Source organism: Melopsittacus undulatus, chromosome 2, assembly GCF_012275295.1.
Source record: "Melopsittacus undulatus isolate bMelUnd1 chromosome 2, bMelUnd1.mat.Z, whole genome shotgun sequence".
Lineage (NCBI taxonomy): Eukaryota > Metazoa > Chordata > Aves > Psittaciformes > Psittaculidae > Melopsittacus > Melopsittacus undulatus.
The window spans coordinates 117,292,938-117,410,891 of NC_047528.1; the positions used below are offsets into that span (position 1 = coordinate 117,292,938).

Consider the following 117,954-nt stretch of genomic DNA (forward strand, 5'->3'; position numbering starts at 1 on the left):
ACCAAAACATCATCTTGGTGAAGGCTTTACTCAAGAGAGGAGCTAATGCCTGCACAGCACGGGCTACTGGGCACTTCTTCAGGCGCAGATCCCAGAATCTTCTCTATTTTGGTACAGTCTCATCTTCTCCCCTTGCTGCTATGGGAGGGAACCAGCAGAGTGATGAGGGAATATATGAGGGGCTTGCTTTAGTCCCCATCTAAACTGGTTGAGTAGAGATGCATGTCTCCAAGCGTCATCAATCACATATCTTTTAGCAGACAGTAATGCTCCACCTGAGTATGTAAATACTACAGAAATATAAATACATAAATCATATAGATTTAAATATTTGCATGTATATAAAAATACATATTGCATTTAAATAATTTAATTTCTTTCTAGCAGCATATACTGCAACTTACTTGTCAACCTTCTTGTGAAGGTAATCTTCTCAAAAGAACACCCCTTTCTTTTAGTGCTGTGGGGGGAAGGCTTTCCCTCATCATACTTTAACCTCTTCTGCCTCCTGAAGTCTTAATGTTGTTTCTCCCCATTCCTTTCTTTACAGGAGAGCATGTTTTATCATTTGCTGCTTGTGTGGGAAATGAAGAAATTGTACAGTTGCTCATTGAAAACGGAGCTGATATTAGAGCTCAAGATTATCTGGGTATGTGCTGTGGGGCCTACTGAATTGGACACAGTGTATGGGGATGTTCTAAATCAGATTCTGTTACCTGTGCATGCACTTATTTTTCTCTCATTACAAATGGCTGAGGGATGAGGGATGTGAGGATAATTAAAGCCATCAGTCAATTGCCAGTCTTTGCACAGGGCTGGGCAATTCTATGTATTTTATCTGGTCTGCTTCCTTCATAGGTAATACTATTCTTCACATCCTGGTTCTCCAACCTAATAAGACATTTGCCTGCCACATGTACAGCCTGATACTCTCCTATGATAGGAACAAAGACGGGCCAGGATCACTTGAATTGATTCCTAACAATGAAGGGCTAACTCCATTCAAACTGGCTGGAGTTGAGGGCAACACTGTGGTGAGTTTCTGTGATACAGATGCTTCCATATAGAAGAGAAAAGGAGAACTTGAAATAACATCATCCAGACCAAGGGAGTTTGTGCATGTTCTTAGGGGGTAGCAAACACATAAGAAATCTTTTATTTGTTAATAGACAAGAACCTAGTATTTAATGTAAACTCACATCCTTTCCCTTAACAAAAGACAGAGGTGTTTAGTGTTACTTCTGTAGATCTATTAAGGACGGGATCATTTTCCTTGCAACACCTCTTTCCTGATAAGTTGTAGAAAAGTATAAAAGGGTATTTTCTTTCTAATCAACGTATAATTCCATGTGAAATCTATTGTCAGGATGTATAACTGTGTTAAATAACATTAGCAGTTTGATTAAAATTTAAAGTAAAAAACACTCATCCTTTACCCCAAGCATGAGCTAATAATCAAATGGGAATCAGAAAAAGTCAACTTCTTAACCTGCTGTAATTGTTCCTGAGAGATATGAGAACTGCTGCAACTGCCAAGTTCAAGGCAAATCCATTGTAATTAATAGGTTTTAACAAGTTTGTTCTCATTGTAAATACACTATATACTGGAAAGTTCCCTGTATCCTCAAACTCCTTATTTTCTCCTCAGATGTTTCAATACCTTATGCAGAAGCGGAAGCACAATCTTTGGTCCTTTGGCCCCTTGACCACTGTTCTCTATGATCTCACTGAGATTGACTCCTGGGCTGAAGATCAGTCCTTCCTTGAGCTCATTGTCTCGACCAAGAAGAGAGAGGTACTGTGGGCACCACATGCTTTTGGTGTGCAGATGATGGTGATTATAAAAGAATGATGAGTTTGAAGGTTCAAGCTTTTTTATAGTATCCAAGAGCAAGGACTTTGTACTGTGTGCTGCAGGGAATGCATAAAATATATTAATGCTTATTAATGATCTGGCTACATCTGATTTATATACAGTTTCTTCTGAGGTGTGAAACTTGAAGATGATTGAAAGAACTTAGCATGAGCAAGCTACAGGAATGACATTGTGTGATTCAAGTAAATGGTTCTCTCTTTCAGCAGGCTCAAATATAGCAGTGATAATACCTCTACAGTAGCTCTAGCAAGGAGCTTTCTGTAACTGTGATTCTGATTAACTCTCGCAATGTCCCTGTGAGACATGATTGTGCTCAGAAATCCTAAACTTGAGTGCATTTTAAAACCACTCATTCTCTTCATTTAAAGACAGTAGGCAAATCATCTCTGCTGCAGGCTTCAATACTTGTAAAGGTATTACTAAAAATCAAAGTAGTAAATGTAATGCAAGCTTAGGCAGACCTCTAAGACTTTCAAGGGACACCACCCTATCAGTTGTAATTACCTTAAATAATACTAACAGGACAGGAAATGAACAAGAAGACATTTTAACTAGTACAATCCTTCCCATCCTGTATTATTTCCATCTATCAAATCTTTTTTACTTATATGCATTTTTACTTTGCTTATAAATAAATGCCCTTATGGCAGTTAATTCCTTCTTTCTGTCTTGCTCAGGCACGCCAGATCTTGGACCTAACACCTGTGAAGGAGCTGGTGAGCCTGAAGTGGAATATGTATGGTCGTCCCTATTTCTGTTTCCTGGCTTTATTCTATATACTCTACATGGTCTGCTTCACTATGTGCTGCGTCTACCGACCTCTGAAACCCAGAACAGGCAACAAAACAAGCAGCAGAGACAATACAATCTACGTCCAGAAAATGCTGCAGGTACTGTGTCTATAGGAGTCAGGGCCCCATAGGCAACATTAGGCAATTCTCATCTAACCTACTAAACTGGAAAGTCCAAGTCTTCCCAGTTCTCAGCTATTGCAGCTTTCCTTCTTTCTGCCAGCTGACCTTTGTAAGTGACAAATATGGTGCACTCTGTTCTCAGCTGCTGGACCTGGTCTGGTCCCTATGGCCTGGTCAATCCTAGTCATATTTATTACACCAACAGTGGGACTTCCCTTCACCCATCCTCTTTCTTAATTTCCTTTCACTCCCTTTAACATTTGATTTCCATTCACTTTGTTTTCAGGAATCATACCTGACGTATGAAGATGAGCTGAGGCTGGTGGGGGAGCTAATCACAGTCATTGGAGCTGTAGTAATTTTGATCCTTGAGGTAAGAGAAACAGTGAGCTCTATAGCTTTGCGTTTCATCAGGACAGAATTCCCTTACTAGACAGGCATGCTTTTGTGCTGACAGCTTGGTAAGGGTTATTTGCTTAGTCTAAGTGCTTTGATATAGGTCTATGGAAATAGACATTGCCAACAGCATCTGTTGGATGAAACAGACTGTGATAATGTACTAGTAAGACTCCAGGTCTGGGAGAAGCAATTAGAAGGATCTGCTGCAATCTCAAATACTGTCTGCAGGGTAATGCCACTGTTCCTGTTAGCACCATCTGTGGATGCAGCTGAATCCCAGCTATTGCACTAGGTTATTAGAGATTCTTCACCTAGCACCCCAAAATACTCATGTGTTTAAGGGTGCTGGATGAAGTGATTTCTGTGCATACACAGTGAAGTTTGTTTAATTAGAGGTCAGTGACTGTGTGGATCTGTAACAGGAGCCTTACTCAGCCAGAGTTCAGAGGTGGATGTGTTTAGGTGTTCTTCTTACCATGAACTCTCTCAAACAAAAGGCAAAGCTACTTAAATGAAAACAAACACCTCTCCCACTTGATTTTATTATGACAAGGAAGACTGAAACTTACATGCAAAAACTCAGATGATGATGCCAGGGAGAGCTGAAATAATACAGGGCTTGAAAACAGGCTTTTCTTTGCCTATATCTATTCTGGAAGGACAGGTCCTTCTTCCTGTGTTTGGTCATGACTCTAGGACTATACTACAATTGACACAGCAAGAATTAGAACAAACTCAAAACAAAACTCTCTTTCTTTCTTTCTTTCTCTCTCTCTCTCTCTCTCTCTCTCTCTCTTGATCTGCCCAAGTGTTCTTAGATTTGCCAGCAATCTCTGTCCTATCCCAAGAGTGATCCACCCGACTCAGTCATTCTTTTGTTAAAAGTAATATAGAAATCAATCTATGCATCAGCCAAGCAGATGCAGCTGGTCCCAAGATCCTGTGAATATTGGTGATAACCATGACATTTTATAGTATAACAGAATTCATCTGAATGCTAAAGTGAATAGGATGTCTCTCTTAGATTCCAGATATCCTTAGAGTTGGAGCAGCAAAATACTTTGGACAAACCATCCTAGGAGGACCTTTCCACATAATTGTGTAAGTATTTTGAAGTATCTCATTTTCTTGCTCCATTCTTGTAGAATATTCCTTCTCTTGATCTGTTATTTACTTTTTTCACTCTCTTCTTCCTTTGCAGTATCACATATGCTTGCATGATTCTAGTAACCATGGTGATGCGTCTCACCAGCACAACTGGTGAGGTGGTGCCCATGTCATTTGCCCTGGTGCTAGGATGGTGCAATGTCATGTACTTCGCACGAGGCTTTCAGATGCTCGGACCCTTTACCATCATGATCCAGAAGGTATAAGACACAAAGAGATATGGGCTTGTTACATCATGACACCTCTTTGCAGATAGGACTTGAAGGACTAGTGTTAATGGCAAATGGACGAGCTGTTGTTTGCATAGATGGTTTGGGACTTTCACATTCTTTCTTTAGTGCAGAAGTTTTCTTTAGTCCACTCATGGTCTTAGAATCTGGAAAATGGCTTATATAGGATTGTATTGTGACTTGTTGGGACAGTTGGGCCTTATGATGGTTTTGTCTTTGTTCTACAGATGATATTCGGAGATCTTATGCGCTTTTGCTGGCTCATGGCTGTGGTGATACTAGGCTTTGCATCAGGTGAGTTTACAAAAGTAAGCCAGCAATATCATAGAATGAACCAGCTTGGAAAAGACCTTTAAGATCAACAAGTCCAGCCTTTACCCCAGCACTGCCAAGGCCACCACTAAACCATGTCACTAAATGACTCATCTACACATTTTGTGAGCCCTTCCAGGGATGGTGACCCCAGCACTGCCCTGGGCAGCCTGTTCCAGTGCCTGAGCAACCTCTGGGAAAGGAATTGTTCCTAATATCCAATTTAGACCTCCCCTAGCACAGTATGAGGCATTTCCTCTTGTCCTATTGCTTGTTACTTGGGAGAAGAGACCAGCCACCTCCATGTGGCCAACACCTCCATGCTAGTAATGCCCTTAAGTATGAATGAAGGGTGTGGGATTTGACTTGTTCTCAGGTTGCATTCCGAGTTAGCTGGCAAAGGTGGTGATGATGTATATACCCTCTATTTCTTTGAGTATGGTCCCTTTCTCAGTACTTATTTCTATTCAAACAAGGTCAGTTTTCAATTCTTTCTAGGGTAATAGAAATTAACACAATCCATGTAATTCCACACATGTAAGTTCAGGTTTACAAACATATTGCATTTATACTTGTGTTTGGAAAATGAGATTAACATTCTGATTTATTATGCCCTTGAAGAAGAGAAAATCACTATTTTGAGAACAAAGGCAATAAAATAATTCTGAGTAATTCTAGAATGAAGCCCAGTGATTCCAGTGAGAGATCTGCTTTGTTATGCTGGGTACTGCACTAGCATGGAAACACATATAGCTCCTTCCCAGACAACTTTTTGTTGCCAGCATCCCTTACAGGACCCTGTTGTTGTTCTTGGAATGTGATTCCTGTTGTTTAAACTTTCTTTTTTTTTCCCCCCTGTTGTTCTCCTCCAGCTTTTTACATCATCTTCCAGACAGAGAACCCTGAGAACCTGGGACAGTTCTACAATTATCCCATGTCCTTGTTCACCACCTTTGAGCTTTTCCTCACTATCATTGATGGCCCTGCAAATTACGATGTGGATCTGCCTTTTATGTACAGTGTGGTATACTTTGCCTTTGCCATCATTGCCACGCTCCTTATGCTCAACTTGCTAATTGCCATGATGGGTGACACACACTGGAGAGTGGCCCATGAACGGGATGAGCTCTGGAGAGCCCAGGTAATCTAGTTTAGGTGGTAAAGTGTTCACTTTTAATAAAGAAAGGGGTAAAGTTGTCCAAGAAAAATGTGCTAGACAGCTCAATTACTTACTCTGCCATCCATGCTCTTAAGGAGGTACTTTAAAACCTTTCCCTGGCCTTCACTTTTCTCAGGGGCTAATACAACAAGCCATGTTCTTTAATTCTGTCTTACAGCTTCTGTACGTCAGCCACCAAGTTTTTCTCCTTTCTATGAATCTGAAGTGACTAAATGCAAGACTCTTCTTCACGTCTTCCCATGTGAAACTGTCTTACAATATGTCTTTGCTTCGTGGGTATTCATACCTTATTTCAAATAGCACCTAGAAACCCATTCAACCTTTCTGTCCATCCTGCATCTTCCTAGCTCTTTGGTTGTTACACATGAGCTCTTTTGTTAAATAGAATTATAGTTGCATCCTTTTTTGCAAATCATATTCTGTGTAACTGAGAGTTTAATTATAATTATAGGGAATGACTGAGGTGGGATAGAATGCAAGGTAATCATTGCAGTAATATCTTTAGATCCATTAAGAAAAGCTGGCCTAACTCTTGCTCAAAAGACAAAAAAAACCCAACCAGATGATTTGTATAGTTGCTCAGCAGGAAATCCTTCCCTGTGGAACATCAGTAAGTGAAATGGTTAAATGTAGTTGTATGGCCACATTGGGAAGTTCTGACAACAGTTAATGTATATGTAAATGCTGTCCTCTTCTCTAGTTTGCAAATTAGCCTACTCTTTGCCACCAGGAAAGATATTTAACAGTGTTTTAAGAGCAGCATTGCTTCCTCAAAACATGTCACAGCTGTGTGAATTGCCTATAATAGTGTTGACTTTGATTTCTTTCATTACATATGGAGCTGTTATCAAGTGTGGTAATGGGTCAGTACTCATGAAACTGGTCATTTTGAAAGGGAGTGTTTTCTAATTCATCCAAGTTCTTTCTTGGTTGGTTGGTTGATTTGGTTGTTTCTTCATTCTAAAGGTTGTTGCTACCACTGTCATGCTGGAAAGGAAACTGCCAAGGTGTCTCTGGCCTCGCTCTGGGATCTGTGGCCGGGAGTATGGGCTAGGGGATCGATGGTATCTCAGGTGAGTTCTCTTCTAGCGTGTGCCTGTAAGGATTCTAGAAGAAGAATCCAAGGTGTGGATGCTAATAAGAAACATGCCAGGGATGAAGGTTTAGGAGGTAATTGTATGATAGTTGCTAATACTGTGCCTATAAAGGATTTCCTGTTTCTGTGTAGATTTTCTGGGATGTCTAGGTCAGTAGGCATATTCTTGAGAGGGGCTTGCTGCTTGTGGCTGCTTGGTTTTGTTGATAAACTGGACTATTTCTCCTTCATTAAGTTCATCTTTTTAATCAACTTACAGAGTTGAAGACAGGGTTGATCCCATCAAACACAAGATGATGCGGTATACAGAAGCATTTAAGGCTCAGGATAAGGATAACCATGACAAAGGTTTGGAAAAGCTGGAAATCAATAGGGATATCCTGTACAAGAAGGAACCGCCTGCTCTCTCATTGTCACGGAGCGCATCCAAGACTAGTTCTCACCGCGGATGGGAGATCCTTAGGCGTAACACCTTCCACCAGCTTCATGAGGAGGTTGGACATGCCATGGAAGAAGAGGTCTATAATGTCTAAGAGGCCTCTTCTTTTTTCTTCCACAACACAGATCACTTTTGCCACAGCAGTTGTCTTCTCCAGCTGTTCATACATGTTCCAGCATGCTACTCACATTCAACCTTGAAGAACTCTGCTGGTGATGAGTTCATGAACATTTCATGGTGTCTATGCTATGATATATGAATGCCATCTTTCCTCTCCTACACTTATGTGTTTCTGCTCTTGCACTGATATTTGCACCATGCTGCTGGTGGATCTGTTGAGCTAAGACCTGTGGTAGTTTTTTGTGCTTTGTAATGCCCTACAGAAATGAACAACAGAAGCCAGCAACGAGATTTCACCCATTTACAAAGAAGTGATCAGTAAGCCTTCTCCCAGACTGTTACATACAGTATAATCTCTCCCTCCAGTTTCACAAGATTCCAATGTTCTCATAGGAAAGAGGGCTGACTGAAGTTCTGCTTTATGATATGGTGTGAAACTGAAAAAACCTCTGTAACTAAGCTCAGGAATGAAAGGTGTTACTGACATTGTGATAATTAAAAGGACTGTAACTATACAGCTGGCATGCAGGGCCTGACAGGTTTTACCCTCAGAAGAAAAGCAGTCTCTACTAGCTGCATTTTCAGTACTACTATCTCAACAGGACTTGGTTGGGTTTGAGTTTGGTTTTAGTTTGGTTTGCTTTGGGCTTTTGTGTGTGTGTGTGATTTTGTTTGATTGATTGTGTTGTTATATGAATGCACTTTAAGGTTTTGAAAAGAAGTGACAACTGCTATTCCTGGGAGGATTTTGAAGGATCTAAAGTGGGAACTTCTTTTCATAATGAGAGCATGAATGACCTGGTTAGGTGACTTTAAGCAATGTGACATTTCAGCAGAGCTATTAATCTCCCAGGTGATCCAAGTGATCTGGATCCAAGATCCCTGGTCTTTCATTTTCTGTGGAAGAGTAGGATTCTGAACCATAGTTGTCTGACTGAGCCATGAAGGCTAAGTAGTGAGCTACAATATAGCACTGAAAGAAATGAAGAGGAAATGTTGGATAGATGAATAAGAGCTCTTGCAGAAGCAGTTCAGAATATGGTGTGTGCCATCTCTGCCTCTGAAAGTCTGAAACTATCCAATAAACAACTGAGTCATCCATACAGTTCCTTTCCAGATGATGCTGTGCTAGTTTGTCAGTTTGTCATCTGTCTACAGCCACTTCAAGGAAAATGGATAAATATTCAGAGAAATGGACTGTCATTTCAGGGTTTTCTTATATTCTCAGGAGTGTGGAGTTTCATTCCAGTAGCAGAATTAAGTGGAAAGCAATTCATGGTCTTCACATTTCCTTCCCACAGGACTAGTAACAGAAACTGTGTTTTTTGAGAAGCCAAGGATTATTACCTAGCACAAGACTTTGAGCCAAATCACCTTGTGAGAATTAAAGCAGACAACGAAAATGCTGAATCCAGTGGATTTCTGATTGTATTGAGATATCACAGCAAGCATCTCCTCCATCTCCTCTCTTGCAGGTGCTGTAATGAGCATCATTACCTTTGCAATTACATGGGTTTATTTAAACGCCCTGTTTCTTTTACTTGAATGTGTATTTATGCTCCAGTGGATGACTGACAGGGGATGTCTGTCTGGAATGCAGCTACATGCTTTGAGTTGACTCGTTTTGTTGAATTGAAAGTTTTGCCTGGTCTCACTCACTTAAGTATTGTCAGTCCTTCCCAGACCCTTTGGGGTTTGTACTGGTGGTCTCTGGAGATGGGAACAATGTGGTACATTAACCAGAACTGTGAATTGCTGCTGTAATTGTAGATGAGTTTTCTTTCATAGTGAACAGGAGATAGCAGGAAGAAAAGGACTGATGGCTTCCCCTTCCTTCCTGGCCCCAAGTATAGTAGTATTCTCACTGGTTTGAAAACCTGGAGAAATACAATAAAGATGGAGCTATATATAGCCATTTCTACAAGAGGACTCCTATTTGTAACATAATAATAATAATAATAATAATATTAATAATTTAAAAGCTAGATTGAAGTAATATAAGATGTGTAAGCCCTGGTGCTGATTTTGTGTTCTTCATCGCCATGAACAACATGAAGAATTTTGATCTTGGAACTCAAACCAACATATTGACACTGCAGGAGGCAGAACAGAACTCAACTGTGCTATGTCTTCATAGATTTCTGTATCTGCTCTCCATAAAAATAAAGGAAAAATCCAGTAGCAGATAGTTTTAAGCAAGTGCTTTCTCTGTAATAGCTTTCAAAATCCTTGCACAGAACAGCATTAGAACTGTATGATTTATTTTCTGGGTTTTGAATTGCCTAATGTAAATAAGGTAATCATAGAATATTTTGGGTTGAAAGGGACCTTTAAAAGCCATCTTGTCCAATCCCCTGCAGTGAGCATGAATGTTTTCAATTAGATCAGGCTGTTCAGAACCCTGTCCAACCTGATCTTGAATGTCTCCAGGAATGGGGCATCTGCCACCTCTCTGGGCAACCTGTGCCAGTGCTTGACTGTTCTCACCGTAACAGTTTCTTGCTGATTGCTATTTGAACTGGGTTTCCAGCTGCCTGAGGTGATGCATATTAAAAACAATAATAATAATCCTGGAGAAAGACCTTATACATAAGGAGACAGAATATTTTACCAATAGTAAATCCCCAGATGTCTTCTTGATGTGTGGTGCAGAATGTATTTGGCATAATTTATTAAATCTAGAGGATAAAGAGCTATAGAAGAAAGTGTGAGGTGAGAAAAGCCAGCAGATATAATGGGCACACAAGAAGTTATAAATATTAAATATAATATATAAATGTAGAATAGCTACTGTTTTCCTTTTGGACATATACACACGAGCTGTGCCCATGTGAACCTCAGATGATGAAGTAATAGCAGACACTAGACTAACAGGAGGAGCTGGAAGCCACTGTACAGCAGGGAAGTCATGACATAATTACCATCACAGAAACGTAGTGGAATGATAGGCATGATTGGAGTGCTGCAGTAGATGGCTACAGGCTCTTCAGAAGAAATATGCAAAGAAAAAGAGATGGTGGTGTTGTGTTGTGTGTCAGGGAGTGCATTAACTGCCTTGAGCTCAATGTTGTCAGTGAGAAGGCTGAATGTTTGTGAAGATCAAGGGGAAGGCTAACCAATCGGATACCCTGGTAGGAGTCTGTTTATAGACCACCCAGCCAGGATGAAGCTACAGATGTAGTGTTCTGCAAACAACTGGGAGAAGTTTCATGATCATTTGCCCTTGTTCTTGTGGGGGACTACAACCTAACAGATGTCTGCTGGAAGTACAGCAGCAGAGAAGAAACAGTCCAGGATGTTCTTGGAGGGTGTGGAAGATAGCTTCTTAACCCAGCTAGTGAGTGAGCCAAATAGAGGACATGCCTGGTTAGATTTGCTGTTGGCAAACAGAAGAGGACAGTGGGTGATGTGATGGTTGAGGCCCTCTTGGGCAAAGCAGTCACAAAATGACTGAATTTTCAATCCTTGGGGAAGTCAGGAAGAAGGTCAGCAAAACCTCCACCTTAGACTTCTGGAGGGCTGACTTTGGCCTGTTCAGGACGCTGGTTGGCAAAATTCCTCAGCAAACATTACTGAAGGACAAAGGGGTCCAGGAAGGCTGGATGCTCTTCAAGAATGAAATCCTTAAGGTGCAGGAGCAGGTGGTCCTTTTGTCCTGAAAATCAGCCCTGCAGGAAGAGACCAGCCTGGCTGAACAGGGGGATAGTGCAGCAGTCCTGGTGTAGTGGGCAGGTCCCAGGGAATTGGAGATTGGCCAACATGATGTCTTCCTACAAAAAGGGCAGAAGGAAGACCTTGGGAATTACAGGTCTGTCAGCCTGTCCCAAGTGACAGGACAAGAGGAAACAGCCTCAAGCTTCTCCAGGGGAGGTTTAGACTGAAGAGAGGGTGTTCAGGCATTGGAATAGGTTGCTCAGGGCAGTGCTGGAGTCACCATCCCTGTAAGTGTTCACACACTGTGTATATGAGAATCTCAGTGCCATGGGTTAGTGGCAGCCTTGGCAGTGCTGGGAATGGTTGGACTGGATGGTCTTAAAGGTCCTTTCCAACCCAGTTGATTCTATAATTCTGTTATTCTGTGATTTGACCTGCTTCAATGCAATCTGGCTCAGACTTGGAAACAGCAATAACTACAGTTACACAAAAGCAAAGCACTTTTGCTGTGATATTCTGCATGAATGTGCACTTCAGGATTTGCTTTGAGTTTTTGCATTTTGTGATGCAGTCATATCTTAAAATTCTCAGTGTTGTTGCTCGTTGCTGTTGCAAGGTGTCTTTTCCCTCCCTCTTAACAATATTGCAATGATTTTGAAGTACATGTTCCTTCCCTCCTTGAAACTGCTAACCTCAAAATGTCTTCTACATTATTGAAGCAACTTCTGAGTTTATGATCATGAATGTGATAAGAATGAATGTTTTGATCCAGTTGCTTGTAGTAAGATGAGAAGTATTTTCCTAACAATAAAAACATTACATATATGGAATATCTTGCCTGCTTCTTTGCGTCTAACAAAAATTGGTCCATGACATTTTTTGTTTGTGCTGTCACACATTTTGTGATGTGATTTGGTAGGAATCACATCATACATGAGTGGAAAAATTGGATTGTCATGCTTGGGTCCATGGTAATATTTTTTAGCAATCCACTTCAGAAATCTCTGTATACAAAACTTGTAGAGAGTTTCAAATACTTGTCTCTAAACTGCAGAGACATCAATTTGATAGGTGGACCACTCGGTGGATAAAGAACTGGCTGGATGGCCACACACAGAGTTGTGGTTGATGGCTCTATGTCCAGCTGGAGACAGTATTGAGTGATGCATCTCAGGAATCAATGTTGGGACCGGTCTTGTTCAACATCTTTGTCACTGACATGGACAATGGAATTGAGTGCGCCCTCAGCAAGTTTGCTGATGACACCAAGCTGTGTGGTTCGGTTGATACGCTGGAGGGAAGGAATGACATCCAGAGGGACCTTGACACACTTGTGAGGTGCAGCTGATGCCAACCTCATGAAGTTTAACCAAGCCAAGTACAAGGTCCTACACCTGGGTCAGAGCAATCCCAGGCACAGCTATAGGTGGGCAGAGAAGAGATTCAGAGCAGCCCTGCAGAGAAGGACTTGGGGGTGTTGGTCGATGAGAAAATGAACATGAGCCGGCTGCAGTGTGCACTCACAGCCCAGAAAGCAACTGTATTCTGGGTACTCCAGATAAGAGTTCATTCTTTATTCAGGCTCCTGATACTGTTAGCTTGCTTGATCTCCTGAGGACAGTGCCCTGGACTGGCTCACTCCAGTGTGATACAATAAGGATTGTAGTTGACATGTTTGAAAACATGGGCATGCTTATTCCTCCTATGTCTCAATGTTTGGGAGGGGCCTTACAAATTCCTATTAATAAGACCACATGAAATAATCAGGAATGGATCAATAACCTCAATGTGCAAAAGGTCACCTTCATGTCATTGTGTCAACAGCTAGCATTGGTGCAGGACAGTCTCACACACACATCTGGGTGCCTAGCATAATGCTAAAGAAACTGGCCTTTAGCAAATACTAATCTCACCAGGGAGGGGCTGATGGGAGGAGTAGCACCAGTTTGCAGATACACAACAGTTTCATCAGACTCAAGGTCTGGTGGAATCCATGCTGAAAGAAAGCATGTGGTCAGTCCAGGTTATTAGCCACCACCTTTTCACAGTAAGCCTAGATGTTCTCCTATTGTCTATGAAGAGGAGAAATAGGATACTTTGGAATGCTTTTCACATATGGCAGCACTGCGTTTCCCCTTCTTTGTCACTCCAAACAGGAGTTGCCCTTTATGGCTTTGTTCAACATTTTCCCTTTGTTAATATTTGATCTACAGACTTGAACACTGCTCAGGTAAAGCAAGCATCATTGGAAGTGATTTTTGAGTGATTTAAGAGGGCTTTCCAGTATCAGTAGTTGGTGAACTGGATGCTAGGGGAGCCTGAGGGAGCACTCCCTTAGAAAAGTACAAAGAGCCAGGATGGTGCTTCACTTATTGAGAGAAAAATCAATAGAGACCAAATTATCTAGTGTCAGATCAACCTCCTCAGAATACAAAATAGGTCACCTATTTAAACTCATATTCATATGAATATATGTATATGAATATATATGACTGTATGAATCTTGAAAAGTGAGGGCATTTTTTAAACTGTAGAGCAATGCTTCACTATTAAAAGCAAAAGGGTGAAATAATATAGTCAGGGACTCTGCATTTCCTTGGGAAGATCTTTACTAAAACCTTACCTCACCAATGCTTTCCAAAGATTTCAATTCAAAGAGTCAGGCACATTACTGAATACTAAAGTAATAAAATATTATAAATTTATATTATATATAAAAATACAAAAATAAAATAAAAATATATATAAAAATATTCTATGTGTGTGCCTATGTAAGACTAGCCCTGCTATTGACTGGTCAGAGGATACTGCTAATACCTAATTAAATAAAACCTTTAATTTACAACAGTTGTGTCTGTGTTGTTGGTGGTAAGTGGTTCTGACACCCATTTTATGATCTATGCTAAGAAATACTTCCTTTAGATGTGCTTTTATCTTCATATTTTAACCTCCTGGTTATGTCTGGATATTCTTTAGTAAAAAGGAAGAAGTAATATCCAGTTTCTCTCCTTCTTTGTTCACTCTTCCAGCAGCTCCTTTCCTATATAGAATGACAGAATCATAGAACAGTTAGGGTTGGAAATAATATAATTGAAACAATATAATTGTTTCAGCATAGAATAATCTGCCACCTTGTCTTTTAAAACTCTATTTTTATTCCAAATGCCTCCTATATCCCTTTTTATATCGCATGTAACCTGATACTAAAACTGATGTACACAGCCTGTTAGAAAATTAGATTTTATCAGGAAGATCTTATCCTGGGACTAAATAGAGTAAAAACTTCAACCTTTTGAGGTATTCATCACATGTGCACTTTCCTCTGGTCTTTTAATCTTCGGTCTACCTCTTAACTGCATCTATTTCATCTTCAGACACATGTTTCTTCTGGACTAGCATACAATTTGAGGAAGCCTAGAGCTGGGGTTTCTCCTCCCTGGTATCTTCTGTTGTCATTTAGCCATCCAGGCTTCCTCCACAGAGAAAATCAGTTGAATATATGGGTTTTGCTTGGAACAGGGCTAGCTTTCTTCATAGAGGCTTGTGTGGTGCTGTGGTTTATGTTTGTTGTTAAAAGCAGGGACGTGTTACCTATTGTTGAGCAGTCCTTACACAGAGTCAAAGCCTTTTCTGTTTACCACCCAGCCCCACCAGGGAGTAGGCTGGGATGCAGGAGAGCTTGTGAGGTGACACACATAGCTGGGACAGTTGACCCCAGCTGGCTGAGGGGATAATCCATACCATTTAATACAGTGCTCAGCAGGAAGGGCTGGGGGAAGAAAGAGAAGGCAGAAGTGGGGTGTTTGGAGTTATGACATTTGTATTCCCAAATAACTGGCTACATGTGATGTAGCCCTGCTATTGGAGAGATAGCTGAACGTCTGCCTGCCAGTGGGAAGGACTGAATTAATTCCTTGCTTTGCTTTCCTTCTTTTCCAGGTTTTGTATTGCTATTAAACTGAGTTTATCTCAACTTGTGAGTTTCTCCCACTTTTATCCTTCTGATTCTTTCCTTCATCTGTGACTGTTCACTCCACCTCCCCTTAGATTTTGGCTAGCACAGTGCATGCTAGGGCCAGATGTGTGCCGGGGAGAGCCCAGCTAGCTCAAAGGGAGAGCATCACACAAGCCAAACAGATGCACAGAGAGCTAAAGGGCCATTACAAAGCCATTATCACCTGCAAACTGCTGGCTCCTGCAGTCATTGTCTTTTGTCTGGCGGTTTCTTCAGAATCTGCTGTAATCAGAAAAGATGGAGCTGTCTTCCAAAGAAACTAAAGTTGTCTTCCAAAGAAACTATGACGTGTGATGAATCCCTGCTTTCCTGGAATGGCTTAACACCTGCCTCCTGATGGGAGGTACTGAATGAATTATTCATTATGCTTTGCTTGCACTTTCAGCTGTTTCTTCACCTATTAAGCTTTCTTTATCTCAGGCCGTAAGTTTTCTCACTTCTGCCCTTCCAGGTTCCTCACCCGTCGCACTGAGGGGGGAATGAGCAAGCACCTGTGTCTGTGTGAGGCTTAACTGCCTTCCAGGGTGAATCCACAACAGTGGAACACCAAACCCCAGGGAATTCATAGCGCACAAAACCTTGGTTGAGTCAACAAATAAATGCTTAAAGGAGAGATGACCAAACTGTCCTATGTGTTATTGGCAGATACTGTCAAAACAAAGGGACTTATCTCAGCAGCTCCAAGAATTTCCTTGGACATAGGGGGTCTAAAAATGGTTCATCTGAAACACAGGAGGCTCTGTATGAGCTTCAAGAAACACTGTATTTTTCCTGAGGGTGACTGAGCACTGTTCTGGGAGGGCAGGGCACTTATGTTCTAAGCAGAACCCACTTAAAAAGGACCCTCATGGGAGAAAGATGATAAACTGCTATAGAGACTGAGTTACATATGTTCCCCCCACCCCTGTAAAGCCACTCATGAAGATGGATCTCTCATCCTGACTGTTCCTGATGCTAGGAGGCAATAGAGGTTTATGTTTACAGTCACTGAGGTTCTCCTGCTTGTCCATGTACAGCTTCACCACCACCCTTCCCCTCCCTCCCCCGAAATTCCTTTGAAAGGGAAAGCATTGGTCTTACATCCATCAGGGTGATGAGACTCTCTCGAGTTCACAGGGTTTCTCCTCATGTGGTCCAGCAGACAGCCTGTACCCAGAGACCTGGTCATCCAGCCTGCCAAACCTGCAGCAAATTACAGTCATTCCAGCTCATGCTGTACAGATCAAAACAAGTTTTCTTTGATTTCTGGTCATGATTAGAGAATGAGGCTGTCCTCCTTGGGTTATGATGACAGCTAGATGATACTGTGGCTCTGTTATGTCTAACAAGAGACCTGTGACCTAACTCGGCCTCATGTATCAGCTTTGGGTTGGTGTTTGGGTTTTCATGCTCATTCAATTGAATAGCATGAGAGAGAAGAAATTACACAGGGCCTTCATGTTTTGTATTGCCAGTCTAGTATGATGAGATTTTAATTCAGGGATACCAAGTACCTGCAAGGATACTTTTGTAGGTGCCATAGAGGCCTGCATTAAAGAGAGCTTATGAAGGTGACTCCTTTCAGTCTCTTTGCTGATACACTTTTGGTTTAAGTACTCAGTCAGGGTGAAAAGAACATCTTAGGATAGCTGAAGGGCACAGGTAACTGTTACCCAGGACTGGATTTGAAGTGTAAGTACCTGGACTTGCTTGTGGTGGAAAGAGACACAAGAGAAGTTTGCCTGGAATCTAAAGGAAAAGAGCTTCAAGAAAACCCTTTGGTCTCCTGTCACTCTCATTGTTCCCTTTCCTGAAGACAGAGACATACCCAAAAGAGAAAGCAAGTGGAAAGGAGAGAAGGTGAAATGCAGCCCTTGACAACCTTTGCACTTCTATCTCTGCCGTTTCCCTTAAACAGCTGTGCTTGCAAACATGGGCTGGAAGTCCTGCATGGAGAATAAATGAGGGTCTTCTGGGAACACAGGAGACTTCTCCCAGCTTCTGAGATCTGCCTCTCCTTAAATCAGGCAGTGGTTTAGAAGAGAGGTGTGTGCTTGGTGCCCCAGCAACTCTCCATCAGGCTGTCTGTCTCTGAAACTCAGCCAAGTTGCCTACCTTAGCCAAGGGTTACATCTCTGCCACTCTTCTGCACTCGTCTTTTCTGCACCTCTTTCCAATTTGGATTATTTTATCTCAGGTGGAACAGGAGGAGGAATTGCTATTTACACGTTAGAGGGAGAACGAGGTGGAGATTGCTGTTTGAGTTCAGCTGGGAAGGGTGTAGAACCATGGGGATGGTCCTGCCCAAGTATCATGGGTTGTGCCTTTGGTTCTGGAGCCCTTTTTTACACAGGTTACACTGTGAAAGAACTCAGGCTAGAACTGCATGAAATCCACCTCCTACAGCAAAAAAAAAGGTATGTCCAAGTCTTTCTGTTACTTTCTGCTTTTTGCTTCAGGAATTTAGTTTCATTGGTTGGCTGGTTTTGGTAGTATTTGGTGGTTTTGTTTTGGTTTTTATTGTCCTCTTCCCCACGTTTTCTGCCCCAGAACTGGATGCAAACAGTAACTGTTGTCTCCAGGCAGCTTGGAAACAGTTCTTCGTTTCAGTTTGTCAGGTGGTAAGAAATTAGCATTCCAAAGATGCTAAGCACAAACTACAGAACAATGACAGACCTGATTGGACAGCCCAGAAGAGTCAGAAGCACCAAATTGTCAGAGAAAGCACAAAAGGTTGTAGGAGTCTTTTGCCTTCACTGATAGTTTGTGGTTTTGAGGGAGCTGTACTGTGACCTTTGGCCCAATTGCAATCAGAAACTCGATCACACCCATGATTATTATATATCCTCTGTGATGTGTCTCTGCTGAATGTTTGTAAAAGCATTCTAAAACTGTGATTGTGGAGAAGAATAGAGCAGAGATACAGGAATCTTCCACTATTCACATGCAAAGTCCTAGGGGAAGATATTCAACCAGTGAGAAAACCCATAGCCTCTTCAGGGAAGCTGTATTTATGTGGTCACAGTAAGCTGATGTTATGTGCTTTGGCTGCCACTGAGAGCAGAAGTCTTCTCCCTGTGTCTAAAACATTCTACATCTATTTTATCACCTTCTTGTGCCAGCACTAATGCTAATGTGTCTGTGGTGAGAGCTGGAGCAGAGAACTGAGCTTGGTGCAGGCTAGAAACCTGAGAAAACATGCTTGTTTTCAGCTGGATTGGTTCTTGATGTGTGGCAAACCGAACAAGAATTAACCTGGGCACAAAGAGGTATGGGAGATATGCATACCATGGGTAGAAACAAGGACAGGCTGAGCCCTCTGATCCCCAGTGGTTTTGCAGCTGAAACCCAAGGCACAACATACCAACATCCACCTTGCTCTGTGGGCATGCTTTTGACATCCTCCTCTTCTGACAGTGATGTCCAGGGAGGTGGGAGACAGCCAAACTGTCCGAAATTAGGCTGGCCAAGGGACTACTGCTTCAATACTGAAGTGTGCTCAGTGAATGGGTAGCAAACTAGTTCCTCTCAATTTTGGCTATCTGAGAAGTATCTTATTGTTACTTACATATAACAAATCATTGTTACCCATATTCAGGATCCATAGCATAAGGGACATAGCATCAGTGTTACTTAAATGATATATAGGAGAAGGAGGGGATGATCAAGACAAGATGCTGCTCTATTGCAGCAAGAGGGGGGAAAACCCTTTTGTCAGGACAAAAAACATCACAGGGGCTGCTGTAGGCTCTCCTCTTGCAAGGTATTTGGGGAAACTGACTACTGCAACGTGGGCGATTATTTCCTGTGGCTGGCCAAATAGGTGAATCACAGGACTGGCTTGATCAGGTATTAATTCTATTAAATCTCAGGGTGTGCATACTGCAGTGCTGCTTGGCTTAATCACGATGGCTTGCACCTGAGGAATTTATGAACATGAAGGCAGTAAAACTTGGCTTGAGAACTGTAGTCCAGAGGGCCAGTAATTGTACAGTAACTAGAAGGTTAGCAACTGGAAAACCTTTCCTCTAAGCTCTTCTGCTCTATTACCAGTGTTCACCATGACTGAATTAATGAATTGTTCAAAGCAAATCATGAACTTAATGGAATGTGACTGAAACCGGGAAAGGGGTGAGATGTTAGAATGTTGGCATTGTTGGTGACTTTGAATTTGTAGCCTATTTAAAAGTAGGAAAAGAATAACAATGTGAACATTGTAATGCTTACGGCTAGAAGCAGCCAGAGGCTGAATGAGAGGAGCGAACAGTAATGCATCCTTCAGAAAACTTGTTCCCTTCCAATCCTGTAAATGAGTGAGACAGCTTTCTGCTGGAATCATGTGTTCAGCCTTGGTTATCCTGTCTCAAGAGAAATGAGGGGAATGCAAGAAGGGACACAAAACCCCCAAATATTCAAAGCATGAAGAAAATATGATGTGAGACAGAGTTGAAATTGCTTTGTTTAGGAAGATAGCAAAGTGACAGGGTGTGTGCATAGAGAAAAGATTTCGTAAAGCAGTGAATGAGAGTGAGAAGGATGATCCTGTACTTCATAACAGAAAAAAGAAGAGATATTACCAACTAAAAATAAAGAAAACAAGCTTTTTATAGAAGGTGTAATTTACTCTGGAGCAGGTTGTAGTGAGGTAAAAAGCACAACACAATGAAGTTTAGATAATCTAAAGGGCTTTGGGGTTCTATATTCTTTTTTTAAGGTAGATTGCATTTGTATCGTGGCTAGTAGCATAAATCTATAGCATAATTCTAGGTACTGTATGTTGTCAGAGATGCAACAGACTCATTTAACAGCATCTATCAGGAAAAGGACAGTTAAATGTACTGCAGACTCTCCCATCATCAATGCTAGTTTGCATGACTGTTGAACAACAGGTTGCCACATTAGGCCAGTGAACAAGATATGTCAGGTAGTTTGCACCTTCTTGTCCAAATTTGTCCCTCACATCACCACTGTGACATTACCAGGGGGGTTTCCTTGAGCCCTTTATATATGGCCAGTGTGACAGTTTCCCCAAGAAAGAGGACTCTTGTGCCTGACCAGCCTGTCCATGTACTGGACTGCCCACCGAATCGGAGGGTGATTCATCTGATCTATCCAGGGACCCCCATCAACAGCATCACTGAGTCAAATCCCTTATTTCAAACATTCAAGTTCTGGAGACTTGCACAGAACAGATTTCAGCTGAAGATTTTAATTATACAACAGACAAGTTTATGAAAGGATGAGGTTCACAGATTGCAGTGGTACATAGACTACAACCACTAACAACAGCTAGAATGAGTTAGTCATTTAGCACTCATAAGATAAGGCTCTTACCCAATGGGCATCCCTATGGGGGGAGAAGACAAGTTCAGCCTGTTGACTGATCCTAGAAGTTACGATAGAGTCTTCCCTGCTTTCCCTTTCCTAATTTCACGTATTTACACAATCTGATTCAGGTTAGTAACTCCCTATAACGCACACACCATGTACAGAATGGGCAGATAATTTCCATAAGGTGGCATCATTTCCATTGAAAGGACACTGTAGTCATGTTTTGCTGATGCTTGAAGCTGTATATTGACAATGTCCATGCACTTCCAAAATGTACCAGGCTTCAAGGACAGCCTTTTCCTGATTAGGGATTTGTTAGCCCCGGTCCTTAACCTGCCTGCACAAGGGTAAAAACTCCTTTCCCCCTCAGTGCATTGCTCATCAGGGTTGAACACCAAGTTAGTGAGCTGCCATTGTGTCGCAGCATGACCAAGGCTATGTTAGACTAGTTTCACACAATGAAAAGGAAAATCATTACAAGCATCATGCAACCCTGTATTTGAATTGTGACGTGTGGCTTTAGGTAACTTGTATTACCTCTCCCCATTTTCAACCTTATAATCTGGAGCTTCCCTTTTGGTTAACTCATGTCTCCCAATAGGACAATGTGGATTAAAAACTTTTACTGTATCTTGATGGATGATGTAATTCTTGGTTGTATTAAAAATAGGACTGAGTAATCTTCCAGAGCTTTTTCTTTATTTATTCTCTATATTTTGATTATGCATTTTAAAATTATATATCATTGGATTATGCATGTATAGTTAGAAAAAGCTTAACATTTTTCTATAATACATGCATTCCTGATGTCGGTAAGGCCAAGTGCTGTCAGTGGTGTGCTCATGTCTTTTGTTATGCCAACGCTGTTTATTCAGATATCTGAAAAGCACCTCACTACCTAGCAGGAACAGGAATTTCATGTAGAACTGTCTGGGACATTCTTCTAGATGATTACATAGATAACATGCTGAGGAATGCAGCACTGCTAATAGAGTATTAGGAAAGTAGTCATTACCATAAATGACTGTATTTTTAAGAGGGACTTTTTCTAGCAGGTTTATCTAAAGGTTTATTATGTAACACAAACAGCCCACAGCCTCTACATTTTATGAGCTAAATCCTACTCTCAGTGACACTGTCCAAACCCATTGACCTCAGTTAGCATGTCCAAGTGGGACCAAGAACAGATGACCTTTTGACCAGTATTCACCTCCTCCTGTGTCTTATAAGGCTACACAAGTTAGTTTCATGTTTGAAATCCAGCTTCCTTTTAAAATAGAATAGAATAATACTGTTCTAGTTGGAAGGGACCTACAATGATTATATAGTCCAACTGCTTGATCACTTTAGGGCTGACCAAAAGGTAAAGCATGACATAAGGGCATTGTCCAGATGCCTTTTCAACATTGATAGGCATGCAGCATCAACCATCTCTCTAGGAAGCCAACTTGCTAATGGTGAATTCAACTCCTGCATTGATAACATTGATGAATATATTGAACAGGATTGGTCCTGGAGTTGAGCCCTGAGGAACACTGCTAGTGACTGGCTGTTACAATCATTTGAGCCTTGCTGTCCAGGCAGTTCACACAGTGCACTATGTACTTGCTCACCTTGTAGCTGGATAACTTGACCAGAAGATACTTCAAGGACTAACATTGAAATTCTTACTAAAATCCAGAAAAATTATATCTGCTGCCTTCCCTTCATAGCTGATGCTATAGTAGAAGATCCCTTTGTGAACACTTTGACTGTGCCTAATGAATGCATTAGTCTTTGAATACTTTTTGATAGCATCCACTATTATTTTCCCCATAATTTTCTGGATATGGAGGCTAGACTAACAGGTCTGTAGTTTCCTGGATCTTCCCTCATGCCCTTCTCGTAAACTGGAATAAAGTTGGCTAGCTTCTAACTTCTAGCTTCATCACTGATTCCAGTCAGTGATGCCCCCCCCAGACTCCCAAGATGATTCCATCACTAAACAAACATGCATAGCAAATTGAGTTGGAATAAATGGGGAGAGAAGAGGAGGGAGAGAAAAGCTCCTTAGACCAGTTTTGTGCTCTACTCTGTGAAACAGATGTGTTTAGCAGGTATAATTTTAACAAAAGCTGATGGGCAGTTTTAGGAGCACCATGGATATGACTTGAGAAGCTCAGATTCTAATATTCATTATGCTTGATTCAAAGTAGGAATAAGTCTTTCCTTGCAGGAGACTGCTAATGTTACTGAGCTATTGGATTTTGCCAGAATTAGCAGTTCTCTTTTTTACCATTCCCTTATGATTCATACAACAAGGGAGAAACCATCTTCCACCTGGAGATACTGGAGCAGTTTAATATGGAACACCTGGTAGAAGTCTGGTCAGAGCCATTTCCTGAGACTTTGATTAAAATCCTGCTTTGAATCATATAATACATAGTTCCAAATTCAGTGCTGCTGCAGAGTAGATGGCTAAACTGAAAGACAAAAGAAGGTATTGTTTTCCTTTTCTTTTAAATCTGATGTGTGACAGTGTTGTCCAAAAAGCAGATTCATCCCCGAGGGCCAGTTCTGCATGCTCAATAGAGAGACAGCATTTCTTAGGCCTGGGTGCTTGGTGGACTATTTCACAAGCTGAGCACACCGATGCTGGCTTTCTCATTATATTTATACACAGAAGTTACAAGGTAGAGCAGTCCCAGTTACAATAATTGGTTGCGATCTACATACAATTATATTTGCTGTGCCATCCTGCATCTGTGCATCTGAAGTTCAGCATGAAGGTGCTTCCCAAAGCTCTATCTTGTGCGACAAAATATAGTAAGGAGTTATAGACACCAGTGCCTTATAACGTCATGGAATCTACATTCCTTCTAATGAGGGTCTTTCCTCTTCAGCATATTTCTCAAAGAATATAAATCCTAAGGCTTTTAAATCCAAGATATATTGGAGGTGAGATGATCTAGGGGAGAGAAAATCCTTATTTCCTGAGTTACCTATATCTGGAACAAATAGATTAGTAGATATTATGTTTCCAGCTTAGCTATACTAGTTGTATTTTGGAAGAGAACTCTAGTCTAATAAGGAAAGATCATGAGTTTTAACTGGAACTTCCCAAGTTTTTAATTTTGATGACCATGGTTAAGAGGTATTTGGTATTGTTCCTTAAAATGCTTTTGGTAGAAGAGATCTAAAATCATAAACTATTACTTTAGTGGTTTTTAGATTTGGCTTTTCTAACCCAGTTTTCCATCTCCATTGATACCTTCTGCTATATGGCTCCGAAGAAGATAAAAAAGCACTCACAGTTAATACCTTGAGAAACAACCTTCACTTTTGTTATTATATTGAAACAAAGGCTGTGTTTTCAAGGTTTGTTAAAGTGTCCCTAAGGAATTGTCCCAGATGTATTGTTTCCAATAATACACTGACTATAGGGTGCTATCAGTTCTGGCTTCTCCTGAGGATGGTGAAAGAGTCAAGCAGGTATCATCCATCCTGCTACTTTTTCCTTAGGAGCTGAAAGGATGAAGTAACAGCTTTTCCATGCAGCAAATACAGCTAAAATAGCCACTAATGGATAACCTGCTCAGCACTTACTCCTAAAAGCTTCTGGTGATATGAAGTTACCTTTTCTTAGAAAACTGTGTGCATTTCTAAAGTGTAATATTTATTTGTTCTGGAAAAAAGATCTGTGGTGTTCTGGAATAGAAAAGCTGTTATGTATGAGTTTACTGAGACAGTCATTCTAGTCAAGGACTTAGTATGGATAGTTCCTGAATTACATGTAGATATGTGTCTGCCCATGGCAGGGGGGTTGGAACTGGATGATCTTAATGTCCTTTCCAACCCTAACTATTCTATGTGTGGAAGGGAAAGACAAGGAAAGGAACAAGAGAGGAAAGACTGTAGTTTGGTTTGCTTCATTTCATGTCAACTGAGTCACCATAGCATCTTCAGAGTGCTGAACAGAAAGCTAGCGAAACTATTAATACATCAAGAGATTATATGTTTTGATCAGAAACAGATGTGCTGAAATGACTTAGAAAGCTTGTTAGTATTGATGTTTTGTGTAAGATGTATCAGCAGTCAGCATATATATATTAAAGTTATTCCTGATTAGGAACTGGATGGACTTTGTAAGACCACTTCCCAGAGAACAGCTGCTGTTGCAAATGATACTGGTGTTAGGTTTCTTTACTCATCTAAACAAAGGGACACCAACAAACAGGACTTCAGGCACATCAGTTCCATTGGTTGCCCTGTTTGCCTTGGTTGTAATTAAAGATCTGAAATTATCCAAGCTCAAGAAATGCCACTGGTTTTGCTTAAACCTTTCAGACTCTGTTTCAAAACCTCTATAAATGGGGAAGAAAAAGGCTTAAAAGTCAGTTTATATAGTGTCAGTCTATATAGTGTCCTACCTAAAGAGGAAGGAATTAATCCTGTGTATTAATACAATAATAGATCACATATACACACAGGCTCCTAACTGAGAGGAGTCTCTAATTGAGAGCAGAACTGCTGTTCTTTAGAATAAATGCTTTTATTCCAGAGGGACAAAGAACCATTTCTGGTCTGGCTTCATACAATAGGAAGTGATAGTGGGTGACATAGGAAAAATAGAGACTTCTAGGCCAGTGCTCACTTGCAGCAGGAGGTAAGGTAAGAAGGCAGCAGATAGCATCTGTGGAAGAGCTTCAGAACCAGGCCATTGATCCCATTATTTTGTCAGTCTGCTGGGAAGATGAGAGAAGCCCGAAACATCTGCTCATATATGTACCTGGTTTTCTTAGTTCCAGGAGACCATAATATGTTTTATCCAAAGGTGGAAGGAGTTTTGCAGTGAGGGAGGATCATTACTGAAAAGTTCTTTGAAGGGTACTTGAGAGCCTCAATGTAAATCATGATGTAGAGCAAGATATTCTGTTCTGCCAAGGTGAATCACTGTGTTCCACATCATCTTGGGCTAAACTTGCTTTTAGTCTGCTTTTCATTCAAATGGTTTGACTCTGAGCAGCATGCACTTCCCAAATAAAAACAGAGAAAGCTTCTCTTAACAAAACTTACAAACAACAGCCTATGAACACCTGCATAGCTTTTGTGATGGTTCTCACAAGCCACACAGTCATTTCTGTCAAAGGATATAACATTTCAGCAGCTGCCTCTTGTTGAAAAGTTAGTTATGAACACAAAATGAGACCAAAAATGATAACCTGAATGCACTGCAAGTAGGAACACATTGGCTTGGCTCTTGTTTGACTAAACATAGGTTCTGGAAGGCATAATATGTAGCTACCTGGGCATGGTGTTTGTGATTCTCTGGGAAGGAGTTTATGGAGTGTATGGCACAGGTCAGGAAAATGTGATAAAATAGGGCAGAGGAAGAAGGCTGCATTTATTTATTATCTTTTCTATTCTAGAGTTCTGATAGCTGATAAAGTATCATCTTCAAGTGCAATAAGCGAGAGCCATTGCCTGAGCCAGTGTGGAGTCAAGCCTGGGGATGAGACTCATAATGCCTGCACACATTTTATACCTACAATCTGATTTACACCCAGATGTCAACGGCTTAAGTAATAATGAGGGGTTAGTGATGTTTATAGAAGTCTTAAGTAAATCATAGTTCAAATGGGTTATATTTAACCGAGGTTGCCACATATTTATCTTCTATGAACAGACATACAATGAGCAAGTCTTGACATCTCGAGTTTGGGCATAGACCAATTGCTTCAGGCCCTTCCTTTTTTCCACGCTGATCTCTGCTGCCGCCTTGTGGTCATTTAGTTTCACTGCAGTAGAATGGCTGCCGTACCCTCGCCACCAAACTGCCTAGGACTTGACTAGTTACATGACTGAGTTTAAGGTACTCATCTGAGATGGGTCTTTTGTGCTGAGTTACGCTACACAGTTCTCGGCTCAGCAAAATCTTTGCAGATTTTAGTCTTAAAAAATAGAGCAGGTTCTTGTATCAGACAAGATTAATGACATTTCATTCCAAGAAATATCACCCAAAACGTAAATCTTGAGCCTTTGCATGGAAACTTATCTGCAGGATTCCTTCCTGGGTGGGCAGCAGTTTTAGGTAGATTCATTTGGATTATTAGGATAATTATTAGGATAATTATTATGCATTAGGCATTGGGATAGTTTACAGTTGTCTTTGTATTTGTAGAAATTTGGGTAAAGCGGTTTCCCATTCAGGCCAGCAAACCACTGAATCTAACCACATGCATTCCCAGCCCGGTGGGAAGGAAAACATATGGAATTTTTGGGTAAAGTAAGTGTACTTCTGTGAAACAATAAAGTTTTTGCAGTCCTGAGAAGCTCACATCCATCTGTCTGCCTGTACCTTTTCCATCCAGCATCAGATTTGCTGTCATTTCAATGTTGAGAGTAACCTACAGTGTTCCTTGGGCCATCTCCCTCCCTTGGATTTCAGCCAGCAGCCTTGAGGTGTTTCATGTGCTCAAGTCTTGTTCTGTCTGGTGTATATCTGCACCTGGGATAAAAGAATGCTTTGGATGTTTCCCTAACCAGAAACTGTCCCAGAGCAGATTCTCTACATGGTGAACAGTTACTGTGTGGTGCATCACTCTTAGGAATTCCATTCTCCTTTCGTAGACTGGCTATATTTCATTTTGAACTGCCAAACTCCAAGTGGAGACAGGGAGACAATGCAGATATCCAGCTTGCCAACTCCTTTTCAAGCACTCACATTCAGCATCTTTAGCTCATTGTTAACTTCCTCTAGGAGTTACAGCTGACAGGAAGGGATTGTGATTATGAAGGCTTCATCAATGCTCCTGAGGAGCATTCAGAGATTCTTTTTGTAATGCAAAATGTCATCTGCCTTGTGTGAACCAACTATTCCTTCTGCAGTTAGCTCAGGAAACTTACTACAGGTTGAAGGAGGATCCTAAAATTGGGTTTTGTGGGGAAAATGTTTCTTTTTCAGTCTCTGTATATCTTACATGCCTTCTGCAGCTCCAGTATCAGCATAGAGTTTTCATCTTGACTCACTGAAGAACAAAAGCTATTCAACTATTATTCCATGCTGCTGATGAAGGAGATCTAGTTTCTGCCATCTACATTGCTGCCTAAGAAGCTGTAAACCCTTCAAAGCAGTCTCCTTGTCTATAAAGTGCAAGAAATCAAGGAGAAACATACAAAGAAAATATGCAAGACTTGGCAGAAGGGTTTCTCCCATCTTTTCTGGGATACTTATTGAGGAACAGGGCCCACTTTCCATGACTGATTTGGGGTAAATGATGAGCCCTATGTCAATGTTTCATCGAGACTAGCATCCAAATACACATACAAATACCTGTGTTTCTTTGTGTGTTGAGAGGCAGTGAAACAGACGTCCTGGATTGTAACTGCAGATGTTCATACTACCTGCTGAATGATTAAGGAACTATTACAACCATTTTATCTATCCTTTTAACAAATCAGGTGTTGCATTGCTGGTAAAGATGAATAGCTGTCAGTACTACCTCATGTTACAGAATGCCAGCAAAAACTAAGCGTTGACCACACAGTCAGCATGATTTGTGCCCCTTCTGCTCTTCTTTGGTTTCTGCAGGTCATTTTGCACATGCAGGTAAGCAGAGAGACACAGCTCTTTTCCTAATTTAGTTAACCTTGTGTAGCTGTGGTGTAATACCTGTTGGCATGGTTCTGTTACCCCAGTCTTGCCCTGTTAATAGGTTTGTCTGTAACTTCAGGCTTGACTTCTCATTTTTCTTAAGCACAGCCTGCCCCATTAAAGGCAGGCAGACTGGTTTTCATTCTCTCCTTATGAAAAGCATGATGCTGCATGTTGTTAGTACATTTGCTTAGGGTATCACCTCAGGGTATCATTTTGTCAGATGAAGCTGGCTGGGTGCATGCAGAGAACCCCTGTGGCTCTCGCCACCAGAGATGACAACAATGGACATGTGGCCAACCTTTATTTTTCTTTAAAAAGACATATTTCTGTTAACAATGTCTTTATTTTCAAGCTTCCCAGAAGGATCATTCTGTGCTGTATTCAGCTGTGTTCCCATGCTGGGATGAAAGGTTTCCATCTTCAATTAGGGTTCTTTTTCTACCTGAGTTTCCTGGTTGGAGTAGAGGGATGGGAGTCGAGAGGCAGTTTTGTGTTCTGCCAGTGTATTTCCATCTGTCAGAAAGAAGGGATTCAGTTACTGAATTTTGTACTATGATAAAAATCAATGATGTAGCTTATTTGAGACTGGTTGATGAACTTGAAATGGGAACCAAAATCCAGGAAATATGTGCAGTTTCTGCATGGATTTCAGATGGTCCTGCTAGAAAATACTGAGGTCTGGCACAAGATTAAGATGTGAAGGCAATCTGACACCTTGTACAAGGTCTAGTCAAGCCCAGTAAATGTGCAATTACCCTGGAATGCTCCATTAGCACCTGGGCCAGAATTGTGTTTCCTGTGATATTTTCATCAGGTCTCTGATGCAAAGCTGAATGATGAATCTTCTGGTTATGCAAAATGCCTGATCTTTGGAAGGTGAATCACTCATGAACGTGCCCTGACAGTTCTCAAAGTGTCTGTTAGACTGATAGCAAAGAGCTCTAACCAAATCTGCCTTGATGATGGAGCAAAGCTTGCTTCCTGTAACCACTTCAGTTGTTTTAAGGCTATGAATGAACAACTTTTATTGCTCCCTGCTTCAGGCCTCAAAGAATAATGGTGTGCAAGCTATTCAGAAGCTTTTCTTTTGTAAAGCTTGTAGTAGCCATCAGAGAAGCAGTGCTCCTTCTTGTACGAGCCTTGGCTGAAATACTGCTGTAAAGGAAACGTGTGGGGTCTGCATATCTGGATCAGCAGGCACAGGACTGTGGCTGTAGCAGAGAATAAACTTGCTGGGGTGGAGTGGACACAGCTGAATGGTGTATTCAGCAGTGTGATGGTTAATTTACTATTGCTTATCTAGGTGCAGTGGGGGAAACAGACAGCCCTTCATGTGGCTGCCTTGTGTGAGAATGTGGATGCTGCTCAGGCTGTGATGGAGGCAGCCCCATTGCTTGTCAATGGATTAGTATCTGGAGCTGTAAGCAGGTAAAAATTCTGAGCTGAAAGGACAGTGTCAGGACACCCAAAGGGATGCAGTAATGGTCCAGATCCATGTTAGAGACTCACTCAGGATACCAAACAGCCAGTGAAAATTACCTGTTCAAGGATATTCTATTTTGTTGTTCAATGACTCAGTTGCTTGACACATCTGAATACCTTACTTTCACTCCAAGAAGTTAACTGTATACCTACAGTGATATAAAGAGCCTATGTATCTGAACTGTGTATATATACTGACCTTAAAAAGCAGAAGTTACATTTTGTCATTGGAATATATCCTTTTCTCGACAATTTTCTTTATTTCTCACTCCCATATGATTTGGCTGGCTTGATAACTGAGTGTGATCACATTGTGGTAACCCCTGCAGGTATGCACTGAAGAAGCAGTATGGACTCAGATGATGATGCTTTTCCTATATGAAGCTCCTTCTCACAGATGTTGCTACACTAGGACATGACAGAGGAAGTAATGTAAGCAGTCCTAGGGAGGAGCCTTATTCCTGACCAATCATCCCTGATGAGAGGAAAATACTCTGATACATTCACGTAGCCCTCAGGAGCAGCAGTATTTATTCTATTATTTTGCCAAATTTCAGGGTGAACATTGACTTTAACTCTGGGGTTTTCTTTTCAAGGAGGTTGTCACTTTTTCCGAATGATTTCACAGCAATTCTGTGCATTGTGTGAGAATTGCATCCTCCTATTTCAGACAAAAAGACTGGAAAGATAAGTGGGGAATATACTGGTCTCTGTGGGGAACCTGGCTATGGTCATTTACCTTTCCCTGACCAAAGTTCTCAGTTTCTCTATGCCTCAGTTTCTCCATCTGTAAAATACAATGAATTATTTCACAGTGATAAACAAATCCTGAAGTAGAATTTGGTGAAGTTACATTTCCAAGTGCTTAAGATACTCACAGAGACATGTTAAAACACGAATGGGAATGTCAGTGGCATAAACAAGGCACTAAAACACTTCAGTGAGAAATGCTGACTGAATATTGTTGAGTGGCAATTGATTTCACAGTTGTAGTATCTGCCTTTGGGTCAACAAACTAAAGACTGCATGGTTGAGAAACTAGGCCAGGTCTTGTGGTCATTCTCAAAGGACAAAATCCACAATGTTTTCTTACAAGATTGCTCCTACCATGCAAATGATGTGAATCTGAATTGAGAATTTCAAGAGACTCTAAAGAAATCCTACATTTTACCTCCTTAGTTCCATAGATTGGTTACTCATTCCCATGCAGATCTCTGGAAATCCTGTATTTTTCCAAGCCTATCTCACTTTTTCACTGATGAAATATCTGTGGCTGTGCTGTGGATTTGTAATCGTTGAAGTTCTTCTGGCACATCTGGTGTGGCATGATAGATATCAAGGAAATTGTGTGTTGAAGGGGAGACTGCTCTTCACATTGCTGTGGTGAAAGGAACCATCAGTTTGGTGCAGGCAACAATGGAAAAGGTATCTGATGTCAAGAATCCCTGGGCCACTGAATAGGTTTTCAGACTTCAGTTACTATCTCATCTACTCTGGTATTTACCTGTGGGCTGAATGGCTGTGATGTTGTATTTCTGACATGCTGGCTGGATGTCTTTACATCTGTCCTCTTTCCTTCCTCTATTAATCTGTCTGATCAGTAGCATGCCTGTGGGTCTTCCATAAACCCTAACTTCAAAACTGCCAAGGAAGACAAACCTTGTAAGAGAACTTTGGTCCAGGAGTTTATTAAAAAACCCCAACAAAAGTAGTCTTTATCCATGTACCAAAGTGGAAGTGCTACCCATAAGGAAATGCCAGTCTGAGCCTGCAGGCAGCTTAATATAGTTAAAAGAAGCACCAAACTTTAATCCTGGGTGTTAACTCAGTAATACAATGATACTGACAAGAGGTGTTAATGACTTCACTGTCATCCATTACAGCACTAACACAACTAATTTGGAACTTCATAGCATGATTTCTTTTCTGCCCAAGAGCATCAGCTCTTCCATATTCGACTATGCAAAAATTCAGCAACCTCAAATATGAATGGAATTATGCAATATGAAATTCTGATGTGTATGGAAAGTAATATTAAACCAGAGTCATGATAAAAATGATCTAAAACCCAAAGGGCAGATTGTGCAAATGTATCCATATTGTTGAATGTTTTCCTCTCAAATGGAACTTTTGCTCTGTCAGTCCACATGGTTGTAAGAAAACATTTGAGATCGGCCATCACTTCATGGGTTCAAGTAAATACAGATGGCTTTGTGTCAGTGATATTGTTCATTTAAAACATAGCTGTCTGAAAGTATATATATATATATATAATATATATATATATATGAAATAATCACAGAATTTATCTACCATTTTAAAATTAAACATCATTGCTTTAAAGTGAACAGAGACTTGGGTTTTAGTCACCTGTCTGCCCTGTTTCTCATGTGAATCCATGTTTTTCTCTTGTTCTCTCCTATATGCTACATGTCACATCCTAGCATCTCATCTCAACTCATCAGAGATAGCCAATGAAGAGCAATTCTTCAAAAAGGTATCAGAAAATATAACAAAAGTAAAGGACTGAAATTTATTGAAAGCTAAAGTGTAGGATGAGTATCGGGAAATACCTGTGATAGTATGGAACTTGGGATACAAACTATTAAGCAATTAGCAGGTATTTCAAAGCTCTGGTCACTTAAAACTGGAGTAGAAAAAGCAAAGAGGAATTGTATGTTCACTAACAGTACAGCTCTCACTTGACACCAACTGGAAACCTGTGTGCCAAGAAAAAGCCTCTCTGAAATGTTGCAACAGTTTTGCTGTCAGCATTTGGCAAAATAGAGAAGCATAGAGCCTTGGTGTGGGATAGCATCATCTTTTCATTGTACTGTTAATCTGAATTACCCCCAAAGAGCAGAAAATCTCTGCAGAGCAGATGGAAAAGAATGCAAACCCAGACCTGTCTTCATTTACATATTTAATTTCTCCAAATTCTGTAACTTGCTTCTATTTCTTCTCTCTAGAAAGTTGTGTTTTTCCCTTGAGGTGCTTCTGGGCTGAATTGTTATTTGATAAAAAGGTGAAGAGTGCAATAAATGACATTAGTTGATTTATGTTAGACAATGACCTGGCCAGTGCATGTATTATCAGTGCCATGATCTACAAGTGTAAGGAAATAAGCTTATACTTATTTCCTTACACTCATAAGTAGTGTAAGGAAAAAAGAACAGAAAGGTCAGCATGAAAAGAGGATGTATTAGTAGTGCATTGAGGTGGTGCAGGGAGATAGCAAATTGCTTTCTCTTGCTGAAGCTGAGTAGGGGCTATCTAAGAATCTGTTGTAGCAAGGAGATGAGGCTTTTTATCTTACTGTTTCACAGAAGAGGATGCTGGAGAGGGACTCTTCATCAGGGTCTGTAGAGATAGGACAAGGAGTGATGGTTTCAAATTGAAGCAGGGGAAGTTCTGGTTAAATATAAGGAATAAGTTCTTCCCTATGAGGGTGATGAGGTGCTGGCACAGGTTGCCCAAAGAAGTTGTGAATGCTCCATGTCTGGTAGTGTTCAAGCCTAAGTTGGACAGAGCCTTGGACAACATGGTCTGGTGTGGGGCATCCCTGACCATGGCAGGCGGTTGGAACTGGATGATCTTAAGGTCCTTTTCAACCCAGAATGTTCTATGATTCTAGGATTTTCTATCAGACCTTTACAGGTAATACCGTTATCCATATTTTGTTTCTTTAACCCTACCAGACCTTTGCCTGCCAGAAGTGCAATCTAATCCTCCCTTATGAAAGGAATAACATGGGGTAGGAAACCCTGGACCAGATTCCTAACAGCAAGGGATTCATCTCTTTCAAGGTAGCAGGCATAGAAGGAAACATGATAGTGATAGAGAGTATGTGAATAGGATTCAGATTATCTAAAACTGTTGTTACTGTATCACCTCCTGAACTGAAGTAGTTGATATAGGAGTCCATATCTGTGTATGTAACTACTTAGATGCAGAAATGCAGCTCCCCAAGGGAATTATAAGTAGACTGCACCTGACCTTCTCAATTCCTGCATTGTCATCAAGGTATCCTGCAGTGTATCAGAGCACTATTCTAGTCAGTAGTGACTTAGACAATGTCAGTACTGTCACTGACTCATCACCTAACGTTACAGCAAGGACTTGGGTCAGTCCTGGCTCAGAGAAGAGAGGACCTCTGTTAAACTGATAGTGTTTGCTACACATGGGGATTTTTGGAAGTCTTTCAATCCTGCTTTTGACCCAGCTCAGCTTACATAGCTTGAGAACCTGGTAACACCAGAGGCTGATGAGTCCACTCTCCATTTGCAGGAGATGAAGGCAGCTGGGAAATGTGGGGAAACTAAAGGAGATTGACTTGAGTAAGTGTTTCATTGTTTCAGCTGTTCCCATCTCATTGATTAGATGTTTCATCACCTCAGGCAGAAAAGAAAATAAGTCCTGTGGAATTCTGGCCTTTTGACCTCCACCTCGTATGACTTCACTGAGATTGACTCATGGGAAAATGCCCATTCTCTCTTGGACCTTATCAAAACAAGGCAGAAAGAAGTACATTACTTGATCTCACTCCTTTCACTGAGTAAGTTTTGCACACTTTCTAAACACCTCCGGATATTACAATTGTCCACATGTTAGAAGTAGCTCAGGACTGGCACAAATCTCAGAGGCATTTGGCTGAATGTCTAAGAATGGTCTGGCCCCAGTGTCCTTTTTTCCTCCTAAGTGCCCTCTTAGCCTACATTCTTTCTCTGTTGTCATTGTGCCACTGTTTATCTAGTGAGTACACTGTGTCTTTTTGTCTTCAAACAGATGCAGTGGCAGGAGTGAATAGGAGGTCACTGAGAAAAGCTTCTGCTTTTCCTACTAGTCTTTGTCTGCCTGGGGCATTTCAATCCTTTGTATTTGCGGGCAAGAGGGAAGGACAACCAGGACTGTTAGGTTCTACTTCATCTTGGTTTGCATAACTTTGGCAATGGCAGTCTTGCTATGGGGATCAGAGGTTACTCTTCTGATTGACAATGTACATTTAGTCTGGTTTCTTTTCTGAGGCCCAGATGGTCTTTGATCTTACTCCTGTTACTGGGCTGGTGAGTCTAAAATGGAATAAAGATGGATGTAGCTGTTTATGTATCATGGTGCTTTACATGATCTGTTTCTATGTCCTCTAGATGAGCTGCTCCACCATACGCTGCATTTAATGACCTGTGAAACTTCAAGACACCACCAAAACAGATAAAAGAGGCAACACTATATACGTGGAGGAACTATTGCAGGTATTTGATCCTTCTGTTCTATTTCTAAGTGATTAAGCCTATACTCAGGATGTGGAATAACTGCAGCAGACTGCTACCCTGCAGACATAACACAGTGAATCGAGTTCACACTAGCTTTCCCAGGTTAAAATAACAAGGCATTCATGAATGCAAACTGATACCTCTGCATTTAATTTACTCAGTCTTCTTATGCACTGCATGTTATAGGTAGCATATAGTGTAAACATGGGCAATAACTTGTTCATCTCCCATTGCTTCTCTGACAATGAATTTGTCTGTTTAAGACTTCTTTGCTTTATTTCTCACTCTTTTTCTGGTGAAAGATGTCAGGCACCTAGATGAGTCTCATTCCTTTCCTTCCTGGTTCTCATCCCTACATATTGAGGGTGCTCATATACTGCAGGACATCCCAGATGACGTCTGCAGAGACAGAATGTAGGATTTCTGCTTTCACATGACTGAGGAAAGTGAGATCAGAGTATTTCTAATGCTGCCTTTCCTCCATGCTTGCAGAGTTTAGGACTGACATAATGACAAAAAGCACAGGATGCATCATGACATGAGAGTCTTTGTATCCCAAATTATGAAATAAGTACTCTGAGAACAGGGAATTACCTGGGAACAAGAGGAATTTTCTTACAGAAGATGGTTACCCTTTTCCCTGCTTGTCCCTGTGCAGTTCTGGCCACAGCCATTTTATCTTGATGCTTGACCCCTTTGAACTATCGCAGGGCCATTTCAATCTCGCTGTACAACAGGAGGAGGAAGAGATCTACAATTCCCAATCACTAGATGTCTGCCTTGGTATAGCAAGCAAATTCCTTTCCTCTGACTGTGAAAACAACTTTGCCATAGACTTCATATGCAAAAGTAAAGGTCCTACTCACTGGACTACCACCATTTCACTGCAGCTCCACATAAGGGGCTATCAAACCTCATTGGTATGAGATACAGACAAGGCTCCCATTTTGTCTCTGTCTACATGAAAACAGAGAATGTATTTTCTGTATACAAGTTTCCATTAGGCTGAAAAGAGGCCATAGGATTTTAGCTAGACAACTAATTTCTTCAGTAATCTTAACCACCCAGGGCATGGAAAATATAGCTTGCCATGTTTCCCCAGATGGCACAGAGAACTTCTAGGATACACTCATCTATGAATACACATACATTCCTTATTGTCCTTTAGTGAACACATATGGAAGGCACTAGAGACCACAGATTCCTCTCAATATGCTTTTCTGAAGAGAGCAGCATTTGTTCAGCCTCAGATACTGTAGGTGGGACTGACAGCCAGTCAGGATATATGTAACTGGATTTGTGAGGATTTCAAGTTTGTAGAAACCCCTCAAAATGCAACCAACTCAAATTTCCTAGGGTGAAGTCTCCCTAAACAAAGAATTAACATTACTCTAATGGTGTAATGAGGAGTCTGAACTGTGCTGCCTGTTCTAGTGCAACTATTCTGGAGTAACTCCTATCATATTATCGGACTCTTCTCAGTCTTCATTTGCTGGGTAAGCTGGGGGAATCCTTAAATCCATACAGGACTAGTATCTGCAGAACTTGTGCTATTCTAACCTTGACAGCTGCAAAAATACAGTAAGTTCATGACTAATTCGCAGTGAGCCAACAGATGGACACAGATCAGAACAACCAGGGTTATTTCTCTCAAACCATAGAAAGCAACTGGGGTCTTACTTAACAAAGCCATTTCCATTTCCCTATCTATGTGTCAGCGAGGTGAACAAGCGGTGAAGGTGGATATTTCCATTTCCTTTCCTATGTGTTGGTGAGGTGGACAAGTGTATATGAGTTTTCCTCTCAAACTCAGCTTCATGCTTTCATACTCCTGCATAGGGATAGTTAGATACAGTTCTGAAGCTCTGCTCCTTCTAAGAGCAGACCTTTCCTGAAACAGGTACTAGTCTGTCTGAAGGGAGACATAAGCGCTGCCCTTCAGATCATTCTCATGCACCTTTACCAGGCAACACAGCTGATCACAAGGATATTGTTAATCTTTTCTTAAGGGCTGCAGTGACTTTGAGATTGGAACCTTTCCCTGATCACTCTTGACAAGACCTTGTGAAAGAGTTTCACCTCTCTTGCTATTTCGAGTTTACTGCAAGTCTGGTTTCTTCAGCAACCATACTCGACCCACCGTGCTCACTGATGTAGCTGGTTAGGGGGAGAAAAAGAGGAAGCACTTTTCAATAGCAAAGGGCTTCAGATTGTTTCTTGTCATGCTCTTCCCTGTTTGTGAGGAGGTCAGAGGAGAACAAACCCCAAATTCTGTGTGCTCAGAATTTCAGAATACCACAACTTATATATTTCTTCTCAATAATGGGTTTGTGAGGACTACAACCTACTTGTTTCCCTCTCTGCTTGCAGATCCTGCAGGATAGATTCCAGGAATCCTTACTGTTGTTCCATTAGGTTGCAGTCCCATAAATAGAGTTGTGTACCACCAAGGACTTGCTGTGTTTCTTGCATCAGCCCAAAAGGATTAGCAAGTTTTCCTCCTGGACCATGGAGCAGACTCAAGAATTGCACATGAAATAGCATAGAAATTTGGAAAAAAATGGTAACATTTTGTTGCCTTTATTATGTCTTTGTAGCCTTGCTGGGCTCCCAGCCACAGATAAAGCCTCCTGATGGCTTTGTAAAGTTGTCTGATAGCTTTTGTTGGCAGAGAAGAGGCATTGTTATTGTAACTTTCCCCCCCACCAACCCATTCCCAGCCACATTTAAAGGCCACAGTTATTTAGCTCTGCTTTCAAATCGTGGTAAGGCTTCGTTTTTGTTCATGGAACAGGACATATAACGTGCACTCTGGGTGCATTAAGTCTTCAAGTAGCATACTGACAACTCTTTCTTACAGAGAAAATCCCTCTGAATTCCCCCAGAACCTTTCCAGAGCTTGACACTAGTGGAATAAGGATGGTGTAAACATCACACTTCAACTGGTTCAAGCTGATTCAAATGGACTCGCATGAGCTGGATGCTGTTTAGAATCTTCTTCTGGTGACCAACGAGGGTGATGCCAATACGCTGGATATCTCTGCAAGAGAATAGAGGATGTGGAAGGTGTTAAAATGGGCTTCTTGCTCTGAACAGTCCCAGTCCATTTCCCTGTAGAACCCAATCAATGTGTATGGACATACAGGTATGTGTATCTTTGAGAAACAGTTGACAAGGCTTCTGCTTTTGTCTGGCAAATTTGTGTGGGTGGATGGGTGTTGGCAGCACTTGGTAGGTTATGATACAAAAAGAAGCAGTGCAAGTGGGCAATGAAAATGGAATACCTCTCCTATGGAGAAAGGCTGAGAGTTTGGGGTCGTTCAGCCTGGAGAAGAGAAGCCTCTGGAGAGACCTCATGGCCTTTCAATACGTAAAGGGGGCTTACAGGTAAGATGGAGACTTTTTACTCTGTAGTGAGAGGACATGTGGCAACAGTTTTAAACCAAAAAAGAATAGGTTTAGATTGGATATAAGGAAGGGTGGTGAGACTCTGGAACAGGTTGCCAGGAGAAATTGTGGATGCCCCATTATCGGAAGCATTCAAAGTCAGGCTGGGCCTTTGAACAACCTGATCTACTGAAAGATGATGTGCTCATGGCTGGAGTTGGAATAGATGATCTTTAAAGGTGTCTTTCTAAGGTTCTAAGAGTGTTCCCTGTCAAGAGTGGCTCCTGTCTTCTACAGAACACTTTAACCCAGTATACATCATGGCTGGATCTACACATCTTCAAAGTGGCTATAACCTCTGGCAGCTGTCATGAACATTCTGGTGTAACAGTCTCTCTGCAACACTGATAGTAAGTTTTCTAGAGTACATGGGATCAGTATTAGTGCTTACAGAAACAGACTGCAGATATACAGTGGTACGGAGGGTGTCCAGAGACTCTAATAAGATACTTGTAAAAACCCAGCACCTACTTTGCTCCGGCTGCCGTCTCTTATTTCATGTGTATATATTCCCTATATAGCCACTACTGAATGTTTCTCAGGCTGCTTTCACTTTCTGCATGGAAAACTCATTGTCTCCTCTATGCCCCAGTACTTACTCCAGAGTCATGCGGGATATAACATCGAATGTAATCAGACCAGCCTGGTCAAAATTCTCCTTATAACGTCCCATCTTGATAGCATCCAACCACTCGTGGACATTGCTGAGCGAAGGGAAATCTGGAGGACTGTTGCTCAGGAGAGGCTGAGATGGTCTGTAAAAGAGACAGGTTCTAAAGATCCAAGCTGTCAACATGAGCTGACAACACTAGTAAGGTAAGAGTTATGACAGGGAGAGAATGCAACTTCTGAAGAGCACAGAATGGAAAATGCTAATATTTGTTCTTTGTGCCCTGATTCCTAAAATGCCATCTTGATGCCCTGTTTCTAGACTACCTTTTTTGCCTGAAAACAATCAACCCAACACAAGAAACTGAACCTTTCTTCCCATTTTATACTCTCTCAGACACACTCTCTTTGCCTCAGATCTTTCCACACTTTCAGGGTCTAGACCTGTTAGCTGGACCAAGAGTATCAGTGAAGATGTTTCTGAGGCACAGATGAGACCTTTTACCTTTTGTGACTAACTCCCCCTCTCCTAGATGCACTCAGGAAATAACCTATGAGACAATGAGTGTCTTGTTTCAGCTCCAACACCCATCTGATAAAAGCATAGCAGCAAAAGGCCAAAGAAAGGACTGTTTATATGCAGTATTTGCTCTCTCCTCTGCCTTCATCTCCCCCCCATCACCTGAATTGCCCCAAGGCTGTAACTCTCTTTATGTGCTGTTTTAGGCAAATTGGGCATCACTAGGCACTTTTCTTCTCCCCCAGCTTGTCTCTACTGAGACTTTTATAATACTGGGGAAAACCCCTCCAGGCCAGCAGGATGTAATTCCATCATCAGCCCAATATCCATCTTATCTTAGCTCCCTAAGACCTCCCCAGAGACTTCTCCTTTGCTGACCTCTTGCCTCTGGTCCCACCAGGCTGCAAAATGCTGTTGGGAAAATATGGGATGGAATCTGTGATTCTAATTAGTCTTATCTACAGAATTCCTTCCTTCTATAAGCTAAAGTCTTATCTTCCTTCATTATCTCTTCTGATCAGACAGTGTTGTGTGATCACAGAATATCTTGTGTAGCTGTACCCAGACAGGTCCCTCTATTCCCTAAAATCCCTCAATCATTCAGCCTCAGTGCACCTTATCAAGAGATTCATCTCCCCTCACATTCAGCACCCACAACTCCTCATCACCCAGCCTGATTCAGGCCCGTTGAAAGACAAGCCCTTTTATTTTTGCATCAAATTCTCATCTCACCTGCTGCTCCCAGCACCAGTAGCTTTGAGGGCAGATGGTTTGCGGATCATTTTATCTAGGGCACTGACGAGTTGCTCAAATTTGGGTCTCTGGACCCGCTCCTTCTGCCAGCAGTCAAGCATCAGCAGGTGTAAAATCGTTGGGCAGTCTGGGGGTGGTGGCAGGCGATAGTCCTGGTCAATGGCATTAATCACCTGCAGGAAAAGAAGAACAAAGCTGGGAAAACAGGAAGAAAACAGACAAAAAAGAACAGAGCTGGGAAAAGAAAAGATAAAGAAACAATCCTTTGGTGGTACATGACCTTCTACTTGAATTGGTACAGGACAGAGGGGCAGATGAATGTTCTCATCACTGCTCAAACTTACATCCTGATTGGACATGTCCCAGTAAGGCCTCTCACCATACGACATCACCTCCCACATGACAATGCCATAGCTCCAAACATCACTGGAGGAGGTGAACTTTCGATACTGGACAGCTTCAGGAGCAGTCCAGCGGATGGGGATTTTGCAGCCCTAGAAAGCAGAGAACAACCAGAATGTTAGTTAGATAAGGGCTATTAGTTGAAATGACATCACTGAACTGATCAGATGCCAGTAGCACAAGTCTGAGGATGGAGTGTCAGTCCAGTTGATGCTGTCTTGTAGACATTGTTGATTTAAATCCAAAGGATGTTCAAGGTTTCCACCTTGTTCTATTGACAAATAGATGAAAAAAGAGTCATGCTTCCTTGCTGCTACAAATCCTATGATGTAGTAGATTTTAACTTTTATAGCTCTTCTTTGCAGCGTTTGGGAGCTGGCAGATAATAAAAGCCTCATGAAAGCCACAATCATTTGGAAATCCGAAGCCATTTAACCAATCCCAACCTGCAACACTGAGGACAGATACACTCAGTGGCTGGCATCAGCTCCTTCCTTTTTCCATCTTGATCTTTCTGACTGCAGGTATGACCTGCCAGACAAAATACCATTCAGGTGCTGGCTCTTCAAAATATGTACATCTAAAACTTGTTTCACTTTTCAGTGACTGAATACTTGTTCATCCTCTGCATACAAAATTGTAGTTTTAAGTTGCCTATTATAGTCTCACTGCTTTTGTAGTATGTAGTATGTATGTATATATGTTTATGTAGTATGTAGTATAGTTTTGTAGCAGGTGTCAGAACTTCATAGTCAATAAGCTCACTTGATGGTTGGTTGTAAGCCCCAAAATATACTTATGCTAGCTATTTTTTCTGGAGGAAAACCAATAACTTTTTCCTCAAAGGGTAGTAGTACAGGACTTCAACCTCTCTTTCAGTCCTTTATACTTTCATTAAGAAGCTTTGGAAGAGGAAAGAACACCTACATCTGGTTAAGAGGTTTGTCCTATTCACCACCATTCCACAAAGACTCACTGCATAGTGGTAACTCACCAGACCTCCAGTATAGGTGGGATTTGAAGCATCATCCTCCAGGAAGCGGGACAAACCAAAGTCTGACACCTTGCACACGAGGTTACTGTTGACTAAGATGTTACGTGCTGCCAGGTCACGATGCACATAATTCATGTCTGAAAGGTAGCGCATGCCAGCTGCAATTCCCCGTAGCATTCCCACCAGCTGTAACACACTGAACTGGCCCTCCTTCTGCTGCAAGTGAGGAGACAAACACAGGCTTTTATAACCACGGAGCATAAAGCTAACAGAGAAGACTTACAAAGAGCAAGGAGACAGGGTGGATTTATGAACGCAGTGAACATGCATCGGGGGTTTAGCCAAAACATGAAAGTTCAGGGACAGCAAGTAAGAATGGAGGGTGGGCTCAAAGCAATGAACCTCAAATGAAGTCAGGCACTGGTGATCTCTTCTCTGAAGACCAATCTCATCTTATGGCCATATCATCCTTTAGCATTCCACACCTGGTCTCATTAACTACTAAGATGGCTAAATGAATGGGACTAGCCAAATCTGCTCCTACTATTTTAAGGTCTTTACAATGAGTTCTATATAATTCTAAACAATGGGTTCATGTATTCTTCAAAATGTACCTACCAAAGCATGTGTGGTTGAATTACCATACTAGTCAGTGAAAAAAAGATGTGAAGCATCTATACTACAAAAATGTCTGTATTTACTTTACATTACTGAAAAAGCACCAGAAACTCTGAATCCAAAAATAACCACAAGTTTCTTTACTTCTTCACAATGTTGAAACTTTATAAAACATTCAGTGGAATGAAGTTTGAAAGACATTATTAGAAAGGTAAACTCTGGAGCATGCACATAAGGAACCAGAAGACTGTGTACAAAGAGAAAGACTTTAGCACTGTTTACCATTCATTATTTGAGCTGGAGAAGTCTGAAATAATGAGGAAGTAGCTGATCTTTTGGGATATTTTCACCATGCTAGCACAAAAGCACTTACTCTCATAATTTGCTATTGTTTCTATTGCACCTGAAGAGGGTTACTGAGGACTTATAGAGTGAAGAGGAAGGACAGGAAAAATTATCAGATCTGAGACTGGCACACAGCAAGATGAAGAGGTAACGATCATGGGAGACTCTCGTTGTGGTACCCTGAGGAAGGAATCCAGTGATCCATTCTCCATGAACTCTGTGACAATCATGACTGGTCGGCTTTTGGTGACCACCCCCTCCAGATGGATGACATTGGGGTGCTCAAACTGCCCCATGATGCTCGCCTCACTCAGGAACTCCCTTCGCTGTTCTTCCGTGTAACCCGACTTCAGGGTCTTAATAGCTACTGTGTATTCACGCTTCCCTGGGTGTTTTAGGCGCCCAAAGCACACTTCTCCAAACTCTCCTGTCAGGGAAGGAAGAAACACACCTCAGATAAACACAGCAAAGATTTTTAGTCAGGTGCACTAATGCATTCTACTGTGGAAGACTGCAGGTGCTTATTGGAAATAGGGTTACTAAGACTGTTTGGATTAAGGTAAAGGTCTTAAGGCAAAGGCTCAGACTGGAGACTATACCTTCATAGTTCAAATGAGAAGCTCCAAGTCTTCAAAGCATGTTTGAAACTTGGTTTGGAGAAAGCATCTACTACAAAGTAGGTTAAAATGCCTTTTGGTAAAAGCGAAAGTAAGCTACTCTGAGACACTTGATGTACCATGGATTCATGAGTCCACTTCAGGCCATTAGTGTGCCAAGTCTCAAGATGAACAAGGAAGGCACTTTAAGATCTCCAGATTGTCACACTACCTGATCCAATGACCTCCTCAATCTTGATAAAGGACACGTCAATCTCCTTTGCAAATTCTCGAATAGCTTCATTGGGATCTTCATAGGTTGAAGGATCAATGTAATACTTCACTCCAAGTCCTGCAGTGGAGGAGACAGCCCAAAACATCACCAGAATCAAACCCTGAGAGACATGGGTGTTAATAAGTCCTGAAAAGAAACAGTCCCTTGTGATGTGTTGCTCAGGAACACTTACCTCGTGCGCTGATATACTGCTGCAGGCGGTCTGTGTATGGAGTCTCTCGCCTTTTACTACAGGACATAAAGGAAAGGAAAGTCAAAACACAAGAGCCTCTCAGAACGTTGAGGTAGAATTCTCAATGCAAGACTCAGAGAATCCTTCATTTTAGGGATAGAAGATGTTGTTAAGATCCTGCCAATCTGTTTATAATCACAGCATGCTTGTTTTCTGTGTAATAGTTATTACACCACTATTCGTATCCCCACTTTAGATATGGCAAATGGTAGGACTTCCAGCACTACCCTGGAAAAAAAATACAGTTTTTAACATTACTGTCTTGGAGGTTTTCTTGCTATTCAGGCTAAATTTGCATTTCAATTTTACAGAGTCATAGAATGGTCTGGGTTGGAATGGACCTTAAGATCATCTAGTTCCAACCTCCCAAGTTATTCTTTTCAATACTAATCTAAGCCATCTCCTGTGATGCTTCAAAAACATCCTAAGAGCCATTTACTTTAATACTTAATCTGTATACATTTCCCCCAGAGACCGATTCTTTATTTTTAGTCCTGGTCTCTTACCAGTATTTACTTTGACTACTCTTCTTGCAAGTGTGGTACCCAAAACCAACCACAAAAAGTCAGATGAACAAAAATCTGTTCCATGATATGAAGTTTGCATGTGTAGATCAAAACAAATACGGTCTTTATTACTGTAATATTTATTGCATGTATGCATTTAATTTCTAGTAAGCATAAGTCACTTTCAGCAGAGGCATTTCTCAGATTTCAGTCTCCTCTTGTATGTGTGCGATTCAAGCATTTTTCACCACATTATCCAGTTGTTTTATAAGTTTCACCCTATTTTCATTTTGCTCTAAACATATTTTTGTTTTCAAATCACTTCTTTTGTTCCCAACAGTATTTATATTTTTCCCCCAAAATTCTTGTTTGCAACTATTTCTAATTAGACCAGATTGTAAATCAAACCCTGTGGTATCCTATAGTATCCCTGCTGTATGCATGGGTTTGTGTCAACTCATACTCTTTGCTGTTTCAGCACAAGACCTCCTAGCTGCTGATTCCATTAGGATCTGAAGACAGAGTATCAAGAAACACTGTTACTTTACTGGCATAACAAATTCTGTCATTCCAACAGGTTATAACAGGTTATTCTTGTCAGGCTTCTCTCTTGAAATTCTGCTAAGATTGCAAAACCAATAGCTCTACTTTCAAAATCTGCTCTGTTCTGGAAAGAAATTGCCTAAAATAGGTGGTTTTACATTGTATGTTGCCTGGAAACTGTGTGCCAGCAAGTTGCAGAAACTAGTTAAACTTACAGCATTTGAGTCTACATATAAGCAACCTTTTAATGAACTGCTCATATCATGTGGTGCTCCTCATTTCCTACACCTTCAAACCTTCTTTTCTCATCAAAGACACATTTAAAACAGAAATTTGGTATTTCCACTTTTTCTGGACAACTGTTTATTATTTCACATGATCCTTCAAATATAAAGGAATCTATTTTTTATGGTATTTCCTTTTATGTGGATACATTTACAGACACTCATCAATGTCTTTGCCCAGTACAGTTTTGGTAATATTAATTCATTCTGGGTTGATGGGGTATTTTCTATAGAAAAATATATGCTTTGAGTTGTGCACATCACATTTCCAGCTGTAACAAGAAATTGTACTTTTAACAGTTGAAAACTACAAAAGGAGGCAGCAAAGCAAATAGAACAACATTGGAGAGCTCTTTTCCTTCCTGAAAGAAAACTATTTAAAAAGAATGTACACAGAAGGAGAAAACAGATGTAGAAAAGGGAAGAGAACAAAAAAGAAACAGCTAAAACTAAATGTCACTTTCTCAAGTTAAGTTGTTCATACTTTTTTAGGCCAGCTAAAAAAGTTAGTAAGTGCCTCTTGTGCAGAGGCAGAGTAAAGTACAGAAATCCATTACTGCCAATCTAGGGGATTAAGCTCAAACCTTAGTACATTCAAGGAGTGGGTAATGACTGTTTCTTTTCTTCAAACAATAAAACCCCCACTGGTTACTTTTGTGCCTCTACACAAGTAGTGACCTCTTATTTTTTTGCTCTTTAAAATTTCTGCCCTCCTTTTTTGTTTAACATAAGTGACCATCTCTACATCGACTTATCTGCCCCTTTTCCTTTCCAAAGTGGGAAGTGGTATTTGCTGTATTTTACGACTTAGTGTTCTATGGAACCATTGGGATTGTATAGATTTATTTCATCACATGAGCTTGGTTAAAGGTCCTCGGTTAAAGGGTATTTAGCACCTTCTAAAAAGTGTCTCTAAATACTTATTCCACCAGTACTTCTTTCATCACAATGTTTCTCCACTTGCTTGCCTAAAATGCAATTTACAGTCCCTTCTTGAAAGCAATGCATTTAAGTACCCTCTGAATACTAGATTTAAAATGCTACCCTTGTGTTCAAATTGCTAACTAGTCAAATATTAGCTAAGTACACGAGCAGTTTACCAAAGGAGAGGCTCCTCAGATAGGACTAATGGGGCAGCATCTTTCCTTAATTAGAAAATGGCATCTCAAGGACATCTGGATAAATGCAGATGAGGCTCTTTCCCTTAGGACTGGGTAATGTAGCAGGGGCTATGTTCCACTGTCTGCAGTGCATATGAGCAGGTCAAGGAATTCACCTCTTGAAGATGATGGCAAGGATGGCAATGGCAGCAATTACCAAGAAGGCTAGACCACCAAGTGCTGAGCCCACGATAAGCGGCAGTCGGTCCTGGACCATCTCCGAGCGCTCTCCTAGCAAGGAAGACACATGCATACACAAACACAAATGTACAAGACAGGAACTGTTAGTTTCCCTTCTATTCAACTAGGTCTCACCCATCTCTACCAGCCCTTTGCTTCCCAGGCTAGTCCTGGCAGTTCAGCAAATCCTTGGCTTGGTTATCCCTTAACACCTTCTGTAATGCCAGTGACTTCCTTCCTCCTTCCAAAAAGCCAGTGCTCCCTGTGAATACAATTTTCCTTCCCTTGGTCCACTGACACCTAACTAGTCACATAAGTATAGGCTAGCTCTAACCTGGGCTTTGATCCCGTTCTCCCCTATTAGTTCAGCTTGTAGATGACATCCATTAGTACTTTGATCCAGACCAAACTGTGTCACAAGGTATTATGTAGCTCTCCGCAGGAATGGATGGTGATACTGCTGGAAGGCAAGCTTCTGGGTGTATGTCCAGTGTCCCATTTGTCTTTAAGATGTTTACAGAGCACTCAGCTGTAAGATGTCCTGTGACATCTGAAGATTAAACTACAGCAGTATATAGTGCTATGTACTTTAACACCCTCCTAAACAGAGTTCTATTGACACACTCTGCTCTTGCTGGTCTGAGGCACAGAGGCAACAAGGACTAGGACCAACGAATACAGCTGTAGAATAAACTATATGCTCTGATAGCATGAAGCTTCTTTGAACAAGTCTGCATATGGTATACAAATTATGATATACAGAAATACAAGTTGACTAAGTAGCAGTCCTCCAGAGGATAAGCTAATATACTCAGGGACACAAATGAAAGAGTCACAAGCAGATCTGAGTACAAAATCATAGCACTTACCTCCCATTAATGTCTGGAAATACATCTTTCCACTGTATGGCCCATAGCCCACTGCTGTTCTAGCTCGTACTTGGAAGGCGTATATCTTTCCTGGGCTCAGATTTGATATGGTGGCCATGTTGGTTTCACTAGTCAGGGTGAATGAATTATCCTCATCTTCTGCCTGTGAATGTCAGTGATCAAAATGGAATGTGAGACTTCTGCCCACATGGCTCACTCACCTCATCAAGGAATACCAGTTGCTATGTGGTTCCAGTATTTGTTACAGAGCCTCCCAACCACCACCTCTCTTCTAGAACTGACTTCCTTGCACTTCTTGTTCCTCACTGATACTTTTAATTCCCTTAAGCCTGAGCTTCTCACAAAGTTCTGCCAAAGATCCTTGGTCCTGACCTAAACAAGAGTGAGAGATAAATTACTTTGTCCTGTGGTTCCTTGCTAAGAATATAAATAGAAAATCTTGCTTTCTGCAAGCTCCAAACTCCACTGTTCTCCTAGAGGAATCCAGAGCAAAACAACCCATAATGGAAGCAGGAAGATGCTAGACATCTTACTACAAATAGCAGGCCTTTTTACTGCTAGAAAAACAGTAACCCTGCACAATCCTACCAGAACATTTATGAGAAAGATCAAGAATATGGAATGTGAGCTTGTCTGAGCAGCCTGTGTGCCTCTTCCCCTCAAGACAGTTGGATTAGGAGTCATGAAAGATGTGAATGGAGAACAACTTTCTATTCGCCACCCTTTAATTCCAGCACATAAACATGTAACTGACATCCACCACTTAGTAAATGAAAGAGTGCATTCCTCCTTCCAGAATTTCTGAGAGATGGGAACAAAGGGCTTCCCTCCAAACACACGACAGAATATTGGAGTGAGTCCAATTCCAATATATACATTTGGAAACTTCAGCTCCTTCCACTGTTACCTGTATGAGCTGGTGCTAAACTTTCCAGGCTGCTAGCCACAGCAGTTTAGCTTAGATACAGACATCTTCTCTTTTTATATTTCCATTGTCCCTGTATGGTTCTGAGTTAGGAAGTGCAGATGGACTGATGTTAGATGAAGCATATGTTATGAACTTCTGCTTTTGCTATAGCTTGTTCCCTCATAATTGAAGCATCTTTCTCCACCTTATTCACCCTGAAAGATTTCCCTGTTCTCTTTGCATAATAACTATACAATAATCAGCATTGCATCAACTTTCTGCTCACCTTGTCAAAGTAGCGTAGCTGGTAATCCAGGATGATCCCATTGGGCTGGTCCGGCTGAGGCCACGACAGTGTGATGCTATTGGTAGTACGACTCACCTGATGCATCATAGGGACAGCAGAGGGGACTGGAATAAAAAAAATAGGAAGAAGATATTGCAAAGATATATATTTAACAATGAATTATAATTGCATATTCATTATGATTCTATGATGAGTTAATAAGTTAGGTCAGTTCTTCCTTCCATTTCCTTTAATTTGCATTATAGAATCATAGAATAGTTAGGGTTGGAAAGGACCTTAAGATCATCTAGTTCAAACCCCCCTGCCATGGGCAGGGACACCTCACACTAAACCATATCACCCAAGGATCTGTCCAACCTGGCCTTGAACACTGCCAGGGATGGAGCATTCACAACTTCCCTGGGCAACCCATTCCAGTGCCTCACCATCCTTACAGTAAAGAATTTCTTCCTTATATCCAATCTAAACCTCTGCTGTTTATGTTTCAACCCATTACCCCTTGTCCTATCACTACAGTCCTTAATGAAGAGTCTGTCACCAGCACCCCTGTAGGCCTCCTTCAGATACTGGAAGGCTGCTATGAGGTCTCCATGCAGCCTTCTCTTCTCCAGGCTGAACAGCCCCAACTTTCTCAGCCTGTCTTCATATGGGAGGTGCTCCAGTCCCCTGATCATCCTCGTGGCCTCTGGACTTGTTCCTACAGTTCCATGTCCTTTTTATGTTGAGGACACCAGAACTGCACACAATACTCCAAGTGAGGTCTCACGAGAGCAGAGTAGAGGGGCAGGATCACCTTCAACCTGCTGGTCACGCTCCTTTTGATGCAGCCCAGGATACAGTTGCTTTCTGAGCTGCAAGCACACACAGAAGCCGGCTCATGTTCATCTTCTCATCAACCAACACCCCCAAGTCCTTCTCAGCAGGGCTGCTCTGAATCTGTTCTCTGCCCAACCTGTAGCTGTACCTGGGATTGCTCCAACCCAGGTGTAGGACCTTGCACTTGTCATGGTTAAACTTCCTAAGTACTTCATTATGAAATACTTTGCAAAATAATCAGAAGAAATACAGGCACAATTATACTCTACTGGGAAATACAGTCCCTGACAAGTTAGGCAGCCAGAAAGGAAAAGAACCCACATCCAACTGGTCATGCACAGGAATGATGAAGTTACCTCGACTGTAGCTGGAACATTATTCTGATCTTCAAATCTGTAATTTTTAAATGCAAGATGACAAGATGTTCAGTGATACTGCCTTGTTCTAGGATCATGCTTGGACAAACAATGTGACAGTGGTCAGAGCAAAAGCAGAGCACACTCCCTCTCTTCTCCTTCTCCCCCACATTACAATTCTTTGCCTCAGGAAGAAAATCTGGACTATCGGAGTAATGGAGGCCTTTCATTACCACATCACAGCTGCAAACCAGAAGATGGAGGCAGATGAGAACACTAATGCATTAAGGAACAGGCTTTGAAGCCTTCCTCAGTTCAGTGGTTGCAGTTCAGTCGCAGATCATTGAGAATGAAATAATTATCTCCTTGTCACAGCCTGTTTGCAGCCTTGTGTTCAGACTACCTCCTGGATCTCAGGCCAATCCCTGTCAGGACTGTTGCCTAGATGTCAAAACTACTGCTGTGTTTGAGACTCTTAGTCCCTCTGAGGGCCACTGAACCATAGAATTCCAATCTGAATGGGCTTCTAACTACCACTACCACCTGGAACCACCACCTAAAGGTCACTGTTAAGTGTGCATGTGTAGAAACTTCACATATAGTTTTTATGTCTGTTCTTAATAGCTTACTAAGTTTCTGTCTTTTGGTGAACAAGACAGCGTAGTACATTACCCAGATGAAGCTGTAAGCTCTCTTGACTTGATTCCATTACGATATTAAATGCCTATAGTCTGTGTCAGATACTAATTATTGTTTGAAAATGCCAACTTTCCTTTATGTAGAAAGCAGGGATCTGGGCATCAAACATGAAAGAGGGCTGTGGAAGCACGAATCTAAACCAGACAGCAAGCAGGAACTTGTGTCTGCCAATTTTAGAGATCTTTTGATTGGCCATTATAACAGTCTGAAGTTGTTCACTTCAAGACTTTGAGAGCTGTGTATCTGACATTACTTCTCACTAACCTGAAACTCTGCTGTTTGGGGTAGTTTTGCTTTTCATTTGTTTCATCCTCCTAAAGGCACCATTCACATGTTCTGAAGACAACAAAACCCCATGTTTAATAGCAGGCCATGCAATGAAAAGCTGCCCCTCGACTCCACTGGAAAAATCCTTAATGCCACAAGGTGCCATATTTTACTATGCACCTCCTAGTTTTACATGCTCAAAACATTTCTGTCTTCATTTAAGCAGTTGCTGAAACCTGAAATGTGAAAACAATCACATTCATCTTCCACTCATGGTGCAGACAGGGCACAGTAAAGACAGAAACTGGAATAGTTTCTTTTTGTGGTGTGGCCATAAACATCTCTATTAAGTCCCAGTCATAACTGGGCAAATCCACTGAAGACAGTAAAGTTAACACATGTCATTAAGGGACAAATTAAACCTTAAGAGTATTTTTGCTGTTCCTATGTAAGAAGAAAACAATACAGTTAAATTCTTAGGGACCTTCAGTGAGTGCTTGGGCTGGCAATTGGATCAGAAATAAGCAAACAGCTTGTCACTTTAAAATGTAATGTAGTTCATTCAGAGGACAATGAACACAGAGGTCACACTCCACTTGCTTTACCTGCTGGTTTTAGTTTGGTATAACATAATGATATGTAGCTTTTAACAGCTCTTTTTATTCTTTTCCTCCTCTGATCATGAAAATGCCTTGCCTGTGACCCTGCTTTTGATAACCAAGTCTACCGGACTCCTTTGTCTCTCTTTGAAAAAACAAACATCTTCAAGCAATTTATCCATTTCCCTTTGTAATCTCAGAATCATACTTAGCATTTAATTCCTTCCTGCTTCTCACATCACTTCACCTGAAAATCTTATATCAGGTGCTCTTAAATTGCCTAGCTCGTCCCCATTCAGTGTCTTACACAAGCCTTCAGACTGTCTAGCTTTCATTTCTGCAGTTCAACAGATATTTGGTATTGCCAGATTGCCGTTCACTGCTCTGAACACAAGTGATGTAGAAAGCTGCTCTCTACCTCTTCACAGGTACAAGGCAATCTGGTCATAAAATCCTTATTGTCACCTATCTCCATTAGCTCTTGTAATGTCTGCATCCAGTTGAAAAGAAAAAAATCTACTTGCTTTTAAAAGTCTGCACAGATTCACTCCAACATTTGAGTCTCTGCTGCCTTTATCTCTGCCTCTTCTTTCTAGGAATGTAACAAATGCCTGAATGAATAAGCTCAGTAGTGTGCCTCTGGCAACAGACATTACTACATGCTTCAGTGGAAGGCGTAGGGGGAAAAAATGGACATGCAGTTATAGATGTGCACAGAGGAAGCTTCTTCATGGTTTTTCAAATGGAAACCTGATTTCTGTCCTGAGACATGCAAGGAGGTGTTTGCTTACCCTGAGAAACACACTCGAACATGTTAAAATAATGATAACAGCTTTTGCCAGGGCTCTTCTTAATAATGTGGTTGGATATGCAGCTCTTTGCTTTGTGTCAGCTTCCCCTCTGTGAAGAAGCATAACTCCACTACAGTTACATAATAGCTTTTCTTCATGCAGTTCATGTTGTCTGGAGCAGCCTCCCAATATCTTTCTGTATATCCTGATGCTTCTCTAGGTATTCACCCACAAGACTTCAAACCTGAGTTGAAAGCAATGCCCTTTTCTCTTGCCTCATCTCTGGATGGTTTTTCCTTCTGGTAATTTCCATGTCATACTATTACTATCCAAACAGATTTTATCATCTTTATCCAAATGGGTTTCAGGTGCTTTTTGCTACAGAAAGTTAAGTGTTAATATATTAAAGGATGTTTTTCATGACAGCCTTTCTAATTCTGTCTTCAGATACCTACTCAAGGAAGAGTAGGAACATGATAATCAGGCTACCACAGGCAAATATGATTGTGTAACCAAAGGATGCTTTGAAGCAGGGCTAGCAGACTGTTTTCAAGGATAAGCCAACCTTAGATGAACAGTGTTTTGAAGACAAAGATGAAGAGTGAATCAGTAGCATGGAAAAAAGTAGCACTGTTCCAGCACAGCCTGAGATACCTCTAACAAAGGGGCAGAGAGTGGGGAGGAGGATTTTTTGGCTTAGCAACTGGAAGAACTGAGAGAACTCTGACTAATGTATGAATATGCAGAATATCCAGAAACTGCCAGGGCTGGAGGGTCTTTGGTCACCTTAATTCAATGGAGAGAAAAATTTTGCTATGGCTATTTATTCTGAAAGCTTATCTTTCTCTAGTCTGCTTTCTTTATACCCTCCATGCCTTCCTGTCCCCTCCTAGTCTCTTTCAGAACATACAATCCTGAAATGACCATCTCTGCTTGTATTATAATAACAATAGTAATAATAATAATGTAATACAACGACAATAAGCCATGCTAAAGTGAAAAGCTGCTGAAGGGATAGGAGGGGACATGGATGAGACAGACCACGTGGCAGAGGAAAAAGGGCCTTGTTAGTATGAGCTGTCAGTATGAATTTAGGCCACCTCATCTCAAGCTCATTCCTAATGATCTTGAGGAAGAGCAAGGAGAACAAAAAAACCCAAACATAAGAAGAAGCCATTCAGCACACATTGCTGTGTGTGTTGGCCTCCCCTGAAACTACTTCAGTTCTCAGGAGACCTTAGACACCCAGCACACCCAGAGACACCGAGAGAAGAGGGTAGATTTGGTGATTCCAGGCAGGAGAAAGAAACACCTACTCAAATTACACCACATACACATGAAGAAGGCTGAGATGAGAAGCATGAAGAAAGGGAATTCTTTAGGATCTAAAGGCCTCTAGCAGAAGACAAAGGATCTGCCTGGAATTACCATACAAATTACCCAGCTATATCTTTTACTGTAAAGAAAAACTAATCACCTACTTGCAGCCAGTCTCTTAAGGGAATCAGTTATCCTATACATGCTCTGCTGTGCAGTGACTGTCAGATAACATTTCAAAAGGGAGAAAGGGATATCAAACCCCTGGTATCTGCTAACAGTAGGAAATTACTGGGGTCTATATATATTATTTTCCTTCCACCGTATAGCAGCAGAAATGACAAGATGTGATTTAACCAAGATCATGATGCCACATCTGGTTTTGCAGCATTTCTCTTGAGCTTCACTGAAGCCTGTTTTTTGCAGGAGTTCCTACAGCTACACTGTGGAAATTCATTAGGGATTTGTTTTGAGTTTAACATTTACACATCTCTTAAATGTTTACAGACATTTTCTGTCAGTTCAAATTATTCCCCCTCTTTCTCCTCCTCTTCGCATTACCCCTCATTATACTCTATTAAGCAAGCTGTGTACAATTCCTCTCCAGACTAGTTTATGCGTGTTTGTAAAGAACAACATATGCCCCTTCTCTTATTGTTGACACAAAGCAGAACTTTATGCCTGTATGCACGTGGCTCTCTCCAGCTCCATTCCTGGCATATGATGTTTACCGAAAATCAGAATTTGATTGATGCTGTTCTTCATTTCCCTTCATATATATAAAGCCTTCTTTATGCTACCCATCAGTGTGACCTACTCTTCAACTCCTTAATCTCTCCCTTTCCTTTGACTGCCCACACAAGCCATTGGTATTTTAGTTTAGTCATCCATGTGGTTTAGTTCCCAGTTAGAAGGATCACAGCACCTCTGATACAACTGTATAACACATTTAAATATCTCTACCATGTAAAAGGCAAAAAAAAAACCCATTAAAAATCTCTGCTTCCTATTGAAAGGAGAATAACATTCCAAGACCACTTACATGAACAGCAAGGTTGAAAAAGAAAGTACAAGGTAGAGGAAAATACATGGGGAGCAGAAGAACCCCGACCAATTGCAGTAAAATAGCAATGGTGATTCTGCCTCTGGATCCTTTGTCAATATTCCATTTAATACCTCTCCAGGAACTGTGAAAGCTGTACTTTCATATCCTTTTATGACTCACAGGACTACCCAGTATTCACATATGCCCTCCCAGGGTCATATACATTTAGGTGATGAGTAAACATCATTGTATATATTCTTTCTTGTCACACAGCGCCTATCTGTAACTGTATCTTCACCTTAAGACAGTGCTTATATGTCTCTCTGTTTTCCACTTCCTTACTATGACATGCAGCAAGGCAAAGGTGGACAGTTTTGCTGAAACACTCAATACCACTAGTACTGTGCACTAGAATACGAACTGAAATGAGGAGAATGGAAGGTGATGAATAGGAACAAGAAAGGATGCATCTCAAAACTTAGAAAGGAAAAGAAATTGCACAGGTGAACAATGCTAGAAAGACTGAAGAAGATGAGGTGGAGAAGGGTAGGAGACACAGAAGGTGAAGAGGAAATGAAGAAATGCTCTCTAGGAGTTGCTGTGGCCAGCTGTTGCTCACAAAATTCCCATCAAACCCTGATAGTATCACCTTCTCTTGCACCATGAAGCAACATGCTTTCTCTGACCTACATCTTCCATTGCCATCTTCTCCAGGGCAGCTTCTGCCCCAAGCAATTCTTCCCCATATACACCAACATCAGCTGCTAAACTCAGTTCTTCTGGCAAGAGGGAAGAAAGGAAAGGCCATTCAGAGAAAGGCAGAAGTGAAATCATGGAGCTAGCAGGGCAAGATAAAAAAGGACACAACACATAAGTAAGAAGACAAAGTTTTGGGATTCCAAAGATGAAATCAGACACAGAAGTGGACTAAATTTTGGGACTCAGATGCAGGGTTCTCCTCACCTGACTGGCTGGTGCTGACATTGATGGTGGCATAGTGGGGTGCTTCTGAACTCAATTCAGTCACCAAGTTGACAGCCTGGATCTCAAAGGTGTACTGCACACGAGCCAAGAGGTTGGAAACTTGCACACGACTCTCTGTCAAGCCTGCTTGACGTGGTTCAAACTGTATGTTGTCTGCACATCGTAAGCACGGCCCCGAGGACCCTGTTGGGCACACTTTACAGATGACATTGAAGAAAACATCCTTGCGGCCACCCAAGTCCTTCGGGAGACGCCAGGTCAGGAGCACACTGGAGCCAACAATTTCATAGCTAAGGTCACGAGGAGCAGAGGGGATGCCTAGAAGACAGAGATCAAAATCCTATGAAAGAATGGGAGAGGCCAAGACAAAGCAGAGGGGGAAGAACAAACATATAAGTTGTTTTTTCTTATTATTCTTACTCTTCTATAGTTATTTCTCTGAACAAGGCTAAGAATAACATATTTATCGCTACATCAAATAGACACTTCCATATATGAAGGAAACAGGGTACTATGACATTTTAGAGAAACAAAATTAACAAGAAGAATCTTTGCTTCCAGGTTGACTTTTACTTTTTCCTAGAAGAACAGACAGTGTTTAGGGAATCTGCAAGCTTTTGAAATCTGAAATTTTGCACAAGCTTAGTATTGTCCTTACTAAGACCTCTATTTCTCTCCTTTGAGCAAGTAATGAACTCTCTCAAGACTTCAGTTAGCTTGTTCCATCTATTGCAGGAGTTCATCACCAGTTTCCCTATGACTGTTCCTGCTGCCAGCCAGGTTCCTGAATGGCACTGGGAGCAGACTCTAACAGCTAAAAACCTGCTCATTCTCTTCACCCAACACTTCTGATGGCATAAAGACAGTGAAGAGAAGGAGAAAAATGCAGAATGTGAGAAGATGGTGTGGGGATGAGAATGGGACAAAATGCTGGTGCTAGGAAGTGAAAAGCTAGGGCAGATAAAAATAAGCAGCTGTGTTATGTTGCTAAACCTGGATGTAGACACAGAGCAAGACTGGAAGGGACAGAGAGCTGAGTTTAGTAACAGGGAGGGGCAAGGGAAACATGATTTACAGAACATTTCCCTCCAAAGGCTGCAATGAACTACAAGAATCCTCATTCTCACAATTACTCTATAGTCAAAGAATACCAATGAAAACTATGGGAAAAGCCTTTTATTTGTCTGATTCTGACACCCTCTATTAGTACAGGTGGATGAGGTCTTCCTGGGGGATCTCTCCAGATGCAATCGAATTCATTGCTGACGCATTTGAGTACATCAGACACACAGAAGACTGTTTAAAAAGATGTATTACTGACAAGATAACATATTTGTACATCGGGAAATGTCAGAAATGTCTTTTGTGATCTTAACTGGGCCACTCAGCATTTGCATTGTGGTATAGTGTGTAACTGCATAATCACATACTAGTTTCCTTACGACATCTTATCACAGTCAGTGCAAAGGATGCTTAATGCTGCTACAGATGGATTCTGTGCAGTACAGGAAGCAAGGGTTTACAGAAGCAATCTGTGTTTCTGAGTGTTTAACTTCAAAGTCATAAAGTGTTTGCAAATTGCCTTAGAAAGTAACTGTTTTTTCCTGTCACTTCCACAAAATTCAAGGGTGATGTTTCACATGTTACTGAAATCCTATTTTTGAGTGCTAATCACTAACCTTATTTCATTTTCTGCATCTAGTTATTCTTTCTTGGCCTATTAATATTCATAATCAATGACTGTGAAAAGTTGTAACTGATGAGAGCCACAGAGAAGCCAAGGAAAAAACTATTTTCCCCCAAATAAAATGTGTAGAATTTGGATTCTGTGCAGGAAATGTGGTTTTCACATTGTCATGGTTTGAGCTTAAACCATGACACATATTTTCAGTGAAAAAGGGAAGAAAATACCAGTTAACTCCTTCAGCAAACAGTATGACATTCATTTGCATTGCATGAGAAATGAGTACATTATTCTTTCATTAAAAGCAGCTCCTTATGCATATTTGCAGTAGACTTAATTAAGATTTTATGAGTCATCTAAAAGCTGACATTTTCACATTTCTGAGCATCTAGTCTTGCAACACCCCAGTGTTCTCAAACACAGTTTCACCCATGTATCAACATTGTAAAAAGCATATTGGGAATGCTTCTGCCTTCTTGTCTGCATTCAGCAAGTGGCTATACCCTGTAGTCAACTGGAGAAGCAAAGGACAGTTTTGGGTTATTTCAGAGGTCATGAGAAGAGGTGAACTGCAACTCTCCTGAACCGGTCAGGCACATTCTCTCTCATTAACTGCTCTTTGTGCTTTCAGACACTCCACCCAAATACTTACCAGTGCAGGGAGCATCAGAATTGTCTGAAGCAGATCGATAGTAACGGTTCTGACACACACATTCACTGGAACCTGGTAGTGGAGCGTGGCTGTGGTCAGGGCATTGATGGCAGGGGTCGTCTCCCACAGATACTTTGAAGAAGCCAAGGGGACAGGCTAAAAGAAGGAAAATTAGAGGCAAAAGCAGGAAACTCATTAATTCAGATTACAGAAATAATGCAATCTTATTTACATGTAACTCGTGCTGCTGCTGTAGGCAAAGGTTATTACACAGAGTAGCTACTACAGGTTTTGTTGCTTTATGGAGCATGTATTGTTAAAGTTGCAATTTCAAAACAGTTTATTCTATAGAACAAGTGCTTAAACTGATTCACAGGCAGATGAAAGAGAACCAGTCCAGAGACAGCTCTGGCCATATGAAATTGTCTTCTCATTACTCGCTCAAAGAACTTAAGTGTTGGAGAAGCCGAGGAGCATCCTAGCATCATCACGTCTGGAAACAGTCAAACAGTTACAGGTATTATCCACACCTCCTCCTCCCCACCCAACAGAGCCACAAAAATGCACTTTGGTTTTTTATGCTGCCTTCAACAGTTTTATTGTTTAAAGTAATACAAGCTACCATGGCTGAGTGCATCAAAATTAAGAGCAGGCACTAGGCTTGTCAGTCCTACTCTTTTCCTGTAGGTCTGGAAACTTCCCAATAATGGATAAAGGACTCCCAATTTAGTCAAATTTAATCTGCAAATGCATAGGAAAATGCCAATGCAAAAAGCTGAAACAAGGATGGAAATAGATCCTACATGGAAAGAAAATGAAAAAATAGTCACGAACAGTATGAGAGGATTCTAGGTTTGGCAAAGATGCTGATGCTGAATTAACTTCCTAATGAAAAGATGGTAAAAAAGAAACAATCCAGAAAAATGACCTAAAATTAGTAGTTAGGTATATTTTGCATATGCAGTTTTTGCCGATTAGGCTGGACTGACTACAGTGGGCACTAACGCCTTCATGTAGCTAAAGATTGGCCTCCATGGCCAGGGACCGCAGCTATCACACACCTTCTGCTTCCTCCTAAACCCTCACCCCTGTCTCTGCATCCAGTCAGGGAGCTGCTTACATTCATAAGCACCTTTATCCCTTTCCAAAATTGCCTAAAATACGCTAGCTCACGGCACTCGGGACTGTAGCCCATAGATGGCAATGATAATTGTTCCCATGACATGGAGCTTTTCCTGGCATTGCCTCAGTCCAGTCACTCTATAAATAGTATATCAAAGGTCAGCTTGGCAGGAAAGAGAAAAAAGTCCCCTGACAATCTACACAGGCAAAAGACACTTCCTTTTATTCTAGCAGTTACAGTGAGCCTAGGGCTGTCTTTCCGCACAGAGGCAGAATCTGTACCTCATTTGTTTCTGAATGACCCCCTTTTTCACACCTTGGGACTTTTCAGTTTTCATGTACTTTATATTCCCTTCTTGTTGCAGCCTATGGCATCATATCCACTTGCTGTGGTCCTACAGTCTCTGCAGATGGCTGCTGTACTCACTGGAGACAGTCATAATAAACACCCGAGCTGAAACAAGCCCACCATTTTTCTTTAGGGAACACTATCATTTCAGGACCATCCCAGAGAAAGCTACAAGAACAGCTTCTCCAGAAACACCTCCACTGCCTGCAGAACAACTTCTCACAAAGCACCAGCTAAACCACAGGCCTTGTGACCGGGGGTACTATGACTTGATCATCTTCCAGGCACCACTACTGAAACACAGATTTAGCTCTCATTGATTCACAGCATCTAATGCAAGGACAGAGGGTTGCAGAGCTGGCACCTCAGGGTGCAGAGCAAACTGCCCCTTCCCATCAAGCCAAAGCTATTACGAAAGGAGAAGGCAGAGCTTGGAGTGTGCAAGTGCTTTCCTCTCAGCTTGTCTCAGTCATATTCACAGTGTCAGAATGCCACAACATTCAGCTGGGCATAGCCCATCTCAGACATGTTGACCCAGTTTTCCTTAGCTCCCCCTTACACATTCACCCCTGGGCTGCTTGTGTTTGCCAGCATCAGCCACCTAATGGGAGGATATGAAAAGGTGTAGGCACAAGGTGGTAGAACATGAGACAACGGACACAAGTTGCAATAATCTCTGATTACATCTTATTACAATCTCCTTCCATATTGGATAAAGAATAACGTGTCATCAAACACTGGAACAGTTGCTCAGGGACATTGTGGAATCTTCATCTTTAGGGATAATGAAAACTAGACTAGAATAAGCTCTGAGTGACCGAACCCAATTTGGTCCTGCTGTGAGCATGGGGTTGAAGTGGATGACTTCCCCAGATCCCTGAAATGTAAACTATTCAAGGAGCATCTTTTAAGTGATTAAAATCTGAGATTACTGTGTTTTGTTTGGGTTTTGCTGGGGGGTTGGGGGGTTCTGTATATGTATATGTATGTGCAATAGTATATGCACATTATTAGCAGACTACTGAAGCTTATGCTTTAACACAAATCTTGACACTTCCTTAGCCTCACACACTGAAAAAGTTTATGCAGGCTGGTGAGGAAAAGACATCTTTTAATAATACAAAAATAATCATGCAGTATTCTTGCTGGATAAATGAGCCCTCAAACAGCTGTGTGCTGGAGCTGGAGGGTAACTGCAGATGCAGGGGTATGCTGATACAGTATTGGCACATTTACAGTGATGTGGGAAAAGCATCATATTGGATACTGCCATGGAGAAAAATGGACATGGAACTTGACTGGTGGAACTGACTTGGAATTACTTTGTATTCGGACTTGAAAGACAAAAAAAAAAACCATTAACTTTGGATTATTAAAATAATAGTTCTATTTCAGTGAGGTTTCAAGCTAAGAGCTCACCTTCTCCATTTGGAAGCCAGCTCAGCAGTTTATCAAGCAGTCTTTTCTCTCCTCTCTTTTTCTGCCCATAGTCATTTCTGAACTATTTCTTCAAACATTTCAGTCATGAATTCTCAGTATCACTTTCAAAAGCATCTGGTAATTTACATCCCTTTTAGTTAAAAGGCAATGAAAAGCAGTGGGCAGTGAATCCCAAGAAACACATTGTATTGTAAAATGGTTTGTGGGGATAGAAACCAGGAGCAACTGTTCCCAGTAATGAACCTGATGATCTGAGAGAAGATTTGGGAGACCAGCCAATCAGTCTGGATTGGGAACCCCTACCCTAGGACAGCATAATCACCCAAAACGTTCTGTTTCGGGCCCTCTATGTAGAAGAGTTGCAGGAAACCTTCCAAGGCAAGGCACAATGTGTGTAGGTATGTACAGAAAGAAAAGGAGCTAAAGTCCCAGCCTTCCTTTTTCCTCTGTAAGTTGCCATTCTACTTTCTGACTGTTGAGTGTGAGAACAAGTCTACTTGGATAAAGGCAAAAGTGAATCCCAAACACACCACATCACACATCACCTGAAGGGCTTACTAAAGGATGCTATTTCACCCTTCTGTGTAGCTGAAGGAATTTGCCATACAGTAAGAAGCAGCAGGTGGTATTATGAAACAAATAAAATATCTTAACTCGTGGTAGGGGGCAGGAAAAATAAAAAGGCTTTCTATCTGTTGAGAATGGTTTTTGTCAGATTCTTTGCTCAAAATAAAGAGGTAACAGCTGGTCAATGGAGGATTCCACAGGCTTCCATATGGTGAGGGGGAAGGCAATGCCCACACACTCTTCTACTAAAGTGTAAGAAGGAACCTTGCTTCTCCTTCCCATCCTTGGTGCATCTTCATTCTTATTAAGAAGAGCTCTCTGCAGGATCATCAGTAGAAGTCTGCCCTTGGGCTATTGCTTTCATTCTGTACTTCATATAGAACACTATAGCAACTGTATCACAGTGTGCTTCTGATCTTAGGAAGGGAGAAAATACAGACAGTCCTAAAAAGGACTCCGTGTGAAGAAACACCAACCAAAGGAATCCATTATACTAGCTGAGCATGGCTCCATTCAAACTGGACAGCAAAGTATTGGCAGCAGGAGAAAAAAACCAGGAACAGTGATCAAGCTAGAGGAGATTGTGGGAAAGAGGAGGAGAAAAGTCTACCTTCTGACATTAAGGTTCACTATTTGTCTTCTGTTCTAAGCTGCTCACGGAATCTCAGGAAGTAAACAATGGGAGCAGTGCTTTGTAATTTGATACCCTGTCATTATTTCAGTTATTCCTTAAAATACTCATCATTTTCATCTGCCTCCAGCTTCTGTGATAATGGGACTGCAAGGGAATATTGCCTGTCATTGAATGCTACAAGAAATGGAAGCCGTATTTTCCAGAAGTCCCTACTTTTATTTGCCAAGCCTAATTTCCATGTCTTTTGAGGGCTTAGGGCTACTATTTAAATCATTGGCTTGCAGTTTACCTGGATCATGAACTAGTCATGCTGTTGATTCAGACAACAAAGCTAGTGCCATATACAGCTGCTCTATGCCTCTCAGAGCTTCACTCTCAGGGGCAGTACTGCATGAATATACAATGTGCAGGATAAAAAGGCACACACGTTTTAATCATGCTCAAAGCTTAAACAAATAAAGAGCACTTACCAATTTTAATTGCTTTATAGGTCTCCAGTCCAGTGCAATGAATGGTATCTTAATAAAGTTATTTTGTATGACCCCAATCACTTAATGAAATAGAATATGAAGGTAACATATTGACAACCATCAACCAGCCCTGGCATTTGCACATGGAGTTACCCAGAATAACTTGTACTCCCAATATCCCAGTCAAACTGTTACTTGAATAAATTAAAATCCAATTTTAAGATTGTATCTGCAGCCAAACCTTGGTTCCACGTCACATTTAGTTTTTGGAGTACTAAGTGTGATGCAGCAACATTTTACATCGCTGAGAGAGCTTGAGTAGACACAAATTAAAACCAAGGAAGTACCAGAAGAACATTACACATAAAATTATATAACCAACATAAGCAGTTTGCTCTAATGGACTGTCTTAAGCTTCATAGTCTTAACATGAGACTGGGTGTCCAGGCTTGGCTAGATTTTAGCCCAATACCATTACTGGGTGATATACAATTTACTCCTTCCTACAATCATTTTACAGAAAATACTATGGGCCCCAGAGCAGAAAGGATATTAGAGGTAATGATAATACCATTATGTCTGGTTTCTCTCACTGAGCCAGGCTCATAGATCCCTGCTGCATGTTCCCTGTCCCATGACCAGGCTGCTGCCATTCCCCTTTTACTTTTGTTTTTATCACCAGTTCCAACAGCACTGGCAAAAGGCCCCAAACTAGTAAGGACAGTAGAGTTTATTATTAGCTCTGGGCTCAGCTTTGTTCTGTGTGGCATCTCTTCCCTAACTCTGTTGCCTCTTGGTAAAGAAGAACTATGTTAGATCTAAATACTGTTAGTTACAACTCCTGCCAATTCTGTACATGTAGCCTGACAGGCTGTCTCTGGTGGCAGCTTGAAATAAGACCTTGAGTGGAATTTCTAGGCATGTTCTTAGCACAAAGAAGTGGTTGCTCTAACTCATCTGAGGTGCTAGAAGTGTCAGAACAGGGTGCTAGTAAGTGTTCTTGACGAAAAATTACTTAATCTCCTAGCTCTGCAACTTTTGGCAAAGGCCAACTACTCCTAATACAGAGAACTAACAAGGTGGCTGAGTAAGAGGTAGGGAAAAGGGTCTCTCACCTTGGCAGGCTCGTTCATCGTCAACAGGCTGGTAGCCAGCCTTGCAGGTGCATCGTCCAATGGCCACCATCCACTCGCCTTCCCCATTGCAGTGCAGCCGAACACCCATAGACCCAGTCATGCTTGTCTCCTCAGCATTTGGTACACACGTTCCTGGGGACTCCACCAACGAGGTCCTCTCTCCTCCAGCAAACGTTTCAGGGAAGGAAGCAAATCCTTTCACCACAGCTGGGCACTTGTAGAAAAAGACTTGGACTGCCACCAGGGACATGCAGGCTCCCGAGTCCTGGAAGGCCAGGTAGAATCCATGCTTGGTGAGTGGCCCAAAGCTACGCACTTTAACATTCATCTTTACCACCTTCCCAGTGCTGTCCACCTGTGAAAAGCTTTCATCAGCTGCAATAGTATCCACTTTGGTCCAGGGGCCCTCACGCCACTCTGGCAGGTCCTGAGAAGCTGTGTCAGCCTCTGATTGATGGTAATAGAGTGTGAAAGTCTCTTTGCAAGAGGAAGCCACAGTGCGCATACTGGCACAGTCTCTCACTGAGAAACGGAGGCGGACGTGGACTCGGTGGGCTCCTCGACGCTCTATGAAGTGAGTACGCAACCAGTTATTCTGACCAGGTTCAGCCACGTTACAGACTTGAAAGGTGCGGATCAGGCGCTCCTTGTCATCCCAGACACTTACCTCATCCCACTGGATATATGGGAGAGAAAAGAAGAAGAAATGGTAAAGAAAACACAGGTTCAACTGCACCAAAAATACAGGACAGGCTTTCTTCCCCTCCCTTCACCTTGCCATATCTATAAGACTTGGACCAGGTGATGGCATGTGTAGCACAGCACTCTATACAAGACCAAGTATGACCTTGTAAAGAAGAGCTGTTAAAGTTTACAAGCAAGAACTGTTGTGAAAGAAAACATAATTCATGCAAACCTATCATATGTCATGCTTTTGTTCCCTACCTTTTCCTGCCTTTGGTTCCTACATTAGAGCGAGCAACCATCCTCCCATCAAGTTTCATACAATATTCAAATCTTTCCTGCATCCCCTGAATCTCAGGCCCATGTAGGTAGTAGCACTCTGCAAAGTGATGCAAAGAACCTGTCTCTTTCACTCACCTGGGTGGCTTTTATCCCTGGACAATGGTCTAATCACCCTCCTAAGGTAGCCCTAGGAGGAGCCAATTGAGGTTGCTCTGATCTCTGTTAAGGTGGTTTTCCTGCCTCTCACTTTCTCTGGCTATGTGGTTGTGGAGAGGAGTTTTTCATTATTAACAGCACAGTTTCTATACAAACTGATCAAACTAAAATGTACATTTACAAATCAGGAAACTTTGAATATTCTGCTAGTCCGGGATTTAAACAGTGATGTCAGACTGAGGATGAAGTTTTAAAGCCTTGTTATCCATTCCCAGATGAACCCAAAGGTACAGTTAAATGTTACAGCAATTTCTGTCAAACCTTGCAGAGTGGCTGCATACAATACTACTGTTTTTCAACCATCTCCTACATTTGAATCCATCATGAAGTCTGTGGCTATAGAATGAGTCAGAACATTTTATTAACCATAGAAAACTAACATGCATAACACACATCAAAAGTAATCACTTTTTACATAAGGATCAAGAAGACCTGGATCACCCAGTGGTCCCCTAATCTTTAAGTATGAGGCGAAGGAAGGGTGGAAACCTGTAACTGGAGGTGGCAAGAAACAGGATCCACTCCCTTTGGTGATAGCTTCTCTGATGTCCATCACTTTCTAACATCTGTCCATCTATGTAACTGTTGCTCCATTCTTTCTGCTTCACCATAAGCATGCAACAGAAAACAGGAACTTTTTGAAGCCTTATGCAGCTTTCTGGGGTCACCTTAATCTGTTGTAAGTATGGAGTACGTCCAAACAATCTTACTGAAGCACCAAAACAATGGGATAATTGCAGTTTATTTGAGCCCCTCTTCCTTCCAAGTCATACAGACAATACTGAACAAAGTACAGTGCTACTTGTCTGTGCTATTCCAGCAATAGTCTGCAGTTCCTGTTCTTCACAAACCCAGCAGGAATTAGAAATCTCATGCTTGGTCAAGAACTGGGGTCACAGAATACCTCCCAAGGAAGCAAGTAAAGCTTGGAACACGGATCCACATGGATCAGCAGACAGAAAAGGCTGAACTCAGATGCTTGATAGGTTACAGAGAAGACTGCAATATACCTACACATTCATACCTTCTAGAGAGCTCACAGTCAGTAACAACATGTGCAAGATAAATATACACCTCTCTCACTTATGGCTGCACATTTCTGGTCCTGAGCCATGGCTATAGGGCTCATGAATTTTATTTCCCCCCCTACCCTTTGACAGCTTCAGAAAACCTGTAGTGTCTCATGTCCCAGGAAGCTTCAAATTCATTTCCTACCTCTGGGCGTGCAGGTAAAAAGCCATCAGCCAGTACTGACCTCAGGCAGCTGGACTGCAGGTTTACACAGAATTGACTAAGTGTACCCCTCAGTGCACCAGTCGTGGGTTCCCAGGCAGCAACTTCTCCACATCCTGGCACACAGCATACATGACTGGTTTATGATCTAGTTTATGATCAGTAACACTCAATCTGCATGGTGATTGTGTCAAAATGCTTGGAATGTATAGGCAAGCTACTAGAAAATGGATAAATAAACATATTTAGACTGGAGCTCCACTGAAGTGGCACAAGTTTAGCTATTCCTTTACCTTTGAGCCTATAAGGAAAGCTTGCAACTGGCCAGTGGCAACTGAGGAAAGAGGTTAGGATGTAAAATATAGAATTACAAAGGAAATATAAATTCAAGTGCATAGGGTGTCCCAGCAAACTGGGGAAAGGCAAACATGTTTCTTACACATGATTCATATGCCCTTCAAATGTTCAGGTACTGCACAATTTGACTGATCGCTGACACCCACACTACTGATTACCAGTCACAGTAAAACTCTGAAAAGCAGGTTTGTCCCCCAGAAGAGCACTAAACAGTCCTACCTACAGAAACGGCCACACAGACTTCACTGCATCATTCCATAAGGATCAGGAACCTACAGCAGCACCTGCCTTCCTGCTTCACAGACTTCAAAGGTGGAATTTAGCTAGGGCTCTTTGAGGAGCTAGAGACAGAGAGCAACATCACCCATGGGAGCAGACCAAGCACCCCATCAATGTGCGGAAGGGATGCAACTTTGACAACAATTTCCATGAGCAAAGAAACCGTGAGGTTGCAATAGCATCCCACCTAGTATCCTCCTGTCTGGCCTTGTACCTCATACCATGTTTGAATTGTTCATGTGTACAAAATACATTAAACACTTTTCACTGACTCTGGTTTCCCATTCTCCATCAGATGCATACATGCCTTCCCACACAGAGGAAGATAAGAGCACAAGGGAAATGCTTACCCCATCAGATGGGTGTGTGGTCCAGCCGATCTCTGAGGTCTCTCTAGTTGTATCCAGAAGAATTTCTGTTTATATTTAAATAAATAGATAAATAGAGAGCCAAACAAACAAACAAACAAATACTTTGTTCTTCTCCAAGTCAGGCTAAAATCCTACTTGCCTCTCATAAGATTATCTCTGCAAAAACCACCCCAGAACCCAACCCAAAACCATGTCTTGTAGAGGGCTTCCACACACCCAGAAGGTACATTCATGTTTTGAGATACAACAGGCTACATCCATACTAGTAAATTAAGCAGGCCCAAGGCAGGGGCAGAGGTAGAGGGCACAAAATCATGCTAACTCATAGTTAGCAGGTTGCATGGCAATATTCTGGCCATGTGAAAACTTCCCCAGCAAAGCATAAGCACACTGACAGCACAGAGTTATCATAACAAGCAGTACAGATGGGGCCACCCTCTCTGTGGAAAGGGTGAGATAGAGAGATGAATTGTATGAATACATGCCAGTCTTCTCACGACCATGGTTGCTCATTCTATTTGCAGGTGTAAATATGGACACAAGGCAAGACGCTTTTGTTTCCAGCTCTGGAACCAAATTCTGTGGGAGTTTAGGATGATGACCTAGTTGATCCTGTAATGGATTCACCTTCTTCTGGAGCTGGGCATTAATCAGGCTGCAAGCCTGTGTATGAGCCCCAGTTTTATCAGAAAATCAGTATTAAACCATCTCTTGCACTGTACTGCTCAGGAGTAGGGTATGTGCAGAACTTCACAGGCCTAATTTCTTCCCATGACTAGTCTGCATTTCCAATGTTTCTGGATCTGCTACTGGAGACAGTGTCCTGAGTTACTTTTCTTTCCAGCAGCTGGTACAGGGCTGTGGTCTGGCTTTAGTTTGAGAACAACACTGATAACACACTGATGGTTTAGTTGTTGCTCAGTACCACTTACCCTGATCAAAGACTTTTCAGTCTCATGCTCTGCAGTGAGGAGGGGCACAGGAAGCTGGGAGGAAGCAGAGCCCAGGACACCTGACCCAAACTAGCCAAAGGGTATTCCATACCACAGCACGTCATGCCCAGTATAGTCTGTTCAAAGATGGTGCATGCTATACTATGCTATACATAAGAAAGACTCCATCCAACAGGTATTTACTTGTGTTGATAGATACTGAACAAATCAAATGTTTTTCCTTAGAACTCTGAAAAGTCTTTTTTATTTGCTTATTTTATTTTTTCTATCTTGTTGCTTTGTTTAAAAAAAGAAAGAAGTCCCCCAAAACAAACAGAAATAAACCCAAACCCCAACAAGAACATGCAGCTTATTTACAAACAGGATTCATTATTCCCCTTGCAGAGGTTTAAAGATATGATTGTCTAAGTCTTATGCAAGAGAGATCCTCAATATTTTCTATTTCCAAATTAAGGACTGCTGGTTTCACTATCCCTGTCTGTGCTCCTCAGGATTCATTCCACATTAACCAGTGTAAAGAAAAGACCAGACTCATCCTAAAACAGACATGATCAGGGGAGCAAGTTTATCCAGACCTTAGGCTTCACTGATGTCCCCAGACTGATGCTCCCTACATTCCTACAGATCATTTCTTATACCTTTGTGAAGAGTCGATGCAGTTCCTTGCTTTAAAAGTGCCAAATACCTGGGCTGGTATTTTGCCAGAACTGGAAAGAGTTACTGGTTAAAGCTAAAGCACAACCACCTCTACCTAACACGCCTCAGGAAATGCTGAGCAGTTTGGCACCCTTGGGTATTTCAGCTCAAGTGCCTCCTCTGAGCATCAGAACATCTGTGAAAGGCCAATGCTCCTTAAGGCATAACCTTCCCCTGGCAGCAGAGGGACTTAGAATTCCCCCATGCACACTATTGTCTCAACTGCACAGTCTGGCACAGAGGGAGCAGCACTCTGTTATGTCAGTACTGTGCCATTAAGTTCCCAAACCTGGCTTTGATATGCTGGAATAATGTACAAGGTCATTTTTCATTAAAGAAAGGATCTTTTTTCCAATCAGGTCTGACTCTCCCATTTAACAAAGTATAATGCAACTATTCCATGGAAGCTCAAAGCCAAAACAAAACAAAGTTAACCAGGGCATGGAAAGCCATGGCTTCTCATCACTGGGCAAGGTAATCTTTTCAAGCACATGAGTACTTCACAGATGACCAGACACAGGCAGCCTGCAACAGACAGAACTGTCCGTCTCACAGTAAGTAAATTAAGTCAGAAAGCATTAGCAAACCAAGAAAAACACACAAGAATGTTATGGGCATAAATCTTATTTGGTGGCTTACTGTCAGAAGTCCCTCACTGCTTTTCTTTTTCTCCCTCTTGTACTGGCTGTTTGCCTTGAATCAGATCCCCAGTCACACTAGCTGCATATACACTCATACACCTAACAAGCTGTTACACTGCTTTCTAATTCTGAGGACAACAGGCACACTATGGTTTATGTCCACATGGCTAAAAACTCCAACCCCACAGAAGTGCGCAGCTGCATCCATACTGATATAATGAAAGCAAGTACCTGGAAAACATAGGGTTAAGATACGTTTAACTTAATTTATGTCTAAGATAGGGAACTGTTTGTGTTGTAAGTCTGTAGTGTGATAACAGAATTTAGTAGCCTTACTAACAAGAGTGAATTATTTCTTTCCATCCTTCTAATGGGTCAATTATTTCTTACCATCCTGCTCATTATCAGTTAGTTTGGAGGCACTGGTTCCACACATCTGCCAGCTTGGGATACTCCTTGTCTGCCCATCCCCTCCTGCTTGCAATAAATTCTGTGTGAAGGTCACACTGCTCTAAATCGTTGCCAGCTATCAGAAACTTGGTTGGTTTCAGCTAATTTGTGATTCCTGGGGCATCCAGCTGTGCCAAAGGTGAAAAGTGCACCCTTAGGAAGACTGCTTACTTCATCTTTCAAGGACCAAAAGGGAGGAGACTTATGCTAATGAGTACTTAAACTAATTGTAATATCCCCATCAAACTCTCGGGAACCTAATGAATATGCATGTTTGTGTGTAATAAATATCTGCTTGCTTAAGACCTTGGTGTGCAAGTTAGGAGGGGCAATCCCCCTTGCACCCAGTGCCATAATAAACATACCTGCTTTATAACTCTCTCTGAGTTGCAGAGTCTGATCTTGTGCTTCAATACCATCTCTCAGAAATGGTCCTTGGTCCACCCTAACCTCTGACCTGTGCCTAGGCACTGTTTAGGATAAGGTTAGTTGGCAAGGGGCATACCCATGACTGTGCTACTAATTTAACTGTATGAATGACTGCATAGCAATGTACAGGTATAACCCTTCACTTTGTCACTTTGTTAGTACTGATGTAGCATTCCACATCCTCACTGTGCTGTTCCAGCCCAGTATTCTGCTCCTCTAAAGTGCAGATAGCAATGATGTGTTCACCTGAATTTACCAACCTGGAAGAAAAATGGCTTGCACCTTTTCTATGCTGCTCAAAATCAAGGGTCTTGCAAGACCCTTGATCAGGCCCAGGCCCAGGCTAGTCCCTGATGTTGCTGAGTACAACTGATTTGAGGTGACTTCAGGGTATCAACGGAACAATATTCTGCTCTGGATTAAAAATACAGAATAATTAAGGCATCTGAGTAATCTGGAGGCTTTTCAACACATGAAATTATGACAGTTCTTTGATTCCTGCTTTAATCTTGTATTTTTTGAAGACTGAGATTCCAGTTTCTTACTAGACTTATTTTAGTTCAAAGAAGAGAAAAGCAGCTGATGAAACATCCTCCTTTAGTTCTCTTCCCTGAACTAAAAACCCCATGTTTCTTATAGAAGAGTCAAATGGATTCATTAGAGTCTTCAAACAAAATTCAGAGTTAACAGCACTGTCATTTCAGTGTCCTTTGTTCTTGGCAGTCCAGAAAGGGTGAAATAAAAATACCAAAGACTTATGCTAATACCAGTCTATACCACCACAAACCAATCTCTTGGGTTACACTGCACTATAATGTCAACATCAAGATCAACTGGGGAGAGGCTGGAAGTTGCTTTCACAGATCAGGCTGTTTGGAATAGGCATGTCAATGATCATCAGATTTGGGTTAGCCTATACTTTCAAGCAAGACAGATCAGTGCTTGTGTCATAGGCAAAATGTTCCCTGCTGCAAGTGAATGACAATTCATCCAAAGATGATTGACCCTTGCACAACCTTTATGTAGGCAGACATGTTCTAACAGCTCTTTGGATTGCAGAGACAGCCAGCTTTCTGGATTGAAGAACACTTGCCCTCAGTGTCTCAACAGTGGAGTGGTGCAAGAGGGAATTGTACAACCCAAGTCTAGGCAATCCATAGCCACTGAAAAAAGAAGTTGATACTGAGAAGACAGCGAAAGAATCCCTTTACCTCTGGGATAAGGAAGCTGGGGATAAGAATGACCTCACCATAGAATCACAGAATGAAATCAGCTGTAAGGAGGTGTAGAGGTCATATTGATCAACTCCCCTCTCAAGACCAGGTTAAACTACAGTATGTTTCTCAAGGCCTTGTCCAGTTGAATTCTGAATATATCCGGGTGTTCATGTACATTGGTAGAGAAAGCAAAGGGCAGTAGGGTAAAATGTGACATTCAGAGACACTGCTTTGCTATGCAGCTGAATGCCCCAAGCAGCAAAGCTCTCTGGCTTAACAGACTTCTTGAAAAGAACTAAAATACTACTGGGCTTGTTCTGCCTTATATGATCATGCCTTGAACACGAAGAAGTAGGAAGATTGCAAATGCTCTTTAAAAGGGCTATAAAGAGAAAGCATTCTCTGGGCTTGTACACAAACATTTTTAGGGCTTGCTAAATCCAGTCACCTCACATAAGCAAGGCTGCTGTAGCTCCATGTCCCCAGGTCCAACCAATAGCAAGGTTGAGCGGGTATTCCTAATAGGCACACACACAAACACAGGCAGGCACTGCACTTATACAGCCAGCTACAAAGATCAACACAGACAGAAACACTCACCAGTCATGCAAACAGAAACAGCACCACCAACGATCTCATCTTGCTCCCCTTTCTGACTGTTCATGGTGAAGGTCTGTTAGTGGGAAATATATATGCATTTATATATAATATGGATCCCTGCAATAACTGCTCTTAAACATTTGGTCTCCAGTAGCTGACCTCTGGATCTGTGGTCTCCCCATTTGCTGGCTCCTACACATATAAGCACTTAAAGCTTGCAGTCCCGCTCCTCTTCCTAGTTTCAGACACCCTCACTCACTGATACATCAATTCACACACAGGCACACTATGGATCCTTTACCAACAGGCTTTAGGCATGCAGCCTACCCAGTAAGTGGCCCTGGATTCTTCTTCTCCTAGGTTGCTGGCACTTGGACATGAAAGCCTCCAAGGTGCGCAAGCAGTTTCTGTAGTGCTGCCCCACTCCACGGAACCCCACTTACACATACAAACCCATGCTTAAGCACATGCACTATAGATCCTTCCAGTAACTGGTCTTGGACACTCAGCCTACCCAGGATCTGGCCCTTGGATCACAGACGCACAATATACAGACAAGACTCTGGGAACCCCAGAACTTCAGGTACCCCTGGACCTCCTGATCCCTTTAGTAGGTAACTCCTTCAGCTCTCTTGCTTACAGACACACACACAAACAGGTCTCTCTAGTCCTTCCTGGCTTCCCAACCCATTTAAGTCTAGCTTGATATTTGCTAGAGATAATAGACTCACTCATACAAGCTTGCTCACTCCAGATGCTGGCATCACAGATGCACTGGTCCTATGACCTGTGGTCCAACTTGAGTTCCTGCCACTTGATTTTCATCCATTCCAGCCTCTCTGGATGCTGTCATTTAAACACCATATAGACATATACACACAAAATAAAGGACCCTCACCCAGGGAAGTGGCAAAAAGTCGAATTTAAGAAGATAGGGCAGACTGTGGTGATCAGGTGCAGGTCAAGACCTGGCAGGCATACTGACCAGCAGCCTGTTTACACATGACCAGCCCCTTATTTCTCTATTTTCTCACACTCAATCCTCCCCCAAACCACCTTGATCCCTCCCTTTCCCCACCTACGGCTCCTCCTCTAAAGGGAAGGGAAGTTTTGCAGAAGCCCCAAATGATCTTCCCTCCATCAGATAAGTCCCATGCCCCTGTTGGCAGTAATCCCCCTCATTCTGCCAGGTGTTCCAGAGAGCACTTCCAACTGACTTATCTTAATGGGTTCCATTCCCACACAATGGGCAGATCACACCCCTATGACAGTACCAGAGGGAAGCTAGGTCAGGGTGCTTATTTCTCTACCAGGTTACTCAGGTTCCCATGCCTTTCACTGTTCCTCTGTGCTCCTTTGAGTGTGCGGAGAGAAGCCTTTTATCAAACAGATGAACAAACATATTTACATATATGGGGGCTATCGCTTGGAGACGGAATACAGTGAAACCTTTGGGAAGCCTTGAATACACTAGAACTGCCAAAACTAAACAGCTGTCGTGATGAAGTAAGTAGCTAGTGACATATGAAACTGTAACAAGTATTTTATATTCAAAGAATTAGTTGATGAAACAAGTAAAAAACCAAACAAAAATAGATCAAAAATCCCACTTGTTCATATCTACTCAAAGATTGCTGATACTTAAAAGTCAGCTATGACTTAACATGAAACACAGGCTATAGAGATATAAAATAAGCCTCCTAATAGAAGAGGATATGTACAAAACCATCCTATATAAGACAAATGAGTTGATCTTTTTTCTTGGCTAAATCTATACTGTGAAAGATATTCCTGCAATGAATGTGCCTGTGTTACTTCTCATAAGCACTTACTAAAAAAAAGCTATTTGGGGCCAGTGGGATATGTATTTAGTGAGTTCCATGAAATACAGTATTTTTTAACCACTCGCTATGTCAGATCAAAATGTTGACATTGTCAGAACATCAAAGTTGTCATCCACATGGAGGAATTCTCACACCACAATCAGGAGTTACATGCCATCTGTGAAAGACAGAAATGACAGCCAAATGGGCTAGGATATGGAAATACACAGCTATTTGCCAGGTGGCACAGCTTTTAAGCTTTATGAATGACTGTATTTTTCTCTTTACCTCTTCTACTCTTTTGTTCAAGCTTTAGGGAAACTGCCAAAATTAGCTTGATGCACTAATTCCTCTGCTGATGTCAAGCCTGCAGCTTGTGAACAGCTTCAACACAGGGTTGTGGTACATACCAGGGGATGGGGATGTCCTAGCGCAGGGACTATAGTGAAACCTACTATGGAAGAAAACTAACCAAGCAGAGCAATTGAGACTGACTGATGAAATAACCCAGGTACTCCTCCTCTTTCAACCAAACTGCACATCCAGCCCAGTCCCATTCACCTGCTGAGTATCTACAACAGGAGATTCCTCTGTCCTGGGCTTTCCAAGCATGTGGCAAAGATTTTGGCATAGGGAAGTGTCAGGAAAAAACTGGGAAAAATATAACAGAAAATCTTTGCCAGGATTTTAATATTTAATGTGAATCACAAGCAGCTGAAGTAAAAAGAGAATTTAACCTTTTTCCACCTCCTGTGAAGTAAAAGAACATCCATTTAAATGTTTCTTTGTATATAACAAAACAAAAAGCAATAGTATTTTCCATGCTGAAGATTACCTCCAAGGATATGTAATGCTATGGTTTTCCTCCACTTCAAAGTCAAGCCAATTTGAGCAATCAATACATTATTTTCAGGAACCCAAGACAACAACCAGTTCATAGAAAAATATAGGGAAACCAGTGAAATAAGAATGCCTGACCCCACAATGTTTTCCTTGTGTATTCCCTTTTGCCAAGGAGACCCTTTTAATGCAAGAAGTTTCTCCCTAAACAGAAGAGTTATCCTCTATCTTGAACTTATGGAAGAGGCTTGGAAAGGCTGCCCAGCCACCCTGCAGGCTGGAGAGTCTCTTGTGGAATAAATGCAGTCTCTCACATGCAGAACACATCATTCCTCTGGAACGTAATTAATGAGTCCAGCAAAATGAACTCTGCTTGTGTTTACAGCTGTAAACATTCATAACTCAGTCAAAGCAAAACCAATATGCAGCTCTGTGCCCTAGTAAGAACTGTTTCATTAGCAAGTCATCACTTGCTTTCATTTCAGCTACTTTGACTGTAGCCCATCAGGCATTCTTCAATTCTATGCACCACTAACATTCACAATCAGGAAGGAACCTACAAAAGTGATAAAACTGTACACTGTAATTACAGTACAGATATAGATACAGAACTAAAATTTATGTGTATTGCTATACATATTTTTCAGAAGAGGACAAAAAACCCAATTTTTTCACCCAGCATGTCGCTCACAAATAATGCTTCCAAAACTGAAACCTCAAAAACTCTTGCAGAGCCATAAACACTGGGAAATGTAATCTTAAGGCAAAACTTTTGTGCAATCTCATCTCCTTCTATTAGTTGTGAATGCTTCATCCCTGGCAGTGTTCAAGGCCAGGCTGAATGGAGTCTTGGGTGACATGGTTTAGTAGGAGGTGTCCCTGCCCATGGCAGGGGGATTGGAACTGGATGATCTTAAGGTCCTTTCCAACCCTAACTACTCTATGATTCTATGATCATAGCCAAAATAATACGTTTACAAATGTCTTCTATTTGCAAAATAGTTTTCCCTCATACTTCCCATAAAGGCTTCTTCCTAGTCTAAATATTATCCCTGGAAAACTCTGGGCAGACATGGTCATTCCTAGTGAAATCAGTGTCTCCAAATACTAGATCTGTACCAAATTAGTTCAGCCTAATTCCTTTTAATGCATCAACAACAGCAACCAGAAAAACATTTTCAATTGCTTACAAGAACTTCACTTTTGAGTCATGAGGGGGTTTAAAGTCCCATTAGATCCCACAAAAGGGTACTGCCTTCCTTATATCTGAAAAGCATTCTACATAAAAAGCATTTGCTCCTTCATGATGTAAGGAACGATGATTTGAATACTTTTGGTATTTTTCTTCCCCTTTCTACAGCTTCTCCTTCTATTCCTAACAATTTACATTAAGGTTTTAATAACACTGTTTTTCCCATTAGAAAATTTCAAACAAAGCTCAATTTGAGATAAAAAATGATTTACTTTCGGGCTGTTTAAATCTAACTCAAATGGCTGAGAAACACTTCAAAGAAAAATTATCTTGATTGATTTTCAAGCTTCTTCAGTTAGAGGCAAGATATACTTCAGACACCACCTAAAACTTATATGAAACCTTGCAAAAACTAAAGGCCAAAGTGGATATTGCCTATATTTTGCAACTTATATCTGAAACATGAAGTTCAAGTTTCTACTATATATAATAATGAGTCAACAAAATGGCCACAGGCCTTTTTGATTCCTTATGGATAATTCTGTAGCAAAGCAAAGCCTTCTACATAGTTATCATCAGACTTTCCATCCTCAATGCATAATCCTTCTTTGTCTCTTGACCACAACAAAAACACTTACCTCTGAGATGCAAATTAGCCTTAGAGTTCAACCCTAGGACCATGTAGTACAGTCATAATGCAACGTGCTGACTTCCCTGACTCTGAATTAAGAGTCAAAACTCATCTCATTGGGTGCCTTTACTGCTTCATCTCCATCAGCAGAATTTTCCTGTCATATTTTAATGCAGGCAATTCAACTATGTGATCTATGCAGCTGTATCACACAGTGTTTTCTAAGCTCCACACACTTACATGAGTGATCACTGAATTCCAAAAATGTCAGTTCCTATAGGCATCACTGAGTTACTTCATATATGCAGAGAATGGACATTTTTCCTCCCTTTTCTAGCTATATTCCTCTACAAGTTACCCTAAGGAATAACATAGTGTTTTATGAAACCACTCTTAAATCAGCATTAACAGTGTTGCAGAGATTTAAGAATTGTATTGTAATCTTACATCAATTATTTCCTCTCTGAACCTCCCCTTTCATTCCCTTCCTACTAAGAGCAAGGACGCTTTCACAAGCTTTCCTCTTCAGCATCATCTTCCCAATCTCCACCTTCTTTTTCTTTGATCTCACACTATGCCCTGTTCCCTTCCTCTAGGGAAGGTCTTTCCTTCCTGGTGTCTCTTTTGATTCCCTCTCCCTCCTCTCTTTTTTCAGAGGCCTTCACATATGCAAGAGATGAACATTCACCACAAACCAGTGCAGTTCATTGAGCACATGCAGCTGCAAGGGTAATTCTTAGAACAAGCAAGAGGATTGTTTACAGTACCTCTGCCCTTCTCTAACTCTCTCCTACAGTTCTCATTATACATCTTGTTCTCATCACCCTCCCTCTTATAGTATCTTCTTTCTCCTCCCATTTTCTTGGCCTCTCTTTTTCCCTGTCCACCTTTTTTCTACCCTGTCTTCACTGCTCTCTCCCTCTTCTCCTCTGCTGGTTGAACACAAACTGCCTCTCCTTGTTAACACAAAGCATTCTCTCCATACAAATATATACATGAGGTCAGTTATTCAGATGGCAGAGACAAAAACTCCTGACTGGATCCCACTGGATGCTGCCTTGCAGAACAGCATAAACACCGAGAGATAGTTTCAGAGAACAAACATGGTGCGAGAACAGGAATCAAATACATGAAAGCATAAACAAGGAACTTATTCCCAGGGCAAGATAGCTAGTAAAGATAGCTAGTAAAAATGTTCACTAATGAGCCTTCATAAAACTGTTTGCCTGTCACACTATAACCAATACTAATATCTTTTTACATCCCATGAGCAGCGATCAACCATCAAACAGGCAGTCATGTGCCTGATGCTCATCTGGAAGAGGATAAGCACATTGGCGAGCACACTTTTGTCTCAAGAGAAAACACTGTTGAGTTGTTGCAATACACAAAATTTGTTCTTACCTTCTAGTGAGGTTACTAGATGAAAGCAGCAGACCATCCAGAGTGAACCCATTCCCACCACTCTTCTTGAGCCGATGCCAGCATTAGAATCCATGAAAACTCTGTGTAGATACCACCATCTCCAAAAACCACACACCACTGACTTGAAGTGGCCAGAGATTTCTTGGGGTGTTTTAATATCTTCCCAAATCAAAGCACAGAGTCCTTCACACAGAAATACTGGTTAACAGAAAACAGAGGGTGGAAACACAAATCAGGTCACAGTAATACAGAACTGGCAGGTTTCTTTCACCCACTCCATCATTTACTACTTCCAAGATACAGGTGAAAAACAGTAGCACAGACCAGTGTTTACTATACACCCACACCTTCCCACCCCTCAAGACTTCAGTCCCAGTTGTTTTGTACACTGTCAGTGCACACAGATTTTGATATATTCAAGGCATCAGTGGCAGTGGAGTTCCCAGTTCAGTGTTAATTTGTTCCATGGTATAGGCTATATTCTTAGTTGAGTCCTGACCCCTTGCATCTTTGGCAATGTCTCTTGGAAAGTCTCCATTCAATTTCCCCTGTATGCTTTCCAAATTATAGAATCATAGAATTCTATCTCTTTTAATTTACACTTTGCCTTTTCAGGATCTGCAGGGCAGTAGCTATGAGAGGAGTTTCTGCCATTTATGACAATATGTACCTGGACTGCTAACACACTTGTAATTGCATTTCAGATGCAGGCATTTGTCCCTTTAAGCATATCACTGTACAACGCTATTGAAGCTGGACAGGTTTTATTCCTGTTAATATGTCATAGGTGACAAACTGACATATAGGCTTATCTCACAGTCAGGGAGCAGTGTGTAGCCTAATCCAGCACTGCATTAGATCAAGCAAGGTATTTCTGACTCCATATGCCCAATTCTCAGCCCAGCAGACAAACATCATGGTAATATGTAGGTTACATGCAAAAAGCCAGTATGTATTGTTTCTTTAGGTTCCCTTAGTGCAGAGCATTGAAAACACTTCAATGTCTTCAGTGAGACAGTGGAGCGTAGCTAAGGAGAAAGAAAAATATCTCGGGCAATATGGAGAAATGGCTCAATAACTGGGCTGAAATAGGGGAGAAAAGAGTTGTAATTAAAAGGGGCAGCCTCGCTGCAATTATCTGAAAAGCTAGCAATGGGGAACTTAGCAAGATTGGCATAGCAGACTGAAAAGCAGCCTGAAGAGTATGAGAATAGGCAATGGAATGCAATTTTATTTGCTTTACTAAAGAGGGGAAGAGATCACTGGACAGGAGGGAATAGCTCTCTCTTACACTGTCCCTAATGAGAAGATAAAGCACCAAACACAGATGAATCAAAGGCACTGTGGGCATCACTAAAATGTAAGAAAACTAAAGGGACCTCTGAAAGAAGCAAAAGCTTTGATTCATTATTTATGAAGAAAGGGAAAAGTAAAATCAATTCAGTGTAACTGAGGAAAAATGAAGATTAAATGGGAAAATGGCAGAGAAGGAAACAGAACCCAAGTATGCCCTGGCTGTTGGATCCTGAAATCACTGGATAATAAGTAAGGCAGAAATCAGTTTGCTACCACAAAACAGAACTAAAAACCCCTACTACCAAGAAGCAGACACAAAACCATTTCTGGCTCCAAGAAAACCAACTGTTCTCCTTCCATCCCACCTGTGCTTTTCTCTTACATCTGTTCGGCTTACCCTGGCAGACCCTGTATCCCAGTAATTTTGTACTGCTCTTCAGGAGGCATCATACAGCCTTTGTCTGAATTACACTGGAAACCTGTTTTTCATTGAAAGGAACTGCGGCGAACCCAAAAATCTGGGTTTGATTTAGCAGCTAAAAAAGGTAAATCTTTATTTTTGTCTTTTTGGCTCTGCCTTTTCCACACCTCAGTGAAAAACGCTTACTCCATCAGGAAGGGTAGAGGAGAACATTATGGAAGCATTTAAGGGAGAGTAGGAGGGAAGTACCAGCCTCTCTGAATTAAAGAGTACCAAACCCTAAATTGCCCTGCCCTTCCCCCCAGCACTTGATGTATGCAGAATCTGACTACACCCAAAGACACTCATCTTTCATTCTTCAGTTCTCCTACTATTTCTTCCCTACACCCAACTACTTAAGCAGAAACCTCAAACCATCCCAACTTTTAAACCACCCTCTTCTCTTGTCCACACAAGCACCTTTCCATGGCCTTCTCTGCTTGTTACTTCTTCCAAAACCGGTTTCAGACACATTTCTCCTTGCTACAGAATACACCAACCCCCATTCTCCTCCAAATCCTACTGCAAAGTAATACACCTTCCATGCACAGGATCCTTCAATAAGCTTCCTTAAATGACCTTTCTCAAGCCCTCTCTCTTCCAGCTACACAGAACTTGCTGTCCAGCTGTCAATCCTTCTTATGCTAATCCTTTCATAAAGGATCCTAAACCATTTTTGGGGTAGGTACTTCCTTGGCGAGTAGAATGATCTCAAACTCCCTGCAAGTCCCGAGAATCATACAGTATTTGAAAAGCGTGACAGGTCCTGAGGATCCAAATGTCTTTTAATGATTCAACACTATAAAACAGTGAAGATCCCAAGCAGTCAGAAATGACCATTTATATATTGCCTTTGCCTTAGTATCAAACTCCATGAGATGAGAGATGGAAGTCTCCCAGCAGGGGAGAAGAAATCCTCAGGAAGATTTTCAAGGAGAGTTAACCACTATTGGGATCTGTTTTTTCTTCCATATATATATATATATATACACCTTCAGGATGTCCCTTGCTCTCTTTGTGTATATCTCAATAGAAGAGTCAGCTTTTGCTCAGCATCTCAAGGCTTCTTGTACACAACACTGCAGACACAAACCATGTCAGCTGGAAAGCCTTGAATGTGAAACACAGTATGCCTGGCTTAACTGGCAGTGTTTACAGCCTGTTTCTTCTCACCAGACCAAGCCAGTGCTGTGATTTCTCACTTTTTCTGAAGTGGGAACACTTTAGTACAGGCTCCAGGCAAATGATGCTCAGTGCTACAAACAGATAGTGATAGTGCTCCCATGTTTACTAAGACAAAAGATAGCTGTACAGGTCTGTGCTTGAGAGATTTATGTCACAAAGGGCACTGCAATGTGCCCATCTTGCATGTAAACTGTGGCAAACATGAAGCATTTAATGCAGCCAGTACCCCTGCAGTGGTTTCCATAAACAAATACAGGATTCCCTTAAAATTCAAGCATTGTCAATGACAACACCTTAAGAGCCATAGGGCACTAGTGTTGCTAAATGGGTCAAGCACTGATTTGAAATTCTCTTCCATGAGTGCATTTGTTTTTATTAGGAAGAAGCTCCTATGTTTGTGTAGTCACTCACTTTAGAGTACCAAAATGGCTTACGTCTTCAGTCTTGATGGAAGTGGTAACGCACATGGCAAATCTAAGAGAGAACTCCTTGGAATGGACTGAGTGGTTTTCTTCCTTTCTAATCCTCTCGATTCAACACTGCAGAAGCTGACATCAAATAGCAGTTAAGCTTTCATCAGAACAATGCACCTGTCCAGGTTCAGAGCAGGAATTAGGCATTTAGGATTAAGATTAAAGCTAGTTTGCTCAGGGACTGCACAAGCCTCCTGGCAAAGATATGAGGGTCTAACAGTTTCTTCTCCGTGAATGGAATGCAGCTGTTTATTTGAGCTCCATGAAATCAGAGTAAAGCAGAGGGAGCAGGAGGAACTGTTAGTGCCATAGCCCCTAACTCCTACACAAGACCTAAGGGTAGTTCCAATACTCTATTTGCTAGAAGCTGACAGGAGCTTGATCCACTGCAGGCAGATTGCTCCATCCTGCACTAGTTTGAAGAAACCCTGAACTCTAGTGCTGGTCCAAGTATTCTCAGGAGGCAAGGAGGCCAATGGAAACAATGGGGCTGTCAACACGACATAAAGATTGACAATTCTTAATCAAGAGCTCCCGAGAGCATTCCTTACTGGAAAAACACTTGCTGTGGTTTTGAATGTGCAGTCAAGAGAATAACAAATATGTGTGCTTAAGTGCAAACTACTTTTCAAAGCACACGGAAGAACACTGAAGCAGACTAATGTCCATCTAACCCACATTTGCTCTGTGTCTTCAGTGCAAGAAGAGATGCTGTCTGGGGACAGCTTGCAAGCTAGGCATCTGTATGGTGCAGTCCCCCACTATTCCTCCAACATCCACAAATACAAGAGTAGGCTTGCTAGAGCATATACCCCAATCCATTCTCTTCAGTATCTCTGTGGGAATTTACTTAATCCTTGTTTTGCCCTTGCAACAGATTTGAAAAGATACCTATCCCTGTGCAAGAAAGCACTTCTATCTATTTAAAATTGTCCTATTAACTGAAGCTGAAATTATACAAATGCCAGATTTTTACTCTTTCTATTCCTCTTAATTGTTGCAAGAACTTTTCCAGATCACCTTGTTTTCTCCCACTGGAACAAGGCTTCTTCCTCCTTCACTGTTAACTGAGTCCTCTAGGCCTATTTCACACTAGAAATCATTATATGGTAGAGCTTCCCTCTGCAACACTCAATTCAACAGATTTCCCTAATATTTGTCATACTTGTTTCCCACACATCTAGATGCAAAATGAATGCACCTCCACAGTTCTTCAGGGCAGGGATGAATGCTGTACCTTTGCAGGCACAGTCTTTCCATCTCTTGCACATTTTGCACTTTGCTCATAACAGCTTAATATTATCTCTCAGAGAGAAGCATTAAAAAGATAAATGAGTACAACATCTGGCATAGTCAATAAATCATAATTCCTATTAATTTGTACTGCACACCAATTCATCACATTTAGGCAGTGCACAAAAAGCAGAATTAATACTTTTTCCCACTCATGATAAATAGGGAGCCATGACAATGTTATAACCAACCAAGAGGCCTTACCTCCTCCTTTGCCCCCAGTTCTCCTACAATTGCTCCTTCACCACTGAGGTGCCTTTGCAGCTATGGCCACTAGGATAAATCATGGAATCATAGAATAGTTAGGGTTGGAAAGGGCCTTAAGTTCATCTACTTCCAACCCCCCTGCCATGGGCAGGGAAATGTGGCAATGCTGCTGTGAAGAGCTGTCACTCAATGCCTTTGAACATGACATAACACTGCCTACCTTTCTTAGACAATAATTACAGTAACTGGTATTCATAGAAATCCTTCTACAAACCAAACAGGAAGTGAATGGGGAGAGAGTGACACACGATTTATCGCTCAGGATTTTAATATTATGGAGTTATGTGCTTTCTAAAAGAATTTATCACTGAGGCATATATAGCAGCACAGGGAAATGTTTAATCAAATATAGACATCATTTCAATAGCTGCTGAATACCCTCCTGTCCTCTGTTACTCTCTGAGATCATTCTGAATGACTCCAAAGTATTATAAAACTATCTGAGAGTGGAATTTGTAACAAAGCCTTGAGGATCTTTTTACAGCCCATTCAGTTTATTAATTTAATTGGGAGGTAAATGCTATAGGTGTTAATGTATAACCTTACAGGAATTATTTCTCAATGACATATGTCACAAAAGATTTCCTCTAGCCAGCTTGATCATTTGTTTCTTACAGATCATCTAAATAGGGTTGTGTCAGTGTCTTTTGGGATTCTTTAAGTTTACAATGACAATCCAAAGGCTGATTTTTGAATGCTCTCCAAAGAAAGCTATTTATTTCCTTGTTTACCATGGAAACAACAGGAGTCTTGAAGATTATCTTCCATGCTCTGATTATGCATTTCCTGGTGGGATACAAGTTAAGAACTTCCACAGCCCTTGAAGGGAAGAGATGGGTTTTTTTTAAGCCCTTGAGGCTCAGATACAGTGCCCAGATTAGAAGCGTAATCACTCTACAGTCAGTGGACTGAGCTGAATCATCTTTAGTGGGTAGCTAAGATCTGCACTGATTAAAAAAAGGAAGTGATGGACAGCTAAGCAGGCCCCTCTGGATGACTCCTTAGGTACATCCTAAAGGTATATGGGGAGATTCCGAGCCTCTGTGCTGTCTTTCAACCCATACAAGTGACCACATTAGCATTTCCTTAGATAACCACAGTGTTTTCATTTGAGTCTCTTCCATGACACATATACTTGGCTAGAGAAAACTCACAGCTTTGCTTCTGACCCTACTTTTTCTTCCTAACCAAGATTCATTCACTGCTGCTGCTCTGTGCTTCCACAGACTCTCTCAGCACCTCCCCATGATGTCTCATGGTTCATGATTAAAGATACAGGTTCTTTCTCCCCCATGCTTGCCAGGTACTTACACACCCATCAAGTACAACAAAGCTCCTGAATAAAAACTCTTCCCACCTCACAAGATTTGACTTAGTTGCCAATTTTTATAGTGATTTGTGTATTTTTCAAAGAAACATTGGTAATTAGACACAAGTTTTTAATGTCAAGACCTGGAAGCAAAATCCCACTCTAGAATATTAATAACATTATAGAATCAATGCATTGTTGTGTATGTTATTCATCATTTGCCTGATAGAAAGTCTCCTAAAAACAATACGAATTGAGGCAATACAAAAATTACTCCCACTGAATTTTCATACAGTAAATAACAGAGTAAATAAAGAAGAGAGAGAGAAAAGAATCAGCAGGTGCCCATCACATTTCTCATCCTTAATGGAAAAAGAAGATAACTGTACTTACTGGTTATGGTTTCACTGTGCTCTCATGAATTTTAATGCAAGTTCTCAGGACACTTCTCTCAGTACAACTCTGCACAAGTCCTTGCAATGCACTTCTACCTATGGGGAAATAAACACAATGTTTTCAATTTCAAGTATGATTTATCTTTAACCAGTATACCTTTATCTATACAAAAGGAAGATGTAAGGCTTCAGAGAGGATAAAAATAGGTCTTTTACAAGCTCTAGGGCACAGAAGCAAATCTTTCTCAAGCACTGTGTAAAAGGCTGTACTTCTAAAATGTTGAGAACAGAACTTTATGTTTCGGGGACTGGACCCAAGTATCCCTGAAGATGGACCCAAGTATCCCTGAAGATGGACATGCTTTCCCTTCTATGTGAGAAACAGCTGTGGTAATAAGAATGCTTTGAAAACTGACATTTCCTTCACCAGTACAGTTTGCTACAGCTCAGTTTAAGTAAACACTTCAAATTTCACAGTCATTTTATGACAGAACGAGTTTGAAACCAACAAGGAAAAAGATGCATCTTCTTTTGGCATTCAAAAAGAAAAGGGAAATAGAATTTTTTCACAACCAGTATTCAAACGAAGGATGTGTGATGTAAAAGAGAATGTCCCTAAAATCATATTCGCATCTACTCAGCAATGCTGATCTTGCTTCTTTTTAATCTCAAGTTTATAATGTACCAAGTTCTGATTGCTGATGGATGGAAAATGATGAAGAGGCCAATCAGTGTTAGCAATGGCCACAGATCAAACAAATAACCCTTCCTCACCAGTTCTCTGAAAGCATCTGCAAATCAAAGGCCCAAAGTGTTGCATAGGGGTAAAAGTGACGGTGGCTTACAAAAGATACAGATAAGCCTAACAAAATGGATGTTCTATACTACTGTTGTTTCCCATTTTAAATTAAGGATTTAGCCTTACAGGGCATGTCTAGAAATGTATGAACCGAGATCCATGCACAAAGACTCAAAACATATATAGGGAGCAAAAACCAAACTGAGAATACCTTCCTTACACTGCTCTTTGGACCAAAGTTTGCAGAGCCCTTTAGTGAGGATTAAGCTCTTCTTCAGCTGCAGTAAACAGTCATTTTTGGTAAAAACAAACCTATTGCCTTCACTTCTAAGTTTTCTTTTGACTTTATGAGAGTTTTATGGCAATGGATATTAACATAAGCAAAAAATGCATGCTATTCCTATTCACAGTATCCAAACTTATCATGGCACCACTGAGAGCCAATTAAAAGATAACATTCCTCCTCTTTGGGAATTCCCTGCATTTTGAAGTTGCCTTTCATTCCATGACAGAAACTGACATTTCAAAACAGACCGCAGAAGGAACTAATAACATGAAACCATCTTCATTTCAGTGCTCCTCTTTTTATTACCCTCTTTTCTGGCTTCAAGGAGGCAACTTGGGTTTTCAGAGAATGTGCTTCATGACTTAGGGGTTAATTATAACTACTTTTTTCCCATTTTAATCAGTTTCACAGCCTCAGGCCATCCTAGAACTTGGTTCTCAAATTGTCTGCTGCATGTATCTGCCGATAGAAGTTACTTTAAAATGATTTAATTATTAGCATCATTATTATTGTTATTTATCATCACTGCTTTTACTCCTGTTAAGAGAAGCAATGAAATAATGCTTGATAAAACAAGGCAGAAAAGCACTGAAGCATAATCACTTCACTGACTTGCTAACTCCCTTCGTCTGCTGTCCAAACCTTCTCCCCCAGCTCTACCCCATGCAGTCGACTACCACGTTTGATTCCACCCCACACCTATTGCAAATACCAGGTTTCAAGTTCATAACAGAGGCCTGTAACATAAGATGTTCTCTGAATGGAAGTGGGAATAAGAAATTATCTTCAGTCAAGACAATTCCCTTAAATTTTACTGACTGCACCAACAGGCTGCAAAATACACAAGCTTTAGCTCCAGCATGTAAATGAGAGTGTTTGATGTGGAAATACATGCACAAAACTAGGAAGCTATGAAGAAAATGGCTCTGAGAAGACTTTTAGTACACAGTTTTTCATCCTTATGCAACCACTGTTTGTCTATATGGGAATTCTGCCTGTTCCACTATTAGTTTGAGTCTCTTGTGCATGTTAAACACTAAATCACTACAGAATAATCCTGCAGTGCACTGATCAAGCTCCACAGAGCTGCACACCAGCACTATACTATACTGTAGTCCTACCAATTTTGCAGGAGGTGTTACTGCACTGTGCAGTAACAAGCAGCTAGGGAGCCACAATCTCCTAGCCAGCAGTCTCTCAAGGCACAATAAAATGCAGAAACAGGAACTATTAGACTACAATTTATTCTGGGAATACTTTAAGAAAATAGAAGTTTCTGCAGTTTTTCCCTCTTCAGTTCTAGTTCCTAAATCCATAATCTTCATTCAGACTTCCTCTCCTTCCCTCTTACCTTGGTCTCATCGCTAAAATGACTGAACTGAGCAATAGGAACAGACAATATGAGGGTCCTATTCAAACTCAGAAACATCTGAGTTGTCTTCAAGCTTATTTACCTCTTGTCAAGGACATATGGATAAATCATTGTAGAGGACATGTAGAGGACAACATTAATGATTCATCCTGGTTCAATGCTCAGACCAGCCTTTGGCTTTGATTTTGGGTATCAGGCTGCCCCAAATTGGTGCTTGTCTAGGAGAGAGTTGAGAAAACAGGGAGGCAGAAATGGCAGCTTGAAGTGAGATCAAGGCTGCAGAGAGATGACCTGAAAGGAAATGTCTGGGTGGAACAACTAGCTGAAGCACCATAGGGAGCCCATGTGTAGTGAAAGTGGGTTTAGAGAGCCCCATTAAACACCTGAACTTGTTACTGGCAAAGCCTGCAGAGCAGCCAGTTCTATTCTCCGGTCCTTCCCTCCTCCTCCATCCTGCATTTCCAGTTTGTTGTTTCCAGCCTCAGGAAATAGGAACATTTTGTGCCACTAATACTTCAGCAGAACAGAAAAAAGTCTTAACAGGAAAATGGAAGGCCAAGCAGGTTACAAGAAGGATATATAATAGAAGCATATTTCAGGCTCATAGCATCTCTTTCTAATGCATGTTTGTATTATTTTTCATGCCAGAGAGGAAAACAATAACATATAAATCTCAGAGCTCATCCTGCCTCCTCTGTGCCTCAAAGGCTTATTTGTATTTCAGTGTCCATGCTGGGGCTTACTGCTCTTGTTACAGCCATGTCCAACTTCCAAAGCAAAGGATTACACTTAAAATGTAGCAAGTACAACACAGCCTTTCCTTGGATACCAACTATCCATTGCTGTAACACAGCAGAGCCAAGGTGTATTTTCTGTCAGTAAGGGAGTCCCTTCTCCCTGTTGGTGTTAAAGACTATAATAGGAGAAACTAAGAGGGGAATGGGCATCTTTATTCAGACAACACCTGGCCCACAGTCCCCAGTCAAATGAAGGAGTTTTGTCTGTTTATTCCTTTAAGCTTTTCTAGTTATGTTTTTAAATGACATAAACAACAAGGCTTCCACTACTTCCTACAATCTACCTAGACCCCTGCTGGAAGAAAACCTGCCTTAATAATGAACCTGAAATCATTTATACCTTGGGCAGCTTTGGCCAGCCCTTTTACTTCAGCCACATCACCTGTCAATAGTCTCCCAGGTGGTACAGATGCTCCAGAGCAACCATTTCCCAGCCACCATTAAGCTGGTTCTTTTCAAAAGCATGTCAAAAATCCCATGTAGTCACTTCTGTTGCTCCTCATGAACCTCCTAGCTCACCAGCATTGTGGCAGAGATGTTCACACAGTCAAATACAAACAGCCCATGTGCATTTGCATTAGTCAGGGATTGTCCAGTTTCATCACCATGGGTTCAAAGGCATGAAAGAAAATAGAGCAGAGAATACTGAGCTGATTTCCTAGGATCTGGGGACGGGGAAAGCAAAGCCCTTTTAAAAGGAATCATCTAAAACCTAATTCAAAACAACATGCTGAGGTTTCAGGGCAAGTTCCCCCTTCCCACTCTAATTCCTATCCACACAACTCTTCATAACCCTGTTAGACACAGTGGACTATCAGACAGGAGAAATAAGACAGGTACAACAGTTCAATGACCCTATTCTGATCCTTTCAATTAAGAGCTGTGCAGTAGGTGTTATTTTACCAAAGAGAGTAACACTTGCTTTAGCTTAATTAAAGAAGTGAATGTTTTTATTCTTGCTTTGTTTCCAAAGACTGGTTTATTTGCTTTACATCCCAGCACATCACACACTCTTCTGCTGGTAACTGATCAGGCAGAATTAAGAAGAATCATTAGGAAACAATGTTTTAAACCATTGTCTTCAGGTAACAAGGATATAATGAGCAAATCACTGATGTGATTTCCTCTGTTGCAGGAACCTGCAGCTCTCTTGAGACCACCCAGACCCACTTCTAATTCAAGACAGGTAAAATTATCCATGAGAAACATGCAATTATCAACACAACTCTTCCAGTCAGCATTGGGAGGACTTTTGAATGAAAGGAGGAACACAAGTCATGCATCATTCCCATTACGTTATTTCACTAAATGGCTTTTGGTGCTCAGCCTGGGGCCCTGAGGTGCTGCACTAAGGCTCCAGAAGAAAATTAATTACTCTTCAGCATCTGACTCCATATACATGCCCCAGCAGAACACAACAAGAACACACCAAGACACATGCAAACTACAGTGAATTCCCTCTCTCTGCTCAGCCTCTGTCTGCTAGATTTTAAGCGACCACTTATTTACACTCAGTTCAGCACACTTTGGTCTCAATACATGTTGCACTACACTCTTGCCAATTTCTAACATGCTTAGATACTGGAAGAGGAGGCCACTAACATCCCTGGTAATGAAAGCAGCATTTCTCAGCAGAACTGTTCCATTCCTGATAATGATGGCAGTGATAACTGCTGATATGGTAGCCCCTTTATGAACAACATATACCCCAAACAGGATTAGCAAACCCACTGAAAAGTGAAAATGGCAGTACATATTTGCATTCCCATTGATGCTGGCACCAGCTCAAAGCTTACTGACATTAACAAGGGAAGGGACTATCTGGGAGACAACTGCAGGCAACCATCCCAATCCAGCTGTGCTTCCAGCAGCTTTTTCCTGGCTCAAAACCAAGAAGGGGTAATTTTAACCATCTTTCTGGTGCAGAAAGCATTTCAGATTCTGCTTACTGGAACCAAATCGATCCTAGCTGTAAGTGAAACTTCACATTCGAAAATTCAATTGGTTTTATAAACAGACCAATTTGAATTTCCAAATGGAAATTATTGAAGACCTGCCCAGAAATCTGTGCAATGATATCGCTCTTGTGACATCCTACCTTCTTCTTAATAGTTGGGAAGAGGGCTCTGCCAAGGTACCCTGCTTCCATTGCAGACATCCTCAGGATCTGAGGCAGCCTGTGGTAAGCCTGATGCTAAAGGTCTGGATCCTACACACTGCCCCGATGGATCAAATAGAGACCCATCATGTGAGTGTTCTACAGTTAAGTGTTAGTTAAGATCAGATCATTCAGGGAGCTTTGAAGTAACTTGGAGGAACATGGATATGCTAAGCCTGAAGTAAGTTCCAGTCAGTAGTCCTCCATCTCCAGCTTCTATGGTTTCATTACCTGATTTGGACACACTGGATGTTTTCCAGAGACATGGCACAGAATGAAAAAAAAGCATCTGGAAACTGCAGAATCAGCAGAGGAATCATTTCTTTGGCAAGCCTGGGGAGGGGGAAGTCTGAAAATGAAGTCATCTATGTTTCAATATACAGGTCTGGGCTGGCAAGAATTTCCATCCTAAGGTGAACTAAGACCTTAAGCCTCCATATGTAATGCTATAGCTTTCAGACTGGATAGGCCGTGTTCTCACAGTCTCCAGCATCTTCTGTACTCACAGAATAGCACTTTTTTCCCCTCTTCTTTAGTTGTTTTTGGGCATATACATGGGCATGTGCATATATCCATGCACAGGGGATGGGGTGTGTGCACGTGAAACACTTGAACAAAACATCTCTTGACAAGCAAGGCCTGAGCAGCAGCATGAACAGGGGCCTCTGAAGGCATGGAAAACTGAAACCAGTAATGACAAGACCCTGACTTCCAAAGCTACTGCTCTTCTCAGAAGTGGTCTCCAGAGCAATCTGCTAGTAGCACCTCTGCGACAGGAGCGTCAGCCTATTCCACAGCGACTTCTGAAGAGGCAAGGCAGCATCTTCTGTACCAAATACTGCACCAGTACCTCCATCAAGTGTACACTGTTAGGTTTGTACACATATCAATAGTACATTTAAAATAATAGTTCTGGAAAGCATAACACATGTTTCTGAGAAGCAACTGCTCCTGTAGTTAATCTTTGTTAAGTTTAAAACTCCCTGTATAAATCAAATGTGAGAAGAGCAACAATATGAAATGGTATTCTCTTACTCAGCACATTTTCTGCTCACTTGTCAGGGTACCGTGGCTGACAGGAATAATGAAGGAGCTGTTTATACTTTTGGGGTCTGTTCATGTAGCACTGTTGGCACCACTAGAAACAATGACACTGCATAGCTGCCAAAGAGAGTAAATATGGAGAGAAGAGAGATGTCCAGTGCAAGACTTTACAGGCAGAAGGTAAATATTGAGGTTTCAAAAAGTTAGGAAACTGCTGAATTAATGGAGTCAGTAGCTGGGGGAAGTATGTTAACTGTGTTGTTGTAAGATGATATAAAGCTTCCTAACAATATACAAGTTTTCCTTTTTTAAACACTAAGATATAATATATTAAAGCAGGTTTAAGTAAAAAACATTAAGAGAAAATAATGACAAAACTACAGGATGTTCATCAGCTCCCTCCTAAACCTTTAACTTTTCTCTTAACAGAAATGAGTCTTTTAGCTTAGTTATGACCAAGAGCAGGTTATCTGGAATATTCTTAACAAACACCTTTTCACAATAGTGCCCTTTTTTGGGTAACATTGACATGCTTTTTGGTGATTAGACCACATTATAAAGATATAGCATGACCATAAATACCAGTTTCTACTTCTTCCATCTTCTATTATTTCTGTGTGCAGTCAATGTACCCAATATGGCCACAGAAATGAGAAATAAACTGTGCAACCTTAAATGTGCTCTCAAAGTACTTCACACTCATCTGTAAGGACTTCAGGAGAATCTTCTGCATAGGGGCTGCTGAGGGATAATCCATAGGTAGCAAGGAGAAGCAGATTTTAGGGGGAACAGAACTATAGAAGGAAGCATTCCTGAAGCCAAAGTAAAAGTATGCATAAATCTCATGCCAGTGCAGGTACCAACAGAAGGAGAGTTGACCTCAAAGCAACTCTATCTTAATGGAGGCACACAAGGTAAGGGGTGAGAAACTACAGAGATTTCTTACATGACTGTCTGCATGTGGCACATGAAGTATCACAGGGGAAAACATATGCACCTGGGCACAAAAGAGGTGAATTTCTGTGTATATATATATAAATATATATACATATGTAAAGAAAAAGACAATTCTCAAGGGACTAAGGGATCAGCTGTCTTGTCAGGCATGTTTGCTGGCTGCCTATGAGAGCATGCCCGAGAATAAGCTGTCTCCATGGAGCCATCAGCTGCCTTTCCCCCCCAAAACACATTTACATTGTGACACTGGTCACCCTGCAAGTCAAATACAGAAGGCAGAGACAGTAGGAGCCTTGAGCAAAAGAAAACCTCAGCCCCTTCCTAAAACAGCCTCTATAACCCAAGCTGTTCTTACACAGATAGCAGCTTGGAAGGGCTGAGAACCTCAGAACAAGGCCAGAAAACTTGCCTTTCTGCAGTTTTGGAGATTAAATTAGAAAGGATAATCCTGCTTCATACAAGCTCCAATGCCCTAAAGTAATGGTATTTTCAAGTACCAATACACATGGCCATACAAACACTTCCATGTATCTCAGTGTAAGTGCAAGAAAGTCATATAGGAGAGAACTCAGAAGACAAGAAAAACTGTTTAGGGGATAGAGGGGCACAATACATGTCAAGGAATTAAAAACTGCACATGCATAATATGGCTCAGAAGATACATGTGCAAAATGCAGTAAAGGATGCAACTATATGCAGTTATCTGAGACTTGCCAAAACACTAGCAAGACTGAAGTGGTGAAAGGTGTTGATTCTAGGGAATTAGCTTCCAGATTAAAAACCCCAATATTTTGGAACCTCACCATTGGAATTCTTTCAAACTAGGAATGAAGAAAAGCCTAAACACAGACACTAAATCTTGTATTAGTGGCTGAGGCTGGTCCATCAGATGTAACTAAACAAGAGGTGCATTCATTTCCAGCTTCCATGTTCCTGATTAGAACCTACATAAAAAGGAAGAAGGGAACCTTCCCTGTTCATCCCAGCTGAGGCTGCAGATCTCTCTGTAGCAGATGTGTCCGGTGGCAGCTACTCTTTCCACTGTCGTGACTCTGTTGTTTCTGTTTGCCCTCTCACTTTCCTTCCTCATCAATCTACACGACTTGATATCACTGCTAATGAAGGATGCCTTTGGGATATCTGCTTCCTCATCTTTACTCTCTTATTTCTACAACTCGTAGGGAAGGCAGGTGTGGTAATAGCAAGAGAGACTTCAGAGTAAGTTAAATCATTTCAGTGCATCTGTGAAAGGCAAATTTAAAATTACCCATCCCAGCAGCTCCTCCCACATTCAGATTTATTTAGCCCGAGTAGTAGTAACTTGAACCAGCTCCTTGAAAAATAGGTTAATACGTCTTTTCTCTACCACAAGTACTCATACAACGATTTGTCCCCCAGAAGAGCATTAAACAACCTCCAGAGAAGGCCACGCAGGCTTCACCACATCATTCCACGAGGATCAGGAACCTACAGCAGCACCAATCTACCCCTGCCTTCCTGCTTCACAGACTTCAAAGGCAGGATTTAGCTAGGGCTCTTCGAGGAGCTAGAGACAGAGAGCAACATCACCCATGGGAGCAGACCAAGCACCCCATGCATGTGCGGAAGGGCTCTGGCTTCGACAGCAATGTCCGTGAGCAGGGAAACCGTGACCAATTCCATGCAGCTTTTCTCTCCCAGCCCCAACACGGCCCAAGAGAGCAGAGGTGTGCTCGGGGGCGGCCCCTGCGGGCACTGCCGACTGCCAGGAGCAGCCTTTACACAGCAGCAAAGGGCACAAACCCCACAGCCTGCGGAGCTTTAATCCCTTCCACTCCTCCGTTGGGTCTTCTCCCTTCCACCCCCTCCCTCCCGGACGGCAGAGATCCCAGCAGATCCTCGACCACGGCTCTTTCTCAGCTCTCTCCGGCCAGGCTCACAATGCCCTTCCCCTCCGGCTCGCCCGCCACAATACCTTCTGCAGGGCTCCAGCATCACCCCCTCCACTTCCCAGCATGGCTCATGTAGTTCTCGCAGGAGCCCTGCCCGCTACAGCCATGCCGGCCGCTCTCCCGGCATCAGGAAACTTGGACAAAGACCATTTTCACGGTGCAAGTGACACCGCCTCCATGGGCCAGCGCCAGGTCCCTCTCGCTCTGCGCCCACCGCCTCTTTGTCCCCTGGCCCCGGGCACTGCCCTTGGCCCTCCACCGATGCCTCCTACGGGTCGGATGCCTGCGAGCGGTCCCGCTCCCCGCACTCCTCTCCAGGCCCTTCTGCGGGAGCGGCTTTCCCTTCTCCTCTGCTCTCCTCACCCCGATCCCGCTCTCCTCCAAGAGTCTCTCTCTCCTCCTCCCTCTTCCCAGGAGCTGCCTCTCTCCTTCCTCCCCTCCCTCCCTCCTTCCCCCGGGCTCATCCCGCCGCTTTCCCCCTGCCTCCCGCCCCTCCCCGCCCTGCCCCTCCTCTTCTCCTGCCCCCTCCCCATCGCTGCTCGGTGCCGAGGCCGGGCCCAGCGCAGCAGCGATAGCAGCGAATGAGGGTGGGAAGGGGCTGCGCGTTCTCGCACGGAGGCGGCCGCCGCCATTCGCGGCCCCGTGGCTGCGGCAGCGTCCTCTGCTCCTCCGCTGCGGCTCCGTCGGGCCCCGCCGCCGCCTCCCTCCTGCGGCTGCCGCAGCCGGGGTCTCGCAGGGGCCGAGCGGGGCGCGGAGCCTCCGTCCTGCGGCAACCGCTGCACCGGGTTCGGTCCGGGATCCGTCCGTGATCCGTCCGGGATCGGTCCGGGATCCGTCCGGGTTCCGTCCGGGATCCCGGCCTTTGCTGCACGGGCTCTCTCCCGTTTCCTCCGCCCCGCGTCTTCCATAGGGGGTTTCCCGGTGGGTATTTCCTCGGCACAGCGCCTTGCCCGCCCCCCTGTCGTTCTGCGGCCGGTCTTTGTGTGGGGATGTCCGAATGTGGCTGCGGGTGTGCGAGCCCTGCTAGGTTCGTGTCAGAAGATACAGCGTGGCAGTGCTGGAGTAACAGCATCAACTACTGATGCTCGGTCAGTTTCACTTCACATTGCTGGAACCGGTGTTGCTGCTGTTCTGTGGCAACCCAGCTTAAAGTTAGCACATACAGGCTTACTTGCGCTACACTTCCAAATGCTCCCGATCGAGTATCACAGAACTGGGTGCTTCCTTAAGTTTAGGTACGAACAAATCCCAATTCAATCGGCAATGGTGTGAATGAATCAGCCATGGTTCTTCAGTTATCCTAAAGGAGGACCTCATCTGCCATCGTAGAAACAAAGGACTGGAAGCATCTTTTTGGCTTGCTCCTGCCTCCTGGTAGTGCAAGAGAAAGAGCCTACCTACTCAATCTGTGAATGGTACTGGGCTGAGTGTAGAGAAATGCTGGAGAATGAAGCATGCTGTATAACCCTCTGATTGTACATACCATTATGTGACTTACATGTACAAGTGGCAGAAAATGAGGGTGCTGTGAGCTACAGTGTAAGCAGTGTGTGTCCATTGGGACTGAAGGGAAAATATACCAAAATTCACCAGAATTTGGACTTCTGCTGCCAAAGTAACTCGTACAATATAAAGGGACTGTGATTCCCTTCAGTGTAAAACACTGGTACACATACAAAAGCACAAATAAACATTAGACACCCTGGTGCATGACAAAACATATAAACTTGTGCTTAAAAGATGTACTATCAGTAGATAGCAGCATATCTCTGAATTCAAAAAGCTAAGGCTGGTTTCCACACAGCAAAGCCTTTTCTAGCAGTTCTGTTTCTATACAGAATAACACAAACACCCTCTCCCCAGACACCATAGTTACCTTCTTAAAACCTCTCTGTGGGGGTTTCTAGAGACAAATCAGAGCAGACCTCTTTCCTGCCCTTCCACCCCCCTTCCTACCCACTCGGCCATCCTCCCCCAGCCACTGATGCTAAAATAAATTGACTTCAGGAGAAACTGCAAGTATTCAGCTCCTCATGGCATCTGGACCTTACTCAGTTCCATAGTAAACTCTGGCACATATGTTTTCCCTTCTTCGTTTTAGTAGCATGAGGAGCATCTGGCTCCTAGAAAGGAGCAGTAGGACTCTACCATTGCACCGGGGTTGTGAAAGAGGTTAACCAGCTGCTTTGTTCAATAGCTGCAGAAACACTTCCTCCCCTTTATGGTAATGGATTATTCCCCCAAAACCTCCTCCTCCTCTTTGTGTAATGAAAGCCAAGCATGAACAAGCTACTACTATGAATGGGGAAGTTTGGGGAAACTTCCTGTGCTACAGGGATGCAGGCATGCACATGCAACACCCCAACCCCGTTTAAAATCTCACCTGGTGAAAGGCAAGACAACAGCCCTTTCCTAGGGGTTATATTTAGGCAATGTTTAAATGTTCTCTCTTCAATGCTGAAGCTTTTTGCAGTGCAGGTATTTCTATCTTCCAAAACTTTGCCAGTTTCTGAGGCCTTCATCTACAAGGCAGATTATCACATCATAGCAGAAGTCACCCTTCTCAATATGCAAACCATCACAGCCCAGCCATGACAGAGATGAGAAACAAAAGCTCTCTGTTGCGAACTGCCATGGGTGGATCTGATTCTTAGGGCAACCTCAAACGTGACAAAACCAGCACACTTTATGCAACAGTGTGGTCAGTGGTCTCCAAAGTGGGGTGCATGCATCATAAGGGGTGTGCAAGATGACCCATTGCATGCAAAAGTGTTAGAATATCAATAGTATATTTATATTATTTATAAATAAGTAATTATACACATATATGTATATATACACATATATACATATACACTAAAGTCTTTTAGCAGTAAGGATCAAAAAAGTTTGGAGACCACTGCATCATGCACCAGCTTACACAGACAGACATTCATATTATAGACACAAAATTCCACACAAGAGTTGCAAATATCCAGATGCACAAACAGATCTCACAATATTTAAAGCGAAAGAAGAAGGTGCAGTTATTAAAACAATGGTCAAAATAGCAAAGGATAATCTATTTCATAAATAATCTCCTCACTGCGTGAAACATGTTAGGTCTTGAAGAGAAAAGAGTTGGAATGTGCAGGGCAGACAGCATAAACCAAAGAGAAGAAAACCACCCATGAGAGAATAACTGAGGAGGGTAAGAGGGAGGGGTGAGGCTTAGACAGGGGGAATAGAGTTTCAAAAGAAAAAGAGAGAATAAGGAGGGTCAGAGTGAGAGAAGTGGGATACAGAGATAGAGGAAGCAAGATACACACAGAGCAACTATAAAAGACAGACAAGGAAAGACAGGAATGCAAAGAAGGGGAGGAGCTGGGAATAGCAAATAGTATAGCAGGCAGAAGAAAGAGTAAGAAGGGCACTATTTATACATGAGAGGACACGTCCGACAAGCAGTTTTGAAGCAGAAATGTTTTCAGTAGATAAAAATCTTCCAGATTTTTTCAAGGGCAGATTTATCATTTCAAAAGTCTAAACCAGCACATTTTCCTTCCCAGATTTCTCAAAACAGAATCATACAGAGCAGTAAATTAAAACCTTATAATACCCTTCTGGATACTCTATATTATGGCCCTGTTTGTTGATGTGTTGGATATGAAGGTATCAAATCATAAAAAGCCCAGCATAGAAAGAGGAGCAGCTTACAGAAAATTAATGGGATAGCTGAAGAGGAGTTAGGGGAGCTCAGAAGTGTAAACTGACTGAGGGGCAGCCCAAAGTGCAGTGTGAAAGACCAGACCCTGCAGATTCACAGTCTCTACATAACTCTTGATAGGCATAGTATATAGTCATGTATTTTTTTGTTTACTTTTTAATCTTCTTTAAAATAATGAGATTTTCTACAAACAAAGTGACTTCTTATGGGTTTCAGTTCTCCCTTTGAAAGAAGCAGTGTGGTTTTGCTTACACAGCAGTCTTGTTCTCTGCTTTGTTCCTTCTCTGCCATCACGTAGGTATGAATGCATAGGTATACTGCAATCTTCTCTGTAGTCTATCAAGCATCTGAGTTCAGTCCTTTCTGTCTGCTGATCCATGCTGATCCATGTTCCAAGCTTTACTTGCTTCCTTGGGAGGTATTTTGTGACTGCAGTTCTTGACCAAGCATGAGATTTCTAATTCCTGCTGGGTTTGTGAAGAACAGGAACTGCAGACTATTGCTGGAATAGCACAGACAAGTAGCACTGTACTTTGTTCAGTATTGTCTGTATAACTTGGAAGGAAGAGAGGCTCAAATAAACTGCAATTATCCCATTGTTTTGGTGCTTCAGTAAGATTGTTTGGAAGTACTCCATACTTCCAACAGATTAAGGTGACCCCAGAAAGCTGCATAAGGCTTCCAAAAGTTCCTGTTTTCTGTTGCATGCTTATGGTCAAGCAGAAAGAATGGAGCAACAGTTACATAGATGGGAAGTTACATTTCCTAAGTGCCCTGGGATTTAAGAAAAATTGCCCTGCTAAAAAGATGCCCTAACATACAACTTGTTCTTGGAAGCTCAGTAGAAAAATAAAGACAATAAGTTACTGGAGTTGAAAGGTGTAATGAGGAAGGTTAAACACAGAAGAAGCTGAAAGGGAATGAGGCTCAGGTTCTCTAAGAGAATGTAAGGTACCAATGGACTGTCTCTCTCAAACTGGGAAGCTTTCATCATCTTGTGTCAAAGCAGAAGGTCTCTGAGCCTCCTCAAGGTTACAGTAAGGGGTTATATAGATAACTGCAGTTTCAGTTTAGCTTTCAGCTGAAAAATGAGTAGGAAAGAAGAACTGCAAATTTAGTTTGGATTGGAATAAAATTATTTCTTTTCATTCTGAGGGAAAAAGAAGGTGGGGAAGTGCTAAAAGAACATCCTTTAGCATGAAACACTCAACTTATTTCAGAAGCTCTTCAGGGGAGGAAATGAATGGCTAGATACATAAAGCTGCTGGCAGAAGTGTTTCACAAACAGACCAAGTCTGTAGCCTGGCAGTTCCTGGGTCCCAGCCTGTAGCCTCGGTACCAGTTTCTTTCCCAGGAATGCTTAATTACCTGTAAGATATGGAAACATCTCAACATGAAACACGAATTTCTCCATTCACACATTCCATCTCCCATGCACAGATTGCCACGCTCAGAAGCCTGGGAATGACAACGTATTTGTAGGAAACATTTAAAAATCACCATAGTGCAAAATGGGAATTGCTGCCGTGTCTGGTCCCACAGACATTCCAATCCCACAAGAATACAGGCCTCTATTGAGACAGACAACCTTACTCTTTCTTTTCTCTGTCCTGAGCTGGATGTCCTGATCCCCTTCCCTGTGCTGGCCACAAAGATTTGTACAGTGATCTGGATCAAAGAACTGGTCTGGCTGAAAACTAATTCACCAAATATCATATGTAGAACTATAGTGTATGTGTAGGAGTCTTTATGGAGCTGTGTAAATGCCACAGCTGAAAGATTGGTGGGAAGGCAAAGGTTGTGCAGCTGGGGAGGGACAGGCAAGACTGCCCCTTTAAGCAGCAACCCAGTTGATGTGTGTTTAAAGTGGACATGTGTCAGTTCCCAGAGTATGATGCCTTTAATAGTGAGTATCCCATAATAGGGATAGGGTTTTATTACCCTCTTTCAGTCTGTAACTAAAACTGTTCTTTTTGCACCAAAAATAAAACTGGAAAAAGAAAGGAAATCTTCCTGAAACTGTGCAGGAAGCTGAAGCTGAACTGGAAAATGCCTCCAGAAATTGTTGAAATGCCATTGTTCACTAAATCTGACAAGCACTGGGGGTGTGGGAAACCACCCAGGTTTAACCACAATGTAACCTGAGAACAACAAATCTCCTATGTATTTATTAGTCAGCACTCCTGTAGAAGGTAAGCACCTTGACAGTAACAGTACAATGAACAACTGCTTGTGTGTCATGTTGTGGGATGACCTATTCTAATCATCTTGCTTATCTACCTGAATCATAGCATTATTGAATGATGGATATCTCAAGTTAGAGGGCACCCATAAGGTTCATCAAGTCCAACTCTCTGCCCCTCACAGGACTGCCTCAAACTAAACTATATAGCGAAGAACATTGTCCAGATGCTCTTTGATCTCTGACAAGTCCAGTGCTGTGACCACTTCTCTGGGGAGACTGTTCCAGTGACTGATGACCCTCAGGGAAGAACCTTTTCCTAATGTCCAATCTGAACTTCCCCTAAGGCAGCTTCATTCCATTTCAATTGAACAAAAAGACAATAAAAAATGTTTCTATAAATACATTAGCAACAAAAGGAGGGCTAAGGAGAGTCTCCATCCTTTACTGGATGTGGGGGGAAACAATGACAAAGGATAAGGGAAGGCTGAGGTACTTAATGCCTTCTTTGCCTCAATATAATAGTAAGAACAGTTGTACTCGGGACACCCAGAGCTGAAGTCAGGGAATGGGAGCCAGGGCCCCCTGAGCTTGAAGACAGGGATGGGGAGCAGAATCAAGCCCCCATAATCCAAGGGGAAATGGGTAGCGACCTGCTACTCCACGTAGACATGCACATGCCTATGGGCTAGATGGGATCCACTCATGGGTACTGAGGGAGCTGGCAGAAATGCTCACCAAGCCACTCTCAGTCATTTAGCATCACTAACTGGGGAGGTCCCAGTTGACTGAAAGTTAGCAAATGCGATGCCCAGCTACAAAAGGGGCCAGAAGGAGGATCCTCTCACTCTGACCTGGGTGCCAGGGAAGGTTATGGGGCAGATCATCCTGAGCACCATCACATGGCATGTACAGGACAACCAGGCGATCAGCCCCAGTCAGCATTGGTTTATGAAAGGCAGGTCCTGCTTGACCAACCTGATCTCCTTCTGTGAAGAGGTGACCCATTTAATGGATGAGGGACAGGCTATGGATGTTGCTTACCTCGACTTTGCACCTTACCTTGCCTTTGGCACTGTTTCCCACAGCATTCTCCTGGAGAAACTGGCTGCCCATGGTTTGGACAGGCGTGTTCTTTGTTAGGTAAAAAACCAGCTGGATGGCCAGGCTTAAAGGGTGATAGTGAATGGAGTTCAATCCAGTTGGCAGCCAGCCACTGGTGGTGTTCCCCAGGGCTGAGTATTTTGTTCAGCAGTTTGTATCAGTTTTATGTAATGTCTTTATCAATGATCTGGATGAGGAGATCGAGCACGCCCTCAGTGAGTTTGCAGATGAGACCACTTTGGGTGAGGGTGTAGATCTGCTTGAGAGTAGAAACACTCTACAGAGGGATCTGGACAGGCTAGATCGATGGGCTGTGGCCAGTTGTATGGGATTCAACAATGTTCAGTGCTACGTCTTGTACTTGGGTCATAACAGCCCCAGGCAATGCTACAGGCTTGGGCAAGAGTGGCTGGAGAGTGGCCTGAAAGAAAAGGACATGGGGGGTGTTGGTCTACAGGCAGCTGAACATGAGCAGCTTGTGCCCAGGTGGCCAGAAAGGCCAACGACATCCTGGCCTGCATCACCAAATGGTGTGGCATCAGGACCAGGGCAGCAATCATCTCCCTGTACTGGTCACTGATGGGGCCACACCTCAAATTCTGTGTTCACTTTTGGGCCCCTTAATACCAGAGATGCACTGAGATGCTGGAGGGTGTCCAAAGAAGAGCAATGAAGCTTCCAAGGTGTTTAGAGAACAAGTGTCATGAGACAAGTGGGTTGTTAAGTCTGGAGAAAAGGATGCTAGGGAGACATTGTTCTCCACAGCTACCTGAAAAGGGTTGTAGCAAGGTGGGTGTTGGTCTCTTCTCCCAGGTAGCAACTGATACAGCAAGAGGAAAAGGCTTCAAGCTGCTCCAGGCAAGGATTAGCCTGAAGAACAGCTTAGGGAAGGGAGTGTACTTTTGAACAGAGAACCAGGGGAGGTGTCTGAGAACGAGTAACACTTTTCTTGTGCTGAGATCTGCCCACAGGGGTTCAGAGGCTAAACACGTGGAGTGCTGAGCATTTTGTAGGTCTTTCAAGAGAGCATGGAATTCTAGTTCACTGTGGGTGCACAATCACATACAGCATGCAATTTAGGAGTGCCTTTTCCAAAACCTGGGAGTTGGGACCAGAAGACTCTGCTTTGTATTTCTGTAATCGAACAGTGCCAGTCTGTGGGCAGAAGTGGTATTGTTAACTAACAGAACAGTATCTGCTTAACATCCAAACATCCCAGAGCATACCAAAACCTGCAGATAGGGATATCACCTCCATTGAACTCCAGCTGATGCTTCACATGAGTACCATTTACTAGAAGGCACTTTTTACCATGTAAAACATGGTGTATAACATACTTGGAAATTCCATGGAAAAAAAAGAAAGCTTGGTAAAGTGTGAACCCTCTCTGTTTCAGAGTCCTTATTAGCACTGTACAGTCCAGGGTAGGTTTATTTCCTTCAGCCAACCAAACTCAGTAGAGAAAGGATTTAGAAACTACCTTGTCAGTAGTACTGCAGGGATTCTCATGAATTCTAAGTGCTGATGGTTAATCATTAACTACGACCCTGCCACACTTCACTGTGGTGTAGAAAGTATCTTGAAGCAATGGGAGCTCTCTGTTTATAAAGCCAGCATTATCCTAGTGACAGTGTGATGTTACAGCTTGGGAAACGAAGTTTGTTTTCAAATGCCTTTTCTCCTATGAGTCTATGATTTCTTCTATGATGCTGTACTTTTTCAGCCAAGACAGCCAGAACTCTGAGTGCACCTATAAGCCTTAACTGCCCTGAACAACCTCACCTGCACCCTCCAACAATGCAGTCTCTGTCTATTGCTCCACGAGCTGGGGCAATTTATGCTCAAACTTAGGCACAAATTCCCTGTTTAAGTTATGTTGCAGGTAGTGCCTCCTCTTTACATTTGTTGTTTCATAGAATCATAGAATAGTTAAAGTTGGAAAGGACCTTAAGATCATCCAGTTCCAACCCCTGCCATGGGCAGGGACACCTCACACTAAACCATGTCACCCAAGGCTCTGTCCAGCCTGGCCTTGAACACTGCCAGGGATGGAGCATTCACAACTTCCCTGGGCAACCCATTCCAGTGCCTCATCACTCTCACAGTAAAGAATTTCTTCCTTATATCCAAGGAAGATAAGACTTAAACAGCAGAGGTTTAGATTGCTCTTGTAGTATCTTCAACCAGAAAAGATTTCCTCCTTCTACCATATAGTCCTGCTGACCTCATAAAATGCAAGCTGAACTGAAACACTGTGGTCCTGGTTCTGAAACACATGCTGTTGGAATCTCATATGCGCCCTGGAATTTTACAGCTCTTAAGCTACAAAAGAAGATGATGATATTCTATATACATGCTGATATGGAATATATCTCTGGTATATTAGTTCTATTCCACCCTCCATAAAGTTCTGCTAATGCAGATGAAGAGAACCTTGGGAAATACAGCCCCTAAGGATCACTGTGAGCACCGATTCATTCCAGCAGATGGCAACATTTTACTTCAAAACCAAAATAGATTAAACAAGAACAAGATCAACCATAGCGGTTCTGAAAGTTTGAGAAGGAAGGAAACTAATGAAGGTCTGTGCATCTGTATTATATTTGCTATTCACCAGAAATCAACACTCTGGTAGTCACCAATACCAAAGAATCATTTTACTTGGTTAAACAGAACATTTTCTGGCTTACTCTTGACAGAAAAGGTCAAAAGTTGAAATCTAACATGGGAGTGTGAATAAAAAGACAATTGTCACATATGATAACACGCTGTCTCATGGAACAAGAGTCAGAGTCAGGTTGAAACTGTGTTTTCAAGAGACATGACAAAGTGCTTGAAATCTGTAGCAGGAAGGAGCTTGGTTTTCAGCACAGGTTCAGCTGTTACAGAGATGGATGCTATTGGTTTAGGAGAAGCATGTGAAATGGACCTATATAAGGACCCTGTAGTGGCACACACACTGACTATTGGGGCAGACATGAGGATGTGGACAGCTTGGTGTGTGTCCTTGTGCTTCTTTGGAGCAAGTAAGGGATCAGTAAAGCCATGAGAGCTGCTCTGCTGCTGGAGAATGTAAAATGTTTTAATATGTTTCTGTTCTGCTTTGTCTCATAGGAGCTGCAATCACCCAAACCTCCAGTCTTGTGCTGAAAGAAGATGACAAAGCTACTCTGACTTGCAGCCAAAACGATGATCACAATGCCATGTACTGGTATCTGCAGCAGCCAGGGAAGGGGCTGCAACTGATCTATTATTCCTTAGGGGAATATCAGCAATATGAGGGTGACTTTCACATTGGATACAAAGCTCAACGGCCAAACCGCTCCGACTTCTCCTTGGATATTTCATCAGTGAAGATGAACTATTCCGCTGTCTATTTCTGTGCCAGCAGTGTGAACACAGCACTTCAAAGTCACTTCCTTTCTTTACATAAACGTCTCCTTACCGGCACTTTCTGTCAGAAGCAGCTGCTCTCAGCACAGGAAGAAGGTCTGTAGGCCAACAGCCTGGTCACAAAGCAGATGTTGCCAGGGCATTGGAGCAAGAGAGGGAGCACAGGTCTTGGAAGTGCAGGTTAATTGCTGAACTCACCTGTCCTGATAACTGTGTGTTCTCTATCTCATGCAAGCAATCAATAAACATTGTTCACCAAAAGGAGACGTAACATAAAGGAGATAGAAACTGCAAAGATACAAGAATAGAAACAAAGCAGAGAAACATGTCACAGATGAGATTAAAATGACAAAAGAGGAGCCATGACCTTGGTCTGCAAGTGCATAGACACAGTCCTGAAAAGTTCCATGTGTATGGAGGCTGTAAAGAGGAAAGGGAGATAGCACAAAAGAGAATGCAACTTAGAATGAATTCACATTCAAGGAAAATAACATGTAGATTACCATGTATTCAGAAATTGCTCTGATCACAAGTCCTGTGTGTCCAGGTGGTTATGGTGCCATCAAAAGGAGGGTGTGAAGGTCCTGAGGGGCAGCAACTGCCTTGGATGCCACTGGTCCATGGGGCCCACAATTGGAAACAGGAGCAGGGTGCCCTAGAGAAGAACAACAAAAAACATTAACCCATATTTGGCAAGAGAAAGGGAAAATCTGGATCACATTTTAACAAGCAGGGTGCATGGGCTGCTCATAGCATCCCTGTGGATACCTTTAGTGTTCTTAGGGAGGTGTGTGGCATTATCATGAATTAAACGTAAGATTATCGTTGTGTCCCTTTCCTCCTTGGTCCATGAATGTCCCACATCAGTCCTGTGAGACTACCAGGCAGAGTGCATGTCTAAGGCCAGTTTCTGGGAGATGCACAGTGAGAGCAGAGCAGAAGAGAACAGGATAGAACAGAACAGAAGAGAATTCAGTTGGAAGGGGCCCACAGGGATCATCCAGTCCAACTGCCTGATCACGTCAGGGCTCATCGAAACTTAAAGCGTCTCATTAACAGAACTGTGCAAATACCTCTCAAACCAAGAAGCCATTGCCATCAGCCACCGTTTCAGGCAGCCCCTGTTCAAGTGCTTGTCACCCTCCCGGGAAAGAAATGTTTCCTAAAGTCAAGTCTGAATCTCCCCTGACACAGCTTTGAACCATTCCCATGCATCCTGTGTGGGTACCAGGGAGAAGAGATCAGCACCTCCCTCTCCCCTTTCACAGAATCCCAGAATCCCAAGTGTTGGAAATGACCTCAACAGATCATCTAGTTCAACCCCCCTGCAAGATCAGGGTAACCTAGAGTACATCACACAGGAACTTGTCCAGGTGGGCCTTGAATATCTCCAATGTAGGAGACTCCACAACCCCCCTGGGCAACCTGTTCCAGTGCTCTGTCACTCTCACAGTAAAGAAGTTCTTCCTGATGTTAACGTGGAACCTCCTATGCTCCAGTTTACACCCATTGCCCCTTGTCCTGTCACTGGATATCACTGAAAAAAGCCGAGCTCCATCATCCTGACACCCACCCTTTCCATATTTGTAAACACTGATGAGGTCACCCCTCAGTCTCCTCCAAGCTAAAGAGACCCAGCTCCCTCAGCCTCTCCTCATAAGGGAGGTGTTCCACTCCCTTCATCATCTTTGTGGCTCTGTGCTGGACTCTTTCAAGCAATTCCCTGTCCTTCTTGAACTGGGGGGCCCAGAACTGGATGCAATATTCCAGATGCGGCCTCACCAAGGCAGAGTAGAGGGGGAGGAGAACCTCTCTTGCCCTACTAACCACACCCTTTCTAATGCACCCTAGGATGCCATTTGCCTTCTTGGCCACAAGGGCACATTGCTGGCTCATGGTCATCCTCCTCTCCACCAGGACCCCAGGTCCCTTTCCCCTTCACTACTTTCCATCAGGTCAACCCCCAACCTGTACTGGTACATGGGGTTGTTCTTCCCCAGATGCAAGACTCTACACTTGCTCTTGTTGAATTTCATCAAGTTTCTCCCCAGCTGTTCTTCAGCTGTTACAGAGATGGATGCTATTGGTTTAGGAGAAGCATGTGAAACGGACCTACATAAGGACCCTGTAGTGGCACGCACACTGACTATTGGGGCAGACATGCGGGTGTGGACAGCTTGGTGTGTGTCCTTGTGCTTCTTTGGAGCAAGTAAGGGATCAGTAAAGCCATGAGAGCTGCTCTGCTGCTGGAGAATGTCAAATGTTTTAGTATGTTTCTGTTCTGCTTTGAATTATAGGAGCTGGAATCACCCAAACCTCCAGTCTTGTGCTGAAAGAAGATGACAAAGCTACTCTGACATGCAGCCAAAATGATAATCACAATTTCATGTACTGGTATGTGCAGCAGCCAGGGAAGGGGCTGCAACTGATCTATTATTCCTTAGGTATATCTCAGGAAACAGAGGGTGACTTTCACATTGGATACAAAGCTCATCGGCCAAACCTCTCCAACTTCTCCTTGGATATTTCATCAGTGAAGATGAACTATTCCGCTGTCTATTTCTGTGCCAGCAGTGTGAACACAGCACTTCAAAGTCACTTCCTTTCTTTACATAAACGTCTCCTTACCAGCACTTTCTGTCAGAAGGCAGCTGCTCTCAGCACAGGAAGAGGGTCTGCAGGCCAACAGCCTGGTCACAAACCAGATGTTGCCAGGGCATTGGAGCAAGAGAGGGAGCACAGGTCTTGGAAGTGCAGGTTAATTGCTGAACTCACCTGTCCTGATCACTGTGTCTTCTCTATCTCATCCCAGCAATCAATAGAGATTGTTAACCAAAAGCAGACGTAACATGAAGGAGATAGAAGCTGCAAAGATACAAGAATAGAAACAAAGCAGAGAAACGTGTCACAAATGAGCTTAAAATGACAAAAGAGGAGCCATTACCTTGGTCTGCAAGTGCATAAAGAAACTCCTGAAAAGTTCCATGTGTATGGAGGCTGTAAAGAGGAAAGGGAGATAGCACAAAAGAGAATGCAACTTAGAATGAATTCACATTCAAGGAAAATAACATGTAGATTGCCACATACTCAGAAATTGCTCTGATCACAAGTTCTCTGTGTGTTCAGGTGGTAATGTTGTCATCAAAAGGAGGGTGTGAAGGTCCTGAGGGCAACAACTGCCTAGGAAGCCACTGGTCCATGGGGCCCACAATTGGAAACAGGAGCAGGGTGCCCTAGAGAAGAACAACAAAAAACATTAACCCATATTTGGCAAGAGAAAGGGAAAATCTGGATCACATTTTAACAAGCAGGGTCATGGGCTGCTCATAGCATCCCTGTGGACACCTTTAGTGTTCTTAGGGAGGTGTGTGGCATTATCATGAATTAAACGTAAGATTATCCTTGTGTCTCTTTCCTCCTTGCTCCATGAATGTCTCACATCACTCCTGTAGGACAACCAAGCAGACTGCATGTCTAAGGCAGCTTTTGGGAGATGCACAGTGAGAACAGAGCAGAAGAGAACAGGATAGAACAGAACAGAAGAGAATTCAGTTGGAAGGGGCCCACAGGGATCATCCAGTCCAACTGCCTGATCACATCAGGGCTCATTGAAAGTTAAAGCGTCTCATTAACAGAACTGTGTAAATACCTCTCAAACCAAGAAGCTATTGCCGTCAGCCACCATTTCAGGCAGCCCCTGTTCATGTGCTTGTTACCCTCCTGGTAAGGAAATGTTTCCTAAAGTCAAGTCTGAACCTCCCCTGACACAGCTTTGAACCATTCCCATGCATCCTGTGTGGGTACCAGGGAGAAGAGATCAGCATCTCCCTCTCCCCTTTCTCTTCTTTTAGAAGCTGTAGAGAGCCATGAGGTCGCTTTGTGATACACAACACCATGGTATACTAGAGAGTTGGTTCATGTGGATTCAAATCCTGGCCTGAAACACTGACAACATGGGATTTGCATCCAGATGTTCTCCTTGAATATTTAACCCATCCTGTTATTCACGTATGCTGATACTCTGATGGAACAGAAGTCAGAGTCAGCTTGAAGATTTCTGCGTGTTTCCAACAGACACAGAACTCAAAGTGCTTGAAATCTGTAGCAGGAAGGAGCTTGGTTTTCAAGAGAGATTCAGCTGTTACAGAGATAGATGCTATTGGTTTAGGAGAAGCATGTGAAATGGACCTATATAAGGCCTTGTGGGGGCAAGCACACTGACTATTGGGGCAGACATGAGGATGTGGACAGCTTGGTGTGTGTCCTTGTGCTTCTTTGGAGCAAGTAAGGGATCAGTAAAGCCATGAGAGCTGCTCTGCTGCTGGAGAATGTAAAATGTTTTAATATGTTTCTGTTCTGCTTTGTCTCATAGGAGCTGCAATCACCCAAACCTCCAGTCTTGTGCTGAAAGAAGATGACAAAGCTACTCTGACATGCAGCCAAAATGATAATCACTATGGCATGTACTGGTATCTGCAGCAGGCAGGGAAGGGGCTGCAACTCATCTATTATTCCACAGGTGAAAATCAGGTATTTGATGGTGACTTTCACACTGGATACAAAGCTCAACGGCCAAACCGCTCTGACTTCTCCTTGGATATTTCATCAGTGAAGATGAACTATTCCGCTGTCTATTTCTGTGCCAGCAGTGTGAACACAGCACTTCAAAGTCACTTCCTTTCTTTACATAAACGTCTCCTTACCAGCACTTTCTGTCAGAAGGCAGCTGCTCTCAGCACAGGAAGAGGGTCTGCAGGCCAACAGTCTGGGCACAAACCAGGTGTTGCCAGGGCATTGGAGCAAGAGAGTCTTGGAAGTGCAGGTTAATTGCTGAACTCACCTGTCCTGATCACTGTGTCTTCTCTATCTCATGCATGCATTCAATAGAGATTGTTAACCAAAAGGAGACATAACATAAACGAGATAGAAACAGCAAAGATACAAGAATAGAAGCAAAGCAGAGAAACGTGCCACAAATGAGCTTAAAATGACAAAAGAGGAGCCATGACCTTGGTCTGCAAGTGCCTAGACACAGTCCTAAAAAGTTCCATGTGTATGGAGGCTGTAAAGAGGAAAGGGAGATAGCACAAAAGAGAATGTAACTTAGAATGAATTCACATTCAAGAAAATAACATATAGATTACAATGTATTCAGAAATTGCTCTGATCACAAGTTCTGTGTGTCCAGGTGGTTATGGTGCCATCAAAAGGAGGGTGTGAAGGTCCTGAGGGGCAACAACTGCCTAGGAAGCCACTGGTCCATGGGGCCCACAATTGGAAACAGGAGCAGGGTGCCCTAGAGAAGAACAACAAAAAGCATAAACCCATATTTGGCAAGAGAAAGGGAAAATCTGGATGACATTTTAACAAGCAGGGTGCATGGGCAGCTCATAGCATCCCTGTGGACACCTTTAGTGCTCTTATGGAGGTGTGTGGCATTATCATGAGAGAAACAGTTTGTCATTTTATTCCTGGATTCCTTTCCTCCTTGCTCCATGAATGTCTCACATCACTCCTGTAGGACTACCAAGCAGACTGCATGTCTAAGGCAGCTTTTGGGAGATGCACAGTGAGAACAGAGCAGAGCAGAAGAGAACAGGATAGAACAGAAGAGAATTCAATTTGAAAGGGCCCACAGGGATCATCCAGTCCAACTGCCTGATCATGTCAGGGCTCATCGAAACTTAAAGCGTCTCATTAACAGAACTGTGCAAATACCTCTCAAACCAAGAAGCCATTGCCGTCAGCCACCATTTCAGGCAGCCCCTGTTCAAGTGCTTGCCACCCTCCCGGTAAAGAAATGTTTCCTAAGGTCAAGTCTGAACCTCCCCTGACACAGCTTTGAACCATTCCCATGCATCCTGTGTGGGTACCAGGGAGAAGAGATCAGCACCTCCCTCTCCCCTATCTCTTCTTTTAGAAGCTCTGGAGAGCCATGAGGTCACTTTGTGATACACAACACTACGGCATACTAGAGAGTTGGTTCATGTGGATTCAAGTCCTGGCCTGAAACACTGAACCAGATGTTCTCCTTGAACATTTAACCCATTCTGTTATTCACATATGCTAATACTTTGTCTGATGGAACAGAAGTCAGTGTCAGTTTGAAATACTCTGTGTGTTTACAACAGACACAGAATTCAAAGTGCTTGAAATCTGTAGCAGGAAGGAGCTTGGTTTTCAGCACAGATTCAGCTGTTACAGAGATGGATGCTATTGGTTTAGGAGAACCATGTGAAATGGACCTATATAAGGCCTTTGCAGGGGCATGCGCACTGACTATTGGGGCAGACATGAGGATGTGGACAGCTTGGTGTGTGTCCTTGTGCTTCTTTGGAGCAAGTAAGGGATCAGTAAAGCCATGAGAGCTGCTCTGCTGCTGGGAGAATGTAGCTTCCTTGCTTTAATGTTTCTGCTCTGCTTTGTCTCATAGGAGCTGGAATCACCCAAACCTCCAGTCTTGTGCTGAAAGAAGATGACAAAGCTACTCTGACATGTAGCCAAGATGATGATCACAGTGCCATGTACTGGTATCTGCAGCAGCCAGGGAAGGGGCTGCAACTGATCTATTATTCCTTAGGGGAATATCAGCAATATGAGGGTGACTTTCACACTGGATACAAAGCTCAACGGCCAAACCGCTCTGACTTCTCCTTGGATATTTTATCAGTGAAGATGAACTATTCTGCTGTCTATTTCTGTGCCAGCAGTGTGAACACAGCACTTCAAAGTCACTTCCTTTCTTTACATAAACGTCTCTTACCAGCACTTTCTGTCAGAAGGCAGCTGCTCTCAGCACAGGAAGAGGGTCTGCAGGCCAACAGCCTGGTCACAAACCAGATGTTGCCAGGGCATTGGAGCAAGAGAGGGAGCACAGGTCTTGGAAGTGCAGGTTAATTGCTGAACTCACCTGTCCTGATCACTGTGTCTTCTCTATCTCATCCCAGCAATCAATAGAGATTGTTAACCAAAAGCAGACGTAACATGAAGGAGATAGAAGCTGCAAAGATACAAGAATAGAAACAAAGCAGAGAAACGTGTCACAAATGAGCTTAAAATGACAAAAGAGGAGCCATTACCTTGGTCTGCAAGTGCATAAAGAAACTCCTGAAAAGTTCCATGTGTATGGAGGCTGTAAAGAGGAAAGGGAGATAGCACAAAAGAGAATGCAACTTAGAATGAATTCACATTCAAGGAAAATAACATGTAGATTGCCACATACTCAGAAATTGCTCTGATCACAAGTTCTCTGTGTGTTCAGGTGGTAATGTTGTCATCAAAAGGAGGGTGTGAAGGTCCTGAGGGCAACAACTGCCTAGGAAGCCACTGGTCCATGGGGCCCACAATTGGAAACAGGAGCAGGGTGCCCTAGAGAAGAACAACAAAAAACATTAACCCATATTTGGCAAGAGAAAGGGAAAATCTGGATCACATTTTAACAAGCAGGGTCATGGGCTGCTCATAGCATCCCTGTGGACACCTTTAGTGTTCTTAGGGAGGTGTGTGGCATTATCATGAATTAAACGTAAGATTATCCTTGTGTCTCTTTCCTCCTTGCTCCATGAATGTCTCACATCACTCCTGTAGGACAACCAAGCAGACTGCATGTCTAAGGCAGCTTTTGGGAGATGCACAGTGAGAACAGAGCAGAAGAGAACAGGATAGAACAGAACAGAAGAGAATTCAGTTGGAAGGGGCCCACAGGGATCATCCAGTCCAACTGCCTGATCACATCAGGGCTCATTGAAAGTTAAAGCGTCTCATTAACAGAACTGTGTAAATACCTCTCAAACCAAGAAGCTATTGCCGTCAGCCACCATTTCAGGCAGCCCCTGTTCATGTGCTTGTTACCCTCCTGGTAAGGAAATGTTTCCTAAAGTCAAGTCTGAACCTCCCCTGACACAGCTTTGAACCATTCCCATGCATCCTGTGTGGGTACCAGGGAGAAGAGATCAGCATCTCCCTCTCCCCTTTCTCTTCTTTTAGAAGCTGTAGAGAGCCATGAGGTCGCTTTGTGATACACAACACCATGGTATACTAGAGAGTTGGTTCATGTGGATTCAAATCCTGGCCTGAAACACTGACAACATGGGATTTGCATCCAGATGTTCTCCTTGAATATTTAACCCATCCTGTTATTCACGTATGCTGATACTCTGATGGAACAGAAGTCAGAGTCAGCTTGAAGATTTCTGCGTGTTTCCAACAGACACAGAACTCAAAGTGCTTGAAATCTGTAGCAGGAAGGAGCTTGGTTTTCAAGAGAGATTCAGCTGTTACAGAGATAGATGCTATTGGTTTAGGAGAAGCATGTGAAATGGACCTATATAAGGCCTTGTGGGGGCAAGCACACTGACTATTGGGGCAGACATGAGGATGTGGACAGCTTGGTGTGTGTCCTTGTGCTTCTTTGGAGCAAGTAAGGGATCAGTAAAGCCATGAGAGCTGCTCTGCTGCTGGAGAATGTAAAATGTTTTAATATGTTTCTGTTCTGCTTTGTCTCATAGGAGCTGCAATCACCCAAACCTCCAGTCTTGTGCTGAAAGAAGATGACAAAGCTACTCTGACATGCAGCCAAAATGATAATCACTATGGCATGTACTGGTATCTGCAGCAGGCAGGGAAGGGGCTGCAACTCATCTATTATTCCACAGGTGAAAATCAGGTATTTGATGGTGACTTTCACACTGGATACAAAGCTCAACGGCCAAACCGCTCTGACTTCTCCTTGGATATTTCATCAGTGAAGATGAACTATTCCGCTGTCTATTTCTGTGCCAGCAGTGTGAACACAGCACTTCAAAGTCACTTCCTTTCTTTACATAAACGTCTCCTTACCAGCACTTTCTGTCAGAAGGCAGCTGCTCTCAGCACAGGAAGAGGGTCTGCAGGCCAACAGTCTGGGCACAAACCAGGTGTTGCCAGGGCATTGGAGCAAGAGAGTCTTGGAAGTGCAGGTTAATTGCTGAACTCACCTGTCCTGATCACTGTGTCTTCTCTATCTCATGCATGCATTCAATAGAGATTGTTAACCAAAAGGAGACATAACATAAACGAGATAGAAACAGCAAAGATACAAGAATAGAAGCAAAGCAGAGAAACGTGCCACAAATGAGCTTAAAATGACAAAAGAGGAGCCATGACCTTGGTCTGCAAGTGCCTAGACACAGTCCTAAAAAGTTCCATGTGTATGGAGGCTGTAAAGAGGAAAGGGAGATAGCACAAAAGAGAATGTAACTTAGAATGAATTCACATTCAAGAAAATAACATATAGATTACAATGTATTCAGAAATTGCTCTGATCACAAGTTCTGTGTGTCCAGGTGGTTATGGTGCCATCAAAAGGAGGGTGTGAAGGTCCTGAGGGGCAACAACTGCCTAGGAAGCCACTGGTCCATGGGGCCCACAATTGGAAACAGGAGCAGGGTGCCCTAGAGAAGAACAACAAAAAGCATAAACCCATATTTGGCAAGAGAAAGGGAAAATCTGGATGACATTTTAACAAGCAGGGTGCATGGGCAGCTCATAGCATCCCTGTGGACACCTTTAGTGCTCTTATGGAGGTGTGTGGCATTATCATGAGAGAAACAGTTTGTCATTTTATTCCTGGATTCCTTTCCTCCTTGCTCCATGAATGTCTCACATCACTCCTGTAGGACTACCAAGCAGACTGCATGTCTAAGGCAGCTTTTGGGAGATGCACAGTGAGAACAGAGCAGAGCAGAAGAGAACAGGATAGAACAGAAGAGAATTCAATTTGAAAGGGCCCACAGGGATCATCCAGTCCAACTGCCTGATCATGTCAGGGCTCATCGAAACTTAAAGCGTCTCATTAACAGAACTGTGCAAATACCTCTCAAACCAAGAAGCCATTGCCGTCAGCCACCATTTCAGGCAGCCCCTGTTCAAGTGCTTGCCACCCTCCCGGTAAAGAAATGTTTCCTAAGGTCAAGTCTGAACCTCCCCTGACACAGCTTTGAACCATTCCCATGCATCCTGTGTGGGTACCAGGGAGAAGAGATCAGCACCTCCCTCTCCCCTATCTCTTCTTTTAGAAGCTCTGGAGAGCCATGAGGTCACTTTGTGATACACAACACTACGGCATACTAGAGAGTTGGTTCATGTGGATTCAAGTCCTGGCCTGAAACACTGAACCAGATGTTCTCCTTGAACATTTAACCCATTCTGTTATTCACATATGCTAATACTTTGTCTGATGGAACAGAAGTCAGTGTCAGTTTGAAATACTCTGTGTGTTTACAACAGACACAGAATTCAAAGTGCTTGAAATCTGTAGCAGGAAGGAGCTTGGTTTTCAGCACAGATTCAGCTGTTACAGAGATGGATGCTATTGGTTTAGGAGAACCATGTGAAATGGACCTATATAAGGCCTTTGCAGGGGCATGCGCACTGACTATTGGGGCAGACATGAGGATGTGGACAGCTTGGTGTGTGTCCTTGTGCTTCTTTGGAGCAAGTAAGGGATCAGTAAAGCCATGAGAGCTGCTCTGCTGCTGGGAGAATGTAGCTTCCTTGCTTTAATGTTTCTGCTCTGCTTTGTCTCATAGGAGCTGGAATCACCCAAACCTCCAGTCTTGTGCTGAAAGAAGATGACAAAGCTACTCTGACATGTAGCCAAGATGATGATCACAGTGCCATGTACTGGTATCTGCAGCAGCCAGGGAAGGGGCTGCAACTGATCTATTATTCCTTAGGGGAATATCAGCAATATGAGGGTGACTTTCACACTGGATACAAAGCTCAACGGCCAAACCGCTCTGACTTCTCCTTGGATATTTTATCAGTGAAGATGAACTATTCTGCTGTCTATTTCTGTGCCAGCAGTGTGAACACAGCACTTCAAAGTCACTTCCTTTCTTTACATAAACGTCTCTTACCAGCACTTTCTGTCAGAAGGCAGCTGCTCTCAGCACAGGAAGAGGGTCTGCAGGCCAACAGCCTGGTCACAAACCAGATGTTGCCAGGGCATTGGAGCAAGAGAGGGAGCACAGGTCTGGGAAGTGCAGGTTAATTGCTGAACTCACCTGTCCTGATCACTGTGTCTTCTCTATCTCATCTCAGGAACCAGTAAACATTGTTAACCAAAAGCAGACATAACATGAAGGAGATAGAAACTGCAAAGATACAAGAATAGAACCTAAGCAGAGAAACGTGCCACAAATGAGCTTAAAATGACAAAAGAGGAGCCATGACCTTGGTCTGCAAGTGCATAAACAAACTCCTGAAAAGTTCCATGTGTATGGAGGCTGTAAAGAGGAAAGGGAGATAGCACAAAACAGAATGCAACTTAGAATGAATTCACATTCAAGGAAAATAACATGTAGATTGCCATGTATTCAGAAACTGCTCTGATCACAAGTTCTGTGGGTCCAGGTGGTTATGGTGCCATCAAAAGGAGGGTGTGAAGGTCCTGAGGGGCAGCAACTGCCTTGAATGCCACTGGTCCATTGGGCACACAATTGGAAACAGGAGCAGGGTGCCCTAGAGAAGAACAACAAAAAACATTAACCCATATTTGGCAAGAGAAAGGGAAAATCTGGATCACATTTTAACAAGCAGGGTGCATGGGCAGCTCATAGCATCCCTGTGGACACCTTTTAGTACTCTTATGGAGGTGTGTGGCATTATCATGAATTAAACGTAAGATTATCCTTGTGTTTCCTTCCTCCTTGGTCCATGAATGTCCCACATCAGTCCTGTGAGACTACCAGGCAGAGTGCATGTCTAAGGCCAGTTTCTGGGAGATGCACAGTGAGAACAGAGCAGAAGAGAACAGGATAGAACAGAACAGAAGAGAATTCAGTTGGAAGGGGCCCACAGGGATCATCCAGTCCAACTGCCTGATCACGTCAGGGCTCATCGAAACTTAAAGCGTCTCATTAACAGAGCTGTGCAAATACCTCTCAAACCAAGAAGCCATTGCCGTCAGCCACCATTTCAGGCAGCCCCTGTTCAAGTGCTTGCCACCCTCCTGGTAAGGAAATGTTTCCTAAAGTCAAGTCTGAACCTCCCCTGACACAGCTTTGAACCATTCCCATGCATCCTGTGTGGGTACCAGGAAGAAGAGATCAGCATCTCCCTTTCCCCTTTCTCTTCTTAGGAAGCTGTAGAGAGCCATGAGGTCACTTTGTGATACAAAACACTACGGCATACTAGAGAGTTGGTTCATGTGGATTCAAATCCTGGCTTGAAACACTGACAACATGGGATTTGCATCCAGATATTCTCCTTGAACATTTAACCCATTCTGATATTCACGTATGCTGATACTCTGTCTGATGGAGCAAGAGGCTGAGTCAGTTTGAAACTTCCTTTTTGTTTCCAATAGACACACTCTGCAATGTGCTTGAAAACTGTAGCAGGAAGGAGCTTGGTTTTCAGCACAGATTCAATGTGTTACAGAGATGGATGCTATTGGTTTAGGAGAAGCATGTGAAATGAACCTATATAAGGCCTTGTAGGGGCACGCGCACTGACTATTGGGGCAGACATGAGGATGTGGACAGCTTGGTGTGTGTCCTTGTGCTTCTTTGGAGCAAGTAAGGGATCAGTAAAGCCATGAGAGCTGCTCTGCTGCTGGGAGAATGTAGCCTCCTTGGTTTAACATGTATCTGTTCTGCTTTGTCTCTTAGGAGCTGCAATCACCCAAACCTCCAGTCTTGTGCTGAAAGAAGATGACAAAGCTACTCTGACATGCAGTCAAAATGATAATCACCCTTCTATGTTCTGGTATCTGCAGCAGCCAGGGAAGGGGCTGCAACTGATCTATTATTCCACAGGTCCAAGTCAGTTATTTGATGGTGACTTTCACACTGGATACAAAGCTCATCGGCCAAACCTCTCTGACTTCTCCTTGGATATTTCATCAGTGAAGATGAACTATTCCGCTGTCTATTTCTGTGCCAGCAGTGTGAACACAGCACTTCAAAGTCACTTCCTTTCTTTACATAAACGTCTCCTTACCAGCACTTTCTGTCAGAAGGCAGCTGCTCTCAGCACAGCAAGAGGGTCTGCAGGCCAACAGCCTGGTCACAAACCAGATGTTGCCAGGGCATTGGAGCAAGAGAGGGAGCACAGGTCTTGGAAGTGCAGGTTAATTGCTGAACTCACCTGTCCTGATCACTGTGTGTTCTCTATCTCATCCCAGCAAATAAATAAAATGAAATAAACGTAAGATTATCCTTGTGTTTCCTTCCTCCTTGGTCCATGAATGTCCCACATCAGTCCTGTGAGACTACCAGGCAGAGTGCATGTCTAAGGCCAGTTTCTGGGAGATGCACAGTGAGAACAGAGCAGAGCAGAAGAGAACAGGTTAGAACAGAACAGAAGAGAATTCAGTTGGAAGGGGCCCACAGGGATCATCCAGTCCAACTGCCTGATCACGTCAGGGCTCATCAAAAGTTAAAGTGTCTCATTAACAGAACTGTGCAAATACCTCTCAAACCAAGAAGCCATTGCTGTCAGCCACCATTTCAGGCAGCCCCTGTTCAAGTGCTTGTCACCCTCCCGGGAAAGAAATGTTTCCTAAAGTCAAGTCTGAACCTCCCCTGACACAGCTTTGAACCATTCCCATGCATCCTGTGTGGGTACC

At 42.4% G+C, this 117,954-nt stretch overlaps 2 protein-coding genes and 6 gene segments (V, D, J or C); 7 read left to right on the top strand and 1 right to left on the bottom strand.

Annotated features, from left to right (window-relative positions):
* Positions 1 to 10,849, top strand: part of LOC101876714 (transient receptor potential cation channel subfamily V member 6) — a 21,504-nt gene extending 10,655 nt beyond the window's left edge. Inside the window, exons 4-15 of the mRNA XM_005144791.3 lie at positions 1 to 111; positions 551 to 649; positions 859 to 1,034; positions 1,649 to 1,795; positions 2,554 to 2,766; positions 3,077 to 3,163; positions 4,214 to 4,290; positions 4,391 to 4,556; positions 4,814 to 4,880; positions 5,771 to 6,039; positions 7,045 to 7,151; positions 7,434 to 10,849. The exon at positions 1 to 111 is cut by the window's left edge and continues 30 nt beyond it. Of these exons, the coding sequence (XP_005144848.2) occupies positions 1 to 111; positions 551 to 649; positions 859 to 1,034; positions 1,649 to 1,795; positions 2,554 to 2,766; positions 3,077 to 3,163; positions 4,214 to 4,290; positions 4,391 to 4,556; positions 4,814 to 4,880; positions 5,771 to 6,039; positions 7,045 to 7,151; positions 7,434 to 7,707 (1,793 nt within the window). The 3' untranslated portion in view covers positions 7,708 to 10,849. The remainder of the gene's footprint in view (positions 112 to 550; positions 650 to 858; positions 1,035 to 1,648; positions 1,796 to 2,553; positions 2,767 to 3,076; positions 3,164 to 4,213; positions 4,291 to 4,390; positions 4,557 to 4,813; positions 4,881 to 5,770; positions 6,040 to 7,044; positions 7,152 to 7,433) is intronic.
* Positions 10,850 to 37,658: 26,809 nt separating this feature from the next.
* Positions 37,659 to 94,365, bottom strand: EPHB6 (EPH receptor B6). 2 transcript variants are annotated; one of them, XM_034071646.1, is made up of 19 exons: positions 93,981 to 94,365; positions 84,612 to 84,709; positions 82,847 to 82,915; positions 77,915 to 78,133; positions 67,018 to 67,082; positions 63,596 to 64,292; positions 57,899 to 58,054; positions 55,542 to 55,880; positions 48,668 to 48,792; positions 47,454 to 47,616; positions 46,521 to 46,635; positions 43,852 to 43,907; positions 43,617 to 43,736; positions 42,968 to 43,215; positions 41,826 to 42,041; positions 40,774 to 40,923; positions 40,409 to 40,602; positions 39,147 to 39,302; positions 37,659 to 38,140 (listed from the first exon to the last, which is right to left on the bottom strand). In XM_034071646.1, the coding sequence occupies exons 4-19, from the start codon at positions 78,006 to 78,008 to the stop codon at positions 38,032 to 38,034; spliced, it is 3,003 nt and encodes a 1,000-aa protein (XP_033927537.1). In that variant the 5' UTR covers positions 78,009 to 78,133; positions 82,847 to 82,915; positions 84,612 to 84,709; positions 93,981 to 94,365; the 3' UTR covers positions 37,659 to 38,031. The 2 variants fall into 2 exon arrangements, with proteins under 2 accessions (XP_033927537.1, XP_033927529.1); XM_034071638.1 differs by lacking the exon at positions 82,847 to 82,915.
* Positions 94,366 to 103,926: 9,561 nt separating this feature from the next.
* LOC101879469 (T cell receptor beta variable 19-like) lies at positions 103,927 to 104,446 on the top strand. The segment is given in 2 exon segments: positions 103,927 to 103,975; positions 104,064 to 104,446. Coding segments are annotated over 2 exon segments (432 nt in total).
* A 2,056-nt stretch (positions 104,447 to 106,502) lies between these two features.
* LOC117435867 (T cell receptor beta variable 19-like) lies at positions 106,503 to 107,190 on the top strand. The segment is given in 2 exon segments: positions 106,503 to 106,551; positions 106,640 to 107,190. Coding segments are annotated over 2 exon segments (600 nt in total).
* Positions 107,191 to 108,577: 1,387 nt separating this feature from the next.
* Positions 108,578 to 109,169, top strand: LOC101879117 (T cell receptor beta variable 19-like). The segment is given in 2 exon segments: positions 108,578 to 108,626; positions 108,715 to 109,169. Coding segments are annotated over 2 exon segments (504 nt in total).
* A 1,466-nt stretch (positions 109,170 to 110,635) lies between these two features.
* Positions 110,636 to 111,239, top strand: LOC117435868 (T cell receptor beta variable 6-1-like). The segment is given in 2 exon segments: positions 110,636 to 110,684; positions 110,776 to 111,239. Coding segments are annotated over 2 exon segments (513 nt in total).
* A 1,473-nt stretch (positions 111,240 to 112,712) lies between these two features.
* LOC101878949 (T cell receptor beta variable 19-like) lies at positions 112,713 to 113,304 on the top strand. The segment is given in 2 exon segments: positions 112,713 to 112,761; positions 112,850 to 113,304. Coding segments are annotated over 2 exon segments (504 nt in total).
* A 1,466-nt stretch (positions 113,305 to 114,770) lies between these two features.
* On the top strand, positions 114,771 to 115,374 carry LOC117435869 (T cell receptor beta variable 6-1-like). The segment is given in 2 exon segments: positions 114,771 to 114,819; positions 114,911 to 115,374. Coding segments are annotated over 2 exon segments (513 nt in total).
* The last annotated feature ends 2,580 nt before the right edge of the window (positions 115,375 to 117,954 follow it).

Excerpts from the sequence above, each read along its gene's own strand:
- EPHB6 (XM_034071638.1), bottom strand. The coding sequence starts at position 78,008 with ATGGATTCTAATGCTGGCATCGGCTCAAGAAGAGTGGTGGGAATGGGT. Across the intron at positions 67,083-77,914 it reads TCTAGTAACCTCACTAGAAG|AAATTCTTCTGGATACAACT; the intron begins GTAAGAACAAAT and ends AAATATAAACAG. Across the intron at positions 43,737-43,851 it reads GCAGTATATCAGCGCACGAG|GACTTGGAGTGAAGTATTAC; the intron begins GTAAGTGTTCCT and ends CCTCCACTGCAG.